Here is a 115125-nt window from a genome sequence, read left to right as displayed (position 1 = left end):
AGCCCAGTTGATCTCCATGAACTCTCAATATTTGCTGGAGATAAAGCTTTATTCCAACTTGCCCAGAAGAGCCTGAAGAAGTCTCGTTTTGTAATCGCGCTAAGGCCTTGAGAAGCATGCAGAAACGCTTCTAACTCGTCACTATAGGCCTTGGATAGAGGAGAGAAGATCCCAACATCAAGAGGCTGCAATGTGTGAGTTGAATGAGGGGGGTATGTAGCCAGGAGGATCTTATTTGCTTCACAGTAGTCGAGAAACTTCATGGTGACATGCGAGCCATGGCCATCCAGGAATAAGAGCCTCCAACGCCTCCTTGCCTTTGCTTTGGTCTCCCTGTCAAAGATATCTCGAAGCCATGCCAGTCCTATCTCATCATTGGTCCATCCAGAAGCGGAAGAGGTAAAGAAGCAGCTGTGTGTTTCATATTGGAAGTCTTGAAGCCAGGTATCTTGTAGTTGGCTTGCAGCAGATTGATAGACGAGGCCTGGGGATAGTGAGGTTCCATCTGCGCAAATACAAGCAATAGTAGTTATCCATTCACGATTTCCATCCTGGAGACGCTGCTTGGATCCCTCGGCAATATAGGACTCCTTAGAGAAGATTCTTTTGCACTTGGAGAGAATCCCAATTAGGAAACCCTTCTCATCCATGTTGTAGGTATCCTCTGGCTGGATATCATATTCCTCCATCTTCTGCTTCAGAGAATCAAAATATAGCGAATATTTAAAGGCAGAATCAGCCTTCTTGCGTGATGAATCGATGCCAGTTGTGTAGGCGCTCACAAGCTTGTCATCATGCTTCTTTAGCCAGCGTGAAACCCAGTTCTTTCCTGCCTTTTTTGCAGCAATTTCCTCGGCAAAGTTTTTGACCATCTCATTAGAAGAGAATAATCCTTTCTTCGCCTGTTTATTGATGTAGTTTATAAGCTCCTTCGTCTGTTGGGGGTTGAGAAACTGCATGTTTTCGTATTGCTGCTTTTTTGAGCCTTGGACACCTCGATGCCTTCTGGACAACGTTGAGCGGCTCACACCAAACTTTTTCGCAATCCGAGCATAGCTAAACTGTTTTCCAGGCTCCAGGGATTCTATTTCTGCCAGCGCTAGCTCCATTGAAGTTATACCGAGTTAGATACAGGCATTTGAAATCGTTATCTAAAAAGTCGGTGTATACAAAAATCGGGCGTCACGTGGGGATGGGCGTCAGATGATTAAGCACGGTAGCCCAGCGGCGCCGGGTCCACACCCGTAACGTGGCCATTCTCCACCACGAGATCGGCTAGGATCACAGTGCTGTCTCCCTGTCCGCAGCCGATTTCGAGGACTCTCGAGTCGGGCTCGATGTCCCACTGTGAGACGATATTGAGTCGTTGCTGCAACTCGACATTGACAAGGCGGCTATACTTCTCTTTGGGCATGTACATGCGGGCAAGATTTTCGATGGAGTACGTCATGGCAGACGGACAGATGTTTTGCATATCGCAAATTCCGTTATCATTGCTGAGATGTACCGTTCTGCAGCGATGTTTCCGAATGAATAAAAAGCCCTCAAATTTATTTTTTGCTGGTAAGGAGTGTGGTCGACAGGAAAGGTAACATACGGAGTAGATGCTGCCGGCTTCTTCAGTACCTCTCCAGCCGCGTTTTTCTGCACATACCAATGGATTGCTACAGAGTGAAGGAAATACTTGAGTTTACTGCGTGTCTATCTATTCACTGGAGTCTGTTCGATGCAACAGAAAGCGTTCCCAGAAATGGGACGGAGGGAGTGTTGCATAACTTACGCCGAAACCGACACAGATTTTGCATAAGCCAGTCGAACAGCAGATATTGGCGTTCTCAGAAAATATGATTGCTCACATACCTTACCAAGAGCGTTGTTGGACCTAACTGCTCTCAATACTCCTCCTGCTATCTGACCGGAACCGGCATCACCCAACTAAAAAATGGTCACGGCAAAAGAGTAAAGATTTAGAAACTGTCCTGAAACGGCGAATTTAATGCTAGTGAACATCTTGTCTTCCCATCTACTTCTTCAATGAGATTTCAAATGCTACTTAATTCATACTCAGCGCCCCGACCAGAGAAGATGATTCTGATCCAAACCATTATTGAACGCCCTTTCACATCCATTTATAGACATCTTTCCCATGTTGGAACACTCGAAAGTCGAGGAATTACAAGCTTGACGGAAAATGCTCCGGTGAGTCAATACTCCTTAAAATGTTGCAAAATTCCCAGCTGATGCGGTGGATTTTCCTTCATGGTTAAGTCAAGTCATGATCGAGATGACGATATCTTTGTTCAATTTGATCCTACGCAAGTGGATTAGATACCTGGACATTCTCCTCACTATAAACAACTGACGGTCAAGTTGTAGGGAGTTTAATATGACAGAAGAATATTTGGAAGCGGCAAAGCAGAGGATTGATGAAGCCTCGGATTCCCAAGTCAGAGAAGTATGTAGACGCGAATGGCATGTTGGCAGCCACAGCTTTTTGATATTTTTCTGCTCCAATTGCTAACCTCGTCCAGGTTGTCCAGAACGTGTTGCAATTTCACACAAACGATTCCAATTTCCCCTCTGCGATTTTGCACTGGTTTTCTGAGTTTTCCCGAACTCCAGATGTTGGCCAGTCGGACGAGCTAGAGACTGTTCTTCTGCGGGCGCAAATCCGCTTGCTGGTGGACCTGATCCTGACGAACAGCCCTTACCCAGAAGTGCGCGCCATTGTCAGCAACAAAGATGGCCCGCAAACGCCTTGCTCGACAATACGGTCATGGGCAATTGGCCTTTCCTTCGTCGTCGGCGGATCGGCAGTGAATCACCTGTTCAGCATCCGTCAGCCTCCCATTGGTATCGAGGCTATGGCAATCCAGCTGCTGCCATATCCCTTGGGAAAGGCAGCGGAGCAGCTTCTGCCTGATGTGGGCTACAGCCTCTGCGGTGTGCGCCACAGCCTCAACCCTGGACCGTTCAGCCAGAAAGAGCATTTACTGATTACTTCTTGGCAAATGGGGGAACCAGTCGACCGTACTCAAATTTCATCAGTTGAGTCAATCCTGTTCCTCTCCGTTCGCACCTCAATCGTTCAGAACTTACGTGCGGCTCCCTAGTCTGGCTCAGGTCCTCCCCCAGTAATACGGCCAGTCCTATGCTTCATCCTTTAGCTACCAGGTCCTGCTCTCTCTGTCGTCGGACTTGATGGGTAGGCTGGGCTCACTCAACCTAATTTAGCCATTAGCTGACGTTTACCAGGATATGGCCTTGCCGGTCTAGGCCGCAAGTTCCTCGTATATCCGTCCTTCTGCTTATTCCGCCAGTATCTGCCCACGCTCGCTCTCACTAACGCCCTCCATGGTGGTGAGTACAGACCGCTTAGATACGGGCGAGCCCGTCTAATATTCGTGACAATCACTAGATAAGAATTCACCAGCCTTTGGGCCATTCCGGCGGACATACAACACGTCCCGCTCTCGGTTCTTTATGTATGCCTTCGTAGGAATGTTCTGTTACGCGTGGTTTCCTGGCTACCTGTTCGAAAGATTGCGCATCTTCAACTGGCTCAGCTGGATATCTCCCAGCAACGTGGACCTGGCCGCGATTACTGGCATCTAAACCGGCCTGGGCCTCAGTCCCTTTCCAACGTTTGATTGGAATATGGTCACCACGGCACTCGATCTGCTTGTGGTGCCCTTGGTGGCCGCCCCGAACGTTTTCGCTGGCGCCGTCGTCAGCGGGGTCGTCATCGCAATTTTTTTTGGTTCACTAACATATACTGGGCTTCGCATCTGCCAATCAATACGAACAGGCTCTTCAATCGCTGGGGAACGTCATACAACGTGTCAGAAATACTAGACTCCCACGCGCTCCTCGACCAGGCCAAATACCAACAGTATTCAACCGCCTCTCTGGCACCGAGCAGCCTTGTGCGGTATACGTTCTACTTCGCAACATATTCCGCGACAATCTCGTATGCCATCTTTTCTCATGGCCAGACAATCATCGCCGGATTCCGGAACCTGGTTCGCAAAACTGGTCGGGTGACGGCTAGCACTACCGACGTCCATTCCAAACTAATGCGCACGTATAAAGAAGGTGATCATGCCGTATTCTAATGAGTTTGCGGACACCCAAGTTGCTAATCGGCTGTTGCACCCAGTTTCCGAGATATGGTATGCCGCGCTGAATGTGCTTGCCCTCACCCTTGCTGTCGTCGTCACCACTGCCTGGCCAACATCCGTAAGTTGTTGTCACAACAGCTCCTTAGATTCAGATTATTGAGATTGATCTTGTATCCTTGACATGCAGACAAATGTTGGAGTCGTCTTTGTGGCGTTCAGTGTTGCAGCAGCCTTCTTGGTTCCAGTCGGTCAGATTTACGCTCTCACAGGGATTGCTATCAACCTAAAGTACAACCATCCCTCCTCTCTTCTCCCAGTGAAGTATATGAAAGCTGACCCTTGGGCGTGCATAGTGTGCTGTCGGAATTTTTAGGGGGTCTATGGACTCCAGGCAACCCACTTTCAGTCAACTTTTTCAAGCTATCCGGGTACGTACCAAAACCCTGCTGCTTCAGAATCCAGTTCACTGATGTGACCGCACCCTTCCTGACAATCAGATACACCACTCTCGCCAATGCGCTGCCATTCATCAGCGATCTCAAACTGGCTCACTATGCTAAACTTCCACCTTGGCATACCTTTTCAGCCCAGGTCGTTGCCACGGTCGTATCGGCGGTTGTGTGCACAGCCATGCTTAACTATCAGATCAATCAGATTCCTGATATTTGCCAAAGCGGTGTTATTCCACTAACTCTCGAGCGTCCATGCCAACAGCACTCAGAAGGATCGTTTTACCTGCCCTGGAGTCAATACATATTTTAGTGCCTCGGTAATCTTTGGTAGCATTGGTCCTCGCAGGATGTTTGGTCCTGGAGGTCCCTACTCGGCTTTACTCGCTGCCTTCCCGATCGGTCTCACCTCGCCAGTGACACTCTACTTCGCACAACGACGAGTATACTGGTTGCGCCACATAAATCCGGTGATGCTGCTGTACGGGGGAACCACTTGGTCGCCGGTAAGTACATTTGAGAGGCCCACATTACCTTAGTACCCTTGCTTTTGACCACGGTGACTTCACAGCTCAACCTTGCCTACGTCTGGCCTGCGGTTCCAGTGTCATTGTTCTCGATGGCCTATCTTAAGAGGCGGTATTTAGAATTCTGGGCCAAGTACAACTATATTGGATCCGCAGCATTCTCATCGGCAATTGCCATTGCCAGCTTGTTGATATACTTTTCATTGCAATCAAATAGCATTGAGCTGCCCTGGTGGGGGAATTATGCGGATTTGGGATGCGAGAAACACGCGTGTACCGGCCTGAGCTTGACAGGCGAAGAGTACTTTGGGCCACGGGAAGGAGAATGGCATGAGTGGAATGGGCTAACTGCTCGAAAAAAGCAGGAGAGCATCCTTTAAAAACATACCCTAAATAAGAAATATACTTTGGATTCTATTGCTGTCTCGACCTCGGCTTTGAGGGAACATCATACACCATAAAGTAGGCACCATATTCGCCCTGTCCGCCTATTTGGTATCATCCTGTATAACACGATCCACCTCCCTGAACCCCAACCGCTCATAGATGCTTCGGCCTGCCTTGAACGCCAGAATGAAGATAGGAAGCCAGAGTTTCTCTGCATGCTGGATTCCACTCTCCACGAGTGCCGCGCCGATCCCTTTGCCTTGATTCTCGGGGTGGACCGCTAAATAATCCAAGGCTAAGCGAGCGACACTTAGTACTCGGTCTGGGCGAGGATCCCAGTTCCTAGAGAAGATACGTACTGATATATGGCCTCTTGGACAGGATGGCTTCCATCACCACTTCATTCTTCGCATCAATCTCGTCCATGCCCTCTTGCGGATTCCACCACGCAGAAGCCGCCAGGTCCTCATAGTGTTTTCGCTCCTTCTCGCTGACGTCAGGAACTTGCGCCTCGGCCCACACTGGCTTTCCATCCGCGGCAGTCGCATGGCCCCGTGGCAGAATCCAGCGCGCATACCCGACTACCGCACCGGTGATAGGGCCGACGACGGCCTTCTCGTGACGAGTCACCTCTCGCGAGCGAAGAAGGTTACGCGCGCTGCCTCTTTGCGGACTGTTCGATAAGGAAATCCAGTGTGATGTCTTTGGGCCACAGGGCGATCCATGTCGGGTCCTCCCAGAAGGCGGCCATATTATTGCGCGCCAGGGCGGCGTCGTCGGCCACGGTACAACGTTCGATTCGCCAGCCGGCCATAGCTGCGCCAGCACGTTGAAGTGTATGGGCAATGGCGGAATGGATTATGCTTGATGTTAGTGTCGGAATGTTCACAGTCTACTGGGGTTCTGAAGGTAAGTCGATGTGGTAGGTGGCGAAGTGCACTACTCTCGGTACTCAGACATAAAAACTATCAATATTTGGATAAATGTGAGCAGGTAAGGCTGAGAAAATCAGACTAGTAGCATAACCCTATCACCGTTTCTTAACATACTTACACGCGGTTCTAGCCATTTGCACCCTGAGCTATTTGTTGGTCTGAACTTGACTTCCCTCTTAACATATTGAATGACTGCGACTTGACCTGGATGTTGTGGTTAATTGCTGACCGACTATCAGTTCGCTTACTTCTAATTGAGTGCACGGCTGCGGGCTTCTGTCCTCCCAAACCGAGTCATGGAACTTGATCATCAACAAGACGAGCCTCTCTGGGACGAAGACGACGGCCAACCATGTATCTTCAACTGGAAGATCTCCAGCATCAAAAACGCTCCTGTAACATCTCCCACCCAACCTGAGCAGTTCAATGTCCAAAGCGAGCGTCTCACTAGAGTATACCGGGAAACGGAGATAAGCAATTGCTGCCCTCTAAGGATAGCAGACAAGACCATGCTTTGCTATTTCGTAGGTCTCATATGGTACGCTCCGTATATCTCCGGCTCTTGCAGGGTAATAGCCCTGATAGCCAATCGCTAAATCCTGCTGGGAATGAGCTGATCTGACCTAAGATAAGCCCAAGCAGGTATTCCAATCTGGCCTGTGGCCGTGTTCCATGCACAAGGCGTAATTATTCGTAGATATCTGTGTACGGCTTGTCAGAAGTCGGCGTTGGGACGCATTCTTTGGAGCAATCAGCGATTCGCTGCTGATTAAATCTTTCCAGAGTCCAGCAGGCGCAGCCCGGGGCCTTGTATTGCTTGCATGTCTTTTCCTTACATTGCGGGGATATTTTGCAGCAGTGATTGGCTACGACTGGGATACTGGGCATCTGTGGCACTCGGATAATCATCGTGCAGTTATTGTCAGACATTGTCCTCTGAGATGTCCCCTGGTTAGCTGCACATGGATCCGTCGGAATCCGGTTGGGATTGGTACGGTACACGTATGGATGCATCCATAGGGGCATTCTACTCAAGAGCGCATCATCCTACTGAGCCAGGCGTTGGCATATACAAGAGCAGGAATGCGATGCAAGCTATATCACAGATCCATTTTCATCTCAATCTCCTCGGTTGAAGGCTACTCGGCCACATAGGTGCTTTCAGTCTCTCCAGCTGAGCCAGTCGAGATCAGCTTAGAGAGCCAACATGCTCGCAAACCATGAACGAAGCGAGCGTTTTGGACGGTTGACAGCACCCGATGCAGCCCTAGACCTCTCCGTTCCATTCGTTCCCTGGCTGGAAAATTCTACCTGGCTTGTCTTGGAATTCTCACCCTCAGAGACGGTGACGTCCTGCTTTACCAGAAATCCCGCAAAATAAGCCTCAAGTTTCTCTACCTCGTCCGGCCAAATGCTGACGCCGAGAGCGAGGTCCGGACGTACGACGGCGACAGCTCCGCGGGCGTGATTTACGCCGTACCAGTAGTGGGCATCGTCATCAGGGGCTCGGTCATCATATACGACTGTTGCATGTTCTCGGAGTTGCTTGAGCTCATCGCCCTGGCCATTCCGTGGACCCAGCAATTCGGCGATTTGGTACGGCAGGGCCTTTGCGACGAGAACGACATTGAATCTATTTTTCCCCCCGAACTGATGGAAAAAGCTATCAGGGCTGAAAGCCCTACGTGAGAAGACGGCAAGTCCCTCGCGTACTGGTCCTTGCAGATCTGAGCAGAAGATCAAGATATGGAACCGTGATACTCCGGTCATCCTGTCATACAAGTATCCCGTACGGTCTGTGTCTAGACACACCCGCGGACTCGGAGCGCGAGCGCCGTTGCGAATAGCTAACGGCCGCTTCTCAGGGTCGGGATGGGTTATTGCAGACTCGATTATCGGGAACTCGAGCCCCATGAGGAACCCTGAGTTCTGTCTATAGAAGGTGCCCATGAACTGCGCGTCTGCCTCGACACTACCGTCAATCTTTGGAAGGCGCTCGTCATGAGACTCGAGTTCATCGTGGAGACCGCGCAGCGATGCTAGAGGAAGATGTGAGTTGCATAGGAAGCGCAGATATGCCCCCGAGCAGCGGATCACTCGGTTGGCTGCAAGCCGGCGTTCGCTGTCGTACGTCGGTAAGATGACGGATGGTAGAGCCTGCTTCCGGATGCAGAGCCCAAGCTTCCAGCCCAGATTTGCGGCGTCGTATATTGATGAGTTGAGGCCGAATGCTCCCAGGACACTGTGGACGTGTGCTGCGTCGCCTCCGAGGTGCACACGGAGATCGGGCGACGAGAAGTGACGGGCGACGCGCTCGTTGACTTTCCATACCGAGAACCAGCTGATTGGCGAAGCAAATTCGACTGTCCAGGGCGCCAGGATCTTCCGCAGCTGTTCGAGGGCTTCGTCAGGCGTGATGCCGTGGTCGTCGACGCGCATTGTGCCTACAGAAGAGGCATTCCGTCTGGCCTGCCGCGCCTGATGCAGCCGGCGCGCTGTCTCCTCGTTGACCTGGATGTAGAAGCTGTAGACATTAGCTTTCGAGTCCACTAGGACATCTACGTGGAGTTGACACCAACCGGGTGAATCCGTCTTCGCGTGGGATGACAATGCACCCCCCATGCTCACTGGTGATCATGCTCATACCGAACAGATGCGGATAGTCTGTCTTGAATTGGCAGTCGATGATTGCCCAATAAATGTCCGTTCCTAATCCGTCAAACGGTACCTTCATCTGCTCGCGAATACTGCTGGCCGCACCATCAGCCCCGATCAGATACTGAGCCCGGACAGTCTCCTCCTTTCCCGTTGCAACATTCCTCAGCGTCGCGCGCACTGGGTGTGTGGCCTCCGCTCCAACTTCCTGTACCTGAAACTGCTTCACGAGTGTCTCCCTCTCGACGATGACGCGGTGCCGCAGAAGGTCACGAATGTAGATCCTCTCGAGCTGTCCCTGTGTGATGACGCTGGAGCCCCTGTACCTGGAGTCGCTGATGGGGTAATTGTTGTGACTCAGCTTGACGCCCCTGCTATAGATGGCCGTTGAGTTTATCAGCGGCCCTTCTTCGGTTGCTTCGTGGGAGATGCCCCAGGAGTGGAGGTGCTCGTTGGCTCGTGGGTGAACGGCGTCAGCTCGGCCGGAGAGGCACGGTGTTCTTGCTTTATCTTTTAAAAGAGTCAGTCTGATATGTATATTGAGAGAAGACCCGTCCCTGGATTCACACCTAGGATGCGAAAGCTCACCCCCTGTCGCGCTAGTACCATTCCTAGTTCCAAGCCAAATGGACCAGCTAAATCGATCAGCAACAGCGACATGAGGCGGAGTACCGTGACAATAGGTAGCTACTGACCACCGCAAATCAAGACATCCACCTCTTCTGCCGGCTTAAACCATTCTGGCCTCTGGTGCGCTGTTCCATCGTACAGGCTCGGCCATGTCCGAAGATGCGTAAGTCCCAGAGCGTTCCCTATGGTCGAAGTAGGAGCATCAATGTGGACGGGGAGTCTATAGTGCGCTTGTTCGCCGGTCTCCGTGATGTAGTTTCTTTTGTCCCCCCATGAATATGTCTCAGCAGGACAAGCGAAGCCGCTTTCCCATGTCTTCGGTGGGACGGTGCACGCCATTTAGGTGACGGAGCCGCGGTATTTACTTAAGAGGGGAAGGGAAAGATAACCCTGGGATACCTGCATGGATAGGTAGCAGGACGACGCTTTTAACCCACTCGTTGAGGCGAGCGCGGTGCGACAACCCGGGTTAGACCTGGGTTGAGGCCCGGGGTGGCCCAGCAATTATAATGTTCCCTCCTACGCTCCGGGCAGCGGTAAGCGGCTCGGACTGGCCTGTTTCTCGTGGTCGGATTCCTGCCTTTGCCTCGGCCATGCAGAATTGTTCTGCTGTGCGACGTGACTCTCAAATCAGCGGGCATCTTCCCGGCCCAGACCGCATCTTATGTGCATCTGTCGCACACCGGTCAATGCCAGCTGACTATTATATGATGCTGCACATGGCGAGAAGGCCGTGTTGTTGGCCGTTGAGAGCCGTTCCCGCTGTAAGCACTCGGGTCATTTCCTAACCCTAAGCAGCTGATGGTCGGCAAACTACAAACAAATACAGCGCGGTAGGACCACTCGCTTCAGTCAGGGATGACGGTATATAAAGTCAAGAGGGTGTTGCCGCCGAGTCGGGCCAAGTAATTGCTCGGCCTTATGATGGGGGCCGTTTCTCAGACCCCGACTCCCAGACTACCTGAGTTCCCCGGCGTTGGAGCACGACTTAGCAGGGACCTGAAGAGGACCGGCTCCTGGGAAGTCAGCAGAAGTCCATGTGACTCGATAGAGGCGTCAGGAACGTCCAGGATATCATATAATGTGCGACAAAGTGAGGATGTGAAGAGCACCAATTTACACAGTCACCGAGCGACCCCAGCAATGTCCTCGACATCAAGCCAACCGTAAAATTCCCGCCGGCACGAACTCGGCTCAAAAGGTCTGATGTCATGAACTCAACGAGCTCGTGCTTTTGAGCATATGGCCGGCTGGGCTGGCCGTGATCGACCCTGGGCAGCCCCATAGTCGATCTACTGTCTCTGACTCCCAGAGATAACAGGTTGCCGTTCAGTGCCTCGGTGCATGTGCCCATTCGATCCGGGACATAACAAAGGTTACCATTTTGTGTGCAGGGAACGAGAGATTCGCGGCTGACAGGGCCATTCTTGGTAACAGTAACATGCTGACAGAGACAAGCCGACTGCAAATACGTATTCAGAGATGGCTGCTGAGCTGGATGGCCCGGTGGCTTCTAGGTGCCTTGAATACAACAAATATATTGAAATTCTACTTTATCGAAGAGTAGTGTTATGGATGGATGGCCTTAAGGATAAAATGGCGAGCCTAACGGGTTCTCCAGAAGGGCAGTTTAACAGATTCACCTGAACGCTACTGGTTTCACAAACGAGAATTTCTCATCCCGGGAATTCTATCTACCTTTAAAAACATGTACTGTGACTGCTTGGATATGTATTCTCGAAGAACGGGGGAAAGAGCTAGGGATGAATATGAAGCGTCAACAAGCCAGACTAGATGACACGGGAGGCGAAGCAAAATATATTCATATCCATTAACATATAAACATTACTCTACATCTATATTCATAACATGACATATACAATAGCTTTACATCATCCATACCACATCTAAACGGGCGTCCTCGTGCCGCTCGAACTGGCATGCCTCGAATCTCTCCACGCACGCCAGGGACTCGCCGGAACCGGCTGGTAGATCGAGTCAGGGGTACTGGGCACATTTCCTATATACAGACGGACCGCACTGTTGTTCGCCTTCTCCTTCCCCTTCCCCACCTGGAAAATAGCGCTGGTACTCAAGTTTGCTGCGCTAGACAACGCAGTTCGCGTCACAAAGCTTCGACTCTGCCACTTGCCTATCCAGAGCAACTGCTCGTGTTCGCGGAGGTAACGATCAGACGAGAACGAGTTGAGCACGTTGGCACGACCGAGCATTCCGAATTTTCGTCGTTGCTCGACTTTGGCGTACATCCTTTCCGATACAGCCCTGATTTGATCGGGTGTTGGATGGAAGTCTAGGGTTGGGACGATTGTGCCCGGCTCATCTTCCGCAAAGGGTGCCCACTTATCCAGCAGCGCTAGGACGCGAAGCTGGGCGCGTGCTAGAGAATCGCAGTCATTGGGTGCAACAACCTCGCTGAACCGTTCACCTGTACTGCGGTCCGTGACTACGCAGAAGGAGGCCCCGACATCCGTACACACTACGGGCACCCCGGTAAGGGCTGCTTCGCCCATGGCAAGAGGGAGACCTTCGGAGATAGAAGAGTTCATAAACAGCCAGGCGTCCTGCAGCACGACGGAGGGGTTTCCCAGACCCTTGAGCACGACGTGCTCGCGGAGGCCTTTTGACGCAATGATTTCCTGGCACTCGGAGGCGTAGGCTGGGGCGCGCTCCATATCGCCGTAGATGTGTAGACGGTAGTCCCTGAAACCCCATTTGTTGACGATAAGATCGGTGGCCATGACAGCTGTTTTGATGTCCTTCACATACCTGCTCCTGTCGTTAGCTGTATCCAACCGGCAGTAAGGGAAAAAGAGAGGGAAAAAAGAGATGCTTACCGAATATGCGACAACATCACAACTGTCGGCGCCTCGGTGCGGATCTTCTCGATAGGCTTATACCTCTCCATGTTCGTAATGCCATTGACAACCGGGTCGATCTTCCGGGCAAATGCCTTTCGATGCTGCAGCGCCCCCTCTGCGGTGCCCAATTCAATCTCCCAGCCGGGGTTGAAGTACTCAGCGCACGGTAAGACAACGTCAGCGTGGTGCTCGATCAGCACACATGCCAGATGGCCGAGCGACATGAGTGTTGTGTTCACGAACGAGCTATCAAAGGAGACAGCGGCCGAGAGGAAGGTGGTCATCTCCCTGAAGCTGATGCAGTGGTCCCAGACATGGAGGGCACACTTGCGCTTGGCTTTGCAGAGCACCCCGTAGGTTGCTCCCGTGAAATGGTGAGATACCTGGAAGACGTCGGGGATGCGTTCAGGGACTGGGATGGAGAAGATGAATAAATCTAAATTGGTCAGCATACCACTCAAAAGACAGAACACCATGTGTAAGGGAGGGCTTACATCGATGCCACATATCCAGCGCAGTATCAAGCTGTTGGAGAGAAGGGTGCTCAGCATCCCACCATTTTTCCACCGGCAAAGCGTCATCCACATCATCAGACAGCCAGAGTTCGCGCCACGCAGTCTTCACCGTCTTGCTCATCCACACATCGTTCCAGGACCGTCCAGACTCAAAGTACGTATTGAGATCGACCAGTGCGTTAGTCGCCTCCTCAATATGATGTCTCTTCAGGTTCGCTGTCCGCGCACAGCGCACCAACCTGGCCAGGATGGGAACAAAGTGTCTTTTTATATCGTCTTTCCTTGTGTCCTGACTGCGCTCAACCACAGCACTGTCAAGCGTATTTTGGAATACCCCGTGCGTGGGGTTCAGGAAGTCGAGCCCCCACTGCGGCAGCACTGTAAGAGACTGCACATTCCGCTCGATCTGGAACTTGGGGACGCCGTAGTCATTTGCATTCTCGGAGATAATGTGCCATCGTATCCCTTTTAGGTCGTTGACCATGTCCCGTCGGCACGCCGAGACACCCCCGGGCTCGTTGGGCCAGGTGGCTGTGTCCATAGCCAGAACATGCAGTTGCGTGCTAGTATCCTGGAGCTGCGTTGAGAGGGTCCGCGTGTTGATGCGTGCATCTCCGCCGTTGCCGAAACTATACAGATCGCTAATTTTGAAGGCCATCTGCGTCCAGCTGCTGATGTCGGGGTCGATGTCGACGCGGGCGAGGATCGTGTCCACCTGTGAGTCCAGATACTCGCCGGCCGCGTCAAGACGGCCAAAGTCGCGGTTTCGCCAGTATGGACGGAGGATGCTATCCGAACGAAGCAGTATCTCATCAAGCCAGGTGGTGGTCACGGCATCGAAATTTCTGCTCCCCTTCCATGCCTTCCACAGATGCGTTCGTGCTCGACTGGTGGGAATCGGCCTTGTCTTGACATTTAGCCCTAACAAGCGACTCACTATGTTGGTCCGGATGCTCCTAAAGAAGAATAACGGGTTGTCATGCAGAAAGCTGCTCCGCTGGGGCTTGTCAAGGACACGGAACCAGTCCTCTGAAATCATCGCGGGCGTCTCGACACTTTCCCCGTTGAGTGTGGTGGTAATGACAGGATGGAACTTGTGGTCGTAGGTCCATTTTGCTTGGTAGACATTACCTGGCTCGATAAAGGCCGCCTGGCTGACTCTTGGGTATGGGATCCATTTGCCCTCCTTCTCTGGATGACGAGATGGCGGCATGCACCAGGATACCCTGATAGTGATATGCGGGAATACGTACTCGGCGCGGAGCAGCTCATCGTCGAACTTGGCGTTCTTTCGAAAGGCATATTTGAAGTTCACTGGGTTCATGCCTTGCATGAAGGAGCCTGAGGAGATGTAGCCGCTCTCGTCGTAGATGACAACTTGCCCCTCCAGCTCCCCGGCGGTACACACTCGCTGGATTGGGAGCGGCCGTCTTCGTCGGCCTTTAGGGGTGTCCTGTGCGTACTCGTATGAGAAGGCTTTGATCAGCTGGCCGGCTCTATACTCTTCGCGCTTCAGGAGGACGAGCCGGTCAGTGTAGGTATTGATTGCCTTAAGATCTTTGCTATCCTCCGGCTCGCGCATATGACTGCCTGAGTATTGATAGAGAAGCGTAGTACCCTCTCCTTGGGATTTTGCAAAACAAGTCGTTGGGCCCTCGAGGCTTTCGATTACTACTCGGTTTTTATGAAGCACCGTCTTCCAGCCACGACTGCTCTTGTAAACGTCACTGATGCTTTTACGATCGTAAAAGAGGACTAACGGGATTAGGATTCTCTGTAACAACTTGGCGAAACTCCACACGCTGTTCAGAAGCATCGACATCGGTACGGCGAAGACCAGTGGCTGTCCGCGGAGCATGTACTCCAACTCACGTTGGTACTGCGGGTCTGCAACCAGAGCGATGATCGAGAATTTGAGGCATGTCCTCACCGAGTGACTCACCTGCAAAAAGGAGAGTTTGAGCGCGTCCGTGAAGCGGACGTGCAAGCCGATGGGCGGAGGGAGGAATGTCTGTATAGGCTTCTCGTATGTCGTGTCCGGGAAGACAGGATAGGAAGGGTACGCATCATGCTCCATCCAACGCTGGGCGTAATGCCAGACACTGAGGGACATGGAGACACCGAGGTTATAGCGTGCGACGTGCGCAGCGAGGTTCTGGATATCTTCTGAGCCCACCCGGCTTTGCAACCATGAAAGTTCCTCTGATGAGAGTCGGCCGGGTTTGCCAGCAACACGACGAAGGAGGAAAGACCGTGCTGATTTCGGCAGCTCATCCCACTCCAAATCGCAGTCGATACCGAGGAGAAGATGACGAAGAAAGGTACGCTGGCCGTGCTTCGCAACACGGGCACACTCCGCAGGAGACCGTTCAAGCTGGTACTTGACACCCTCGGGTAAAGAGAGATCATCATTATCCTGATGAGTCCCAATAAGCAACTCCGCCATCATAGACTCATCATGCGTCCAGCCGAGTCTCGCTTCGGCTGTGGCCTGGACAACCGCCTCCGCAATAGCGCGACAGTTCCGCCTGATATTCGTTGTCCAGTCTTGACCGACGAGGCCGGGGCCGATGACGATAAAGATATGCAGTCTGTCGCCGGTCAGTCGACTTATGGCGCGGATGCGCTGCTCGGTCTGTAAGAGATGCTCAGCTGAGACGAATTCGATGGCCGTCTGACCAGATACCCAGAGTCGCGCGACCTCTCTGAGAAACTGCGCCGCGTCGGGAAAAGCAGCTTGCACGAGGGCAGAGGTCCTGTATCCTGAGTTGGAGAGGATGAGCTCCTTCACTTCGATCCCAGGATGTGTCTCCGGGTCGAGCCTATGCCGCAGGTCATCAGGAAGGGCATTGATATTGTCAAACGTCTCCGCCACCGTCGTCGGGGAGAGATCCAGGTACGGCTCCAGGCTGCTGCTCGTGTAAGTGGCTGATTCCTTCTGACCGTTACCCTCCAAGACAGAGAGATTCTTGGGCCTGAACGTCGGCATCCCAATATCACTTAGCCAGAGCGAGTAGATCGCAGCCGTCCATGTCCCGCTGCCCAAGCAAATGACACTGCTCCACGTAAAGCTCGCAATGACGGTGTGCATGGTCATCCCAATCACGAATCCGACAACCGATCCAGCGGCGAGACACCTCGCCGCTTCGGGGCCTGTAAAAATTCGATTAAATTGGTAGAACAGCAACCCGCTATACGAGCCAATATACGCCAGGAACATGATTGTGGCTTTTTGCGAGGCCTCAAACGCCCACATCAACGCCAAGGTAACTGCCGTCCCCCATATATGCAGGAAGAAGAACTTTGCTAGATTGCTCCAATACAATCTCTTTCGATCGCCAGAGTTCGTGCTGAGTACTTCGCGGAGAGTAGACAGGTTCTTCACGGGGATGGGAGTGCGCTGCGTTACGGCTGTCCAGAGGGGCTGAGAGACTGCATCGAGGATCACTGCGCCGGCAAGGTAGTAGGCAAGCCCAAAGCCGACAGATAACCGATACTCTGAGGAGCTGGCCGTGGATAGACCGACAAGGGATTCACCAGTGAACAAGGCAGTCCATTTATCCATCAATGCAATGACAAAGTACAGGATGCCGCACCAGACGTCCGCACCCGTGTGTCTCCAGTGCAGGAAGGCCGAGTGCATCCTCAGGCCCTTTTGCATGTCGCCTAGGGTATCAACGGCCGCCTTGAGCTGCAGGTTCCAGGTGGGAGAGTAGGGCAGGGGCATTTTTGTGCGCGAGTACCGGCAGTACCAGACCAGGAGAAATATGGTGGCATCGTACCCGTCTGCCATCTTGAGCACGAACTCATCAGTAGTACGATTGCTCCAGAATCTACGTCTTCGTTCTTTTTGCACAGCTCTGAAGAGGGCCTTGCGGGGGATGGAGGACGTAGACACCTCTTTGACGTTGATGTCGGGGTGAGAGCTGATGTACCAATTCACGACATCACCGTCCGTCACGCGCGGAATGTTCAGATACCAGGTATTCCATCTGGCGATGACGCGTCGAGCTCCCAGAAGCAGCGAGGCCACGAATACTCCGAGTAGACAGAGATAGATGACGGTGTCATGTCCGACCCAGAGCGTCACAATCGGCCCAATGAAGAGGATCGGGATACAGCTCATGATGACCGTTCGGCCCTGTACCGGATTATCAGCCAATTCCAACCAGAGAAAAAAAAAGGAAAGAAGGGTAGCCTACCGACTGGAACTGAAACCCCGGCAACTGATAGATGGCCAGCACACTCAACAACATGAGGTACGTGCTCAGGAAGAAAAAGTACAAAAAGAACACAATACCCGCCGCGAACCCCTTGACGCAGCAGATGCAGATAAACGCAATGAGACCTCCGACAAGGGTGACAGCCAGTCCTGCGATAAACCTAGTCATGACGAACATGCTCATTGCGGGGAAGCCCATGGCGTAGAGGTAGTAACTCCCTCCTGACGAGATCCAGGACCCAAAGCCACCGCAGACGAGCAGAGCCACCATGAGCGCCGTCGTAGCCAGCGTTTTCTCCGTGCTGCTCATGAAGGTGGTAAGATACAGCCCCCGACCGACAGTGGTGAGCATCATGATATCGATCAGCGCCGGGAGGGCAAAGATCCCTAGGAAGGTGATGCGGTAGTAGAAGGGCACGTCGTGCTGTTCGCCATCTGGATCCAGGTCGATGTCCATGGATGCGTAGGCTGTTGGAAGCTCCGTGAAATTCTCTTCGCGGCGGGTGGGCTGGTGCCTGTTATAGTAATCTCGGTATTTTGCCGAGATGATTTTCCCAAGCAGATTGGGCGTCATGTCTAAGAACAGATCGCATCGGGCACCGAGAGCATACAACTCCGCAAAGACGGCCGCTTGCATGGGGTGACCGTTTGGAAGAGGATTCCGGTCCAAAACTTCGAGGTAGATCTCGTTGAACGAGAGGCGGCGGATGGCACAGAAGACGGCCAGGGCAAATATATCGGCTGCTGCATCGATTCGGTCCTCTCGCATGGTTTCCTGAACGACTGTGGCGAGTTGAGCTAATGTACGGGCATCACCGGTCATAAGGACCTGAGGGAGTCGGTTGTCAACTTCGCGGAATATGGCTATAGCGGACTCTGGATCAGGAGTCCAACATCCTTGCTCGGCATACCAGGCCAGACGAGCAGACACCAGCTCTTTAGACGAGACTCTACCACTCAGGTACTCGCTTGAGCCGAGCGCGCGCAGCTGAGTCAAGGAGGGGACATCCAAGAGGCAGTGCTCGCAGCAAGCGCGGACTCTGGCCGTGAGTTCTGCACAGTCCTGGTCGAGTGTTGAAGAAAGCCGACGCAGAAAGAGCATTGCTTCCGTCGGTGTGAGCTGTTCAATGTCGCTGACGATGCGGGTTGGGAGCTGCCATCTGTCTGAGAGGGTGCCGTTTGCAGTGGACAGGGCGACTTCAGCCATGAAGCACTGATAGCGCGTATAACCCTTACTGGACATGTACGTGTGTAGGAACGTGCCCGCACGTTCCTTCTCTGTCTTGCCGGAAAGGTAGATATTCAGAGGGCCAGTTGGGTCCTGCTCATACATGCCCCAGACTTGGGTTTCAAGCCGAGTGCGAAACCCAGAGTGCAGGCCAGAGTAGCCGCAGAGACGGTCATCCTCGTTCCCTGTACAAGAGACGAGAAGGTCGTGGAGTTCTCTGGCAGGCCTCGCCCATTCGACATCGGCTTTGATCAACTCGCGCAGCTCGCCGGCAACGCGCTGGAGTTCGTTCGGCTTGAATCGGTCGAGTAGGTTGATATCACGCGTGTGCCGCTGCGCCTGCAAGAGCTCCTCGATATCCTTCATTGTACAGTCAAGGCCTAGCTGGAAACAGCCAAGTCCTGAATAACTGTGCCCGTCCGGTGAGAAAGAGAAAGGATTGCTTATGAGCGGCTCATTCAAGCCGGCCCACTGCAGCTCATCGATCGCAAACACCTGACCCTCCAGCTGCTTCTCTCTGGGCGGATGCAGTGCCAATCTGTCCTTCAGGCCAGGAATGAGGTGTTCCAAGCCGTCGTACAGCCTCGTGTTCTCGTGGCCAAGCGGCAGCTTCTGGACAGAGCCATTCTGCCTCCAAAAATCATGCGCCGCTAGCGTCCTCTCATCCTTCATCCACATCAGCGCTCCGATAGGTTCATGGATCACCGTTTTTTGCGCCGCAACGGCTGCGTCCGTTAGCGCAGACTGCGGGCCAATCCAGCTCATCGCGCTGTTGTAGTTGCACCACTTGTAGCTGCGATGAAGCACATCGTGCGTCAATGTAACTCCATCGTCAACCGTCTCCCACATTGCCAACGTAGACTCGCCGATCGGTTTCTGTGCCGCGACCACGCGCATCACGGTACGCATCTCGGTCATCTGGAAGTAGTTCCGCCGGTCTCCGTTGGGCAGGATCGTGCCGTTGCGGTACACGATCCCGCGGATCCGCGCCATGTCAATTGCCCGGCATGTCTTCTCGGAGGGATAGGATGACGGGCCGACTTCGAGCCAGACAGTTAAGCCGAGGGCGCTTAGTAGCGATACGACGGCGTTGAGAATGACGGGCTGAAAGTACTCAGAGAAGTCGGCGAGAAGAATGCCGGTGAAGAACGACTGGGCATCGCCTGGGCGTTTCAAGTGCGTTTGGAGCACTCTGGCGATGGCAGAAATGGCGCGCATGTTTTTGTCGTCGCCATTGTCGCCGCCGTCGGTAGAATTAGGGCTCCCGTCCGATTCGACCAGTTTGCGGATTTGCAGTCGAGCAAGAATGTGCTTTGCTGTCGCGCTTGGCAAAATGTCGCTCACGCCAGCCTGCAAGGGGTCGAGCACGACTGCGTCCCATTGGGAAAAAAGCCGAATCTGGTCTGCGGTGGGAGGGTTCGCGAAGGAACCGAGATACACACCGAAGGATCTGGGCTCGGGGACCGCGGCGGCGCGGGTATACAGACGAGGTGTTTCTCGTTTTAAGCGCTCGATACGCCGCGCTACAGTTGAAGGGAGACCCGTGAGTTCATGTCGTGTCTGCGTTTGTCAGTGTCCTCTACTGCACTGCGCCCATGCGTTTCCAGAATATATGCGCTTACCCGCCAGTAGTGGTACAACTGTTGGCCAACCAGGTACAGGATATATACACCACCCAAGACGATTGTCGCAAGCAAGCAGGCGGCCAGTGTCTATAAATATCAGTTTATCTGCCAGATCCAAACATTGTGAACCAGACTGACCTGCTGCCACCACGTCTGCGTCATGCGCTCCCATCCCGTCGCATGGAGGCCCAGGTACTCGATACCCATGGCTTCTAGTAGGGAGGTCTCGGGGTCGAGACGAAACGAGGGACTGACAACAAAAGAAGGAAGTAATGTGAGAACTCTCACATCAGAGCGGGGAAGAGTGGGTTATGTAGTGACGAGCTCGCACAGCAGGGTAGCAGCCCGATAACCCAGCTAGCACTGGCCAGGATCCTCACTGGAGCCTCAGAGCAGATAAGAACCCAGGTCCAGGGCATGGGAGGCTTATACGGACTCGTTCCGTTAGCACAGATACAGGTATTGGCCCAGGTCAGAGACGCTGCCCGCCCAATGGTGTGTTCAAATGTCGTTGAACTGATGGATCCAGGCTGGGCCCGGAGTGGGTGGACACCACGCCGTCGTGTCTCGATCGGTGGCCAACATCTCTCAACTCCGTGCAGGACGGCACCGACCGAAATAGATCAGCGGCAGGGCTAACTCGATGAATGGATACAAATTTCACCTAGGCCTTGGCCTGACCGGGGTTATAAGCAGACTTTTGACGGCCTTTTAGGGCATACACACATGGCACGGCTGGGCCGGCCGCTCTTTGTGCGTGTTTCAGTCTGGGCGTTCGTCCATCTGCTCCATTGTCTGTCTCAGAGGGTCCTGATCCTGATCAATGATGTATTGGAAGTAGAGGGCTAAAGATATCAATTACAGCAGAACATCTTGTCCTTGGAGTCCGTCTGTCTGTCTCTCTGTGATACCGCGTTTCTATTTTGAGTGCCTGTTCACGAGCTTTCGCCATCCTCATCCATTATTTGTAAACCCCCCGGGCCAGCTTCAGTCGCGCATTTCGACCGTCTTCTCCATTATTCTTTATCTCCTACATCGCCTCTGAATCTGCGAGATGGAGTCCCTCAAACACACCCAGGAGGGCAGCAATCCGGCCTCTCGATTGCGCAGATGCGACCTCCGTCGCCGGTGGTGGATTACCATCGGAATCGTGGTCGCTATCGCAGTCATCCTTGCCGTGGTTATCCCACTGGCACTCATTCTACCCAACCGTGGAAATAAAGGCGAACCTTCGAGCGTGATCTTCCCACTGTATATCTACCCCGAGGCGAGCAGCACATGGGCTCCTTTATATGACGCGTACGTCTCTCTCTTTCTACACTGGAGTACACTTCTACCGCATTCGGCTACTTGAAACATACCATTGCTAAAAAGAACAGCATCGCAGCCCACCCCGATCTGCAGTTCCTGGTGGTCATCAACCCATCGAGCGGACCCGGCAATTCGTCTACCCCGGACGAGGCGTACCAGACCGCGATCCGGCAGCTGAAATCCTATTCCAACGTGCAGAAGATCGGATACGTGCGAACAAACTATGCCCAGCGCAACGTCTCTGAGGTGCTGGCCGACATCTCAACCTATTCTGGGTGGCCGTCGCAATCCGCAGATCTAGCCGTGACCGGAATATTCTTCGACGAATCGCCGCACCAGTATGCCGCTGAGACGGTCGAATATCTGGAACGCATCAACGCGGCGGTTATAAATGCCTCGGGGATCGAGGGTGACAAGACGGTGAGTCGGATTGCAAGTTCCAGCTCTGGTCCAGTTTAGCCAGTTTAGCCAGTTTAGCCATTTTCGACAGCTTCGACAGTTTCAACTGGTTTCTATTTGAAGAACCCAGGCGCGGAAAATGGGGCATGCCTGTGGTCATGGCATCGCCAATTTGACCCGCGGCATGGCGTTATGGGTCTCTTAGGTCTCGGCCTGGTCGACGATGCCGATCCATCTGTCTCCAGTCTCCATCTCGGCGCGCTCAGTGGAGTCCAGCGATGCGATCTTTCCTTCGCTCGCCGCCGCCGTTTGCCTGACTGGACATTGGCCCATGCATGCCGATGGCCCAGTTCGCCAGTCTCAACCTGGAACAGTTCCAAGAATTTTTTCCTTGCAACAATTCGCTTGGCCCAGTCGCTAACGCTGCCTCATTGCGACAGATCATCCACAATCCGGGCACCCTCCCCGACAGCCAGCTAGTCCTCAACACGACCTCGATTACCGTCGTCTTCGAGCAGTCCTACGACCACTACAAGGCCAGCCAAGAGTCCCGGCTGAGCGCGCTCGCCGACACTGCGGACCGCGATTCCTGGGCGTATATCTTCCACTCGGTCCCGCAGATGAGCAGTAGCAGTATGGACAGCTTTGTGCGCGAGATCAGTCATCAGGCGGCGCACTTGTATGCGACTACACGGTCGACCGAGTACTACGAGCACTTTGATACGAGACTCGGAGAGTTCTGCGACGCTGTGCCGACCTGATAGGTCATCAACCCACCCCGGTGAGGATTGCGCTGGCAATGGTACTGGCGCCGCGTGGCGTGCACTAAGGCTCAGACCGTGTTAGAGGGGGATCATTAGGTGAATTATTGGTGGATCGTGGTTGATTTATTGGCCAGGTTTCCCCTGTAGTACCTGATCTCACTACGCGTTTGAGATGGACTCATTTTCGGTTTTCTTGGTGTCAGCGCTACAAAGAGACGGTAGTAGTGATGTAGTCCTGTATCCTGCTGCGGCTGTCGTGATACACGTCGGCTTATAAATGGTGTCCGGCGTCATGGCACAGTGCCCCGTCCATCCATCAGACTCAGATCTGCTACGGAGAGTTTACCTGTTCGTCATTGGCCTTTCAACCTCTTGTAAAAGATGCAAGCACAGAGATCGGCGGTCGTGGTACCCCTCTACATTTATCCCCTGTCCGCCGAGTCCTGGGCTCCTCTTTATGCAGCGTACGCACCACCCTAGCCAAAACCGTCCTCCACCAAAAAAAAAAAACAAAGAAAAAGTCCTAACCGCATTTCGTCCACTGATTTGCTCCAGAATTGAAACAAATCCCACTCTCACCTTCCTGGTCATCGTGAACCCCAACAGCGGCCCCGGGCTCCCTGAACACGCCTCCCCCGATGCCAGCTACAGCCAACAAGTGCCACGGCTGAATGCCTACCGCAACGTCCTCACAATCGGCTACATCCGGATCGACTACTGCCGGAAACCCCTGCAAGAAGCACTAGCCGAGATTGCGCGGTATGCGTCCTGGTCGGAGCACTATGAGACAACGGGGCTCGGCGTGCGCGGGATCTTTGTGGACGAGACGCCGAACCATTATTCGCGAGAGAAAGAAGGGTATCTCAGATCGATTACGAATTTTGTAAAAGAGTGTCCGGGGATTCTGAACGAGAAGCTTGTACGTTGCCCACCTTTCATTCTGTTCTGTATTCTATTTTATTTTTATTTATTTTCTGGAACCTTCATTGCCGCCGCCACGGCTGAAGCCAAGCCCAACTTTGACTCGGTTCATGTAGATCGCTCACAACCCAGGCACACCCCCCGACGTCCGTCTCGCCCAGCCGGCCGAGGTGACTTTTGTCTGCGAAGAGTCATACGCTCGCTTCCGTTCAGACGAGGTCCAGAACTGGCTGGCATCACACGCCGTCGACCGGGATCGCGCCGGGTACATGATTAGCGGGGTGCCGGTGGATGAGCTGCCCCAGCTAGTGCGGGACTTGCAGACTCGGGCGGCATGGCTATTTGTTACAGATGTGAAGGAGAATTTCTACGAGCGTTTTGGCAATGCTTGGAGAGACGGGACGTTTATGAGGGCGCTTCATGGAAAGAACCAGTGCTGATTCTGAGACGGTGGGACGGCTCGATCGCGAGGGATAAAATACTCCGGGGTAATCTCAGACGCAAACATAGTGTGACGGAGGTTCTTGGACTGCTCCATACTTCGGCTGATGCACGTGGTGATTGGATTAACTTGATTTGCTTGAATGGACATGGGTTAGGGTTGGACGCTGGGTCCTTTTTGTTTTTGGCAGTAGTAGAGCTTGGAGAGGCAGTGCAGTCTGACGTGATCTTAAGTTATCTGCTACTGAATACCTTGCAACTGAAATGATTTTAATATATCGTGCGTCTCCGGAGTATGGCTGCTGGGATCTTCTCGTGTTGTTACTGCTAATTGTCTCAGATTGAAGAGTTTGGAGTAGCCATCCCCGCCTGCTCAGCTAGCCTCTCAAAGCTGCTTGAAGGGCCAGATCCTGATCTCGGCGAGCTAGCGAGCTAGCGGCCTACCTAGCATGTTTGCTGAATTCTCTGCGAGGGTCATGGAGTCCTTGGCCCCTGAGCCCTTACGAGACCGACTAACCAACACTAAAGCTGCCAATATATGGCCAGGGTCCTAATACCTCACTGCGCGCATATTCCAAGACTTCTCTCGTATTTTGGCTCAAGGACATTGGAGACATGCAGTCCACTCCACAATAGCAGCTAATGGCGCCAAGGCAGAAAGCCACAATAACCGCAATGATCCAGGCGTCGCCTTCACGCCAGACTAACAACATGAATCCAGATCGGTTTGTCCTCTTCTCTCAACTTTGACACCAAGTGGAAACATCTGTCTTACAGAGGCCCATTATGCGTTATTATGATATCTGGTTGTCATTTTGTCAACCAAGTTAAGAACAACACATATGATGATCGTTTACTGCGTCCATATTGCCATCTCCTCAGCATCGGTCCAGTTGCACCCCCTAAGATACCATCCATCTTCACCACACCCGCTGTAGAGTGTCTTTTGCAAGCTCGATTCAAGCCTTGTCTCCGTTCAGACACGGTCGGGGCAGGTCACATATAGACAACATGGTACGACTGCCAAGTTGATATCGTTTATTCTTGTTCTCAACCTCGACTAACGTTCTCCGCTCGTATTATGTTTGGCATTTAGAATTAGAGATATTAGACTGAAACGCAAATCTGGGACTAGCGAGCTCCTTTCGCTTTTCTGGTTATTTCTCAGAATCATGGCACGATAATACCGGCAATAAAGGCGAGAATTCTAGAGGCTTACATGAAGACGAAAGACGTACATCCAATGCCTCATGCCATGCAACAGTTACGTACAACGCAGTGCTCTACCGGCGCAGTGCTTGCTCGACAATATCCGTACCGTGGCCATGACGACATCCACGGTGCAGAAGCGAAAGCGTTGAGTATACTTGTACGACACTGCTGCGCAGACCTCGTTAGATATGACTGCGATCGAGCTTTTTAATGATGCAATGAAACTTGGAGCATGCAGCTGTCCTTGTTCTCGTCATATTGGACGCTACGGGTACACTAAATTGTTTGCAATGACGGTTCCCTAGTACTATTATACATTCCTGCTGGATACGGTAGAACTAGGGCTATTAGAGCATCTTACCCACATCACCCTCTATCGCGCAATAAACTGAAGACCCAGGCTAAGAGAGTTCTTTAGTGATCAGACCGTACCTGTGAGTTTTACGATTTGTCTTATTCTGTTAGAGTTCGCCGGAGCGACTGGCCAATAAATGTTTAATATCTCCCTGTGAGGACGTATCGTGCATACCTAATACTCCATTACTACTAAGTTAACCTAGGATACTTACCCCGAACGTTTCTATACGGCCAGAAGAGTTAGTTTGATTCAGCACCCATTAGCACAGTCTGTCAATCTCTCAACGGTTTGCTTTGGGATTGACACTATTTGTAACCCAGCACCGACGCCGGCAAATCCTGCTGGGGAAACCAACTATATCTCCAGGGATAGCCCGGCCAGAGAGGTACAATCTACAAACCAGAGGCACATTTCTCGGTCCTCTACTCTTCACGCTACAGTCGTTACTAAAAAGCTGTACTAGGGCCTCTGCAAAAGCCCCTCTGAACGTCGCTTCATGACGTGGTTTCCAATAGAATGCACGAATACGCCATGGATCGGGGCAGGCCGATCCGCCAGATCTCGATCTGCCACGGCTTACAGTTACACAACCTAATCCGTCGGCCACCGAGGCCTGTTTGTTCCTGCAGTGAAACGCCGCAAGATATACGTCAACTGCAGAGGAAGTAGCGAGCCAATCGCGGACTTGCCGGGGCACCCGAGGTGCTGGGTCGTTGGCTGAAGGATTGGTTCACGGCTTGCTGGGACGGAGTACAGATGGAACTCCATAGTTGGCAGGTAACTGAGCACTGTGGTTGTATTACGCGATTGACGAGGTAGTAGGTGGCGTCGCTGTATATCTAAAACAACTGAGGAATCGGCAGACTGAAAGGATTATCTGTCTTCGGGAAGATTACGTGCCGTTCTTATCTCCATAATCATGAAGAGGACGATGCATGCACTGTAAAGATCCAACGAGAGATGCCTACCTCGTCCCAGTTTTCGTGTCATTTATCAAGTCTCGTTTTATACCATTAAACGTTGCTGTTCGCGTGGTCCTTCTTATTGACAATACAAGATTTATCTACGTTTTTGACCGTACCTTTTGCTATATTGCTCCTATTTATGCAGAATTGACTATACCCTCAAGAGTGCTTTTTAGTTGCATTTAAATACGGGGTGAGCAGGGAAGATGGTTTCGGAGTTGCAAACCAGTTCAAAGATTAGTGATACACGAAGCCAAGTTATCTGGAAACACAAGATCCATAGTATCATATTTACATCTACATTGGACGCTCTAAAGATGGTAGAAAAGAGATATTGTTATATGGCACTGGATATCTCGCGGGACATTGCGTATAGGCACAGCTTCCTCAGTTGACGGTCAATGCTAGGAAGGAGCAGAGTCTTGCATGTTCTGCGAAATAGGAGAATTAACTATATAGCTTTATGAATTAGCACGGGCAGAGTATTCGCTATTCATCCAGCAGACTCCTTTTAGATAACGGTTCAGAGACGAGAGACTCTCTCGTCCAGCATGGCTCGATATATCCATCTGTTATTGGCGCGGGCTGCCCTGCTAGCGCCAATGAAGCAAAACGCCAGATTTGGTGGCTCATGGTCAAGCACGAACGGCTTCAGTCATCCCAGTGCTCACTGCCCTTTTATGCCGGGGAGTTGTTTAATGGTTCAGTTCAGAAACAGGGCTCCGTCTTCTCATTGATCGAAGCCCACCCAGCCATGTCTCTACCCAAATCGAAGGACTAGTATAGCCTCTATGCAGCATCAAAATAACCTTCTCAAGTTGTTAGGAGACACAGGACAAAGAACTCTAATTACTCTGGCGTCCAAAATACTGCACATAGTACACGGAATACTCAATGAGGCTGTACACATCCTCGCACCTTACCAAGCGTCGAGGGTGAGAGATACGCCCTCTAAAAGCGTTCTCATAGTTGTTCTTCAGAGAGGCTGCTAGGCGAAATTAACAATAAAGCGCAGCGTTAGCCGTATCTTACACTGAAGACGCTCATATGCTGCGTAATCATGAGGCCCTTGAATCCCCCGGGCCTGTTAACCTCCTTGTTCGAGAACTGCAGCGGTGTCTGAGGAGCAAGGCAAGTGCGAACGTCACCCTCACTCTGTAAGGGGGGTTCAATCACTCCCGGAGAACCAACGACCTTTTGCAAGCCTCTCGCAAGGTACCATTACATCGTCTTCTTCTCGACGGGTTACCTCGCTCATGTTTCAACCATTGTATCGGTGCCGGGGCAGAGCTTTACAGAGGTTTCCTTTATTGAAGTCACCGCTCTCTTGATCCCGTCGAGCGGCATAATGTGAGCTACGGAGATTCCATTTGCCGTGCAGCACTTCGAAAAGGCAGTGGCCTAAGGCGAGCGGCCGCAAAGCGTTTTGCATGGTAGTCACCTTATTCCAGAAGAAAAACAGGAAGAAGAAGACAAGGAAGAAAGAACAGCCAAAGGCATTGAGTTGGTTCCCAATCTATACTGTACATGCTATCGATCTTCTTGCTCTGATTGTCATCCATATAGCCGAATCGAGTCAAGGGAGTTTCCGTGGATGGAAATAACAACAATCCGCCGTCGTGCCGATATTCACAGCAAGGCTGTTCTCCCCAGCTTATGCAATGTCATATTTTCCTGATGTTCAGGGTATGCCGCATTTGGGCTCACTGTCGCTCCGTACGCCTACATACCCATCGGACCCTTGCTGCGACTTGCTTCACTCTTGAGTATTTTTGATATACGTGGTGGGGACATCGATAATGGACGAGGCAGAAGCAGGGGCGGCAAGCTCATGGAGAGGTTGCTGCTGAGCTCGATCTCGGATGGGTTATGATGGTTTGGTTAGGAACTGGGAATGTAGGCAGTCCATGGTGCAGTCTCTTCTTGAACCCCTTTGTGTACAATCATGACAGGGCCGGTGGTTAGTCTAACACGATCACATAGTGTGGGTGGACGCGCTGCTGGTTGCAACGTCCCCGTAGCCGTTCAGCCCGGGGTGGTCTTAGCAAGAGTTTGGAATTGTGCTGAACTGTGATAAAAATCAACGTCGCAGGCATGCTGCTCCTTGCCCCAAGACAGGTATGTGAGTGTACCATGGCATGGTAATAAACAGCTGCTTTTGCTGTAGTATATCTTTATTGTACTACTTCTATCGAGTTGCCAACTGCTATAGCACCTTTCAACGAAAGTACACTATCAATAAACCGTTGCCCTGCACCTTTACCCACTCTGCCGGCCGCTGCGTCTTGCAAAAATCTATTCATGAAATAGATAGATGTCGTGAAGAGCTCCAGCACCTACTGCCCTAATGCTTCCAACAGGTGCTAGTGCTCGTCTCATATAAAGTGCACTTGATCGTCAGGTCGCCAGCGCGGCGAGAGTAGCATTCTCACAAAGGCGAATGATACATAGATATGTGCATCGTACATGCACGCAGAGAGCTGTCGAAACAACAGATATCGAAGTAGATAGTTCTCGTATTGCATCTCTACAGCAGGTCACTGATCCTGGCTAATACTTACGTCTTGCATGATTTTTTATAATACTCACTAATAGTTTTACTATTATCGGAGCCCTGTGTAGCCACAGCGAATTTTTAAAAAATCAACACACCCACTACACCGGGGCTGGTATCAGTTTGTCTTCAGACCTGTCTTGATGTCAGGCTCCCGGCGGGAATGCATCGAAATTTATTTTGACGAGCTGAAGCTCTGGGATCTAGAGTTTACAAAACTCAACTGCAAAGACTTGGGCAGGCCATACGAGACATTGAAGAAACAGTCTACGGGACCTCCGGGAGGTGGACGAGTCTGTTATCTTATGAGACCGACCCGCGATTTCATGAGATGTCTAAAGAGGTCAACAAGATGCGGTATTGCAGGTGAAGTATACTATGACTGTCTTTGAACTCATCTGTCTCCACTCAGTTGTAGAAAGTTTCAATCAGAGCTGCCATTCCCAAGAGACAGCCATAACTTAGCTTACTGAAACACACACAACAGCAGCAGGCACACAAAGTCCTTCCAACACGCCGCAAGACGAGTTAACTGGCAGAGCAACATTTCAACAGCAGGAGCAGGCTATTCCTATGCTTCACAAACATCCCCATTCGGAGGTGTCGTGCACCCCTCAAAGCAAAATTCCACCAGCTCCAACCCTCCGACATCATCTGTGCACCGGAACAATGCGTCTTCTGGCTCGGCAAACGCGGCAAAGGCATGTAGGCCAATGTTCGGGTCAGATATGATTGTCTGGAGCTCAGACGCGGTGTACCCTGTACGAGAAGCTATTAGTGACGGGGGTATAATCAAGCTGCATGGATTCCGTGAGAGAACTGTATACCATTGTACTGTATCAAGGTAGAACCACAGTAGACCCAGGTTTTCCTACATGCGTCGCTGAATGCGAGGACTCGCGGTGCCAGAGCAGCCAATAAAAGTTGGGTCGTAGTTAGTCTCATGGCTAATCGGCTAGAGTACGAAAGGTTGATTTGGTGAGGAAGGAGGAGATACTGAGGCTGTTGTGGAAAGGATATGAAATCTGTAGAGATATATACCATGACTGCAGAAATGCTTAACTTGATGGGAAGCAAGGGACATACCAAGAAGGACGGTGATGGTATGGCTGTCCTACTCAAAACCAAGCAATTAAGCCTGTGCGGTAGCCCTTTTTTTGTTTACCTTCATTAAGACGAAACGGGATGCCGGCGACTATTCTGAACTAGATGGACATTCCAGTTGCCAAATATCTCTAAGTCCAGATCAAGAGGGGATTATTCTTAGCGAAGAACAAGCAATGTGATCAAGACAAGGGGTCATTCCGCTCCTGTCGAGCTTCTGTTTCTGTTTCTCTGACTATAGGCTCTTGTAACAGTATCCCTGACTGCTCCCTGACTACGGCGTATTGCCCGTTCCAGGGTCAATACTAGCCCTACTGCCTTGTGGTCCTCGGTGAGTTTAGGATGACGCTGTGCAAAGTACCGGCCATACTTGAATAAGGCCCAGTAGCAGCTCAAGACGTTGATAAAACTTATGAATATCTTGTAAGGCATCTTCATTCCTCAGTCAGTACTAGCTTGGATAGTGAGAGACAACAAGGGAGGATTCCCTGGGGGAGGAGGAACTTGCATAGAATCCAACAACGGTGCCCATGCTTACACGTTCTTTCTTTCTTCGAAGGTGGATCTCATTAAAAATAATGACGTGGAGCAGATAGAGGCCCAATATAGCTACTGACATGCTGACGCAGAACCATGGCTGCACAATCAGCGACACAGGCAAGACAAACGGGGTCAACAGGTATAGCACTGTCTCGTAGACCTGGTGTACGATGAGCTGGGATACAAGAATGATACGAGCTTTCGAATCCAATGAATCGAGCAGGGAGCAATACCATGACATACCTCTTGCAGGACAAAGATCTTGGTCCCAATTTCCCATGCGCCCAACTTCCACGACCCAAAGATATAAGCTATATTGTGCCACACGCCCGTTGTATTGAAGAAATTCCACCGCGTAAACCGTTGCCGACACACTGTCATCTCGCCAAAGCCTCCTCGCTCCTGGTCGCGTTCCCCAATCAACAAACTTGAGGGGGTCCCTGTTTCCACAAAAACTGCACTGCACATCTGGATCCGCCCGCCCATTTGCCGACAAGAGTCTCCAAGGAACCAGTCCTCGCTGATTGAGAACCCGGGATGATGCTCCAGCGTCTTTTGAAGAAAGTCACGATCCCAGAGCGAGATCGCCCCATGCGGAAATGTGGCACTGCCCACCCTAGCCGCAAAACAGCGCTGCAGCCCAGCGAGCTTGTACTCCAGATCCTGTGCTTTTTGGCACCACGTTCCCTCGTCCTTGCTGATTCCAGCCGATTTGATCGTATATCCAATGCAGCGAGTCGTATCGGACAAGCGTGAGGCGACGACTATGAAGTTCGACGGAAGGATACAGTCGTCGTCCATGACGAGGACCGATCGAAACGGTTTGACCGCGTAGCATCCGACGAAGAGGGCCACTATCTTCGAACCAACCGGGCTCCAGATATGATTCACTCCGTACCGCCGGCAGATCTCCTCTGTGTTGTCCAGCGGCGTCGAGGAGTTCCCGTTCGCAACGATGTAGATGTTCTGCGCAGGGAACACCCTCAGGGCTGCAGTGAGCGTCCGGTCGAGGATGGGGGCCGATTTGTAGGTTGGGATCAGGAGGGCAGTGTTGAGCGCTCGAGGCTCGATGTTGCGTTGCTCGTAATACTCTGGCCCTGGGGCATTGTCCTCAAAGATGGCCAGCAGCGGGATATAGGTATAACTGCAGGCGGACAGCCGGTCAGCAAACGCAGTTCAGGCACCCTGCTCAGGGCTGAATAGACCATGTCAGGGGAGCCCTACAATATCAGCACCGCGATCACGATCACCCACCCCCCCTGGATTACGAACTTATGTTTCACCAGCCAGTATAGCCAGTAAACCGCCCCCTTCCACAAGGGCATGCCGATGAGAACCAGGTATACAAAAGCCGCGCAGATGGTGTAGACACCGTACTCTATCAAGACCTTGCCCCAGAACCCGCGTTGATGCTTGATATTCACCAGCCTTGCCATATTGTAGAAGCTCGTGTGGCTGGTACTGCGAGGAACCTGGCCTGTCAGTTCTTCGCGCGTATCTTGTTGCTGTATCGCGTCCCGCCAATGTAATTTCAATGATCTCTCAGGGACCTGTGGAGTGTCCATCCTCAATGAAGGCTTACAATTACCCGTCGGCATGGGTGGCGACTGCGGTTTGAAGATGGGATGCGCATCCGGCCATTGCGCTCGCTCGTACAGACGTTCTGTTGCCTCTGGGATTATCGGAAGGCGTCTCGGGACAAGTAGAGGTTCCATGTTCTGGCTCACCATGAGTAATGAGGCATAAAGTGCCGTAGCACTTTGTGAGCCCTAGAAGCACGCTGGTTGATATGGCTTACTTTGTGTATTGAGTGCTTGATGGCGCGAAAATGGCTATCAAGCTACTACTCGCATGATAGGATAAGGTTGTGCTGTTGACCACGGCCAGGGAAATGAAAACAAGTCAAAGGCACTGACTCCTATAGCGTCCAAGCAGATACGAGGCCTAGACTTCCAGAAACAAACACTAATGAAACCCCAAAAATATGCCTGTGTACTAAGCAACCCTTGACAGGCGGGTGTTCCTGGCATTTGTGGCGGGATGTGCTTCCGAGGCCTACATTCTTTACCAGCGCCTTGCGTAGCTTATCAAAATTTAGCCCTCGCGTATATTCTCCGAGTCCAGTAGTATTGGTTGCTCAAGTTATGTGCGCTCAGTCCTCCAGGAATTCTACCAAAAGTCCTCTCAATGCTCGCGGCTCCGCGGTCTCAACATCCGCATCCAACGCTACATTCTTGTTCGATATCTTTCGACGAGGCTAGACTACAGGCTCACAAATACGATGGCTCCACCCTTATCCCAGGTTATTTCTTAATGCGTGCAGTTTCGAGTTGCCTTATCAGCCATCTCAGCTGTGGTCCAGGTCTTCTTAGCGGTTGCCATATTCTGAGATTCCTAGTCGGACACAGGCAGTTATGCAGCTGCTTGAAGAAGTGCCATCTTTTTTTGAGTGCCTCATTAGGTGCTCATTGGGTGTACGCTCTTTGATACATAAATTCGTTGATTCCAACGGCACAAAATCGGCTATTCAAGCCAATTATAGTTGCTTGATTCGAATGAGACGGTGATCTAGAACATATGTTGAGAACAAGTTGTATAGACAGTTTTTCGATAATATATTACAATTGCTCCAGCCATAGACGCAATTTGGAGCATAACTTTAAATAAAGAGTGGAAAATAATAGTAGTAAAAGCCAAGAACGGCACACTGCTCTTTCGTACTAGATCATACCCCAGCGCCGCTCAACGGCAATAAGTATAGTCAGAACTGCAACCCTACAGATGGAAGAGGTGGAGGTTATATGCCGCATTTATCGAGCTTTCCTTGCTGATGAGCGCTCAAGTACCTTGCGACTGACATGAACTGGCAGATCTACTGGTAGCTTACCATTAAATCTGCACAACAGATCCTCAATAGAAAATCCTACGACTGTAAGTTTATGCAGATAGCTCTCAGTATATCAAGCTTATTGTTGGGTTTTCAGTGGACAATATTGGTTCTATTCAAAGCGTTTTTTCACTGAGCCTTGTTCGAGCTACTTTCTCAGTTTGACTTTTGTGACTAAAAATTATAGTCTGGCTTGAATAAATATTTCACATGGAGATAATCTGGTTTACTAGGTATAGGTCCTAGCTAAGCGATGGGGTTTGTGTAAATGGTTGGCCTTGCTCTTTTGGGGGTCAATTATATATTTATATGTATATCAAGGGTTAATCGCTAACTTACCCTCCCAATCATGCCGGATAAGGACGATATAGGCGAGACGGCGACTGCGTTGATAACCAATAAGTTCAATGTAAAGACGAGCTCTGTGACCTTGTTCGGAATAGTGACATTATCATTATCTAGGTATTCTCTATAATGCAGCATCTCTAAACCATGCGCTATCATACATGCGAAACATGAGAACCTGGCAAAAACAACTAGGCTTTCACCCGCAGCTTGAATCCATACTGAGAAACCCTCAACCCCGCAAAGATCGCTGCCGCAGCAAGACAACTCGCGCCACCGAATATCCAGACCCCATTCCAATCCAGATCATGAGCATCGCCCAGAATATCACCCGCCCCGGGGCCCCCCGCCAGCACCCCAAACGCCATCATACCAAAGCCCATCCCAAGCCTTGTCCCAATCTTGCTCTTATCCTTTGTGAGTGCGACAAAGCACAGCGGCGGGAGACCGATCAAGGCGCCGCTGAAGAATCCAGAGAAGACGGCAATCACAATAATCCCGGCTTCGTTGACGACAGCCATCATGCAGAGAATCAAAACGCCGACCACCATGCAAAAGGGACCGATCAGGTTGAAGGGCCCGAGCTTGTCGGCCATAGCGGTGGGGATTGTGCGTCCGAAACAGGAGGCGGCGTTGAGGATAGGGACGAGGTAGAAGGCCATGTCGTTGGAGGTGAGATGGCGCGCAGAGGCGACGTAGGAGATGTAGAATAGCAGCGTAAAAAGACCCATGAAAGCAATGAGGCCGGCGATGACGAGCGTCATGAACGGGATGTCGGTGAACGCGGTCCAGTCTATCAGGGCGCGGGCCTTGGGTGGTTTGACGCGCTGCTTCATAATGACGATGGGAAGGAGGAGGGTGCCGAGGGCGATGAAACCGATTACACGGACGGCCCAGCCGAAGCCGAGAGGGCCGAGGAGGCGATTGAGGACGATGGGATAGATGATCCCGCCGAGAGAGGAGCCCGAGACGGCGAGACCGAGCGCGGCGCCTAGTTTGGAAGAGAAGTATGTTGGCAGGATCGAGACGCACGGGACAAATAGGCACCCAGCACCGATCCCAACGCAGAAGCCCTGCGCCAGCAGGACCTGCCAGTACTCCTTGCAGAGACTGAGCATCATGGTGCCGAAGACGATGCCGAAGCTGCCCACGGTCAGCAGCGTGCGAAGGTACCCCCGGTCGTAGATGGGCCCTGTGATGAAGCCCACGAGCAGGAGCATGAAAGCCTGGACAGATCCAATCCACGAGATATCTGAGGAGCTGCGACGGAAGAGAGCGCCGGATTCGTAGTATGTCTGGAAGACGCCGAAAGTGTTGAGCAAACCCCAGGTGTTGAAGAACAGCATGAAGCCGGCGACGACGTGCAGCCAGGCCACGAGTCCGCCATTGGGAGGAGGACTGGGACCGATCGGGCCCTTGGGGAGCTGATCCGTTGACGTCTTTGGTGTAGGCTCTTGGTCATTATTGTTAAGGTTCTTTTCGGTCACGACCTGCTGGTCGACTGGTTGGAGTCGGTCGCCCATTTCGTGAGACACTGAAGAGTGAAGAGAGTGAAGATAGGGAGACAGACGTCAAGACTCAAGACTCTATCGGCTTGTCAAGAGCAGGGATGTCCTCGGTACTTCCTTCTGTGCGCAGCCAATATATAGGCAGTCCTTCCTTTCTTTGTTTTTCGATATCGCTCGGACTTGTCGGGCATTGACTTTTTTGGGACATCTCCAGGGTTTATGTCCGAGACATCACACTCCATACAGTAACTCCGAAGCCGCCCCGACCTGGATATCCCGGCCGCGCCCGACCAAGTTCCGAGTGAACCAGCTTCAACTGCAGGTGATCACCTGTCAGGCTTTCTACTTATTTGAAAGACATAACGTGTTTCTGCTCTTTTGTAACTCGACCAGTCCCCAACGTCATGCTCAGACATACACCTTTGGACAGATGTTCCACCAATAATTCCTCTGCTGCATTTGACTCATATCAAAGCTGGTAGCCTTTTTTCAGGCTTACCTGTCTCCTGTGCGATAGGGATGAGGCCTAAAGCGGTACAGTGGCATCAGCCTTCTGCTTTCCAAACAAAGAGATGCAGGATTGTGCAGCTCGCACTAAGCCTAATCCGGGTTAGACGTTGGAGCCGTATATAGCAAACTTATCAGTGACTTGTGAGACAAAGGATCTCGAACTTTCAAAATCTTAGCCTGAAGTCGGTGCAACCATGGCGAACATCGACAGCCTGCCAACCGGGCACTTGTCTCATATTTTGAAGCAGATACCAGCCACCTCTGGTTTCTGCACGAGGTTGGGATAATGGAGAAGTACGAGCAGCAGCAATATACGTTCTCTACATAGTCGATGGATACAAAGAATGAATAACAAGCGGGCAGGCGGTGCTGCTCGATACGAAGCGCCGAGGGCAAGGTTCATTGATAAGACGAAGTGTCTCAACGGCTCGAACGCAGCTTGCTAAATGTGAATTCGTTGCTGCTAAAGAGGAGAGGCTGGAAAGCCACCTATCTGGGACCATGTTTGAACGGGTGTGACGTGGAGACAGCTATGCCTCTGGAGCCTGACTGGTGTTGGTAAACCTTGTGACAGGATGGACTTACAAGCTAATAGGCCGGTCTCTAAATAGAGTAGGTAACCATGTGAGGACGGTGGCGAAATGGCAATCATGATAATGTTCCTGAACATACCCAGTAGGAGCTTGTTATTGAGCCAACGTGAACAGCCTCTAAGGGAGGGGTTGGTCGCACTTTAATACCTCATCAATATTGTGTATGCCACCACAACTAGGAGGGTCAAGTCCGCCCATCGGCACCACCGCTACGCTTCAGTCCATGGTAAAGGATGTGGTAACCTCTAAACCTGAAGCTGCCACAGGCTATTGCTGGTTGTTGGATAGCAGGCCATACGAAAGGCGTACAAAACTTATTTCTCTGGATAGTTTACCAAATGATGACCCAGCCAGACTATCAAGCCGTTGGGCGGGCAGCTTGTGGGAGGAGTAATAGCTGACCATTTCAGAGCTGTTGACTTTCTTCAACCAGGCCTCTATAAACGCTTTTTGTCTTTAAGAAAACATTGCTAAAGTCTAAGTTGAATTCTATAGACTCTGCTATACTGTAAAAAGTCAATGACTTAAGGAAGCTATTTGAAAAAGGTCTACGGTCCCTGGCGGTGTTAGGCCTTGTGATTTGGAAACCACCCTATTCTAAAGAACAAAAAGGAAGGAAGAGAAGATCAGCTGGCTTTCTCTCTTTTTGCTTTGTAAACAGGAAATTCTCTTTTCTAAAATACACTCTGCTGGGGCCTGTTGTGGTATAGAGTTCATCCACCAGGAACAGGGTATCATTTTGAGTTTAGTTTTGTACAACATTCACGACCGCAAGACTTTACTACTCCAACTATTTAATGGCTGTTTAGTCCATGCTCCATCACAAGTTTCTCTGGCGGAACCACAAGGTTCTGTTGAGCAATTCTCGACCGAGTACTCCACTAGCTTGCTTAGCAAGTATTTCCATTTGCCCGGCGTCCTCGAAATCTTCAACGACGCGGGAAACTTTGACAAGAGGATAAAGTATATTTCTGCTGAGATTAAATGACGATGGCAGTTCAGGTGGGTTCTACCTTTGGGGCGAAGCAGAATCCCAGTTTCTAGGGTTCAACAAGTCTGGTATGCCGCCGTTTACCTATATAGAAACATGTGATTATACGAACTCTACATTGGACAGTTTATCGAGATGGCGCTGGCAGTCTCTCTGGATATACAGCAGCGTTCTAGAGTCCGATGCACTCAAGTCACCATGGCTTCTTATTATCTCGCGAAGAATCCCTCAGATCTACCCATTGACGCCACATCTCCCACCCCAGCACAAGTCCCACACTGGGGGCCTTAATCTCAATCATAGTTATCATCTGCCAGCAGCCTTGAATCTGAACGTCTCTGAGTTTCAGTCAGCCAGCCAGCTACCGAGCTTCGGTCGGTTTGCCTTCAGCCGGCCACCACTCCTACGAGCTTGTCCTCGTTTGAATGTCAAACGTTGGCAGGAACGTGCTCGGTATGCAGACGGTGAAGCTGCGTGGTCGCTTGACATGATCAAAATGCTGTCTGCGGGGGCTTTACGAATCGCAATCTAACTCCTTGGCGGCTCTGGAGTTATATACACTCTGCCAATCGTCATTTTCTCCCAGTAGACTAACATTCAACGCCACCTGCCCTGACGAACGATCAGTATGACAGCCACCCCACTTCCGCCAACATCCTCTCAACGCTCGAAGGCCTGTCCGTCCTGATCACGGCGGCGCATCCGGCCTTGGCCTCAGCACAGCCAAATATCACGCCACATCCGGTCAGTGGTCATGATCGACGATTGCCGGTGTCCAGGACGACACTGAAATTGCAGCCGAGCTCTCCTCCCAGGGCCAGAGGGTCCAGTTTGTGCACTGCAATATCACCGAGCGGGAGTCGCAAGCCAAAGCGTTCCAGGCGCGCTGGCGTTCTCTCCCACCAGGATCCTTGACGCATTCGCTGCATTCGCCGGCGTAGATGTAACTGGGGATCTCGCGAACAGGCGTCGATGCAGAAATCAGTCTGAACGGCCCACCATTTACGGCGCCGAGTTTGGCCCCACCGAAATCAATCTCAGGGGAATGTTCTATACAGCGACGCTGGCGCTGCCTCTTGCGGCTCCCATCGTCGACCGGCGTATCGAGATTGCCTACTATCGTTTCGTCGATGGCCGGGTATGTCGATGACAAGCATAGCACGACCTGTACGGCGTCGAGTTCGGCAGCCGCGGTTTCTTCTGCACGATCACGCAGCAAGCCCAGTCGCAGCTCCATGTGCGTGTTAACGCGATCTGTCCGTGAGCGATGCGAGCTCTATGGTTGAGAGTGGGTTGCAGCCGATGGTGGATCAGGGATCTGCCCAGGAAGGGGATTGCCATGGTCCCTCATGAAGTTCTTACGCAGGCATGAGGAAGGATCATTGGTGACCAAGGAATTGCCGGTACGACCGTCCACACTTCCTTGACGCTCGAGGATAATGCTAGAGGTATCCTAGAGGAGACGATAGAGGATATACCATGGATAATGCAAGACGTGGATTGAGCATCAGTGGATGCTAATAATGGTAGGGCTATCGCCATTGTCACCGCGCTTCGCCCTTGTCCCGGAAAGCGCGGTGGATAGACGACGATATTGAAGGCGCATACGGTGGGCCAGCACTAATCGAGCTGATGGCGCTGCGCAAGGCTGCTGGCGACTTTTGCACCGCTAGGATTCCGGATTCTCACCCAGTCCGTTGGCGAGCTTCAAACTTATATTGGATTGAGCTCGCCAACTTATATTAGATTGTTAATGACAAACCTTGCTCCTCACCTGCTCTTCTGTTCAAGCCTTGAATTGTCAAGGAATTTTTGGCGGCTGGTAATTGCTTTTTCATCCCCTCCCCCGGTCCCCCCTTCCACCGACGTGGCTGCCATCGACATCGCTCAAGGGCCCGGTTACCGGCAGAAACACAACAGAAACATGAGCTCACTCGGCAACAGTATTCCTGTGGCGCAAACTATCGATCGTCTCCCAAGAAATCGTTCTAGACCAGATGGCATGGATCAGGCCCACCACAGGTCAATTAGAATTGGAGTAAACAGCCGACCAGTGTCACAGCTTCAATATGACGTTGTGATGGAACTGGTGATCAGAAAGTACCAAAACATTACGCTCGAATGCATGTTGCCATCTAATATAGACACTCCGAGTAGACACTAGACACTGGTCACTAGTTACTGTCATGATCACGAATCACAAGATTTATGCTCCATATGCTTCGTTATGCTGTCGATTACATAATCTGGCGGAATTGATCGGAGAGTTACGCCCACGTGCCGCATTACGTATTTCAGCCAAGACCACAGGGGGGAGATAGGAAAGTATGAATACGGATGGCGAGTCAACTAGCAAACCAGCGTGAACCATCCTGCTAATTGGAAAAAATAAAGTTAGAATGGAAGGAAAAAAGTGAACAAAAATATGCGCGTCTGGCTCGGCACCATGACTTAAAATCGTGATTCGGTAATAAATATATGATACGTAGGACGAGCCTGCCAGAAGTCCTGTCGCGTGGGATGCTAATGCTTCCCCTGCATCCAAGCCGGCCATCTGACGCACGCACTGCTTGGCCGCAGGCTTCTCGTAGTCAAGCCTGCATCGGGTTTTTTGCTGGGTGCTTGGCCCATGCTTGCCATGCTTGGGTCCTTAGCAGCCAGGCGGGCCCACCAAGATGCTCCACTGCAGAATTTTCATCTTATCTGATCCCTCGAGCCTATGTTTCATCCCTGCCGTTCCACGTTCGCTCACGAAAGTCAATTAGATCAAGTACAGTCGGGATCCTGTTCATGCTGATCAAGGGCGATGATCTGCCTCTTGGTCCTTATACTGTGATCTCCGCCTATCTCCATCATCCATCCATCATCCATCCTTCTTCAAACGCAGGCAACGCAGGGTTCAAGACGCAAGGAGCAGGGTGGGCTGTCTATTGCACTGTTGTCCTCGGGTAGACGCACCTTGTCCACGTCCAGTGTGGATAATCTAAGCGAGGCCAGCTGTCGACTTCCTAACTGCCCCGATACTCTGCCTGTGTGGGGATTGCTGGCGCCAACGGGCCTATGGTATGATGCAGCCGGCGCTCCTCACCCAACGGACTCGCAGCCGGGGCTTCCCAACCTTCACGATCCCACGCGCCGTGGAAAAGCGCATCTGATTAGATTATCTGCAGTAAATCCATGTGTCCGAGGTGGGGATTCTCGGCGGACTTGACGCTGTAGACAGTTAGCCACGATTAATATCTAGACAAATAAAAACTCGCGATGGCTTCAGGACCCCCATGTCAGCCCACTCTGCCCGGATCTCATTACGCAGTCCTTGCTTTAGCCTGCCCCAGCCGACTTCGGAGCGTCCTGCGCTGGTGGATCTCCGGTCGAATCGTCGTGCTGTAGCTGGTGAGCTGAGAACCGGCGCCCGTTGCTCGGCCGCTATAAGGGCCCCTCCACCCGGCCTTGCCTCTTGCTCACGTCTGAAATCTGATTCTGAATCTTATCAGATCCCGGATCGTCGCCAGAGAAAATGCCAGTCAGGGCCAGGCTTCGCGCGGCGTTCCAGCGCCGCGCCACAGACGACTCGACCGCTGAGATCCCCGTCGCCGCGACCACCGCGGGCAAGCCCGAAATCTCTCCTGAAGCCGGTCGGGGTGCTGAAGATGCTGTCGCGAACCCCCAGGAGGAGATCCCGGCCGAGGACGCGCAGCGTGGTGTGCACGAGGTCGAGGCCGTCACCTTGACCTGGAGCAAGGCGTCGCTGATTGCCGTTTTCATCAAGTATACTCACCACCCTTTTTTCTCTTTTCCTTTCGGAAAAAGAGAAGAGTTAAATGTCATTGATATTAATGCTTTGCGTGTAGTATCTGGTGCCTCTACTTCGTCAACGCCTTCCAGTCCTCCATCATCAGTAACCTGCTTCCCTACGTGACTTCCGACTTTGAATCGCACTCACTCCTAACGACCATCTACGTCGTCGCCGACTGCTTTTCGGCAGCAGTCTTTATCCCGCTGTCAAAGATCCTCGATGTCTGGGGTCGTGCCGAGGGGTTCCTGTTCATGACCATCCTCGCGACCCTGGGTATGGTCATTATGGCCGCTTGCAAGAACCTGGCGACTTTCTGCGCTGCTTATGTATGTCTCCTTTACTGTTAGTACACGCGTCATTCTAATGAGATATGAAAAGGTCTTCTATACAATTGGTTTCAGCGGCATGACCTACTGTATTGATGTCATCACCGCCGACTCCTCCAAGCTCAAGAACCGAGCCCTCGCCTACGCGTTCACGTCGTCCCCCTACATCATCACTGCTTTCGCAGGCCCCAAGGCCTCCGAGGACTTCTATGCGCTGTACGGATGGCGCTGGGGTTTCGGCGTCTTCAGTATCGTGTTCCCCATCACCGCGGCGCCGCTGTACGTCCTCTTCAAGCTGAATCTGAAGAAAGCCAAGAACCGCGGCGTTCTTGCTAGGGAGCCCAGCGGGCGCACCTTTCTGCAGAGTGTCTGGCATTATATCATTGAGTTTGACGGTATGCTTTCCTCCCAGCTTTTTTCAGCTCTTTTCTTCCACGTTCGATGTAGGGGACGAATGTTTACTGATGAGTTCTGTAGCCTTCGGCATGTTTGTCTTCTCTGCCGGTCTGGTCATCTTCTTCCTCCCCTTCGATATCGCCGACAGCGCCCCCAACGGCTGGGGAACCGGGTACATCATCGCGATGATCGTCGTGGGCGTTGTGATGCTGGGCATCTTCGTCCTGCACGAAGTCTATATTGCTCCCGTGCCCATGCTCAAATTCAGCTTCCTGTGGAACCGCACCGTCATCGGCGCCTGCTTGCTCGACGCCACTTACCAGATCTCCTACTATTGCTGGGCCAACTACTTCACCTCCTTCCTTCAGATCGTGAATAACCTGACCCTCGCCGAATCTGGATACGTCAGCAACACGTTCGACGTCGTCTCGGGCGTCCTTCTCTTCGGCGTCGGGTTTCTGATCCGCAAGACAGGCCGCTTCAAGTGGCTTCTTTACATTGCCGTCCCGCTGTACATCTTCGCCCAGGGGCTGATGATCTACTTCCGCCGTCCGAACCAGACTGTCGGTTACCTGGTGATGTGCCAGATCTTTATCTCTATCGGCGGGTCGATCTTCATCATCATCGAGCAGCTGGCTATCCTGGCCGCCGTGGACCACCAGCACATTGCGACGGTCCTGGCGATCTTGAACGTGGTCGGCACTATCGGCGGCGCCATGGGCAACACCATCTCCGGCAGCATCTGGACAAATACCTTCCGCAAGGCGCTTATTCGGTACTTGCCAGAGTCAGCGATGCCTAATCTCGATATGATCTATGAAGACTTGGCAACCCAGAAAAGCTATGCGGTTGGGACACCCACTAGGCTTGCTATTCAGAAGGCGTATGGGTATGCCCAGACGAGGATGCTCGCCGCTGGTGTGGGTATCATGGCTCTGTGCTTCGTCTGGACCATCATGATTCGGAACATCAATGTCGGCAAGATTGCGCAGGTCAAGGGTATGGTCTTTTAGGCTCGCACCGTCTGCGTATACTGCTCATTGCAGCGGGGTTGCTCAAACTTCCGTTGCTCATTGTATCTAAACAATAGGTGCAATGTCTATAAACAATATTGAGTTAGAGTAATGAATTGCCGTGAGCCTTGTGTGTATGTTCCTGGTGTAGTGGGCGTCCGTCCATTTTCGTACGGGGAGGACGTATTAACCAAGCCTTTTCCTTACGGTAATCAGCATTGCCTCTACTGTTGTTGTCCAGGATAAGTAATCTTCATAAATTGTTGTGTCAAAATCAGGCCCATTTGGGGTAGAAACCTGAATCACATCTCATGTTTCAGTAGCAGTTACCTATAATTTCGACGCTTCAAAATATGCTGCAGCGTTAGCCACATATTGATAGCCAAATATCGAAGTCGCAACCGCACGATCTACTATGTCTGTTATCTAATGCATGTAATAAGGCTCAATCAATGTTATGTCTTTGCTATCGCACTTTGCATCCGCGCCGGCTTCGAATAATTGCCGGGCGAATTTGACGTGACTCCCATGTAGGACCAGAAGCACAGGAGTATGAGAAAACATAGTTTCGTAATTCGATTTGGACCTCAATGCAAGAGATAAGTGTACCATTTTCTCATTCCTCTCTGTGCCGCATGCCCCAATGGGAATCAAGTATGACCTTCAGAATAGATGCCATACGGTTAAAGTCGGCCTCCTCATCAGGAAATAACTGCATTACGTCGTATTGAGGTTCTTACGGTACATCCTTGAATAAGGGAGTATGTCCGTCGAGGCTTTTACGTTCCATATCGGCACCGAATTTTTGGCAGTAAATGGACAACGGAACTGTCCTTTGCCCGACGGCCAGGAAAGTGGCTTTTGATTTAGCGAATATTGTGGCGTCGGTAGGCCGATAGCAGACAGTGCCATTATCCGCGAATTACGCCTGCAACTGCAGTCCAAGATACGGTGCTCAACACTGTCGTTGATACTTGCACTTTTCTCAACAATGAGCCTGATAGTAGGCATGGTTCCCGCGATTCATAAACTCGATTGTGGACTCCCAGGTCTTTGGACGGCAAAACACCCGTAACTCTGGCGAGGCTTTTCATTTATTGCCCATAGCAGAAAATCCAAGGACCATTTCCTTCCCCTCCGATCATGTGGCCTCATGAAGTAGGAACAGCATCAGGAGTAGATTGCCATTATCCATAAACATTATGTCGCTCAGGCTAGTTGCTCACCGCTAGTATCAAGGTTCATGAGTAGATACCTAAAGAAGTTGAAATATCTTTACTCAGTACTTCAAGCATCGAGTAGGAACTTCTCTGCTTCCCTTCTTTACTATGCGTCACTCAATTTAGCTGCTTTCCTATTGTCATATACCTCTCTAATAACTTAACTACAGGACGGTCACTCATTTCCTCATAATCATGCCGCTTGTTGCCGAAATATTTACACGTAAGCTGGGTGTCTGCGCTACCGTTACGTTCCCTATAGAGATGGTCCACCGCAGTAGAGGTAATAAGCGCCTTTCCAGCGGCGGGTATGGCTGATCTGACCCTTGACTTGTCTCAAACCCTCGAATCCAAGCACGCTAACAGCCATTGACCGGTTCGTGTCTACAGGATTGATGTCACTCTGCTGCGAGCTGTAGTTCACGGAGGTGAGCTATTCCAGCATTGTCCTCGCGGCCGTCCTACTTGGAGAGTATCCTGAAATTGGTCCTGGTCCTGGATGTCTTCGCCGTTCGCCGGGAATACCGCAAGTCAAGTAAAGAATTATTGAAAGACATAATAAATTTCACCTATCATGAAGAACTATATTCTGACAATACATACAGTCTAACATTGACTATATACGGCACTACTAATGCGCTAACAAGTAGCTCTGCCTGGAAAAGACCATCGCTCTATCAGCAAGAAGAATTCACACGTGCAGCCTTTGCGGCTGTTGAGAACAAAGTACCTCGGCAGAGAACATCAATAATCCTTCTCTCTTTCGCGACTGTTGTTGGCGAGATATTGCGGAGCAGGTCCTTTGCGTAGGCAGCTGCCGTCATTGCAGCATATCCCTGCCACACTTTATTTTTGTGGCTGTCAGAATAGTCGCATACGCCACGGATAACCAGACAGGGGAAATGGTGCAACAAGCCAGCTGCCTCCATCTCGAAACATATGACCCTTTTCCTCTTCGCTAGGTCATCTCGAATGCTAGCGTCCTTCATCAATATATCCGAGGAGGCGATAACACCGTGATGAATGAAGGGATCATCAGTCTTGGGACACCGATGTGCTCGACACACTAATTTGGAGCGGTTGACGTGACAAGTTTTCTCGTCTGCACACTGCGAACTGTGCACAACATCCGACCTGAATAGGTAATCACTTCCCTCTCTTGGTTTGCCAAACTCTTGTACAATTCTCGGGTACCGCTCAAACGCCGCGCGAATGTCAGATTGGATGCGATGCCCATTCATCCTGTGCTGGTTGTAAAGCGCACCAACCGCAGTGCGCAGCATTGGCGGCGGCGGTTCATACGTGTTTGTGAACTCAAAGCTTCGTCCCTGAATAACATTGCCAATGTCGAACTGAAAGACACTAGAGCCAACCACCACATCCCCCAGGCGGACGTCGTTCTGCAAACTGGGTGCCCCTCCACCGATGCCAACCATGAGACCAACGCGCACGTTCGGGAAGCTATGTGTCATATCTCTCGCGACAAGAGCTGCACTGACTGTACCATATTTCCCAAGTGGTAGAATGGCGATTACAATATTGTGCGATCCGATCCTGCCTAGGGCGTAACTGTTGTCGTCGCTTGTTGACACATAATCTGGAATGCCGTGGGATTCGTCGAGCATGGCTTGGGCTGCAACGAACTCGATGGCAAGGGCGCAGATCCAGCCAACCGTATAATGATCAGGATTGAACATGGCGTTTAAATGGCTCCGGCTTCACTGCGTCGGAGGGGAACTGGGGATTCTCTAAGCATAGACAGAGGTTCAGCGCCTGGTCTAGAGGGAACCATCCGCTGCTTTTATGTGCATGTTGCTGGCGCCGACCAGTCGTCAAAGGAGTAACAGATTGGACTAGAGTTATGCAAGCGCCCTCTGGAGGTGTGGCCAACGCACCACAGCAAACCATTTTGCGCTGAGCGGCTACTCACAAAACTTCCCTCGTAAGATTAGAAACAGGCGCCTAATACTAAAACCCATAGTGGGCGAGAATCAATATGGGTTGTGCATTTATCCTGACGCCGCGCGATAATGCTCTGGATGATCATAATAGGAACTTGTGAGAATTTGCGCCGCCGAGGTGGAAGACACTACAACTGCACATGATACCTGTATCAAGTAAAAGGGGGATGTGCTGCAGCGGACCACGTGAAGTGCTTGCGTGGCCATTGTCATGGTCTACGAAGAGTGATTTTGGGTTAAGCCATCGAGGCCTGCATGCACGGGCATCATTTACCCAATACACCCCTAAACGACTATATTGACGTGCTAATTGTTCAAAAACATGTCCAAAAGCTCACCAAGACGTCACCAAACCTCAAATGAACTTCAAGAAGGCTTACCCCTAGTGCAATACGTAATACTTCTTCAATTATTACTGCAATTCGGACCACTGCTAGGCATAGATGCTTTACTGGTCAGTCATGTCGCTACCATAACACTCTCTGCAATTGTTGAAGCGGCACCTAGAATTTAACTTGAACCCGGAACACCATCGCCAACCTGCTCGCCAGTAGGGTACTCGCCAAAGCAAGCTTTCTGGTACTGCGCGCGCTCCTTCAGAGTCGGGACCCCGCTCAGGAACCCTCCCAGAGGACAAAACCCATTCACTGCATGCTCACAGCCAACCAGGCCCTTCAAAGGAAGGGGTGCGCTGTTCAAGAGAAAGCGGATGTACTTGGAAGTACCGCCACCAGCAGTCTCTAGGCGGGGATTCGCATAGAGTACTGGGTCCAGAGAAGTGAAGGACTTATTTGTCGGGCACGTCCAGATCTCAGACATCATACGGGCGCCAAAGGGGGTCATCTCGCTGAGGCTGAAGGTGCGGTTGGGAGCATAGTCCACGTTCCCTGGAAGGCCGTGAGGGCCGAACTTGAAATATTGGAGGCCCAACGCAGAAATCACGGAGAGAATGATGTCGTCGTGGGACATGTCCATGTAGAACGGCTGGTCGAGGGGGAACGTGGCGGTATTGTCATCGAGGGTGGCGTTGACACTCGTGTCGCTGGTGGTAATAAGCTGGTTCTGCAGTCTCGCGGCCAGCTCGAGGACGTAGCCGATGCCCTGAGCACGGCCAGTAGGGGAGCCGTAGGCGTAATCGCCGTAGTACTGGATATCTACATTGTAGGCAAAGTCCTTCCATTCCTGTTCGGTGAAGAGACTGCAGAATGCCGAGGCGCCGAAGCTGGTATACTCGTAAGCGCACAGGTTCTGCATGGCCAGGATATCAAAGGCAGTCAGGTTGAAGTCGCTGGGAAGGTAGGCTGATAAACGGGCAACAGCGTCTTTTGTATACCGCGGGATGAATACATATGCATCATCATCATCACTAAGACGCGTCCAGTCAGCGTCTAATCGCATTTTTCTCATTCCTTGGAACAACGCTCTCTCACCCTTCCGTCATGTCACCGGGGCACGAGTCATACGAAGCGAGAGTATTGTTAGAGCCAGATTCCTCGGGTATGACTACAAGATCGTACTGCTCATAGGAGCTGTTGGCGCCGCTGTTGCCGAAGAAGCCACCTGAAAGCATCAGCCATTAGCAATATAGCAATTAGCCAAATTAGAAAATAAAATAAAATAATTAGTGAGCTTCAAAGAATGAGGCTTGACTTACTGAGCCACCAACGCGCACTTTCCAGAATCCGGGCCTGGGAAGTAGTGCGGAAGACAGGCTTGGGACGAGCAGTGCCATTTGGATACACATTCAACGACTCATCCCAAGCAGCCACATGGTCACGGTCGGGCCGGTAAAGCAGTCTGCCGTACTTGGTCCAAAAGTCTGCACCCGAGGTGGCTTCCGTCGCAGCGCCAGTCACCATCAGCGTGTCTTCACCTAGGAGATACTCCCAGTCATTCAAGAAGCTCAAGGGGCCCGTGGCCACGGGCCTTTTGGCCGAATGGCTCTTGGTGTAGTTGGCCAGCTTCGTCGCGAAATCTTCCATACCTTCACCATCCAGAGGATAGCCCGTAGGGTATCGCTCGGCATGGCGGTGCAGTACGTGAACTTGGGACAGCTCGCAGCCTTTGGGGACGCCATTAGGGACCCCAAAGCTGTCTGCATCCTTGTAAGGGCTGAGATTGGCCCAACTCCTGGTCATGTCGAATCCCGATGCATAGCTGGCTCCCGTCGGGGCGGATACAGGGACAGACGGAGACGCATGAGGAATTGCAGTAGTCAGCCCGGCTGCAGCAAGCGACGCGGCGAGATTTGTCCTCATGATGGCAAATCAAGCCCAAGTTTAATCAAGCCAAAGTTCAGCGATGGACGTAAATGATAGACGCAACGAGAAGCTCAGAAAAGCGCTGTTTTCTCTAGAACAGCTGAATTCAAAGGTACATCTGCTAACAAGCCTTACCCTATAGTTCGGCTTGGATTCATAACAGCTCCAAGAATCTTGGCCGCACCTGCCGCAGCGTTTATTTTACTATTTTTTTTGATTTTGTTTTAATGACTCCAAGCAGTGGGCCCCTTCCGGGATCGGACATGTAATCCGTACTGACTCCCGATACTGTGTACAGGCAGAATGTTGATAGGAAAAACAATCTTCCAGCCAATCAAGGCTGGCTAAAGCCAGACAGGGATGATCATAATTACCATGAGGTACTTCGTAGGAACCTAGACCGTTTCACGCACATCCGCCGGTGCTGGTGGATATGCTTCCTCAACGTACTCTCGAGTTTTTTTCTTTTTTCTTTTTTTTCCCCTTGCTTCAAGAATGCTCGCGGACAGGATCAGCTCCTCTGGACTGCCTGACCAGCGGTGCCGATACTTTATATTTGCTTAGCCCACTACCGCCAGCAATTCGGGCCGAGAATCGAGAACCGAGGACTGAGCTACCCCAATCCATCGGTCTCTGGGCAGATCCTCACATTTATGAATCGAATCTAGCAGTCCACTGCTATGATCCCTGAAAGACGAGGCAAGAGTCTAGTAATATATAATTGAAGTCGAAGAAGCCATGCAACAGCCGGGCGGATTTTCACGTGCTTCGCCGGGATGCGGGGGAAGCTGTCACGCCATTTAAAGGAGCTCAACCTCTTTATCAACTCTATCGTCACGTTGAAATCGACTTCTAGTGTCACCGATATCCTCATCTGAGGATGGCACCCTTCATCCCACCGCCGCCGAGTCCCGACAAACCAGGCTCCCTCCCGCCCGATACCGGGTCTGCAATCCCCATACCTATCTCCCCGCCGCCCTGGACCCTGCGCGCCAGATCCTGGACGTTCCTGTACACCTCCAGCTCCCCAAACGCGCCTTTAGAAGCCAGCTCGCAGAACCCAAACAACGCCCCCGAAGTGCTCCAGTCCGTCCTCCCACCAGGGGCATACCACCCCTTCGAGACGATCCACGCCTCCGCTCTGCAACGGCTCAGCGACGGCACCTCGCAGTTCCAGGAAACATGGCTGAAAGCCGTCATGATTGTCAGATACGAAGAAACCGACGTCGGGCCGTACGACGAGTTGATTTTCATCCCGGGTAGAGCGGCGAATCCAAAAACGGGGAAGAAGGAGATGAGAATCAGCAATATTTATGTTTCGACGGATGCGAGTGTCTGGAATGGGAGAAGGAATTGGAGTACGAAAACCGCCCTTTCTTCACTAAGAGGGTATACTTTGTAGAAGGTGCTAATATATTCGCTTGTGCTAGATATCCCGAAACACCGCGCACGCTTCGAGTTCATGCCCATCGGAGCAGACACCGCGTTGCGGGTGTATTACCCCGAGAACTCACCCGCACCCTTGGATCCGAAGACGCCCTTCTTCACGGTTCTGCTGAGAAGCTCGTCGCTGCCGAAACTTCCCCTACCGCGACTTACGCCGTTAACGATCGCGCAGCCGCCCCTGGCGAAATCACGATGGCCGCCGGGTATTCAGGACGCCGTGATCGCGACTGACGATCCCGAGGATGGACGGGAGAATCCGTGGTTGAAGATCACGCCATCGTTCAAGGGAAGATGGGGACTTGCATATGCGCATACTCTGGAGGAGAAGGACGGGGAGGAGACATTGCAGTCGCACGGCGATGGAGTTGGGTTCCCGAAGGTCAAGCTCCGGTCTCTTGGGGGCTATTTCGAGGGGGAAATTGGGTTTGGGATTGCAGACATTGTTGCTTGATTATCCTATGTTTCACCGTGAGATACCATGCTTATGCATTGTACATTAACCTTGCTATTCGCTCGCTAATTGCAGATTTTCGTCATTGCATATTAATAGAAACCCGAAAGCCAGCTCTTCCTCATCGCGAGTTTCCGGTACTCTCTCATTGCCGGACTATCCCCGGGCTTGGTTTCATCCATATCGATCTCCGTCATTGCAACAGTCTTGCCGATCATGGGCGTGCCCTCCTCCGCCTTGGTCCTGATATAATAGTGTTCGTCTTCTTCCTCCATAGCCACATACCATCGTTCTCCGAGCTGCTTCCCGGCCGGGCCGGATCCACAAGCCCCCTGCAGCTTCGTAGTCGACGGACTGTTCATCGCAAGGGCAAATAGATTCTGTGGCTCTGTGAAATCCGTGATCTGCTTGCCTCGGATTTCGAGAAGCATAAATGCAAGACATAGAGCGCTGGTGAAGAATGCAAAGAGCAGGATTGGGTAAAAGACGCCCTGCCATTTCTGGGTGCCGCCGGAGGCGTACTCGATTGCGCGCAGTGTCGCATTGATGTATTGTCTTTCAGCGGTCCTGAGGATGTTGGTGTCTGGGTAGGTGTCTGTGTAGTTCCAAAATGGGACGAAGGGGGCATTGGCGGAGGCCATTAGCAGCGTGTTCCCTGCTAATACTGCCAAGGCCTCACTCAAGGTTGGCAGCTTGGGATTCAACGTGCGCGCCGTAGGGGCGAACTGCATAAGCAATCGGGCGTTTGCGGCCGCGCCATCTGTGATGCCCGCGTTCAAGGAGAGCGTGAATGACCATTCGGATGCTATATACATCCAGTCGTTTGCCCAGGACTCGACGGCATCAGGGACGCGGAGGTTGTATTGCAGCGGCTGATTCTGATCACAGACGGTGTAGAGGTGTGACCCGGTCGCTGTGGCTTTGTAGTGGGTTGAGCAGTGGGTGGACTGCTTTGCTTTGAGCCTGCAAAGGAAGTACTCTGGTTTCGTGCCGTTAGGGCTGCCACCCAGCAGGAAAATGGCCCCGTTACTGTACGGGGAGGTGACATTGACAACGGTATTATACTCTTCCGGCAGCTTGCCAAAGACAGGCGCGTACTGGTCTGGATAGTCTGGTCCAAACTCGAAGATATCGTCGACGACGGTGCGGTTGCGCCAGTGCTCAATGTTGGGAACGTCGTCAGGCACTTTTGTCGTCCAGGTGACTGCATTGAAGTTGCCGTGGTTGGGCCACTCAGTATACACGATTGGTGCGAGCTCGGTCGCGTTCATGCCCGCGCAAAGGACATTGACCGCCGGCGAGGGGACGGACGCTTCCAGCTCGTACATGCCCTCTCCTGATTGATCCTTTGGCTGGATAATCTTGTTGTCGGGATGGTTTGCCGCGCCAATAACGCCGCCGTGGGGCATCGCTGCGGTAACGTTGTGCACGATGCGGCCGTATTTCTCTGCTAGATCCGCTATGCTCACCCTATCGACCCAGCTGCCCTCGACCGTAGTATTATCGTAGACAGACCCGGTAGGACGGGGTCGGGATGCGGCGTCGGTAGGGCTGGGTTGAATGCCCTCGGCAATGGACGCCCATTTTTTGATGAAGGATTGGTAGTTATTGTAGGCTTGGCCGGCGTGCTGCATATTCAGACAGGTCGTGTTCCTGAACTCGAGATCGTCATCGATCGCAACGGGGGTCTCGCAGTTCTCGGCGAGGTACCTGGCGTTACCGAAGGAAGTCCAGACGTCGCCGACGATGACGCGCTCCTCGACTGTGCCCCATTTCAGCTTCGGGGTCACTGTTCTGTCAATGTAAGCCCTTCAAATGTAAGGTTGGAGCGTAGCACTTTACCCAGAGCCTCAGCAGCGGTAGTGTACAGCATCGCCACCACTGTCGCTGTCAGCGTGATTGCACCCAGGATCGTCCATCCCGAGTAGCGCAGAGACTCCCAATGAACGATTAGACTCCCCGGCTGCATGATCCAAGTGCGCATGCTCATATCAGAGATCGAGATTCCTCGCGACCCCTTGGTGATGGCCCGTCGCGTGAGTACCTGCCCGAGGAACGCGACACATACCGTCACGTAGGCCAGCTCGATGGTCTTCGCGAACAGCGTGCTTAGCAGACTGGCCGTCGACGCGGCCAGTTTCCCATCAACGCCGATGAAACGGCCATAGCGGGGCTTGATAAATGCAACGACGAGATAGATTCCCGAGAAGATGGTCGAGTAGAAGGCGAGCACGAGGATCGTAGCGGGAACCCAAGACAAACGACGGTGGACGATCGTCTTCTTAGTCGGACACTTGACCAGATGCAATTGCGATTGCGATTGCGCTCGCGAATGCGAGCGTTCGCGCTCGCCCAAGAGGCTTGTCTCGGAGTTTACGAACCGTGAGGAAGCAGGATCAGGTGTTGTTGCTGTTGTCTGTGTTGTATCGTAGCTCGTCGACCGCGAATGGCCGGCGGGCTGGCTGATCCCCAGCCCAACAGGCCGGACGGGTTGGTCATCCGCCTCATCAGCATTCGGGGCATGTTCGTATCGAATATTCGACCGGTCGCCGAGATCGATTGGATTCCAGGACGAGACGAACTCGGGCAGTGGAGGGAGGCGGTAATCTTTTGCGGCCGGAGCCATGGGGAGCTCGTGGCCAACGGATGGCAGCAAAACGGATGCAGATGAAACGAACGGAACGGGCGCTAAGTCGCGAAGATGGGGAGAGCGTCTAGTTAAATGTTGGGAGTCTGGGCTCGCCTGGTTGGTCGTCTATGCGGTGGCACAGCCCCTTTGCGTTCGGGTGGTCATCCTTCAGCCTTGCAGGATCCGCTTGAAAGAGCGCGATCGGGGACTTTCCGTCAGACGAACACGGGGTTAGCTTCCGGAGTCAGACATCTGGAGGAAGATCTTTGGGGATCTCAATTTCGTGTTGCATTAAAGGCGATCGAGATTGAAGAATTGAAGATTGCACACAGAATACACAAAAGTAGGGTTCATACCCCAGACAGCGGAGGCGGGCGCCCTTCTCAGCCTCACAGTTTATCAGTGCTATAAATAACTCCAATCCAACACGGCGAGTCAGATGAAGCATTTCTTATTCCAGATATCCCCAGCCTAGAAAAGCTGAAGGATTATTCCAGACCAGCGGGTACAGCAGAATAAGCCGGAACGGGTCCGTTCACTGCTTGGGGCAGGCTCGCGAACCGAGACTGCGATCCTAATCCCAGCACATACCCTTTGTCCTCAATTGGCATGGCCTTCATTTTCTTTGTCTATGGGAGGATAAATATAGCGCTTACGGTGCAGCAAGATCAAGGCCAATGAGCAAGGCGGGTCGTGCATTATTGTCTGTAGAGTACAAACCTAGCCCCATTACCAAGCTGACAAAATATGAACTGTAAATTCATCATTGACTGAATAAATCAGTAGCGAGACAAACCAATACCCCAGATAGACATTAAACATGTTAAGCAGCGATCAAAGCCCAGTCAAAGCCCGGTCTCACCAGCTACTCTGTCTCTGACCGGAAAGGCTGCATAGAGATACCCCACGGGTAGCCACACATGTTAAAAGTGCCTCAGTCTCACTGGCTAGTCATGCTAAGGTGGGTCTGTGCCTACAAGGCGAAAATACTCCAAGTGCTCTTTGTGCTTTGCGTGCTCTGCGAAACCGTGTCCCATAACGCTGATATTGTACATGAATCTACCCTCTGTAACTGTCGAAGGAGACCGGAGAGCAAGCAGCTTACGCAAGATTCAGTGTAAGGTAGACTTGATCAATTTGCTGCGAATATCTTTTCCAGAGGAGCATGCCAGTACCGGGCAATTTCCGATCCGCAGGGTAAGTCTGGTGTGGGGACACTGCTCAGCTTTCAAGGCAACTCATGCAAAAAGAAAGGCGCGGAAGCCCGCAGGCCTTGACGTCAAAATTTTTACAATCAGAATATACGCTTAAGCTAATCATATTATCTTCGAACACGTGTGTTCTCCGCTTAATGTCTGAGCTGTGACTGTAGAGGCGCGACCCTCTTGAGTCCAACTGGCCCATCTATGTAACCATGTAGTCAATCCAGGAAGTTGGAATAGGGGCCTGGGAAAGAACGACTGCTATTAGCGGCTCGCATGATCCATTCTAAATAGGTACAGGTTTGCAGCAACATCTCACTCATTGGCGATACGGTATAGAGTCAGCTGCTTATCTCCGGCTTCCTCTTCCTCAATAGGTTACGTGACAGCAAAAAGAGGTTTCTACTAAGTGCCCATAAACAAGGTCCGCTTCGAGATATATAGAAGCGTCTCCGCCGGGCTTTGCTGTATGCGTTTCTTTGGCTTTAGGGTCAAGGCGAGTCCCGCCGACTGCACTACAGCACCAGCAAAGAGGATTGGGATTTCTTATTTTGACTTACTGGGCAGCACACTGGGATTAGAGTGTCCTACTGGACTCAATAAGCAAGAGACTCCGCCTGTTACAGAGAGGTGTTTAGTGATGGAAAAACCGACGAGATAGGATGCATAAACCAAGTCTAAACCAAGCCTAGTATACATAGTGAGTGGGAAGCTTCAATAATCTACACGAAGAACGAGAGACAGCAAATACCGAACAAAATTATACAGACCTACTTCAGGCCAAACCCCTGCCGCTCCAACAATCCCCTTATACGATCCCTCCCGTCCATTCTCCCATTAGCATTCCACTCAGCAGCAAATCTACTCCATGGTTTCCGACCAAGCATCGAATGGAGTGCGTAGTGCTTGCTCAGCACGCCATCAAACACAGCCACATTCTCGTTCTGCTGCTGTTGGTTGCTATCCCAGGTTTCATAATGGAGTACCTCCCTCATCGGCAGCCGCGGCTTGATATCCTCATGCGCTGCCGGGTCCGCATACCCGACTGCCAACCCGACGATTCCAAACGTCTTCTCGGGGAGATGGAGTAGTTCAACCAGGCTATCAGCGTTATTTCTCACTCCGCCCACCATACAGATTCCTAGGCCGAGCGATTCAGCTGCGATGGCGACATTCTCGGCCGCGATGGAGGCATCAACGACGCCTGCTATGAGCATATCGATCTTCTCGAGCGGCTTCCCGGCCGCTCTGTACTTGTCTATCACGTTTGCAAGACGGTATAAATCTGCGCAGAAGATCAAGAATAGCGGTGCTTGCCGTATGAAGTCTTGGTTTCCGGAGATTCGAGCGACGGCGTCTTTGTGCTGCGGGTCCTGGATTGCGACGACGGACCAGGTTTGCAGCATTGAGAAGGTGGAAGCGCTTTGGCCGGCAGCAATAAGGGTCTCAAGTGTCCCGAGTGGAAGTGGCGTAGGCAGGAATGCACGGATTGACCGGTGCTCGAGGATTGTTGAGAGCGCTTGTGGAACGGATTGATTGGAGATATGTGAGGATTGACCGTCCTGATACCGGCTCTCGATTAGACCGGCGAGGCCTTTTGGTGTTGCTGGTGGGGTAGGAGTGTCCATTCCTGCTGGATACACGCTTCACTCTTATTTTCGCTCCCTGAGGGTTGATTGATGATGGCGTCGGGATAAACCATGGTCTTTATAGCCTTACTGCGCTTTAATATCATCTCATGTAATCGAATCGACAATGAATACTTGCGTTTACAAATAATACATTATTCATCATTCCAATTCAGATTATGTACGTCACACTGCATGGGCATCTGATGCCGTAAATTAATTGTGTATAGGCTGTCTGCAGGCAGTCAAAGCCGAGTGCCCGGATTAGCCGGACTAAGAGAGCCAATAGAACAGTACAGTAGCCTATTGGGCTGCTATAAAGGGCAGTGTATATGCATGGATCAATAAAGCCTTGCATATCGGCAGCCTGTAGGGCACAGCCTTCTCGGCCGACATGAACCCTGTGCTAGCGCAGTTGTTGGTCTGCCTAACAAATGCAATGCAGGACAAGAACAGTGTCAACGAACGTGGAACATCTCTATCCTCGATTATTGACCAACTTAGTGGAAAGGTTAAACGACAGCTTGAGTGCGTCTCGAATATGCCGTGTTCCATAGGCCAGACAACCAGCCAACTATCTGCGGGCCGGGGGGTTACGCGTAGATGCAGCCGCAACCAGGTCGGCTTGGTCCGACTATCAAGTAATACAGCAAGCCCACAGAACGTCGATAAAAGCAAGTCTCGCGCTAGAAAGAGCACAAGAGTAGAGGAAGACACCTCCTATCAGAACTTACGGTGTATCGCTGGCATCTGCATGTCCGCTTAGAAAGACCACTCCATTGCACAATCAATAAGGGTTCTAAGACGTCAAGATACTGAAGCTAATAGACCTCTCCGTTTGTACCTAGCTTGAGGTGGACGTTGTATGCTTTGCCCAAAAAAGATTAATTTGGATCGTGATCTCATTGAGCGTATATATTTTAGAGATATCAGGCCAGACCTGGGTGCGATGGGTCTATTTTTGGATATACTTGATTTCTTTTACGGTTATAAATTCCGTGTGACATATACCATCTGTGCATTCTTGCAAATGGTGAATTGACAGCGACATACTCTGCTAGGCTAGTACGGCGATTGAATATGCGAAAATGAGTCCTGAATCATCCACTGTTGCCTCTATAATTTAGCCAACGCCTGCGTCCGACACTTGACAGCAAGCCCATAACTATCGGACGAGAAGGTAATGGTTGTCCCCCTAGGAAAGAAGAATAGGTCGCCTGCATTTACTGTTGCCGTGTTGCCAGTTTCGTCGCGAAAATTGAACTCGCCTAGAGAACCATCAGCCTATGATTAGATATCTAGGGCATGAGTAACAACTAGTATAGATACCTTCAACCACAACACCAATCTCGTCATACTCGTACGCTGTGTGTGGATACAGGGCCCTTCTCCATACGGAACCAAGCGCCGACGATGGGGCTTGGTATGTTGGTGTCTTAAGTACCTAGCTGATCGGCTAGTGAAATGATGGTATTTAGCACTAGGTCAGGAGTTTGAGGGCCATAGGCGTACCAAAATAAACATCCGGGACACCAGGAAATATAGGGAGCTTGAAGCGCTCAGTTTTATCCCTGATCTGGAACGGCATCCTTACTGGGATGAACTTGAAAGAACGGGATAGTTGACAAGCTACCCTGCAGCTTTTATCAAGTGGCATTCCTAGAGACATGAGTTTGTTTGTTCAGCTGTGGAGTACAAGAGGAGGTACCTAGGTACCCATCTGCCAATCGCATATCACGTATACAAGATGGCTGCACTTTTTAGCCGAATTGGGATGCAGCTATGCTCGAGCAGTTCTAGCAATATCTCAAGGCAAGATCTGCATCCTGCGCGAGCAAAAAGAGAAGGAACTCATCCTGATATTCCGCAAAGTCAATGACGCATGTTTCCTAAATCCCTAGATACTAGCCAACTATTTCCGGGTCTAACGTGTGCGCAGTATAGATATGCGAGTGTTTTAGCACTGGGCTAGAGTAACCCTGCCTAAATCTATAGTGTCGATCCAATTCACCTACACCAGCAATGGTCAATCTGACTACCTGAAATACCTGATACAGTACCTCCTTCTTCTGGTTGGCATCACCTATCCCCTCTCTACAGCCGGCTGACTATACGCCGGCACCAGGAAATCTAACGTCATTGAAGAACCCCTCCAGGATAATCAACAGACGATGGAACAAAGAATGAGCGGTCATGTTATCATCGCGATGACAAGGTCAACAGAATTTCCAGCCGGCCGACTCGCACTCCTCCCACACAATTAGCTTAAGGGAGCAACGTTAGAAGAAGGAAGAGTCAATTCTTGGGATACGCACTGGGATTTCAACTTAAAGGCAACTCCCTTCAGTCAATTCGATCGTTGATAGCGTGAACAGACGCCTCTGTTGGCTTAGCCAAGAAATAGTATTCATGGTTCCTTCCACTATCACATCAATCCACTTCTCGGACTCCTCGTTTTCTGAGGTCCTTACAGCCGCCTGAATCTTACTTATAATCACTGGCTTTGAGTCGCAGCTAAAGATGAATGTAGAAAATAAAAACCGCACGTTCAGTTTGGAACCTCAATCCCCGGCCCGGTAAACTGCCTTCTCCCCACGCATACCCAAAACACCGCACTAAAAATCAACACTGCCCCAAAGATCAAAGAAGAGTAGTTCATGTTCTCTGCAGTTACCGGCTGGTAGGGCGGGAACACCATGAAAATGGTGGTGTAACTCAGGTACAGCATCGAGATAATGTTGGTCGGTATTCCAAGGGCGCCGAGTTGCCATGGGCCGTAGATGAGTGTACCTTTTGCAAGTAACAGACGACGCCACAGCATCAGTACTACTGGAACCAGATAGGAGACCTGTAAACCTAGGACAGCGAGTGATATTATTGCATTCAGCGCCGTTATCGAGCCAATGTTGACTGCACCCAGAAGAGCAAGGACACCGCTTGTGGCTACGATCGCTCTGACCGGCATCTGGGTGTCAGGTTGAACTTTGGCAAGATGATCATGAAAAGGAAGTGCTGCAGGAAATCCTGTCAGCTAAAAGGCATCCATCTGTTTGATGTGAGGGAACCTCACCCTTATCTCGCGCCAGCGACCATACCATCCTAGCAGCCGACGCAATTAACGCAATCGTAGCCAGCAGCGCAGTCACTATCACGACCATAGTCATCACGCTACTGGCCACTCGAGAGCCGGTGATGCTCCAAAAGATCTCGATGAACGGGTACCCTGTAGGACTGCTCAGGGCTGCGTCTATATCTCCCATGCAGAATAGAAGGGCAATCAAGAAGGCGAACCCCATGGCCCCATTCAGTAAAACCGAGCCTAGCATGCAGAATGGGACTTCAATAGCCGGGTACGCCATCTCTTCGCCGAGATGTATCGCGCCGTCGTACCCTGCTCAGTCCAGAGTCAGCCCCGTGCTACACGCCAGAGTTGCAGGATGACAATACCCGTTAGAACATAGCAACTGGAGAGCATTCCAATCGACCATGCTATCCCATCACTCGACCAACCGGAGCTATTCAGGAAGGTAGTGAAGACAAACTCGGCAGAATGCTTGTCAGGAGAACAAACCCACAAGACCGTAAAGATGGCGACAAAAGCACAGACATGAATCAGCAGAGACATGCGCTCCACCAGGGACAAAAGACGGTTACCCCAGATATTGATCGCTGTTGCAAGCGCAACGAGAGCCCAATATATAAGGGTCCCATGCCATCGTTCCATGCCGTAGCTCTCGTGGTTAAGAACTATGACCCCCTGGAGCATTGTCGCCGCAAAGAATGGGGCACTCGCTGCGTACGAAATCCAGCCGAACGTGCCTGTGAAGATAGCATTTGTTCTCAGCGAAGGATCTTGACTGCGCAGGATGGGGCTTAGCATACCTACCCAGCCAACAATCCAGCTTAGAGCGTCTCGGAATCTCTGCGGCACCAGAATGGCAGTGAAATGGTATTGACCCCCGGCAGTCGGATACCTGCTTCATCAGATCTTGTCAATCACAATGATTTGGCCCGACACCTTACATTGAGGCCAGCTCAGCTAGCGATGCAGCAGTTGCTAAAGCCCCTACTACCGCCACTTTACCAGTCAGCGGGCTGTCTGAGACGATCGTAGAAAGAACCTACGTAGATATCCGTAGACTAATGATACCGGTCCTCCACTAACCAATGCCGACACCATTGTACTGTCACAGGGTCAGAAAGGTGGATATCATCAGCTAAGGACGCTCTGTGTACCTGGAGAGCGCTTCCCATGTCGCCATGAGAACGACGGTCATGGAAAGAATCGTGAGACGAGAAAACCCTTTCTGCACCAGAAACGGACTCAGCCGGCCGTCAAAGACGACGATAATGTCCAACACTGGTGATTTACCTTTAACTCGAACATCTCACCCTCACAGGGGCTCTTGCTCCGCTCCATCTCGACGGGCAGTATTCCGAGACCTTTTACGGTGTCGAGATCCATTATGAGAGAGCTCGAGTCTGTGCAATGGTGGTGAGGAACTGTGCTTGTCCAGACTATAAAGGAAAGTTTGCGTGGCTTTATGCTGCTGCGTAGCTACATCCACCGGGCTTTCCGATAGCAGGAGATTTTGTTCCTTATCTCTGCCCAACTTTGACGGGCTGAGGAGGGACGAATCAAGAATCTAGGTGAACAACTAGCTGCGATAAGGCTAGGGTGCGGTTCGAAAGTAGACGTGCTTTGGTACTAGCACGAGTAAACATATATTCATGCATCAGGAGTAGTAGCCATTTGACCGGGTTGGTCCGCAATAAATAGCTGTGCATGATGCCGGACTTGTACTTTAATCCTGAAGGTTAGAAGCCATTGGTAGATATGATGTTAATACTAAACATTGGATGCCATTTATTTGAGATATAGTGAGCCCAACTACCTAGGAAGGCGAGGAAACCGCTATCGCACCACAAGTGCACGAAATGCGGAGACTGCGCGCAATCAATATTCCGCCGATAGGGACTTTTTTATGCCTTAAGGGGCTTCAGAACGCATGCTGCGTCTGGTGTCGTATACTGAGGCCCGTCCTGATATGGCAAAAAAGTGCGTTGAGGGCAGTGATGCGATTGGTCTAATCAGATGCCCCAATCTCCATTGCCCAATCGAAGAAGCGCAGCGATCTTTATCAGTACTTGGCCTCGCCTTTCGGAATACTACACGATTTCCGAGGTCGCTCATGCCAGATTGGTTTGCAGGTATAAAAACCATGAGCGAGATTCCGAGGCCCTGATAGAACGCTACTAGCTTGTAGTCTTAGCAATTCCGTACCTAATAACAGCACAATGCCGCGCACAAAGGAAGGCTACCTGTGGACTCCGACCGGCACGACTGAGGGCCTGATCACCGACGCCGTGCAGAAGAGCACTCCGGAGTTAAGGCTCAAGGATCAATACGACGTTATCGTCATCGGTGCCGGGTTTGCGGGTCTCATAGCCGCCCGTGACCTCTCCCAAAAGCACAACTTGAACGTGCTTCTCATCGAAGCCCGAGATCGGATTGGCGGCCGTACCTGGACAGCCAAGGTCCTTGACGAGGAGATCGAGATGGGAGGGACCTGGGTGCATTGGGAGCAGCCTCATCTTTACGCGGAGCTTCATCGGTACGGTCTGCACCGCAATCTCAAGACATCCGCAGGGACGATTTCGCCGGAAAGGCAGGCTTTCACATCCAGATCTGGGAGAATCGAAGAGCTGCCAATGCCAGGATCTGGTGATGTGTTAGAAATGGTTGCACAAAAGGTCTTTTCCATCGATGGGCTGGATAGCAGGGCTCTCATGCCGTTCCCGCACGACCCCCTACGTGAGCCTGCCCACTGGAAGCGATATGATCATCTCACCGTGAGAGACCGTCTGGACGATTTGACAGAGCTACCACAGTGGAACAAAGAGCTATTCGAGTCTAATGTCAATACGTTCGGCAGTGCGCCGGGGCAGCACACCGGGTTTGTGGAGGCCCTGCGCTGGTATGCGCTTGGCGGCCATAGCATGAGTGCAATGTTTGAGAAGGCTGGCGTCTATAAACTTGGAAATGGAGGTATGACATCATTTGCAACAGCGATCTTGGACGAATACAGAGGGGAAAGGCTCTTCAACACCGCTGTGTCTGAAATCGATAACCTACGGAACGGTGCCCAGATCACAACCAGGAGTGGACAGATTTTCACTGCGAAAGCTATTGTATCAACCGTTCCATTGTACGCCTTGACTTTTTGTCTTGATATGTAACTACGCTGACTCCGTCAGGAACTGCCTTGCCGATATTAGATTCAACTCCCCGGTCTCTACCCTCCGACAAGCTGCAATAGCACAAGGCCATATCAACAAAGGCGCAAAGATCCACTTCAAACTCCGCGAGACCCTGCCAGGCTGGTTCTGGACGAGCAGTGACTCCTCCCACTCCAGCTTCGTCTTCGCTTTCTCGGACCATAATGGAACTCAGCCGTCGGGCCCCTCAGGCACATGGTGCATCGGATTCGGGTTCAACGGCAAGCTGAATAACAAGAAGGATGCAAAGCACATTATCAGCGAGTTCAAGAAGAACATTAATCCGGGTGTTTCCGTTGAGGCATATGCGACGCACGACTGGATGAACGACCCCTATGCCAAAGGTGTCTGGGCTTGCTGGGGGCCAAACAGTGCGAGCAGGTACCTGGCCGAGTTGCAGCAGAGTCATGGAAGAGTAGTCTTTGCAAGTGCAGACTGGGCAGATGGGTGGAGGGGGTTCGTGGACGGAGCCATAGAGCAGGGCCAAGCTGCCGTTGGTAAGGCGTTGAAGATACTGAGGGGAGATGGGCATGTGGCTAGGTTATAGTAATTGATGGTATATTGCATAACTATCCATGGAAAAGTACCACTTCAAATCTTGATATCAACAGGGGCGACTACCCACTGCTTCGTCTCCGGATCCAGTTCCTTCTCAGCCTGCCTCCACTCGTTCCTCACTATCTCTGCCCTCTTTTCGTCCCGAGGTGTGATAGTTGCAGGGAACTCCTCTGGCATACAGACAAATCCCTGTGTCAAGCGTTCCTGGTCTGGAATAATATCCTTGCCACTTGCATCCTTCTTCAGCGAAATGTCAAACGCCCACAAAATCCTACTCATCCCCAAGAACAGACTGCGCTCCGCAACGTGGATGCCTGGACAGATCCTGCGTCCGGCGCCAAAGGTGAAAGCGTCGCGCTTGGAGGCATCTGGGTTAGCTGCTGCGTCACCGAGGCTCTGTGTGTCGTCTTTATACCGCTCGGGGTTGAACTGACGCGGGTTGGAATGTCGCTTCTCGTCGTGGTGGATGGCCCAGACATTGTTCATGACACCGGCACCCTTGGGGATGAAGTAGCCCATGTAACTGTCATCCTGAGTGACGGCATGAGGAACGGCTCCGAGGATAGTGGTTGGCATCCAGCGAAGGGTCTCCTTCATGCAGCTGCGAATGTACTGGAGGTCGGCGAGGTCATCCATGACAGGCAATCGGTCCGGACCGATAACACGGTCAATCTCAGCCTGGGCTTTGCGCTGGATCTCAGGATACAGTAGCATCGCCTGGACGAATGCGTAAAGCGTGCTGGAAGTTGTATCCGAGCCCGCCTCCAGCAGCGTACCAGATATGTAGGCCGCCTGGTCATCTGAAAACCCTTCCTTCTTTTGTACCTCGTACATGCCCTGACAGAAACAGGGTTTGATGTTCTTTGCTTCTATCTCTTCCTTTGCCTTCATCCAGTGCCCCTTGTACAGGCCCATCTCGTGCTTATGCAACTCCTTTGCCTTGCGCTTCGTCGGCACCAGAAAATCGGGTAGCTTTTGCAGCAAGGGAAAAAAGTCCAAGAAGGCGGCCGCACCGGCCTGGTTGATCTCCGCAAACTCGGAGAAGCCGTCGAAGAGCTGCTTCATCTTGGGGTCTTCATAGGTTGGAGTCCGCCACCCGAAGACCATGGTCGTCGTCAGCGCATTGGAGTACCGTCGGATATGCTTGAGGAAGTCATCCGGCTCAACGAGGAATTGGTAGAGCATCTGCTTATTCTCGAGCATTTGATAAGGGAGGTAGTTGCGGCTTGTCGAGACATTAAGGAGCCCGTGGACCATTTTGCGCATGATTCGCCAGGTTGGCCCATAGCCCTGAAATCACCTTGTTAGCAGGATCTAAATGCAAAGTGATGAATTGAGACAATACCATCATAAGCATCCGCAGGCCGCCACTACACAGCTGCTGCCCAGTATACATCTCCTGTCTGTGCGAGTAGATTCCGCTCCGTCGGTCGAGGAGCTCTTTTACTGCCTCATCGCTGGAGAGGACGATCAGGCATTGTGTGCCAAGCATAAGACTATATATCGGTCCGTATTCCTTGGCCCATTTTGCGAATTGTAAATGGGCGTCGCGGGAGGGCATCTGTTCGCAGTGCTTGTTAGCGAGCAAGCCCATATGATCTGACCGGGCATGCTATATATGCCACGTAGCTAAATGAGGTTATCAAACCTGATGGATGTTACCCAGCAGAGGGAGCGTTGGAGGGCCCGGGGGGTAGTTTTTGGGTCGGCGGCCGATGAGAGAGAGCCGGAAGATGAGAGCCAGGAGACCGGCGATAGCCAGAATGGGAGTCAATGGGAGCATCGTGAGAGCCGCATGTATCGAGCAAAGGAGTATAGAAAAGAGAGATGAATATATGAACTCCTGAGGTGGGAATGGTTGGAGGGCGATTGATTGCAGGCACAAGACCAGACGCCAGACCGGGATATTGTTTCAATATTTATGTCCATGGGTCTCCCCCATTGTTACCAGGGCCCTGGTAGCTTGGACCTACCAGGCACATCGGATCGACGAACGAAAGCGTTTAGGCTGTAGTCGGAGATGGGGGTGGGAGCGGATGGGAGTGGTGCGGCAGCGGAGCGGAGGTGGGAGGGTGAGAGGATCAACACTGATCATGGCCAATCCGTGACACAATATTGCATATGAGATGAAGACAGAAGTATAAGTTGCAAGGATTGTGAGCTCACTGGCCGGGCCCGGCGTGTGATTATTGCAATGTGAGTCGATTGATATAGCCGACTTGTATACAAGAATGGCTCATCCCGCAAGCCTGAAATCGGACAAACTGAGGATCAAATCGTTAACCTGCCGCATACTCGTCTGGTCGTACTTGTTCAAGAACGAGTCCAAGGGCCCGTCTTCAGACCGCTCCAACCCCTGTGCCGCAGCTTCCCCTGCCGCGTTTCGTGGAGTGAGTTTGTCTGTCATGAGATTCGCCAGCAGCCAGTATTCCGGACAGTAGCTGAAGAAACCAACGCGCTTCCACATCTGGTCTGGCCGGATATGATTGTGGTCTACCGTGACGTGAGGAGACATCCCCGGCACAAGGGCGGCTGTGAATTGCTGCCAGACGGCTTTCCAGTTGCTCAAAGCATTGTGAATAGGCGAGGAGAGTTGCAAGGAACCCCATGAATTCCGGTACTGAAAGATCAGAGAATGAATAGCTGCGGCAGATCAGTTTAGGTCAACGGGATTCGTGATAAGTGTAGCAGAACGGTGGGCTCATACCCGATGTCAGAGCGAACAAGTTCAATGGTCCTAACGCCGCAAGGCCGTCACGGACAGTCACCTCTAGATTTTCTCTGCAGAGGGTCTGAAAGGCACTACAAAGAGACACTTTCCAGTAGAGGCTCTCCGACGGCAGGAAAAGATGGATCTTCTCGTAGCACTCGTCTGCATTCATTGCTTGGAAGCACGCCTCTGGAACGGCAGTGTGGATCTTCATTTCTTTAATCACCATCCGCGGTGGGAGATTGTTGAAGATGGTGAAGGCCGTGTCGAGCAGAAATGTCCATGTCAGAACCCTAACAAGGTAGGTTAGTTGGCGTAAGGGATAGGGATGTATAGATCGATAAAGTGGGAAACGACTGGGCTTGCGCACCTCATGAACTCCTCTCGAACAGCAAACTCTCGCCAGTCGAATTCAGATCTGGTCTGTTGGCTATAGTTCAAGTGCCTTGCCATCGGAATCCCAATATCTCTAGCCGTCTGCTCTAATGTCAGTCATGCTATCCCTTCCCCCCCCCTTATACAGTCCTTATACAGTTCTCGGGGGGCTTACTGAGACGAGCGTCGCGAACCGGTTGCGACGCACTCTACGCTTACTCGCGTCGTTGCCCTCCCATGTCTGGTACAGGCAGACCATGTACGCAGCCTGGAGCGCCTGTATCTTGTTTCGATGCGCAGATATCTTCGCTGACGAGAAAAATGACAAGTCGCTGTTGAAGTCTTCGTCGATAAAGACCAGCTCCTCGACGCAGTTGAACCACATTCGGGCATTTTCGTTGTCTGACGGGTCAGGGGAAACGCATGCTCCTATACACCTTCAGCAACGCCCTTAATAATTGGGGAAAAGGTCGGGGAGGGGAAGGCTGGCTCACCGATGAGTGCCATCGTGGCCAGTACGGCCGGTTTCGCGTCCACAGGGTCAAAACTCGGCCGATGGACGATATTCACATGTGGATGCCATATCGCCCAGTATGACTGCAGATATTTCCGCAAGTTCGATGGCGAGAAGAACTGCAGGCACATCTGCTCTAAGACCGGCGACCAGTCGAGCGTCACTGCGCTGTTGCGCGGCTTGATCATGACCACCTCTTTCACCAGCAGCAGGATCTGGTGGGTCTTGAGCGAGAGGGAGTCGTCCAGCCAGGTCCACGAATCTTCCTGTGACCAAGAGAGCATCTGCTCTCGCTGGTATCTGGTCCCGCAGTCGAAACTGTCCACAAAACCAGTATTGCTGGTGAATCGATCAAGGAAACGCAGCGAGGGAGCATAGCTGGCTTCCATGGGCGGCGTTCGCAGAGTCTCGCTCTCGGTCGTCATGGTGAGAAAGTCCTGCCAGCTGAGGCTGGAGTAATCGAGTCCCTCTGGGAAGAAGGGAGTGTCTGAGGGATTGGGCATAAAGGCACCGAGCTGCATGTCAGGGTCGGGCAAGGGCATCTGGAGGGTCGTTGTGGACAAGACATCGACCTCGAAACTGCCCATCTCCGAGCCCATATCGAGCGCATCACTATGAATCAGTGATTGCGAATCGTCCGGTTCCTTTCGGTGGACAACAGCACCGTCCGAATAGGAGCAGTGCACCCCCTGGCTGAAGCACCGCTGGCACGGGTGCGCTGAATTGCAAGCTTTCTTCAGCCGAACGCACCTGGTACAGGACCTTTTCCGTCCGGTCGTCTGGCTCACATCTGAGACTCTGCCAGGACACGTCCGCAGGTGTCGCTTGAGCACGTCGGTTCGCTGGAAGCTGCTGTCGCAGCTGGCGCAGCGGTGTGGCCGGTCTGCGGTATGCGTGCCGTTGTGGCGCTGGAGATGCTCTCTGCGTCTATACCGCTTTAAACAGATCCGGCATTGATACTGTCCAGGGGCCATTTTGTCCATTTGGTCCATTGCGCTAGATCTCGTGTGTTCAGGTCATGAGATGGTCCGTTTGTGGTGGTTGAGATCTGGGGAAAGTGAGTGATGGCATCACCAACGCGCCGCGCCGGGCAAGTCTGGAGAAGCAGCACAGCACGGGGGTGCGGGGTACTGAGCTCAGGGCTGGGGTCTGGTCTGGCGAATGAGATTGAGCGCAGAGCAAGAGATTTTCAAGTCTCGTTCCAATAAAAAGAGTTGGTACTGGCCTACCATTTGGCCACTCGCGGCGTCCGTTATACTCCACTTCACTTCCTCTCTGGGACTCGCGGGTTCTTCTACGCAGCCATTCTATGAACTGAATCACTGTAGAAATTGGTACTCGGGCAATCACGAAAAATACCTGGCAATCAGGTACATATAGAGACAGAAAATAGGCTCTGGGGAGAAGTTGTAGAGCAATTTGACCCTATCGATCACGTCGCCTTCAAAAGGGCTACCCTAGGATAATCATTTGTATTTCTCTCCAATTATCATTCCTTTGATAATTGAGAGAACTGGCATCTATAATATTTTTTGGACCTTTTCCTCTGCTTTCCCAGCGCAAGTTCGATCTTCTGATTAGGGTTGGGCACACACAAGGCAGGCGAGAACCACAACATGGAAGGTTCTGAGCTAGGGAAACCAGGAATGCGATATCGACTCACAATTAAGCATTCAATGACTTTACCGAGGATACTTTCCGATTTTCTGTAAACCTATTGGGAGGCGAAGCGATTATCCCACTCCATCTCCGCCGGTCTCCCACCCCCACTATACTCCACCGTTCCTCGGCGCTCCAGCCTCTGCCCACACATCCCGACTCTCTATCTCTATACCCTTGACCAAGCCCAGGGCTGGAACGCTGCTCATCTTGGTTATAGAACACTACCGCATCATGGCTGCCGAAACGTCACCGCGAGCGCTGGTCTCGTATGGCCCACACAAATCGGGCGGGTGGAAGCTGAAGAATGTCGCGCTCCGTCCGCTGCGCGAAAAGGAACTCCTCGTCGAGATGGTCGCATCAGGAATCTGCCAGACGGATCTCCATTTCGCGGGGATGGAGGCCGGGTTTGGAGTGCATTACCCCAGGGTAATGGGTCATGAAGGTACTGGATTGCCCCGCTGGTCTTCCGCCGTTCTGCTCACCTATCTACAGGCGCCGGATACGTGCGGGCTGTTGGACCGGATACAACGGTCGCCAGAGTTGGCGATCCAGTCATCCTGTCCTTCTCGGCCTGCAAGGCCTGCGAGCCTTGCAACGGCGGCCATCCGGCCCATTGCTTTAACTTCAACGCTATCAACTTTGAAGCCGTCACGGAAGACTACGTCTTTCGCGACGCCTCTTCGCCAGAGCCTGCTTCCGGCGCTGATATCTACGGCAGATTCTTCGGGCAATCCAGCTTTGCCAGCCTGTCGATCGTCCAGCAAGATTCGATTGTCAATGTCGCCGGGGTGGTTAAGAGCCGACAGGATCTGGCATTGCTATCCCCGTTGGGCTGTGGGATCCAAACGGGCAGCGGCGCTATTATCAATGCGGCTGGTGCAGGTCCTGCGGACCGCGTTGCTATCATGGGCCTGGGGGGTGTTGGGTTGAGCGCGGTCATGGGCGCGAAGATTGCCGGATGTACGCAGATTATCGGCATTGACCGGCACGGATCGAGGCTCGAGCTGGCAAAGGAACTGGGTGCTACCCACGTCGTTCAGGTCGCCGAGGGAATGTCCCTAGACGAGGTAGCCACCGCTGTGAAAGCGATCACCGGTGGCCTGGGCTCGAATATCACCCTCGACACAACCGGCGTGCCTGCCTTGATCGCAGAGGGGGTCAAGATGACGGCATTCAAGGGCAAGATCCTGCAGGTTGGGACAGCCCCCGAGACAGCCACGCTGTCAATTCCTATTCACGAGTTCATGGTGTCTGGGAAACAGTTCATTGGAGTCGTAGAGGGCGATGTCGTACCGCAGGAGTATCTTCCAAAGTTGCTCAAATGGGTCAACGAGGGTAAACTGCCCCTGGATCGGATCGTCAAATTCTACCAGGCCGAGGCCTTTGAGACGGCTATCCGTGATATGCAGTCCGGGGAGACGGTTAAGCCGGTTATTCTATGGTAAGGGGCAGCGCTGGCTTTGGTGGACTCGGTGATTAGGTATAGAATCAAATGTCCCGACTAGTCCTTATCGAAGCAGCCATTACAGATCCATTTTCTGCATCTTTAAGCGATCGCAGAGGTATAGAGGGCGGGCGTCTAGCCAATGTTGAGATAATCAATCTGGTCTCAAGTAGTGTATGGCCCTAACCATCTTTCAAGCACCTCAGACCACAGGTCTTGAATTGCCTTCCAACGCCCGTCTCGCTGGAAACTCTGTTCTTTTTTCCAGTGTGAGTAGACTCTGTTAGCTAATTCCCAATGCTCCTCCTCCTCTCGAGGAGGGTCTGCCCAAAAATGCTGAAGTAGGTGGGCGAGACCGTCCCATTCAATGTACGTCTGAAATAGCCACAGCCACTGCTTGCCCTCTGCGTAACCCCGTAGTGCCTCGGCATCCTGCAGAATCTGAGCCCAGCTTCTGGCTGAACATGCACTAGCTCGTCCTTTCGAGACGGTGTTCTCAGCCTCCGAGCCTGCCGCTGCCACAAGCCGGAGCTTAGCGAGGATAAGCCTGATAGACTGCACGATCACCCTATCCAGCGGAACACTCTCATCACAATACTCCAAATACTGCTTCTCAATCCTCTCCTGAAAGAGTTCTATTGCGTGGCGCGCCTCATTCGACGATAATCCGGCGTACGAATTGTCTGCGCGGAACCTCTCCGAAAACACCATCTGCCGCGCAAAGTAACTTCCTTCGAAGCGCACCAGACTAAACAGCATTTCCGTTCGACCCTGCCCACGCGGCGGCCTAGTCATGGCGGGATGCAGGGTTGTATCTGCCACGTTAGACGGTAGACGGGTGTTGAATGAAGATTCCAGTATGCACGGCTCTGAACCCCTATCCTCTGCGACTCGGATATCTAGAGTAAAGAGCTGCCACCACAACCGACGGCGTATTTCAACCTCAAATTGTGGGTATCCCTGCGCTTCACCGTCCTGGTTGAGACCCATTTTGAGGGCCATTCCAATGGCGAGGCCGACGAGAGCGTAGACGTCGGGCCCGTCTGGGTCGTTCCGGCCGGTTATCTGTCTGTTAGTGATAGTCAGGATCGGGCTCTTGTGGTTCTTACAAGATGTATAGTGAACGCCTGTAATACAGTCATATCTGTCGAGTTCAACAGGTTTAGTCGCGAGAGCATGTTTTCAATTGCGGTTCGGTATCTGAACAGCATAGACTACGTTAGCAATAACCCGGGGGTTATCCTAGCGGCGGCTTGATAGGGCCCAAGTATACCGTCTTAGCAAGATTTCTCGATCTTCCTGGATCTCAGATTTACAGACCGACGGGGCCATGGCTGCCACAGTCGCATAGTAAATCGCAAACAACAGGCACTCCGATGCTAGGTCCAGCTTGTCGCGACCCTGAATTGCCTGAAAGACCAACGTCTGCACAGTCGGTGTGTGGAATATTTTTAGTACGGGGTCTACGATCTCCAGGTATCTCTGCCAAAGGGCCGCGATTGTGCTTGGTGTTGGGCGAGATAGGCCGAGATCGACAGCAGCCTGGGGCCGCAGGAGCATTGATGACCGAGTGCCAGCAGTAGCAGCTGGAGGGGAGCTTGGCGGATCGTGCATCGCTCCCTCTCCCTGTATCCTGGGTACCCTGGCTTCACTGTATTCGGTGTCCTGAGATCGATTGTTGCCTCCATATCGTGCTGACGGCTTCGAGCCAGGCTCCGATCGCGACAGCGACGGCTCCTCGACCTCAGCCAGGCGCTTTTCAAGAGCCACAATCTTAGACTCGAGTGATGCGACACGGCTAAGTGCATCGTGATCTTCACCAGCACGGCGCAACGCAGGATATTTGCAATTGATCCTGACCTTGACGCAATAGGAGCATGGGTGTGATCGATCGCACTTGATCTTGCGGCGGCGGCATTCGAAGCACGAGCGACCGGGGGCGATTTCTCGACGCGGCATCTCAGCACAAGGATGATTTATTCTTAATAACGGTATTGCTCATGATGAGTTGAAGGACGGAGAAAGCGGAGCAGGACTGAGCCGTCGGCGTAGTGAGAATGAGCCAAAGGATTCTGTCTTGATTGGCTGGAGCGGAGAATGCGGAGGAGGATCGATGATGAAGCAAAGGATATTGATCAGCAAGATTTCTATAGCGAGAGATATATAAGAGCCCTTTCTTCATGGTAGAGACATCATATCATCCCAATCTTCCAGTTCAATCAGAACAGCATGTCTTCCCCTTTGAAGAATATCACTCTTGTCGGGGCAAGTACTATCCCCCTCCAACCCCTACTCTTCATGTCCATAACAATGCAACCACAGGCCAGCGGATCTGTCGGCCAGATCCTTCTGACAGCCCTCTTGAAGGCATCCGACTTTAATATCACGGTCCTCGCCCGTTCCTCCAGCACCGCAAGTTTCCCCGCCAGTGTCACAGTCCGCAAATCCGACTTCTCGCTCGCTGACCTGCGCGGAGCACTAACCGGTCAAGATGCGGTGATTTCTGCCGTCGGCGCGACAGCGTTTGCTGAGCAGAAGAAGCTCATTGATGCTGCTGTTGCTGCTGGGGTGTCTAGGTTCATTCCCTCTGAGTTCTCTGCTGAGAGTCAAAACGATACGGTGCTTGCGCTGCTTCCGCTGTTCGGGCAGAAGAAGGAGGTGATTGATTACTTGAAGACAAAGGAGAGACATCTCAGTTGGACGGGCATCGCATGTTCCGGGTTGTTTGACTGGGTTGATTCCCCCATTATACAGAGTGGAGATATGTTTCTGACATTAGGGTGTAGGGAATCGCAAATGACTTCCTAGGCTACGACATTGGCTCTCGCACCGCGACAATCTGGGATGATGGCAACAAGAAGTTCACCTTCACGAATCAGGCGCAGCTCGGACGCGCTCTGGTCTCTGCCCTCAGAAGTCCCGGGGCTACGGCCAATCGGTATCTATACATCGCTTCGGTTGAAACCTCGCAGAATGAGATTCTCGCTGCCCTGGAGAGAGCGACAGAGTCTTCCTGGATGGTTCAGCGTACGACCACCAATGCGGAAGTTAATGATGCCACTGCGAAGCTCCAAGAGGGTGATTTTAGTGGTGCCTTGACCCTTGTGAGAGCCACGGTGTACGGTAATATCCCGGGATTGAAAAGCAACTACGCAAAGGACAGGGATTTGGCAAATGGGCTGTTGGGATTGGAGGAGGAGAGTGTTGAAGGGACGATTCAGAGGGTCGTTGGCGATGCTAATAAGCAGTGAAGTTGTGGTTGTTATGTGTCTAGTATGGAGAAGTCTCCGCTTAAGAAGAATTATACCATCCAGCGGGCCTCGTCTCCTGATAACCATTAGATCTTTGACCCCTTGGGAAGATTATATCCCCCGCTACTCGAAATAATCCTAAACGCATTCTGGAAGAAAACATGGATCTCATTGCCCAACCATTGCGGCATAACCGTACTCCGGCTTGCCTCCATCTCTCTGCGGTGCGGACCAGCAACCTTGACGCGGCCAACATTAGCTTTCACCATCACAAGAGGATGGAGAACGTAGGGTATAGGCCCAGCATACCAAAGTGCAGCTCCCGCTCTCCCCCTCCACCGAGCTCAATGCAATCGCCATCCCCACGTCCTCCGTTGTGTTTGGCTTCAGCCCACCTGCCTGCCATCGCGCTCCTGCCTTGGCTGTGATATTCGTGTATGTAAAGAAGGGTGCAACGGCAGTGACGGTGACACCGTTTTTGCTGGCTGCGATATGCGAGCTTCGTAGCAGTCCGATGATTGCATGTTTCGAGGAGACGTATGCTGACACGCCTGTCCCGCCAAAATAGCCAGATGTAGAGGCGACCAGGACAATCGACTTGCATCCGGCCGGCCTGTCGGGGGAGCATTTCATATAGTGGATTGCTAGACGTAGCGCTGTAGTGCCGTAAGTATGTAGACCCTGGGTCCTCATGGACGCTTACTATTTAGGGTCCCCTTAATATTCACGTCAATGACGTGAAAGGCGCCGGTAGACTCGAGCAGGTTACCGTTTTCATCAGTACTTTCGATATCGAGGGTGTCAGTCTTTTCCATGATACCTGCATTCGCGACAACGGTGTCGATGGACCCAAATCTTCGTTTCGTCTCACAGAAGAGACCCAACACCTGTTCCCAGTTCAGGATATCGACAGGATAGAAGAGCGCCTTCTCCGGATATGGCAAGCTGGCAATTAACTTCTGAGCAACTTCGTTGGAACTGGAGACGTCGGCAATGACGACATTTGCGCCGTGCAGGTTGAAGACCTTTACAGTGGCGGCTCCGATCCCTCTCGCGCCTCCAGTGACTATGACGGTTTTTCCATTCAATTCTGCCAGATTTTTGGTAGGTTGGGGATTGAATGAACTCATTGTTCAGTCCTTCTGATTGTTGATTAATACGTCGGGAGAGAACAGGGGAGTTGGACGGCGGCGTTGTCGTAGTCTAAGGGTGATATACCTGAGTCCGAGAGTGCCGTTGTTCATTTACTGGTTAATATGGCTAGGACTTGCTGCTCACCAGAGGCTTCGGTTAGAAAGGAATCTCTACTCGCGCGGTGGGCTGTTGGATTCCAGCCGGAGACTGGGCTTCTCTCCGAATCGACCCCGCACAGTCTCATGCATAATAGACATGGCTGGTCACTGTGAATGGCCGGCTCACACTTGGAGCAGGGTGTGGAGTCCGTGCATACCGATTATGTGGTCTCAATATGCACTATCAATGAGAAGTGCCGGTTAGGACAAGCAAGTCGATTTCGAACTCATACGTTTGAACTGTTACAGCAGCTAGTGAAACGAAAATACTGAGCTTCGGCTGCAAATTATTGAAAATGATCATGGATATTCTGTTGCTCTAGTCTAGAAGCCCAGTAGAACAGCCACAGAAAGACAATAATCTGCCCGTTCAGGAAGATCATAGACGAGGCCCCGGTAGACAGTCTTCTGAGCACCCTCAAGCCACCCACAACGGATCTCCTGTCGCCTTGATCTTTTTATTCATCCGTCGATAGTGCACCGTCAACGCAAGGGCCAACCCTGCAGCGATGGCACTCATTACCGCATTAATCGCATGGCCCAAGCGGTAAGCCGGTGCATCCTGGACTCTGTAGATCCAGACACCGATAATCTGGCCCGGCCCGGAAAAGGCGATATTAAGAGCAATCGTCAGCGAACTTGCGGTCGTGTTGTGGACGTTATCGCCAACCCACGCGTTAAGAGAGGGCAGACCGCCGAAAACACAGGTTGTGGCGAGGACGAGAAACGCGTAGCGTGCCTTGAATGCATCTGCAGGAAGGGCAGCTAGAAAATAGAAATAAATATATGTTAGCCATGGTGGTGAAAGGGTGTAGGATAGAAGGACCTTGAACTATGAACGCAATGGAGGCCATGGCGCAGGAGCAACTTGCAACGATACCGCGAGACTTGAAACGGTCCGAGAACCAGGCTAGCAAAATGGTAATAGGATACGCGATGCCATAAGGTGGGACGGTGAAGAGCTGTGCTTGGAGGTCATTATAGCTGAGTCCTTCGATGATGGTGGGAGCAAAATACGCCATCGAGGCGACACCAGTGCCGACGGTCAGGTACGTCAGATAGTGCATATAAAGCCGTACGGAGCAGAGCGTATCTTTGGCGTCGTTCCAGTTGAGCATGTCCTCACTAGGATTTGTTAGCAAGTGCTCTCCTTTCTTATGGTTTGCGAGCTGGTTGTTATACCCAGAGCAATGGTATGCTCCTAGTCGACGGGATTGGAGCTCCTTTTCTTCAGGGGAGAGCCAGCCAGCTTTTCAGGGTAGCTTGGAAGGAAGAAGAACACAAGGAGTCCAAGGGCAACTGCAAGCATTCAGCCATCTGGTCGTCCGCGTGCGGCAAATACCCACTCACTGCTAGGGACTCCTTCGAGTATAAAGAGCCATCCCCAGCCTTCCAGGCCTTGATGGCCGTTCAGATGTCCGACTCCGTATGCGATGGCCCTGACACATTAAAATCTGAGTTCCTCTTGCGCATTGATAATGGTTCAACGTACCCGCCGAACGCGCCCGAGAGTGTCGCACTGCACATAGTAATAGCGATCCGGATAGCGCGCTCGCTCGGCTTATACCAGAAAGTAAAGTAGAAGATCATACCAGGGAACACGCCCGCTTCAGCCGCCCCGAGGAAGAAGCGCAGCACTGCCAGTTCTGTAAAGGAGTGCGTGAAGCCGATACCAGTGCACAAGGCACCGAACGCAATGACGAGGAATCCAAGCCATCTGTGCGGGTGGAAGGACTTGAGCGCAAGATTGCTCGGCGCCTCAAAGACAGAGTATGCCACCAAAAAGAGCCATCATCGCAATGGTGTACTGGTGGTTAGAGATATCATTGACCTCCATCAGGGTGTCGCCGGTGGTCGAATTCATGATTTTTGCATTCCCTACCAACGGATAAGCCTATGCCTATCCTTGAGCGAAACGACCTCATACCCACGTTCGACCTGTCGAGGTAGCAGAACAGGTAGATGGTCGCTGTTGGAAGAAGTAGGCGTCTGTCGATCCGGCGGACAAGCCTAGACGCAGACGGAATCAGAGCAGTTGGGGTATAGATGATCGACTTCTAGAATCGTTAGCTTGCCTCTTCTCTGCCTGTAACTCCTCCATGCTCAATTCCTGGATATCCTCTCCATGAGTTGCCTGGTGTTTTCCCTCGGCGTCCACTGCGAGTTTTTCGTCCATTGCATCGCTTGCAGTCATAGCGGTGTCACAACAAACAAAATTCAGCACGAGAAGCTCTGAGCAGCAACAGCAGGGCTCGATCAGTCCGACAGTGGTTGTTGAGAGGAGTTGAGAGGATTGCTTAACTAGTAGATCGCAGGCCCTGCACCACAGCAAAGACTCTAGCCAGAGGACATGGCAGCTCCAAGGCTCACTATCTCCCGCATACCCCGGACTGCCCGCTTCAGTCTAGTTCTACTTAGTGGAGGATCACGCCCAATCACGCAGCGACGAGACGTTTGCTCGAGTCATGAACTCGCAACCCCGCTGATCGGCATAGATGCCTTCTTTGCCGGTCGATCAACCGGAGCGTCCGACGGCTCTAGGCAGCAGGTCACACATCACATCATATCGGACATTCGCCGAGCGAGGCCTGCGGGGGTGCGGAGGTTTGAGGAGGTTTGAGGGGCTGATTGAGCGAAAGTGATGCTATCGCGGGAGTTCATTCCGCTCCCCCCGACATAAGAAGTCTGGCTCATCCTCTTGATGGTCTTTTCTTATAATCATCAGCAAAAGGTACGAACATGACAGTCTCTACGAAAACAAATAACCCAGTCAACGTCCCGCTGGGCAGATTCCCGGCGACACAGCCTGCAGATCTCTCTGCGGCCGACGCGGACGCGGTGGCCCAGACAGTGATTGACCGATTCAACAGTGCTCTAACAAAGCACGACGACAAGTCCGTCACAGCTCTTTTCTTCAAGGACGGCTACTGGCGAGATCACCTGTGCCTTGCATGGGATCTCTACACCGCAAAGGGCCACGACGGGATCGCCTCCTTCCTCGACCGTACTCGACCGCGCGCTGTTCACATCGAGATCGACAGATCGTCCGACTTTCGCAGACCAATAGCCTGTGCCCTGGATGGGCTTGGGAACTCTTATGGTATTCAGTTCTTTACAACCATCGACCTTGAATTTGGCAGAGGGCGTGGGATCGTACGGCTCGCGAAGGACGATGGAGAGTGGAAGATCCTGACATTCTTTACCTCCTTGCTGGAGCTGAAGGGGCATGAGGAGCCTCTTAATGGCCGCCGGAGCAAGGGGGTTGAGCACGGAGGGCGTCCTGACCGGAAGAACTGGCAGGAGAGGCGCGAGGCGGATGCAGAGTTCATGGATAGGGAGCCGTCCGTGCTGGTTATCGGTATGGTTCTCCCTCTCTGGTTATTTTCTCCTTTTTACTTTTCCGGCGGAGGCTCTTAGAGACTGATGTGGGATAGGTGCTGGCCAAGGAGGACTGACAGCAGCTGCTCGACTAAAGATGCTGAATGTCGATACCCTGGTGATCGACAAGAACGACCGGATCGGCGACAATTGGCGCCAACGATACAAGCAACTCGTCTTGCATGATCCTGTCTGGTACGACCATATGCCCTATCTGAGCTTCCCACCGCACTGGCCGGTCTTTACGCCCAAGGACAAGCTGGCGGAGTGGTTCGAGTCGTACGCCAATATCCTCGAGCTCAACGTCTGGACCCGGACGACTCTCAAGACGCTGACCTGGGATGAGAAGCAGTGGACTGTTGTCCTCGAGCGACGGGGCCCTGACGGCACGCTCACGTCACGGACAGTACGTCCCCGACATATCATCCAGGCGACGGGCCACTCTGGCGAGAAATATATTCCCCCCATACCCGGCGTCGACAGCTTCAAAGGTGATCGGATCTGCCACAGTTCCGACTTTACAGGAGCCCTGCATGAGCACAGGGGCAAGAAGGCCGTCGTCATTGGCTCCTGTAATTCCGGCCATGATATCGCCCAGGACTTTTACGAAAAGGGGTACGATGTGACGATGGTTCAGCGGAGCACGACGTGCGTGATTTCCTCTAAGGCAATCACAGATATCGGGCTCAAGGGCCTGTATGATGAGCAGGCGCCGCCCACTGAAGATGCGGACCTGTGGTTCTGGGGGATGCCGGCCGAGCTGCTGAAGACACAGCAGATTGGCGTTACGGCAATCCAGAATAAGCACGACGAGGCCACGATTAAAGGTCTTGAAGAGGCAGGGTTCAAGGTGGATAATGGACCCAACAGCGCAGGGCTGCTGATCAAGTATTTCCAGCGCGGAGGTGGCTACTATATTGACGTCGGTGCCAGTCAACTCATCATCGACGGCCATATCAAGATTAAGCAGGGAGTTGAGATCAGTGAGATCCAGTCCCATGGCCTCAAGTTTGCAGATGGGACGGAACTGGAGGCGGACGAGATCGTCCTGGCTACAGGCTACCAGAATATGCGAACGCAGACAAGGCGCCTGTTCGGTGGCGAAACGGCCGACGCTGTCGGGGATGTATGGGGTTTTGATGCGCACGGTGAGATGCGAGGCATCTGGAGGCCGTCGGGACATAAAGGACTGTGGTTTATGGGTGGCAATCTTGCCATTTCGAGATATTACTCCAGGATTCTGGCACTGCAGATAAAGGCTGCTGAGCTCGGGCTCTCGTAGATCGTCTATAGAATTAGCCACTGGAATTTTGCTTTCATATATTCTTAATAGAAACGGTTTGCTGATAAGGCTCTCATGGATTCTCAATAAAAATAGCCTGAATATCTGAATAGCATCCCTGGAGCTGTTACCAGGTACATACCCTGCCTTCTCCATAGCCAGCTTCACCAATGTAGAGCCCAGATACTGCAGACTCGGACCACGTCCTAGTACTATGCACGTATCAGGTGTGCCCATTTGCTGATAGGCCTGTGAAGAGTGAACGAGTGGCACATAAGCCGGTATCCAAGCATCCAGAAACCATCCAGAGCTGGGAAGAGTGGAGACCCCCTCATGTCGGCGCATGTGCTTCTATCGCTTCGTTCTTTTCCCTTAGGTATGCCCGGAGTTCGTCGTAAAGCCCCCGCCTGTAATTTACTGGCAAGATGTTGCCTTATGTGAGCCGTTGCCCTCAATCAAGCCACTCATGGCTCGCCGTCCCAGCAAGGAGCCGGTCCAGTTCTCCACCCCTGGAGGCCATCCTCACGAGTCATGTCCATCTACCCCGGAGTGACGCCCGATACTTAGTCGTGCTCGACGGCCCTTCGGACAGTACCCCGGCTTTGCATCTGGCTTGTAAAGACTGCATGGTGCCGAACCCATCCAGCCCGGCAAACCTCGCACACTTACGTCGCACAGTCACACTCGACACCTTCCCAACCATGACCAACGCCTTCCCAAAATATGCCGACCTTCATGGCAAGATTGCCCTCGTCATGGGCATCGGCCAGTCGCGCATTCCCGGCTCAGACATATGGGGCAACGGCGCAGCGATCGCGCGTCTCCTCGCTCACAGCGGCGCGAAGGTCTTTGGTTGTGATCTTTCCCTCGACGCAGCAGAGTACACGGCGGGCAGAATTCGATCGGAAGGGGGAACCTGCGACGTCATGCAGGCGGATGCCACCTCGTTGAGCGAGGTGCGGCGAGTCGCAGCCGCCGCTCTGGCAAGACACGGCCGAATCGATATCCTGGTGAACAATGTCGGTGCGACGGCGACGGGCGATCCGGCGAGCATACCGGAGGAGCTGTGGGATCAGCAGCAGCAGCTCAACATGAAGACCGTGTACCTTGCCTGTCATGTGATCCTGCCTATCATGGAGAAACAGGGGTCTGGCGTTGTAGTTAACAACGCCTCTATTGCGGGTCTACGTTACATTGGCAAGCCGCAGGTAGCCTACTCTGCGGCCAAGGCAGCAGTGATTCACTTTACCAGAGTGACCGCTGTCATGTATGCTCCCAGGGGGGTCAGGATGAATTCGGTTTCTCCGGGCCTTGTGTATACGCCGCTTGTCGAGGGCCTGAGAACTAATGGCCAGGAAGATGCCTATTGGAAGATTATGGAACAGCCGATTCCAATCGGCCGGATGGGGGATGCATTTGACGTGGCGAATGCGACGGTCTTTCTGGCCAGCGACGCGGCCAAGTATATTACGGGGCAGAACTTAGTGGTGGATGGAGGGTTTACAAGCAGCGCAGTGTCAAAGCTGTAAATTGATCATAATTAATGATAATGTTGATTGCTAAGTGTATTTTGTTTCTACTGTTCTTCGATTATGTCGACCTTGTTCTTATCTGGTGACGTTAGACGTGCCTTAAAAAACAAAAAAAAAAGAGAGAGGACTCACAGAAGGCTACATGATCCTTAATATTACTGGCTGCATCATACGGCTCGCTGTAGTACCACACTGCGTTCTCAATCTTTTTGCCTGGGAGTCAGAAGTCAGCACGGGGCTCTCGCTGGCCTGGGGACTATCAGCAGACCATCAACCACGATACTCCAGTACGAAGCATGCCCTTTCCACGGACAGAAGGTAGACAGATCAGACGGCTGGAGGATGCTCTTGTCCTTGATCGACGAGACGGGGAACTGCTCTGAGATCAGGATGGTCCAACAGCAAAGCCAGCATACTTACGTAGATATTCCCCTCGACCGTTTCCCACGTTTCGGTTTCAGCGATGGTGCGGTCTCCTACTTTTGCGATGGCGCGAGGCATCTTGTCCTTTAGTCTTGTTCTTTTTCTGTTCAAATATCTCTCAGACTCGAAGATGTGCTCCAGACGCTGGTTGTCTACTCTGGAGATCAATCAGAGTGCGGGGTGATGACTAATTCTATGAGGGGGGTAGAGAAAGATGAACAGGGCGGCATAGTCCTGATATCCAGGCTTACAATGACTTAATGTGCGTGGAGTAAGCAGGCAAGAGTCCCCTTGGTCCTGGTGCCGCATTTTTATAGGGCTCAACGGGAAATGGCCTTCATCAGCCACCGTTGTCTGAGACGCCGGCTATATCAGGGCCGTATGCTTAATATGGCCCTATCCGCTCATCACAGCATATTCTTTCTCACATTTTTTGCCCATCGATGCATATTTGTCTAAAGGACTCACACCTGGCAATATTTAGAGGATCTATGCTTTCAGTCAGTGAAAAATGGTGATCGGCTGGCTGGTCCCCAGTCCGATTCCAGGACAAGGGATGACGTGAAGCAAGGAGCACCTGGTTTCCCTGCGTGAGCTGGCTCTGCTGCCGTGTAACAGTTCTCAGCTAAGCCCACCGTTCTGATCAAGCACAGAGATTGTTCATCATCTTCGAGGGCAAGTTCATGCTTAACCGCGGCTTGCTGGGTCATACTGGGTCCGCCATCTCTTGACCGAATTCTGAAAGACATCCCGCACATTTCACTAACCAACCTCCCAGTCGCTGGACTCGCCGGCCTGATCCATGAAGGTTATAATCGTGGGAGCTGGAATTGGCGGTCTTGCGACCGGGATCGCGCTACGTCGAAAGGGACACGATGTTCAGGTTCGTGGACTGCCAACGGCTCTGAGACTGATCCCAATCCAGCTGACTGTCCGGCGACAAGATATTCGAACGGTCCAGTCTTCTCCGCGAGGTGGGCGCGGCCATCAATGTCTGCCCCAACGCGTCCCAAGTCCTGGCGCAGTGGGGGTTCGACTTCAAACGATCGCGCATGGTCACCGCACGTAGCCATCTTCGAGCGTCCGGAATCACCCTCCAGACTAACTTCACCGCAACCTACCCCGACTTTGCTTCGCTTTACGGCGGTCCTTGGCTGATGGCTCACCGGGTGGATCTCCATTCGGAGCTGCGGCGAGTCGCCGTCGCCCCAGAGGGGATAGGGAAGCCGGTAGAGCTCGTTCTGCGGGCGGACGTCGTTGATTACAATGCGGAAGACGGATCTATTACGCTCAGAGATGGATCAATCTATTATGCTGACCTGCTGGTGGCAGCCGACGGCGTACACAGTTCGGCCATCCGCCATGTTGTCGGTCATCCCACCCCTGTAGTCGCGACTGGCTGGGCTGTCTTTCGCTGGTTGATTCGAACCGAAGAACTTGAGGGAGACCCCGAGATTGCTCCCTTGCTGAAAGGCCCCTTGAGTATCCAGGACGGTCTATCGAGGTTCCTTTCCACGGACGAAAATATGAGACGAATTGTCTGGTACTCGTGTGCTGAGTAGGGCTCCCTGATAATCCCAATGATCTGTGCTAATCAAAATCTTCCAACATCCAGCAACACGATCCAGAACTTTGTCGCTATACATGAAGATCGGCGGACCAATGATGAGAGAGAAGGTAGATCTTCATAAAACCTCAGGATTATTCCGCTAACAAGACGGATAGACTGGGATCGTTCTGCACATGCAGAGGATGTTGTAGCGCAATTTCATGACTTCCATCCTAATGTAGTGAGAATCATCAGGTATCTAAATTGGTCCCGACACCGTTCATTGCTAACAAAAGCAGAAAAGCAACGAATATCAAACGCTGGCCGCTCTTGTACCGTGACCCTATCTCAGCCCTTAGTAAAGGTCGCTTGGTACTCATCGGTGACGCAGCACATCCCATGCTCCCTCGTTAGTACCATAGGCAAATCCATTTAACGGTTAGGTTTCTAACCAGCCCACAGATCAAGGCCAAGGAGGAGCACAGGCAATTGAAGACGGCGCCGCCCTGGGCGAGATATTCGCCGGTACACAGGACGCGCTCACGAAAGACGAGATCCAAGATCGCCTCAAGTTGTTTGAGAAGGTCCGGTTGAGGCGCGTATCTGCAATGCAGATCTTGTCGGACGCGGGTCAAGATCGTGTCTTTGAGGTCCGTGAACGTGCCCAGCAGTATATGCCCGAGGGTGTCAAGGTGCCATCGAACCAGCAGGAATTCTGGGACCATAACTTTGGCTACGATATCCTCGCGGATACTCGGCGCCACTTACAGGCTTATCTAAAGGGGCTGGATCAGTAAGTCCCTGATGAGGGGGGCCTGAAAGGTAGAGGTCGATATAGTGAGGTCAATACAAATTATGCTACTCTGCCCTAGCACTAAAAGATATCTACGAACATAGCATCGGGAGTTTCAGCATTCATTTCCCCACGCCTATCAAGTCCGTACAAATATACGAATCCCAGTAATCTATCCCAACCAATATTGCGCCATACTCACTCCTGATCTGTTCTTACAGCTCTCAAGAGCCACGATCCTCCCTTGACATGACAGTGCTGTGTTATTACAGAGCCTCACATACGTAAACAAGCTGTTTGCCTCACCCTAGCCGGCCTTGAGTCCATCCACCGTCTCATCAACCTCCAGTAATTTAGAGCATCAGTGACGGAATCTAATTGCTCTTGCAGCGCTAAAGTCGCGAGAACTTGTAATGCCCGATATCGGCGCGGTCATGTTCTGCGCGTAATGCTCCCCGTTCAGAGCGCTATGCGATCTCTGCCCTTGTAGTAGCGATGAGACCTCGTTAGGGCTATGGTAAGATAGAAGGAAGCTGAAAGGGTGCTAGATAGGGGTACCTACATCGAGTGAGTTCTGAAGTGTCGCAGCGGATACAATGGCTGCTACAGGGCCACCGTACACAGCTGTCGGGAATGGAGACCAGCCTCGTTTGAGCATCATTGCAAAATAGCCCCAAAGGACCCGGAACGAAACCTAGTAATCGGAAACTGGGCGTTTCCCGCATATGTGTGCTTGCAACAGAGGCAAGAACAGAGGCAACAAAGGCTTACGTTGCGTCACGGGGTATATGGACTATAAACCGAACTGTACTTGCAAAAATTATGAACTTTGTGGCTGAAACTATGAAAGTCTCCTCTTCATCATCTTTTCTGCTGCTCTCTGTCCAATCTCCCTTTGCGCAAGGAAGCCGTCCTGGCTGTTCTTGACGAGAACGAGCTAGCCCACGCCTGTTCGCCTTTAGAGGTTAAAACAGGTTGGCATGAGAAAGGTTGGATGAGGTCTGTGGTCTGCAGAATAGGCCAAATTAAGCGGTAGAGTCATTGCAGGGTTATTGGTTACCTCCAACTATAAAACGGACGAATCTAGACCTATGCTTGCATCGCAGGATTCGGCATGAGGTAACCATAGAGTACAACAACGGCACGCGTAACGTAATATATCTTTTACTTTTTTCTACATAACCTCTATTGCATTATGAATCGCCAGAGGTATTATAAATGTAGCTCTTGTCCTAGACTGGTAGCTATTTATTTACTTGGTGCCTGTTTGAGTCTTGCTGGTATGGCAGGATGCGCCACCAGTTTAGCCGTCCAATGCTGACTCCTTTTCTGCTCTTTTCTGGTCTGTAATAGAGTGCTCTCTAGTCTTGTCGCCAGTCACGGTTCACTTGAAGATCGTGCAGGACAGAGCATTGGGCCACATGTTAGAAGACGTTAGGATTGTGCTGCGGCGTATGTCCTGGCGACTCCAGGGTACCGACAGGGACCATGACATGAGCAATATATTTCATGTCTTTCGCCTTCCCAGCGGCCAGGATTGCTTGTAAATAACGACAGAGCCCCACGACCAGTGCACGCGACCGAGTCCCCTGCATCTCGAGCACCGCCACGGTTGCTGCCCAGGACCAATAGAGCCCCGACCATGCCCTGGCGTCTATACCGGCATTTTGGACCAGTCCAACTCCACCCGCAGCTGCCGCTCGAATTATCTTGGGCTCGTGCTGAGGTGATGCCGATCTCTCGGCTACGTCTTCCCGTCAGCCTGTGGATTGGCGTCAGATGCTGTATCGTAACATCCGTTCGTAAATGAGATTTTCTCGAGCTCACCACTTGTCTTCGGCTGGGCCCTTTCCCCGCCGAGATCAGCTCACGAGCTGATCTAAGTCCGAGCTTGTCAGGTCGGGGTATGGGCCGGATGGGGCCGGGAGAGCTAGGCGCAGCAACAAAAACACCAGACCCAACAAACGCCGCGATCTCGATTCGATATGTAGCTTCGATGTGGCCATTCTCTAGTCAAGAGAGACACTAGGAGCCCAGCAGGGCCCGGTTTTCCGCCGTTGCGTAAGATAAACCGCCGCAGACCGAGAATGTGACTGAACGAGGTGGAAAAAGCAATTAAGGCCTGGCGGTGGATCTCTATGAGGCTATCGCAGTGGTGGCAGATGGCGTAATAGTGCTTCAGATCGCACAATGCTTCAATCCCCCACCCTTTTTGCTTTTCTTCCATCTCTCGCGTCATCTCAGCCATCATCTGCGTTGCAACGCCTTCACCCCTATCCACCATCCGGGTCCCGTCGTGAAGATGTGATATCCCACCGACCGTCCTACCCAGAAAGAGGCCAAAGTCCCCGTCTAGGGACATAGGTGCACATTCAGGATGAAACTCTCGTCCTCCCAGCTTCAGCATCTGTCCATTGCCGGACGGACGGCATCAGCGCTGTCGCTTGTAGGCGTGGCGACTATCATCGCGACGTTCTGCTACTCACCGAACTTCCGCAGTCCAACGCACCGTATCATGTTGATCAATGCGTTCTTCAATCTCTTCGATTTCATCGCGACAATGATCTCCGTAAGTGGGCCGGCAGCAGGCAATGAGTCGGGACTGTGTCGCTTCCAGGCGTTTTCGCTGCAGATGTACATCTCCATCCATATACGCCCCATCTCCTCAATGTAAAGAGATAATCGTTGCTGACGAGCTTCCAGGTTCCCTGTGGCAGACGTGCTCTGGACACTCGCAATGACCTGGGACGTGGTGCTCGTTGTCTTCTGGCATTATGAGCCTGAGGCACTGCGCAGGCTTGAGAAGATGTACCTCGCTGTTATTACGTTGCTCACATTCATTCCGGCGCTTGTTTTCCTCTTCATCCGGAGTGAAGAGAAAGGGCCGTTATATGGGAGTGTGACGGTGAGTACAGTCCACCTGCGATTTCGAGGGACATGCCGAGTAACGGCGGTTTGCCCTAGTTCTGGTGCTCGATATCTCCGAATTGGGTATTGTTTCGCATTATCTCCTACTATGCTCCAATATGGTATGCTTCGTTCTCACTCTCGAACGGATATCGACTCACCCACGCAGGTTCCTCATCCTGGTGGTCTTCGGGCTCTATATCGCCATCGCCCACGAGTTATTCAAGCTCAGACACGAACTGATGCTCACTCGGGACGACTGCCTCGTCCTATCCTCCTCGGTATCTCCAAGCCACGAATCCGTTGTCCGGATATGTCATCATGATGGGAAGGCTGTTGACGGTAGACTTTGCCTATCCCACTTTTACTTATCCCACTAACATTGCCAGAACCTGTCCCCGTTGTCCGCCAACATTCCGCCGTCTCTCTGCGAAAGTTCCTCCTCATGCCGATCCTGTTCTTCCTCGCTCTTCTAACGACATGGGTCACGCCGACGATCAACCGCATCTATGCATTTCGGCATCCCGGGCAGGAACCGTACGGGCTTATGGTGGGTGTTGCGGCGCTGGGATCATTGAGGGGATTCTGGAATGGAATTATCTTTGTTACGATGCGCTCCAAGGGTAGGAGTTGAGATTGGCAGTGTTCGATATTTACATGAATAGATTATCTGCGGTTTGGGAGATGTTCGGCCTGGCGTTGGTGGGCTTCTGCCTGAAAGTTATTATTGTGCCATTACATGTCATTTGAATAGATAGATAATCAGTAGACCGTTTCTTGCATGGGCCCTACGCTATTACTCAGAATTCAAAGTCCTTCCTCAAATGCTAGCCATGACACTCTTGACCATGGAGATGGGCCCCTACACCTGTCGAGCATGGACCCTAACGAGCTTCCGCACTCACAGCCGGTCCCTTCTCACCTAGAGTCTCCTCGGCACTCCTCGACTGCACGGTGACCAGCTCGTGAATCTTCTCGGTGGCCGCTGCACCACCAAGAACCGCCTGGTCGCCGTCAAAGAACTTGACAATCTCCTCGAGCGGCGTGTTCCTCGTCTCAACATAGTACTTCCATACCACAAACAGCTCAAAGACCAGCCACACACAGTATACAATGTAGTACTTCCAACCGATATCCAGCAGCGCAATTGGGTTGACGTACTGGTTGAACAAGAGACTGAGAGCCACGCAGAAGAACATGAGTGTCAGACCCTTTGCACGGAGCCGGTACGGCAGAATCTCGGACGAGTATGAGACCAGAAGACCGCTGAAACCGATGTTGTATGAGATGTAATACAGGAAGATGAATACAATCACCGCGTTACCGGCGTGGTCATCTGCGCCGCCGGGTCCGTGAGGGAAGCGGGCGAGGGCGATGGTGGTTGAGATGAAGCAGAGGAGCATGCTAGTGACAGATGTGAGGAAGAGCTTGCGGCGTCCGAGCTTGTCGACGAAGAAACAGATACCCGTTGCGGAGACGACGTTCACGGCGTTGAGAACGCTGTTGATCGTGAGGACTTTGTGGCTGTCGGTGATGCCGATGAGCTCGAGGACCTGTTGGCGTTAGTTCCCTGCTGGTCTTGGTCTCTGGGCTGAGAGAGGATGACAGACCTTAGGCAAGAAGTAGGATACAATGCCGTTTCCGGACCACTGGGAGAAGAAGCCGATTGAGATAAGAATGATGGACCGGTGTCGGTTGCCAGGCGTCGACCACAGCTCGGACCAACCGCTGCCTTCGAGTTGCTTCTCGAGCGCGATGGTTTGCTGGATCTCGTCGAATTCTACGTTGACCAGTTCGTCGTCCTCGTCGCCCTGTGCATGGACGTAGGCCAATATCTTCTTTGCCTTCTCTGGCTTGCCCTTGGAGATAAGCCAGCGAGGTGATTCAGGCACAAACCTGGGCCAGGTGAGTTTGATATTCAAGCAACGAACGAGGTCACATACCAGATGAAAACCAATTGGCACACTGATGGCACACCCTGAAGAAGGCAGGGCACACGCCACGACCAGTCGCTTCCTTTGATGTTGTTTGTTCCTAGCACTGTTAAACGGCATCCGGGCTACAGACGTCGCGGCAACATACCAAGGGCAACGCAGGCACCAATCAAGCTGCCCACGTACCACAGCGAGTTGTAGATGGTACTGTAGATGGCCCGATGCTGCGGGTGGACAAGTTCAGTGACAAGTAGAGGCGAGCATTCCTAAATGCTCAGTCAGTCAACGCGCTCGCCATCAACCTCCGGTGCACTGACCTGGGCAATTCCCAGCCCAAATCCCAGGATCATGCGCCCAACGACAAAGAGCGCGATCTTGTATCCAATCGAAACCATAGCCACGCCACCAATCATAATCATACAGCCGAGCACGACTCCAAACCGACGGCCGAAGATGTCAGCGACGTACGGAACCACAGGGATGGCAAGTATCGAGCCAATGGACATGGACGCTGCCAGTAAACCAAGCGTCGCTCCTTCGGGATGGTTATATGCTGTTGACAGTCTGTAAGCTTTCAAGCGTAACTGAGCAATCACGCGTGGTCCACTTACACCTTTTCCAGTCGTCCAGGGCCTCGAGGCCGTTCATCAGAGAACCGTCATAACCTGCAGAGCGGTCAACGCCAAACTTTTGTCCAGAACGTCCGCAGGTACAAACCATTCGTTGCAGAGGTAACCATCGCGGCTCCCAAGGTGAGATAGACGGAACGCATGCCCTTCATCTTCCACCAGCTCACTTTGGGCCACTCGCGGCCGGCGAGTGTGAATGTATCTTTGCCCATGGCGCTGTAGACGGATACGCTTGCCTTGGTTCAACAAGACAGGTCCAGAAGCCTCACGGGGAGATGGTTGCGGTGGGTTTGCTCGAGCTTGGCTTCGCGAGGCGCAGAGAGGAAGATTTAAAGCCAGACCTGCCCTCACACGATCATGACAAGCCGGCTAAATCCAAGACCAAGACTTTGACGGTGCAGGGCCTAAGCTTCACGTCCATGCTCGCGACCTCCGCAGCTACTCTAGCCGAGCATTAAGTAGTGTGTTGATGGGATTGATTGGAGGGAGTCCTAATAATGGTCACAGGGGGTAAGGCCACAAGTCCCGGATCCTCTAGATCCTGGGGAACGTCTCTCTACTATGCCGTTCATTCATCCATTTATCCGGAGAGCGGGATGTTACCCCAGAGTCCGTGATGTTTTGAGACGACTCCCCATATCCCAAACCTTGCCCGTGCCCAGACGGGCCCATGGGGTGGTCATTTAATATCGCGCCCGGGGGCGATTGGTGGAAACAAGACGCCACGAGCAAGACCAAGCCAGACGCGGTCTAGAAGCCCAACCAGGCGCCCTGGCACAAAGCGGCAAGGATCATCTGCAACCTTAAGCATCGCATTAAGCATCGTGGTATGGCTTGGACACGATTTCGGGGTGGAACAGGAATGGAGGGTGTTCAGCCCGCGGCAGAAGAGGCCAGCCATGTCCCACGCCCAAGTGGTCAGCCAGCGCTCTGGGATCGAGCCGAACAGGCTGATATCTGCTGGGATGGCAATAGACATAGGTTGAGCCCCCAAAATTGAGCATTGACGGGCTAGACTAGGGCTTGCCTAGAAACACTTCGGCTAAAGATGTGTCTTAGGTGCCCTTGGCGCCCGTTCCCACTTGGACGGTTGGAGAGTGAGTGGGAGGATCGAAAGTCACGTACGACTCTGAATCATTTGGTGCGAAAAAGACACATAGTAGTGATTGGCTGGGCAGGTATGCATCTACTACCGGCAACAAGGGTCCTTACCACTGCTCGTACTCCTGACGATCAACGTCCTCGCCTGGGTCGTTGTTCCACCTGGGCAGCGCGGCCCGAGCCCCATGGCGATTGTCGGCGACGATGCCCACCTACCCCAAGCGGTAAAAGACCATTGCTGTTCTATTTGCCTATGCTATTCAATAATATACATGCTCTCGTCTATCATTACAGCCATCCCTTAGGTCCACCCCACTTCCCACTGACCATAGATTCGTAGTAGACCCATGGGAAGAAGTGCTTCTTGAGGAAGTAAAACTCCTTCCTGGGAGTTCCCTGGTCGATACCGAACCACTTGCCGAAGGTCTCCTTCGGGACCCCGCCGTACTTGAATTCAGCAAGGAGAACTTTGCCGTATTCGGTCGTTAGCGGGCAAGAGGTGTAGCCGTCGTACGTGGCGTCGAGTTCCTTACCGTCCATTGAACGGAGCAGGTTCTGGACAAGGACGGGCGCCTCGGCAGTGATGGCCGCGGCGGTCTTGGACGTCGGCAGACTGGACGCGTCACCGGCAGACCAGACGTTGGCGAATTTCTTGTGGCGGGTAGTGCCGTCGTCGACATCCACGTAGCCGGCTTCGTTGGCGAGAGCGCTGTTCTTGACAAACGCGTGGGGACCCATTTTTGGGACGACGTGCAGCAGATCAAACTCCCGAGTGACGCTCGATTCCCCGTTGGGGCGGGCGAAAGTGGCCTTCTTGCCGTCGATGGCAACCAGATCGTGCTGGAAGAGCCCCTCAACGCCGCGCTCCTTGCGCAGCTCTTCGAGCTTCGCGTTGTACTTGGGGACACCAAACATGGAGGGCGTTCCGGTGGCGAAGGCGATCTTGATAGCCGAACCGGCAGGGTTGCTGGGGTCGTAGAGGCCAGCTTTCTTCCAGTAGTCGAGAGCGAGCCACATGATCTTCTGCGGCGCACCAGCGCACTTGATCACGCCGGCAGGCTGGGTGAAGATGGCCTGACCCTTCTTGAGCTTCTCGATCGTGGGGAAGACCTTGGAGCAGGTGTCGTAAGAGTAGATGGTGGAGACATTCGAGTCCGGGGCGGCCAGCGCCTCAGACAGGCCCTGGACGCTGCCAAAGTTGAGCGTGATACCGGGGGCAACAACAAGATGATCGTAGTTAAGCTTGTCGCTGTTGCCAAGGGTGATATAGTTTTCCTCTGGAGCAAAGCTGCCAACGCTCTCGTTGTAGAACTTCAGCTTGGGGTCCATCAGCCCAGCGAGCGGCTGGCGCAGCTGCTCGCGCGTCTTCAGACCGCCACCGACCAGCGTCCAGCCCGGTTGGTAGTTGTGCCAAATAGCGGGGTCGACAATGGCAATGTCATCTTTCACAAAGCGCCCTGAGCGCAGCAGCTGGTGGCTGATGGCCAGCCCAGCAGTGCCTCCACCGATAACGACGACTTTGTGGTTGCGCGCAGTGGCAGCGACCGGGGAGGCCGTCGCAAAGCCACGGTGTGTCGCAACAGCGCGGGCTGCAGACGCTACTTGACTGCGGAACATTTTGTATAGTTCGTTTAATCGAGTCTACAATCTAGAAGCATCAGGGTCTTGCGGGGTCTGGGAAAATTTGTTGCTTGCGGTGGCGGAGGGAAAATACTGATTAGTCATCGGTTTCCGCTCGTATGATGCTTAATCAGGCTCCGATCCCGGCGGCCGTGCCTTCCCGAATCAGGAAACACCCTTCGTCCGCCAGTTCCAGCATAAACAGGCCAGTCTTCAGCTGCTACTGGTAGACACTACCAGACCTTCATCCTGCGCTCTTCTCGTCCACTCCATCCAGCTCCCATCGTACAGTCGTCGCTCCATCCCGTATCCACTCAGCTGCAAGGCGAGGTCGAGCGCAGCCGCAGTTACTCCAGAGTTGCACGTCAACACCACAGGCAATTGCCCATCTACCCCGGCCGCCTGGAAACGTGCCTTGAGCTCTTCAGCCGGCAATATGACCTTATCCTTATCCAGGATGGATGCAAGCGGCACATTCAATGCTGACGGCATGTGTCCTGACCGCAGGGCCGGGTTCATCTCTGGTTCGGCGCCTGAGAATCGACCGGGGATTCTGGCGTCGATGACCTGAACATCTGATTTCCTATCAGATAGGAGAAGACCGCGTAGCTCGTCGTATGATATCAGTTCTCTGGAGTTTGGGTTGTTTATTGGATATTCCAGTGCGGCAGGAGGCAGGGTCGGTAAGGGCCCGGTAGAAAGAGGTAACCCTTCTGCCATATAACGAGGGAAGTTATTCAAAACATGCACGTCTCGTTGGCCAAAGTGGCGACATGTCCAGGCCACGCGAGGTGATGAGTAGAGTCCGACCTCGAACGCATCGTAGACTACCAGAATATCGTCCGGATGAATACCCATCTTGGTCATACTTTCGGCAAATTGTCTTGCAGAAGGCAGCATCTGCGGATACGGGGATGACCGATCCCTGATCTCGTCCATGTTGAAGAATCTGTTTTCATGATTAACGTCTTGTCGTGGTTAACGGTTGGAAATATATAATTACACCGAGCCCGGAATGTGCCGCGTTTCAAACGAGGCAAGATGCGACGATTGGCCAACTGCTATAGGGATGATGCGCCGTGGAGATGGAGGCCCCGCGAGAGCAGAGTGAAGCTCCGCGGGGGATACGAGAAGAGAAGCAAAGGGAGTCAAGCCTGTATCCATGGTGCGCGTAGTCTTGACGTTGATATTGGACGCTGAGCAGCAAAAATCGGAGTTTCATTCGTCGCCAATCTACTTTTGGATAATTACCGGATCCAGTGTAAATTATTACATAATAGATACACATTACCGCTTCGGGCTTAGAATATTTTGCTTTGGCCGGAATCTGGAGCTCCTGTTACAGTATGTGCACGACTTATCGTGCATCCTCAGCAAGACGAAAAGTACGAAGATCATCCAAGTTGTTTACCTGCTTGAATAGCCTGCGAGGCATCTGGTATATTCCACCAGCTTTCGTGCCAGTCTCGCCAAGTGAGCTCGCCCTCGATCGCGCGCACTATATCTACCGGTTGCGACACCGTCCGAGCCGTGCTCGGTCGAGCACTCGAAGCGGGGTCCCAGTCGAACGCAATCTGACTTTCGAGCTGAAACGGGACACCAAAGGTGTCATTGAGCTCGTCTGCTGTCTGTAGAGGCAGCTCCACCGAGAGGTTCTGAAGTGAGTCGAATGGAGCAGCGGCGGTGGTACTACTACCGGGCAGCTGTGTTGCACTTTGGCTTGGAGGCGCATCCGATTCCATGAGAGGTCGGGGAGGTACCGTGCAGCCAACAAACGTCAAACCGCCGAGAGGGTCTCGACCTGAGTGTACAGCTCTTGAAACGTCGTTCAGTGCGCTCATGGCACTCGCGATGGGGACAAAGTCTGGCCGCACACTCGCGGCTTGGGCCATAAGCGTCACAACCTTTTCCAAACTGCAGATGTCCTCTTCGCGCTCGCTAGGATCGGTCGACGAGAGGATATGATAGTAGAGTGTAAAGAAGGCGCAGAACGGGTAGAAGGTGATGAGACTTTACCCAAAACGTATTAGTTTGGAGATAACAGACGAGCGCCTCGCAGGACGAAGAGACGACTTACTGTATATACGAGCAGTGATGACCAGCGGCTGGCCCCATGTTTCTCCCTGACCACTCGTGGATAATGCTGATAATGGCTCTCGCAGCACGGACGGCCTGCGGGTGCGTGCTCATGAAAGTAGCAGATGTCTTTCGCCGCATGTATACGATGAAGCTATGGAAGGCGATAGCAGACTCTGCGAGTAGCCAGGATTGGACGGCACCAATCTTGGGCGCTCTTGCATTGGGAAGCAGGTCCCAGTCGTCAAGCAGTTCCGTTAACTGGTTGCAATAAACGTCTACCTTGCTGCTAAGCGCGGCTTCCGACAAGTTCTCTTGGTCATTAAAGAAATCCCTGAGAATATGCATCGCCCGTGACCAGACGATGAAGAGAATGCATTCATAAGGCTTAGGCTGCTTGGTGGCCGGCGAGATGACGGCTGGAAGTCTGACCTGAGTTGGGGAGCATTGAAGAGCCTTCGGTTTGTCGTACCAGAGTCGGAATAAAAAGTCCATTTCGACCAGATACCAATGCAACCGGCGCTTCACATCCTTTTCGGCTTCCTCCTGAGCTGTACCAGGCGGAGTGGATTCCACGTCATGAATGCCCAGAAGACTTGCACGCCGACAGGCCTCGCGGTGGAATTGCCATGCCAGGTGATAGTCAAAATTGTTTATTGCCAGCCACGTCTTGATCAACATTAGTGCTTATCTGTGCATGTTTACATGGAGCGATCTTACAGTAAATGCGCCGGCAAGTATATCCAGCAGTGTCCCCTCCGCTGATTCAAGCCATTTCGGAACTGACTGAAGACAAGCGTAGTACGTCTTTGTCGCCAACCTTTGCTGCTCGTCGCTTCCAATGCTTTGACCAAGACAGATGGCGCAGTAGTAAACCACCCGCATTACTGGTGAGACATGTGCATACGGTGAGTCGATGATATGAGGCAAGGCTCTCAGAAACTCCCGATCGACAAGAGTGGTGAACGAGTCAAAAATAGTGGCGTGCGGCAAAATGTAATCGAGAAAAGCTACAGCCACGGTCAGCGCGGAGAATACATAAACAGTTCAAATTCATACTGTCTATATGTTGCTTCAAGTCGCCTTTTGGGAGGCTGATCTTTGAATCGTTATATGGGCGACTGTCCGGCCGAGGGAACGGAGCAGCCAACTGAACCAAGGCCGTGTCGAGACGCGTGATTGCACTGTCGACCGTGGACTGAGTCCATGGAGATGAAGGCTCTGAAGATTGCGTGGTAAGTGTCTCGATGCTGTGCTTCGCTCCACTAACCATCCGATATAGAAAGGCTAAAAGGTGTCCGCGTCAATGCCTGCATAGAAAGGATGGATGCACTAAACCCACCATCATCTTTGGGGGGATTTTCGAGATTGACTTGAGGCGTTCCCACCCGAGTGGTTTCCGCTGGAGTATGAGTCCGGATCGGTGATTCCTGGCTCACGTTCCTGGTCGCAGCTGCCCTGAGTTGTTCCTCTAAGGCTTCCAGACGATGGTCAAGACGGTGAATGTCGGACTTTTGCCTGAGGCAACAATTAGATTGGCTAGAATCGGGAGGGCAAACGAGCCGACCCACCTTGCACCTCGTGTCTTCCTCTTTTCGGGGTATAAGCATTGGACGCTGCTGTTTTGACAGCGTTTGCATTGTGGCTCCTCACGGTCACATCTCAGCTGAGAGGGTCAGCATCCGCGGACAGTGCTGGTCGAGCGGCACACCTTGCGATCTTTGCACCTGAGACACTACCGCCATGTCAGCAACGAGCAAGTGACGAGGAGGGTGCATTAGCCATTACCGAGAGCTTCATACGATAAGATTGCATTGTAACGGTTGAACAAGCTAGGAATCATGACGAGATGAAGAGAGAGTCGGATCCTCATAAACCCGAGACCGATTCGATGTCTTGACATAGAGCATCCGCTTGGACTATCGGACTATCGGACTCTTTGGGCTTGGCGCGCTCTTATTGGACCCCTGACTCATTTTGACTCATTGGCTTCTCGATTTGGATTCCGCTGTCTTGGGTCATATTGCGGATCGCGCCGTCCGCGGGCTCCGTCTGACCTGGGCAACATTCAGTACGTGTCAATTGTCTCCGGGCTCCAAATTTGGGTGTTTGAGATGCGGGACCATTCTTCAACAACTCCCCGAGCTCTGGGCGGAGCTCGTATAAAATTCTGGGCTTCTTCCCTTATCCCCATGCTGCAATTCAGGCTCCTGCCAAACCCTCCATGGATTCCATCACAGACAGTCGGCCGAAGGCCGTCGACAGGGACAGCTCAGCTACCAGCTGCAACTCGAGCCTGGCTGAAAATCAGATGGAAAACGACCGCGAGGTGACCAACTTGGCGCGGGTACTGAGTGAGCGGTCGAAGCATTCACATCATCAGCTCCCGTTCAACTCCGGAAAAGACCCGTCCCTCGACCCCCAGAAGGCCCAGTTCAATGCGAGAGCCTGGGCCAAGGCCTTCTACGATGTCCGGTACAGTTCGACGGACGCGCCCCCACCACGTGTTGCTGGTGTCGCGTTCAAGAATCTCAATGTTGCTGGCTACGGAAGTCCAGTCGACTACCAGATGAGTGTAGGGAATGCGCTTCTCAAGTTGCCGACGTTTGCCTGGCAATGGCTGGGGGGCAAAAAGCAACGGATTGAGATCCTCCAGGACGTGGACGGGCTGCTGCTTCCCGGCGAACAGCTCTGTGTGCTTGGCCCTCCGGGGTCAGGCTGTTCGACTCTGTTGAAGACCATCGCACAGGAAACCCACGGCTTTGAAGTGGATCCCTCTTCGTACGTCAACTATCAGGGCATTACCCCGAAACAGATGTCCAAACAGTTCCGTGGCGAAGCGATTTACACCGCCGAGGTGGACGCACATTTCCCCCAGCTTGTTGTCGGGGACACCCTGTACTTTGCAGCGCTCGCTCGGACGCCTCGCCAGATCCCTGGAGGCATGAGCCGAGAGGAGTACGCCGTTCACTTACGCGATGTTATCATGTCAACCTTTGGCATCAGCCACACGATCAACACCAAGGTTGGTAACGACTTCGTTCGGGGGGTTAGCGGAGGGGAGAGGAAGCGAGTTACTATTGCAGAGGCGGCATTGAGCTACGCTCCTCTGCAGTGTTGGGACAATAGCACTCGGGGGTTGGATAGTGCCAATGCTGTCGAGTTTTGCAAGACCCTACGAACACAAGGAGACGTTTTCGGGATTACCTCCTGTGTTGCAATCTATCAGGCTCCTCAAGCCGCTTATGAGGTATGCTGGAAGTCTTTTTCTTGCCAACTGTACTGACCCTTTCCTAGCTCTTCGACAAGGTCACCGTTCTCTACGAGGGGAGGCAGATTTACTTTGGTCCTGCAAAGGAAGCTAAAGACTACTTTATCCGTCTCGGCTTCGCTTGCCCTGAAGCTCAAACTACGCCTGACTTTTTGACCTCCATGTCGAGCCCAGTCGAGCGCGTCATCCGGCCTGGATTCGAGAACCTAGTGCCCAGGACAGCCGATGACTTTGCTCAGCGGTGGAAAGAGAGTCCTGAACGCCAGGCACTTCTACGTGACATTGACCGGTATAAAACCGAGCACCCCTTCAACGCCACAGACTTCGATCTGTTTTCGTCTTCACGGGATGCAGAGAAGTCTAAGAACCAGCGACCGAAATCTCCATATACCTTGTCATACTGGGGCCAGATTCGAATCTGCTTGTGGAGGGATTTTCAACGGCTGAAAAACGACCCCAGTGTGACACTGGCCATGCTGATATTAAACTTTTTTGAGGCCCTGATCATTTCCAGTGTGTTTTATAATCTTCCCGGAAACACTTCCTCTTTTTTCTCCCGCGGCGCATTGCTGTTCATGATGGTCCTCTTGAGTGCCTTTTCCAGCGTTCTTGAAATCATCACGTTGTACGAGAAACGAACAATTGTCGAGAAACACAGCAGATACGCCCTTTACCACCCTAGCGCTGAGGCTATCTCTTCGATGGTCATGGATATGCCATACAAAATTGTCAACTCCCTGCTCACCAGCCTTGTCTTGTACTTCATGGGAAACCTCCGACGTGAAGCGGGAGCGTTCTTTTTCCTCTACCTGATCTCCTTCGCCATGATGATGGGCATGTCTATGTTCTTCCGTTTCTTCGCCTCTCTGACGAAGTCGATTGAACAAGCCCTCGCCCCCTCTTCAATCGTTTTGCTTGCTCTGGTTCTATACACAGGCTTTGCCATCCCGGTTAGCTATATGCGAGGTTGGGCTTCCTGGATCCGGTGGCTCAATCCAGTTTCGTATGGCTTTGAAGCCGTCATGGTCAACGAGTTTAACGGGCGAGAGTTCCCTTGCGTATCTTTTGTCCCTTCGGGGCCTGGCTATGAGAATGTCTCGCCGCAGGAAAGGGTCTGCTCGACAGTTGGGGCGGTGCCTGGGTCGGATGTTGTTCAGGGTGCTGATTTTGTTCGGTCATCATATGGCTACGAATATAGCCATCGTTGGCGCAATTTCGGGATTATCGTTGCTCTCACCGTTTTCTTGACGATGTGCCATTTGGTCACATCCGAACTGGTCTCTTCTCAGCGCTCCAAGGGAGAGGTGCTCGTTTTCCGTAGAGGCAAGGCGCAAAAGACGCGGGAAAAGCGACACCACACCGATGAGGAGCAGATCGCAACACCCGCAGCGCAGAACGAAAAGGTTATCCAAGAGGAGTCTGGCCTGGTTTCAGGTGTGGAGCAGCAGTCTTCAATTTTTCACTGGGAAGATGTGACCTATGACATCAAGATCAAGGGCGAGACGAGGCGGATCCTCGATCGTGTAGACGGTTGGATTCGGCCGGGGACCTTGACAGCGCTGATGGTAAGCAGCCTTGCTCTTCACAAGGATTGAGACTGATCTTCGTAGGGCGTTTCCGGTGCCGGCAAGACGACTCTTCTAGATGTATTGGCGAGTCGCACCACGATCGGCATTGTCGGAGGGAATATGCTGGTTGACGGCCGATCTCGAGATGAATCCTTTCAACGTAAAACTGGCTATGTTCAGCAGCAAGACCTGCATTTGCATACGTCGACCGTACGAGAAGCATTGGAGTTCAGCGCTCTTCTCCGGCAGCCGCCTCAGTACAGCAGGGCTGAGAAGTTAGCCTATGTTGAGACCGTCATTGATCTGCTCAACATGAGAGAGTACGCTGACGCAATTGTCGGAGTTCCGGGTGAGGGCCTGAATGTCGAGCAACGAAAACGCCTCACAATTGGCGTTGAGCTGGCTGCCCGTCCGAAGTTGCTACTTTTCTTGGACGAACCTACCTCCGGACTGGATAGTCAAACCTCATGGTCGATCTGCAACCTCATGGAGACCTTGACAAAGAATGGCCAGGCAATTCTCTGTACTATCCATCAGCCTTCGGCCATGTTATTTCAGAGGTTTGACCGACTCCTACTGCTAGCGAAAGGGGGCAAGACCGTGTATTTTGGCGAAGTTGGCCAAGGAGCAAGAACCCTAATGGACTACTTTGTTCGCAATGGTGGTTCGGCTTGTCCTCCAGGGGCCAATCCAGCTGAGCATATGCTTGAAGTGATTGGGGCTGCGCCAGGAGCACAGACAGATATCGACTGGCCTGAGGTATGGAGGGGCAGTCCTGAGTACCAGCAAGTACGAAGTGAACTTGCAAGACTAAGAGAGTTGGCCAATCATCCATCGCCAGTCTCAGACCCAAATGACAAGTCTAGCTATGCTGAGTTTGCTGCACCGTTCTCTGAGCAGCTCCTTCAAGTCGGCCGCCGAGTATTTCAGCAGTACTGGCGCAGCCCGTCCTACATTTATTCGAAAGCTTTGCTGACTGTTGGCTGTGTAAGTCGTCTCCCAGTCTCTAGAGCTTTTTTTTCTAACTAGATCAGTCCCTCTTTATTGGATTTTCGTTCTTCAAGGCGGACAACACCAGGCAAGGCCTCCAGAATCAGATGTTCGGTGTCTTTGTATTTCTTTTTGTGGTCGTTCAGCTCGTCATGCAAGTCATCCCCTCCTTCGTCACACAGCGAACTCTCTATGAGTCGCGGGAACGACAGTCGAAAACTTATGCATGGCAAGCATTTGTTCTTTCCAACATCATTGTCGAGTTTGTGTGGAATACAGTACGCTCTCCATTATGTCTCCTATGACTTCCACCTTCTATGGCTCTTCTAACGTCATGCTAGATCATGGCCATCTTCTGCTACCTTGTCTGGTTCTACCCTGTCGGCTTGTACCAGAACGCACAGTATACGGACACCGTTCACTCCCGAAGCACTCTCACATTGCTTATCATCTGGGCGGTCTTCCTTTTCGCCAGTTCATTCGCGCACATGCTGATTGCCGGCGTGGATAGTGCGGAGATGGCATCCGCCCTGTCCAATATCTTCTTCATCATGATGTACGCATTCTGCGGTATCCTTGCCGGTCCAAATGCGCTTCCTGGCTTCTGGATTTTCATGTACCGCGTCAATCCGCTTACATACCTTGTGTCCTCCTTGCTATCCGCCACTCTTGGAGATGCGCCCATGCATTGCGCCAATAATGAGGTCTTGACATTCTTCGCGCCACCGGGGCAAACCTGTCGCGAGTATATGGAGGATTACCGGACGGTCAATGGGGGATACCTGCTCAACCCGGATGCGCAAGGCAGTGATCAATGCCAGTTCTGCAGCTTGGAGTACACCAACCACTACCTGAGCAGTCTTAGTATCAACTTCGATAACCGGTGGCGGGATTTCGGCCTCCTCTGGGTCTACGTTGTTGTCAACACCATCGGAGCAATCGTCTTCTATAAGCTGTTCCGGGTGCCTAGGGCAAAAAAGAGTTAGATGGTTCTGGATCTGTATAAATATTTTTGTCCCATAGGATTTCTGCTTATCTTTTTGTACATTCGGTCTTCGACACGAATATCTTTGCACATATGGGCGCTCTTAGATAGACTCTTATCCTCGTCTGAATAGCTTAATTATCTAATCTAATTCATAAACTGATTATTGTCTACTCCGAGTAAAGGCAGGTGTGAATATTGGAGCAAATAACCGCACAAAAATACCATCGTAGGCCGGACATAAAACCGGTCTAGCATATATTAATCATCTATGCATTGCACAATTCCCGCCACGTTACATGCCCGACTAGCTCCACGCTTCTCCACGCCTCCGCAACAGATATCACTACAAACACCGCACCAAGTCAGTCATCAACCAGTTCCGCACCAATCCCCAATATGCGCGTCCCAATCCTCGCCAATCTCCTCACTCTCGCCCTCACCGGCCTCTCGCAAGCCGCCTCTCTCGGCGTTGAAACCACCCACGCCGTCGAGTGCAACCGCAAGACGACAAAGGGCGACACAGTTAAGATGCATTACCGTGGCACCCTCGCCGAAGATGGATCCCAGTTCGATGCGAGCTATGATCGGGGCACACCCTTTAAATTCAAGCTAGGGGCTGGACGGGTCATTAAGGGGTGAGTTTACACATTGGACTTCTAGGACGGCTGGCGTTAATGCTGATGGTGATGGCAGATGGGACGAAGGACTGCTCGATATGTGTGTTGGCGAGAAGAGGACCCTGACGATTCCGCCAGAGTACGGGTACGGCGATCGCGGCATCGGACCCATCCCTGGTGGTGCGACGTTGATCTTCCAAACGGAGTTGCTGGAGATTGAGGGCGTGCCCAAGGATGAGCTTTGAGCCGTTGCGATTCTGCCATACATAGGACTCTGAAGGAGGAATGGTTATACTCAGTGTATTACGCTCGGTCAAGGTGGATCTGTCTTGGACACGATCAAGGCCATTACCGCTCGGCATCTACAATGGAAAACACAAAAGAGGATTTTACCCAAGACGGTGTTAAATGTATCTACTCGAAACCACGATATTCAATCTATTTTATCGCGTTATCAACGATGCAGCACTCAAACACCTTGCGCTTCCTTTGCTTTCCGTCTCTGATGCATGAAATAATTTTGCAGGTTCAACGCAAGCGCCAACACCCACGATGCCGCAGCCAACGCACAAATGGCGGTCAGGCCATGGAGGTAGAGCGGCTTGTCCTCTGTGCGGAAAATTTGTGAGCCGGATATACCAGCGCAGTTGGCGGCCATGACGACCAGCCTGTGAAAAGTTCATGTTAGTTTCAGTCGCTTAGGAAACTTTCAAGGGTTGGTGAGACGTACGCCATGGCCACACTACGCTCCTGCGGCGATTTGCAATACACTGACAACCAGCCGATGTTTAAGACGTGCATGCTGGCATACGAAACGTTGGCGACCGCAATGACTCCGTACCGATGCCACCGGCCAGAAGTAGCTGGAGTGACGCGCAGGCAGGAGTACGAAATAACGTTCCAAGTGATGGAAATAAGGACAAAGGGACCGCGGTGCCCGAATTTGTCACTGTTCCCTGCATCAGCTCAACCCCTGCTTAGCGACACTGATGTCGACATACCTAAGATACGAAAGAACCAATACCCAGAGCATTCCACAGTATACCGGCACAGAAGCCAACGCATTGGCGCGCACAGCGCTGAACCCAAACGACTTGATCATGCTGGGCGTGTACTGCGTCAGTCCTTGGAATCCGGACATGGCAACGAGCGTGATGAAGAAGTGCTGAATGATGTGTGGCCGGCTGATGGTATTCCAGATATCGCGTCCGGTGATCTTGAGATGCCCAGAACTTTTCTTGGGGTCGTCGAGGAGAACGCGCGAAGTCGCAATGTACGATTCCCGGGGCGTCAGATAGCTCCAGCGGCCGGTGAAGGAGCTGAGAAGGGGTCGGCCGTCGCCGGCTCTGGGAGGAACAAGGAGGACGAAGAAGATCCCAATGAAAAGTGTCATAGCGCCCTCGACTGATGCAAGTTAGGACAATCGGAAAATGCGTTAGTTAACCACATACCCAAGAAAATCCACCGCCATCCAGCTAGCCCCCGTTTACCAGACAGTGTCAGAAGCCCGGCAGAAATTAGGCTGGAAGTTGCGCCTGAGAACATCTGGCCAAAGAAGAAGAGAGTCACCCGGAGACTGGTCTCTTCCCGCTTATACCATGTCGAAAGGTAGTAGAGTGCTCCGGGGATGAAGCCGCCTTCCAGCAAGCCGAGCAACAGTCTCGTTACCAGATACGCCGGGTACGACTTGATGAAGGCCTGAAAAGTTGCTACAAGGCCCCAAGCAAAGAGCTGCGCCGACAGCCATCGTTGTGGTCCGACTCGCTGCAGGATGACATTTGACGGAATCTCGCTGATCACAATGCCGGCGGATAACAGCTGCGTTCCGATATTGATCTGGTTTGTGGTGATATTCAGGTCTTCGGTTATGGTCGATGTAAGCGCGGCACTGATGTTCCCTCGGTCGATTTGGAGGGCGAAAAATGCGAGGCCGAGAATGGGGATGAGGATTGTGTCGAGTCTGCTCGGGTCAGCACGCACAAGGCATTCGAGAAGGCGCATCTCACTTGAACTTGAGCCTTTTCTCCTCCTGATCGTCCCAATCTTTTACCATGGGCGAGACATCTGAGTCAGAAACAGCAAGGCCGTTCTTCTCAGTGTCAACGACGCCCACGTCAAACGGTTCTTTGAGTGCGGCCATTGTAGAGTATAGAAAATTTGAAGCTCAAATCTGACACGATACTCAGTTCATCCCGGCTGTTCGCGGGGTCTTATATATTCCAAAATATTTCCATATTTTCTTTAGAGGAGTTTACGTCGGCTATCAGCATTACGTTGCGAGCGGGTATACCATATGCTTTGGCGTTGTCGACAGCAGATGGCGCTATGGCGCAATCATAATTCTCCATCGGCCACTCGCTGAACTTCAACTTCCAAGCAATTCTGGGCCAGATCTTGACTCATGAAGCGCCTTATCGATCTGGACCAGCTGTGGGGATTGTTTACAACCGGCAGTTTTCACGTTTCCTGGCAGCGGAACCCACATGTTCTTGATTTAGCGATAACGAGATTTCTGAGAATGGACCATGAAATGTACTACGGAGAACACAATGAGCTCTTGCATTCTTTCACTCGGTTATCCATTATCGTATACTTAAAACGCTACAGTTAGTCACGTCCAGATATCCCAATTCAACCCATATCTCGTGAAAGGAAGCGCGTCTTGTGGCCCTTCCACGTCAGGGATATACCCATGCTCACAGTGATCAAAGGAAACCCTGGCCTGGTCTGCGTAGAATGCATTGTATAACGGATTCAATGCGTCCTTTAGGTTCTTCACATGGCCGCGCGGGTGGAGGACGTCCCACGGCTTGATACAATTAGCGCCTTTGCAAGATTTGAGCACGAGCAGAATCGAGTCTAGCCTGCTGAGTACCTGCGAGAGGCTGTGGCCGAAGATCATGACTGACTTGTCGTTGTTGTAGAGATTGTTCAACTGGTATGGATCGGTCTGGAATGACAGGTTAGTGTTGTATTAGACTGGGCCATACCGTGGGTTAGGACTTACATTTAAGTCGTACAGCTCGTGTTCGTTGTTACACCATACGGAATAGTACAGGTTATAGCCCTCGCCAATGATTCGCACTGACTTGTAAGTGTTGTTGGTGAAGAATGGGAGGTTCTCTGGGTTGCCTACAACAGCGAGTCAGCTCTTACCCAGGAGCTGAAACTGGTACACTTACTCAGAGCGCCCTTCTCCCCCTCAAGGTACGACTTTCCCCAGTACTCGACAGTGACGTGCTCATGGCGTATAGAGGCATTATCCTCCCCGCTCGGAAGAGGAATTGGCGTGCCGTCAAAGTCTTCGCGCAGTGGTATCTCCGCTAGGTCAAAGATCGTGGGCGCGAGGTCAATATGCGTGGTAACGGCTACTTCAACTTTGTTCTCGGGCACACCAGGTCCACGGATGAACAAGGGCACGCGAATATCCTCCTCGAACCCGCATGCTTTACCAGGCGGCAGCCGGTGCTGTCCGATGTGGTACCCATTGTCGGAAGTATAGATGATGTACGTGTTATCGAGCTGGCCGCTGGCTTCAAGTCTAGTGACAATCAAGTCGACAAGCTCGTCGACACCCTGCAGAGCGCGCAGCCGTTGTCGGTAAAAGTGGTCGTTATATTCGATGGTCGATTCATCCTGCTGAGGCAGGTTTTTGATCCAGCTGACGCCGCTCGGTTCGTCTGGATTGAAATGCTTGGTGCGAGGAACCTTCACGTCTTGGAACAGAGACTTGTGTCTATCGAGCGGGATAGGCTCCGTCATGATTGTAGGGGCTCTGCGATCTCCCCCGAGAGCGCTGACATCCACGTTCGAATGAGGAGCAACCGGAGCAACGGTCAGAAAGAACGGACGGTCGCCATTCAGGCCGTCGTCCAAAAACCCCAGGGCCTTCTCAGTGATGACGTTGACGGTATGTCGCCCTTCATAACTCACCGGCTCGTCGCGGTTCCGTTGGTAAGTCGAATTCAGGTACGAGTAGGTGAAGGGGTCCAAGAGGAAATCGGAGCCGGTGAACCCGTTGACGTAGGGGCTGTTGTAGTTATCGACAGTGTGGGCATTGAACAGTTTGCCCGTATAATAAGTATCGTATCCGGCGCTTTGGAGCCATACTGGCAGGAAGTTGTTATTGAAACCGCGGTCAACGAACTTGGGGTACCCGCCTACGATGCTATTAGAATCCATTGCGCCTGACAAAATAGGGTTAGGGTTACCATATGGAGGAGACACGTCAGTGACATTCGTGTTGTGAGCCTGACGCCCTGTCCACAGGCTCACGCGCGACGGGCAGCAAAGAGCGGTGGTGACGAAGTGGTTGCTGAAGAAGGTACCTTTTTGCTTAAGGTGCTTTGACACCAGGGGCATAAAATTGATGGAGTCAAGCTGAAGGTCCTGATCATCAGTGATGATGAAGACGAAGTTCGGTTTATTCGGTAATGTTTGCGGTGCTGGACCGAGGATCTGCTGCAGAGGTTCGAAAAGGGAAGGGAAGGCATTGACTGCCAGGGCCGCCGTGAGCCATAATACTGTCCATGCAACCTTCATCGCGAGCTGTTTAAGGTGTTGATGATTATGTGCCTGCCAGTAGGAGAGATTCACAGTCTCAATATGAATGGTCTTAGCGCCGAATTGCCGACGTGCGGCAGTGGAGAACTGGCGGGCGCCCGCGCAGATGGCGCCATTTTAGGGCCGATGAGCTTCCTGTCAAAGCTATAGAGGTATACCCTCATCGTATCTGGAAATGGCGTGCTTAATCCTGCGGTTCCTGACTCATGCCTATCGCCGAATTCCGATGTTTATCTTATAATATTTTGTTGACGTCGGAGTGATAATTGTTTCCTCACCGCAATCATGGCTCGCGCTCAGCCAGACGAGACGACCCCATTGAACCCTGAAAATCCCAAGTACCAGGCCGTTGATACTATCAGGACCAATGTCAGCGACGAGGAGAGCGATGCGGTCCCGGAGAGCCCGTCCAAACCGCCGGTCGAGGTGTTGACTAGCGTTGGGAGCATCATCGCCGTGCTTCTTCTTGGTAAGCCTCCCGGCGAGATAGAGAAGCAGAGACGAGGCTGACCCTCCAGGCGAGTGTATTTCGAATGCTGATAGCACGCTCGTCATGGCCGCGACTGCGCGCATCTCGTCTGAGTTCAACCGCCTGCAAGGGGCTGCCTGGCTGTCGACCGGGTATACTCTTGGAGTATGCGCCGCGCAGCCGATGGTGAGTAGACTGACGGACAGTCGGGGGCTTCACTGACCGGTATAGTATGGGAAATTAAGTGATATCTACGGCCGGAAACCGCTTTTGCTGTGGTCCTATTTTTTCCTTGCCCTGGGCTGCGTAGTTTGGTAATCATGACCTGATGCAGATTTGGAGACGGCGCTGACGGCTCTCCAGTGGACTCGCAACAGACATGTGGATTGTCATTCTAGGCCGTGCCCTGAGCGGTATTGGCGGTGCTGGCGTCATGACCATGAGCGCGATCATTATCACCGGTGAGTGCGAGGCCAGGTGCCAGGAGGACTGCAGTCAGCTAATCTGGCAGACATTGTGGCCAAGCGTGAGATCGCAACATGGCGAGCTGTTGTCAATTTGTCCATGACGCTGGGTCGCAGTATTGGAGGCCCAGTTGGCGGAGTGCTGACGGACACAATCGGATGGCGATGGTACGTCCATCGAATGCTCCTATTGTCCGCATGCTGACCCTAGCAGGGCATTCCTTCTGCAAGCTCCATTACTAGGAATTGCCGCCCTTCTCGTCGCTAATCAACTCAAGCTGGTCCATCGTAATGGCTTTGATGCACAGTCTAATGAGTCCAGGTTCCGCCGTATCGACTTCCGCGGATCCATCCTGGTGGCCACGAGTATCGCAGCCATCATTCTTCTCCTCGATCAGGGCGGAAAGGCATTCCCTTGGGCATCCTTGCCCACATTAGTCCTGGTCAGTTCGGGCGTTCTGACACTTGCCCTGTTTGTTTACACTGAGCTCTACGTTGCACCTGAGCCGATCTTCAAACTCGAGATCCTTAGACGTCCAAACGTGGCCGCCAGCTACCTTGTCAGCTCCTTCCAAGTCACCGCTCAGGTCGGCATGATGTTCACTGTGCCGCTTTACTTCCAGGTTTCTGATCGGGCGTCCAGTACCGTTGCTGGTGCTCACATGATCCCCGCAGTGGCTGGCAATGCCATCGGGGGCTTAACAGCAGGCTCCTACATTCGACGGACGGGAAACTACAATCCAATTCTCGTGGCGGCGGGTTTAATCGCGTGCATCTCGTACTTACTGCAGTTTTTATGCTGGAATGGAGACACTGGGTTCTGGGAATCGCTGTATATCGTGTTCGGCGGCCTGGGCAGCGGGTCTGCATCAGCGGCGGCCTTTGTGAGCATGACGGCCTTCTTAGAACCAAGTGAAATGGCTATGGCTACCGGGGGCTATTCACTGCTCCTTAACTTTGCCCTCACGGCAGGGATCACATCCAACTATACGCTACTGTCATCGGAATTTCGAAGGCAGCTGCAAAAGAGGCTGCAGGGGGAGGGGGCCCATAAGGTATGACTTTATGTGCTTGTAAGGTCCAGGATAGCACTGACGGAGAGCAGATCATTCGCCAGGCCTTGTCGAGCATTGAGTATATTGCAAGTCTCACGGGTGCTCTTCGTGAGACGGTGGTTGGAAGTTATGTTGCTGGCCTGAAACACGCCTACAGTAAGTGAATGCTCGCAGGAACTTGGAGTAGTGAAATCCTAACCCTCAACAGTGTTCTCGTTGATATGCTCGCTGCTGTCTTCTGTGACAGCCTTGACTGCTAGAAATCGTCGCCTTTAGATTATAGATTGTGCTTTACGAACTGCCACCCTTTGTCTGCATCTATCCTTTACGTAGTGGACTACCCTTGCGTAATGAAGAGATATATATTGTGGAGTAACTGTAATTCAGACTGCGAATTCTCCCTCGTCGCTGTACTGTGTCCCCTCAATTTCCAATCAAAAAAGTAAAACTACGGCCATCTGTATCTTTATCACCAAAGCAGTCATCCTCTTTAGTTATGTGAGACCTCAGTTGTTTTCTCTCTAGACTACGAGGTGTGGCTGGGCCATCACTGTGGCCGTGCTGGTGTAGGTGGCGGTGCACCTTTTGTTCACTGCTTGTGTTGTGCTCTGTTATCCACAGCAGAAACATGTCGAGCCTCTCTCAGTCTCGCTGGGCACCGGCTTCTGCCGCAAACTCCAAGCCATTCGATCGCGGCTCGCTCTTGTCTCCGTCTGAAGAGCTCGCTCGGTTCCTGAAGATTGTCGCCCGCCTGAAATGGAAGCTGCCGTTCCTGGATGAAGGATACCGCCGTGCGACCGCGACCGCGGCCGCGACCATGCAGGATCCGGCCATTGACGCACAGGAGATCGCTCAGGCAGAGATTATGTTCAAACTTGACTTCCATGAATACTACGCTCTACTTGAACGTGCCTTGGTACATTTACTCGGTGTTTTCGGTGTCACGGTCTCGGCGAAGAACAATTACACCGGCTGGGCGGCTTCGCATCGGTACCACGCGAATGTCTTGGACGCCCTTCAAGCCAGAGATAGTCCGTTACGATCAGTGCTTGGGACGGGGGAGACGTTTAAACAATTGAAGCGGGCAAAGGAACTGCGCAATCGGTGGAAGACAGCGGACCTCTCGGCTGAAGAGAAAGTCCGCGATGACTTCTATTCCGCGATGAGAGGCGACGAAGCTAAGCCGTTGGACAGCTACGACCTTCGAACTATCCTGACGGCGGTTTTTGAAGGCCTTGATCAAGGATATCGGTTGGCAGAGACATATGCCGCGCAGCATAACACTCAGAACGGACAAGGTCTTAGCGGGCAGGGCCAGGCGTCGAACGACTGGGACTTTATTGTCGATGCGATGGATTGGGAGTCTGTATAGGCCCGCTTCGTCTAGAGAGGACTCATGCGAGGAGGTCCATTAGACGAAGGGGGTTGCAGTCCAAGTGACCACCCACACAGTACGTGGCTGATCAGCTCTGACCATATTCAGCCGACCTTTTCAGTCAAGAAGCCATCAAAGCCACCCACGAAGCCCAGCCTGGCCGTCGACAACTGGGGTATAGATCAATAGGCCAGCCTTACTGCCTTGCAATTGCCCTCACGACCCATCGCGGCGCCTACCTGCCATTGATCCCGCTCGTGAGATCTTTGCACGTCGCGGAGATAGTTGCGTTACCGGCGCAAGCTGCGGATTGGGTCAATTGATAGACGTCAGTCCCAGCATCATCGCCGCGAATACGGGCATGTGTATACCGATGTTGAGTTCGTTCTGCTGGGCACCCTTGCCGTGGCGAGGGCCACAGCTGTTTTGATCTGCTACAGAAGGCGGAGCTTTCGTCTGGGACAAATGATTGCAGCAGACCCTGATGCAGAACAGTAGCTGGCAGCGAATGAGAAGAGGTCATCGATGAAAACCGGCTGGCGATTTGCTACCCGGGAGGTCGGAGAGGGGCCCGGCCGCGACAGCCCCTGACTGACGTTATCTCGTTATTTGCATCCCAAATTTATTCAAGTCTAATACAAGAATGGAACTAGGAAAAGAGATCCCCGTTGTGTAATTTAAGACGTCAGCGCGTCCAGAGTCGGTGGGTGGGAAGAGGGAAGAGGAACAGGGAGCGGGCCCGGGGATCCACGACGTCATCGTGATACAGTCAAATGTCAAACTGCCTACAAAACCACCACCACCCCCTTCACAGCGACAAATTAATCAATTAACACTCTCTATCCACTCTATCTCTTCCGTTACTTCTTATCCTTCAATTACCCCATCTTGATTCCCGCCTTAAATCACAACTACAATTACGATCACAATCACAATGTTCAGTCGAACCTCGAGACCCGCCGCCCGCTGCGCCCGCCGCCAGCTCCACGCCTCCAAAGCCACCCGTAACGTCCGCTTTCAGTCCACCTCAGAATCTCCAGCCTCTAGCGGCACATCCTCGGCCCTTGTCGGTGGTGTCGCCGGTGGTGCCGTCGCCTTCGGTGCCGGATACGCGTGGTACCACTTTTCCGGAGCGAAGACTGCTGTCCGCACGGTCAAGGAAACACAAGACTACGCCAACTCGGTAAAACAGGGCCTCGTCAAGAATGCGCCCGAGCCCGATAAGGTATTGCAATGGCTCCGTGAGACTACGACGAGTTATGCGGCCTGGATCCCTGGCGCACGGGGCTATATCGATACCCTGTTTGACGATCTCGAGACAATCAAGGGGAAGCATGGCTCCGAGTTCGATTCGATCGTGAAGGATGCCTACGCTGAGATGAAGGACCTCTCGAAGAAGGGCGGCGCCAATGCAGACACAGCTTTCAAGGCTATGAGTATTCTCCAGAAGCACCTTAACCGGCTACTCGATCTCTCTGGTGACGCCGCAGAGGATATTCTCAACAACCATCCCCAGCTGAAGGAGAAGGTTGGCGGCGGCTTAGACCAGCTCAAGGAGATGGGCGACGCATACGGCCCTCAAGCAAAAGAGGAAGTCAACAAGACGTGGGAGCAGATCAGCGGCATCGTTAAGAAGGGAGCTAGCCTTGATGCGGCCAATGAGATTCGAAAACTTATTCAAGAGAAACGGGAGAAGTTGCAGAAACTCGGCGATGAGGCTTGGTCCAAGGGGTTGGAGGAGTCCAAGCAGTACCTCGACAAGAACCCTAAGGTCAAGGAGCTGGTGGAAAACAATGCCGATGCGTTGAAGAAGGGGAACTTCACCGAGTTATGGGGACTGGTCAAGGATAGTGCTTCAAGTGGCAAGACAGAGGACGTCGAGAAGTATGTGAAGGAGAAGGTTGGACAGACAAAGAATACCGCTCAGAGCAGCGGGTTCAACATCGATCTGGACAAGTGGTCTAGTCTGATCCCGGGCGGTTCGGGCGTACTCAGCCAGCTCCAAGACTTGCAGACGGTTGGGGAGAAGAAGGGCAAGGAAGCGGAGAGCGTGCTGAAGGACACAGCGAACGAGCTGCAGGAGGTGCTGAAGAAGCGCAAGGAGCAGCTGGAGAAGCTGGCGGATGAAGCCAAAAAGGAGGCCAAATAAGATGTTTCCTATTTATGTATGATAATTCCCATAGCAGCTACATAATACCATGAGAATCTACTGCCCCAAAATTTCCCTGATTGCTCGTATCCCACCATTCACGCACTCCGGGGTTTAAAGTCCAACATCAAGGATCCAACATTGAAAGTAAATGTATCCTTCGCGTCGCTGTCAAATGTCTCGCCCGTTTCACCGGGAGCGAAGGCGAGATCGAACTCCATGGCAATGCGTGCTATCACCAGCCGCATCTCCATCAAGGCCAGCTGCTTCCCAACACAGCCATAGCGACCTACACAATCAGCGCCCGCTCCGTTATCCGCAAAGGATACGTACCTAGCTGGAAAGGGAAGAATGCCTCCTCGTGCTTGATCAATCTGTCCTTCTCATCTAACCAACGCTCTGGAACGAATTCGTCTCCTGAAGGAAAGTACCGGTCGTCGCGCTGGATCACGTACTGGGGAACGATGATGATGGTATTGCCGGGTACCCATACCTCGTCAACCTGGAGACCTTGCGGTGGCGTCTGCCTGGATTGGCCGCTGGGAACGGCCGGCTTCAAGCGCAGAGTTTCATTGATATTGGCCTCGAGGTATGGCAGTTTGCGTAAGGTTTCGTTGTTGATCTTAGTGGACTGCTTCCCTCTTGAAAAGGCATTGTCGAGTTCTGCCTGTAGCTTTTTATAGACTGCTGGATGCCTGGTCAGGTAGTAGAATGCGTTTGCCAAAGCTCCGCTGGTGGTGTCGCTATCAGGCAGAGTCAATATGACTTCGCAGAGGGGTAAGAATGAACGTACCTGCCGGCGATGATGAGAAGTTGGCCATCCTCGTTCAGGGCCTGCTCTCCTGGCGGAGCCGACTGACCCTTCTTGTCAATTGCCTTGAACAGCCATGAAATGACATCCTGGGGGACCTTGTCCTCCGAGGCCTCCCATTCCTGCGATAGTTAGGAGATTATCGAATTCGTGGCTAGCAAACGTACAGCTTTCCTCTCCGCGGTGCGAGCCACACAATATGTCATGAACTGCCCGTATTTGCCGGCGAGACTTAGAATCGCACCGAGGATTGTCAAGACCCAGGGAACGGGCCTCAGAATCCCATACATCAGCATCTGCCCGTGCAGCTCTTCGATGGCTGCATGCTCGACGGCGTCCTCGAGCTGGCGGAAGTCCTTGGAGAAGCCGACAAGACCCATTACGTCAATAGCCCAAGTACTCGTCCACAGGGTGATATTCAGCGGTCGATCGATTCGCGACCGAATCTGGGAAACGAGAACGTCGACTTTGTGCTGGAGACGGGGTTCGTATGTGGGCAATGCTGCGGCCGGCTCAGTCCAGGGCTCAAATCAACAGTGATTACTCACCTTTCATGCTGAACCCTCTATCCCAGGCTCTTCGGCGACGACGGTGTACATCGGGATCTCGAGTCGAGTGGAGCGAGACCTTTGTAATGCCATCCGACACATGGCTATACCAGGTTGGTTTTGTGCAGGCTGAATGAGGCCCGCTGGTGAGATGGACTGCGGACGGTCGATTAACAGAAATCTCTAGAGGACCAGTGCGCACGAAATCGCCGTACGTGCGATGCATCTCTCTTAGATCGAGGTGGTACTGGGTTCGTTCTACCGCTTTCAACACAGAGGATATCCGGGTCACCTTGGCCATCCATGGACCGGGAAAGCGCCGAAGTCGATGGAAGAAGGCTCGATGTGTGATGAAGCTGGTAAGAAGTCCAATGTTGAATTACGAAGCTGCTAAAATCGTTCCTCCAAGGGCGCGAGGCCAGCTTAGCGAAAAAATGCGGACGTAACAAAGACACAGCCCCAGGAAGGCCGACAGGTAGAGTGCCGACAACGGCCTAAGTCGGTTGTCGATTTCTCCATGACGGATGCATTGATGTGAAGGCTGCGCCAAGCACACAAAAGGCGAATGCTGTATGAGTTAGATCAGGACTAAGAAGGGTCGCGAGCGCAGTGACGATGCCCATCTTGCACAATGCTGGGCATCCTCGATCACAGTGTTTGGCAAAAGGTGTTGCAGCAAAAGGCAGATGAGGAGACACGACCTTCTAATAAATTTTACTATCGGATGGGGCTGGAGACAAGGAGACACTCGCTTATCACATAGCAGTGATCATTGGCTGCTTTGTAACTTAGCAGCGAGCGAGGATTTAGTTTGCGTGGCTAGTGCTGAGCTACGGAAGATCCACGGGCCAATGCCAATCTGGGGGTTTCGAATGTGCATGTGAGTATTATTAAGTATTATTGCGTATCTATTATTGAAAGACTCAATGTAAGCAAGGATATGAACGCAGCAGGGGAGAAGAGGTGAATAGAGTAGGGTCCCTTGCAGAGGTCAAAGGCTGATGGGACGCGCAGGTTGAGCAAGAGTCAAGTCTTGCCATCTGTTAGAGAAAGAGAGGAACGGATTACGCCCACTTTCCGATGAGGGCCATGATTCCAGCACCCCAGAGCAAGGAGATGACCATGAACGCGAGACGCTTGCTATCCTGAGTGCGGTGCGGGTCGAACAAGAAGTCACGAGCAAGAAGCTCGACGAGACCGGTATAGATGAGGATTCCCGCCGAAATGGCATCAAAGATTCCCGACACAACGTTCGCCGTATAGGACCCGGCGTTGTAGGTCGTGCGGACGCCGAGACCGATGGCGATGGCGATCGGGGTCGCCAGACCGTAGAGCAGACACAAGGCCCAAGGGAGCCAGCTGCCCTTGCGGAAGGGGATGGCCGACATTCTGGCTCCAATACCGAGACCCTCAAACGACTGGTGGAAGACCAGGACCGGGTAGAGGGTCGGGAATTCCTCGCCGGTGGTGCCCAGGTTCAGGCCGATGATGACGGAGTGGAAGATGATGCCGAATTCGAGGATCAAGAAAGCGGCGATCTGCTGTCGAAAGGAGCGTTCGATAAAGCCAGAGTCGATCGACTGGGCTTCGAGCGTGTCGTCTGCTTTCTTGCCTGTGCTGGCGGCCTGTCTGGACACGGCTTCCTCGTTGTTGGCGGTGCTGGTCATGAACTGCTCGGGGTCCTCTCTGCAGACTCCGTACTTGATCTCGACGTACCGCTCCGCGCCAAAGTCCAAGAGAAAGATGCCCATGACCGAGGCGAGCACGATGGCAGGGCACCAAGAGTAGTCTGCCCAGTGGCCGGTCATGCCGACACAGCTGGCGGGGCCGATCTCGTCGTAGGCAGGGTCGAGTAGGTGGATGAATGCGGTGGCGACGATGACGCCGGCACCGAAGTAGCGGGCAAACAAGTAGACGTAGTGAGGGATGTGTAGGCGGGGATTCCGTTTCGCGAGCATGGGGAAGAAAGTGACGGCCGTGGATACGACAAAGATGACGAAGATGGCCGAGATGCGCGCCCCGAGTCGGCCATCGTAGTCATTCTCGCCGGCATTCATATAGCAGATGACCTCCCTCGGGTCTGCAGTGTCCAGATCCACCGAGTTGGGGTTGAAAGACATGGTGGCAGAATGTTGGTAGCAGAAGACGAGATTAGGGGGCGTTGACTGGACGAGAAGTGTTCTGTTCAAGTTCTCTTCAGAGGAAGACTCGAGGTCATGGCGCTACTTATAGGAAAAGAGCTCCCCAAAGGGTTCGAGGACCATTGGGGCTGATAGAAGACACACTAACTATGACCACGAGTACCCTGGGCGTCTAGAAGCCCATCAATAATGTCAGCAATCGGAGTGATAGCCTGTTTCAGCCATCATCAAGTGCGCGAAAGAGAAAAAAGTGGACTGTGACCTGCTAAAAGACAACGTTGCTGGTGCAAGAGAAGGCGGCGCCAGTCTTATTATTGGAATGGATCCTATTTGACCACGTTAATGATAGTGTCAGTCGTCCCGAGGGCTTCTGCCGGGCGCTCCTTGATATCTGCTGCCTAGACTGTGGATACGGTGAACTACTTGCTGACATGACAGGCGCCAAATCAACCCACCGAGCTGGCCAGGACGAGGCAAAGCTTGTCCATGCTTGTCTCTTGCAGCCAAGAAACACGTTCTGACTGGTGGGATGACGAGTCAGGAGATGAGGTTCGAGGACCCTGGGGGTGAGATGGTGGGACTGCGAGCAGAGATTTCAGCCGGCCTCCTTTAACTAGCCGCGGCAGTCAGACAGAGTATATGGACCGGTTAGGGCTGTCGATATATCTGTTGTTATGGGATATCTATAGCCAACCCTGCTGGATATCTGTCCGAGGATTTAGATCAGAGGGTGATGTATGGAATGCACCAACCATAGGCGCTAGCATCACTCAGATACCGTGCCTGGTTACTCGCTAGAGTACAAGAGATGGCGTCCAGTCCATCACCAATTCCCCAATACACGTATTTCTACGTATATAGGTAGTGGATTTGATTTGATTTGATTTGATTTGATTTGATTT

The 115125-nt window shown here is 52.4% G+C and overlaps 42 protein-coding genes across 42 annotated transcripts; 19 read left to right on the top strand and 23 right to left on the bottom strand.

Moving 5' to 3' along the window:
* Positions 1–2259: 2259 nt before the first annotated feature.
* Positions 2260–5768, top strand: BDW70DRAFT_151670 (OPT family oligopeptide transporter; the record flags this gene model as incomplete). The annotated part of the gene is made up of 14 exons (XM_073739322.1): positions 2260–2315; positions 2377–2455; positions 2532–3023; positions 3148–3205; positions 3256–3360; positions 3434–3585; positions 3735–4095; positions 4136–4239; positions 4309–4409; positions 4495–4549; positions 4584–4739; positions 4905–5076; positions 5254–5431; positions 5564–5768. 14 exons carry the CDS (start codon positions 2260–2262, stop codon positions 5766–5768), a joined length of 2274 nt encoding a protein of 757 aa, XP_073594211.1.
* A 1714-nt stretch (positions 5769–7482) lies between these two features.
* On the bottom strand, positions 7483–10043 carry BDW70DRAFT_169377 (FAD binding domain-containing protein; the record flags this gene model as incomplete). The annotated part of the gene is made up of 4 exons (XM_073742667.1): positions 7483–8943; positions 8999–9584; positions 9644–9709; positions 9770–10043. 4 exons carry the CDS (start codon positions 10041–10043, stop codon positions 7614–7616), a joined length of 2256 nt encoding a protein of 751 aa, XP_073594210.1. The 3' UTR covers positions 7483–7613.
* A 1568-nt stretch (positions 10044–11611) lies between these two features.
* BDW70DRAFT_161688 (glycosyltransferase family 4 protein) lies at positions 11612–20380 on the bottom strand (the record flags this gene model as incomplete). Its single annotated transcript, XM_073741014.1, has 6 exons — positions 11612–12491; positions 12560–13019; positions 13078–17239; positions 17301–20108; positions 20171–20260; positions 20312–20380. 6 exons carry the CDS (start codon positions 20378–20380, stop codon positions 11612–11614), a joined length of 8469 nt encoding a protein of 2822 aa, XP_073594209.1.
* A 538-nt stretch (positions 20381–20918) lies between these two features.
* BDW70DRAFT_80770 (spherulation-specific family 4 protein) lies at positions 20919–22791 on the top strand. Its single transcript, XM_073744908.1, has 3 exons — positions 20919–21472; positions 21553–21904; positions 22324–22791. The coding sequence occupies exons 1-3, from the start codon at positions 21228–21230 to the stop codon at positions 22642–22644; spliced, it is 918 nt and encodes a 305-aa protein (XP_073594208.1). The 5' UTR covers positions 20919–21227; the 3' UTR covers positions 22645–22791.
* Position 22792: 1 nt separating this feature from the next.
* Positions 22793–24342, top strand: BDW70DRAFT_139912 (spherulation-specific family 4 protein). The gene is made up of 3 exons (XM_073737503.1): positions 22793–23111; positions 23203–23566; positions 23685–24342. The coding sequence occupies exons 1-3, from the start codon at positions 23029–23031 to the stop codon at positions 24006–24008; spliced, it is 771 nt and encodes a 256-aa protein (XP_073594207.1). The 5' UTR covers positions 22793–23028; the 3' UTR covers positions 24009–24342.
* Positions 24343–30653: 6311 nt separating this feature from the next.
* Positions 30654–32772, bottom strand: BDW70DRAFT_151664 (glycosyltransferase like family 2-domain-containing protein; the record flags this gene model as incomplete). Its single annotated transcript, XM_073739321.1, has 5 exons — positions 30654–30917; positions 30986–31886; positions 31967–32414; positions 32470–32511; positions 32739–32772. 5 exons carry the CDS (start codon positions 32770–32772, stop codon positions 30654–30656), a joined length of 1689 nt encoding a protein of 562 aa, XP_073594206.1.
* Positions 32773–34059: 1287 nt separating this feature from the next.
* On the bottom strand, positions 34060–35976 carry BDW70DRAFT_80742 (major facilitator superfamily domain-containing protein). Its single transcript, XM_073744906.1, has one exon. It carries the CDS (start codon positions 35495–35497, stop codon positions 34166–34168), a length of 1332 nt encoding a protein of 443 aa, XP_073594205.1. The 5' UTR covers positions 35498–35976; the 3' UTR covers positions 34060–34165.
* A 1484-nt stretch (positions 35977–37460) lies between these two features.
* On the top strand, positions 37461–38214 carry BDW70DRAFT_80727 (uncharacterized protein). Its single transcript, XM_073744905.1, has one exon. It carries the CDS (start codon positions 37647–37649, stop codon positions 38106–38108), a length of 462 nt encoding a protein of 153 aa, XP_073594204.1. The 5' UTR covers positions 37461–37646; the 3' UTR covers positions 38109–38214.
* A 107-nt stretch (positions 38215–38321) lies between these two features.
* BDW70DRAFT_161683 (uncharacterized protein) lies at positions 38322–38813 on the bottom strand (the record flags this gene model as incomplete). The annotated part of the gene is made up of 1 exon (XM_073741013.1): positions 38322–38813. One exon carries the CDS (start codon positions 38811–38813, stop codon positions 38322–38324), a length of 492 nt encoding a protein of 163 aa, XP_073594203.1.
* A 1406-nt stretch (positions 38814–40219) lies between these two features.
* Positions 40220–40788, top strand: BDW70DRAFT_139905 (uncharacterized protein). The gene has a single exon (XM_073737502.1). The coding sequence runs from the start codon at positions 40367–40369 to the stop codon at positions 40526–40528; it is 162 nt and encodes a 53-aa protein (XP_073594202.1). The 5' UTR covers positions 40220–40366; the 3' UTR covers positions 40529–40788.
* A 97-nt stretch (positions 40789–40885) lies between these two features.
* On the top strand, positions 40886–43514 carry BDW70DRAFT_80721 (major facilitator superfamily domain-containing protein). Its single transcript, XM_073744904.1, has 4 exons — positions 40886–41344; positions 41428–41698; positions 41751–42093; positions 42176–43514. Exons 1-4 carry the CDS (start codon positions 41094–41096, stop codon positions 43105–43107), a joined length of 1797 nt encoding a protein of 598 aa, XP_073594201.1. The 5' UTR covers positions 40886–41093; the 3' UTR covers positions 43108–43514.
* Positions 43515–45004: 1490 nt separating this feature from the next.
* Positions 45005–46228, bottom strand: BDW70DRAFT_169372 (purine and uridine phosphorylase; the record flags this gene model as incomplete). The annotated part of the gene is made up of 1 exon (XM_073742666.1): positions 45005–46228. The coding sequence occupies exon 1, from the start codon at positions 46022–46024 to the stop codon at positions 45005–45007; it is 1020 nt and encodes a 339-aa protein (XP_073594200.1). The 5' UTR covers positions 46025–46228.
* A 570-nt stretch (positions 46229–46798) lies between these two features.
* BDW70DRAFT_151660 (histidine phosphatase family protein) lies at positions 46799–48546 on the bottom strand (the record flags this gene model as incomplete). Its single annotated transcript, XM_073739320.1, has 3 exons — positions 46799–47676; positions 47735–47848; positions 47943–48546. The coding sequence occupies 3 exons, from the start codon at positions 48544–48546 to the stop codon at positions 46799–46801; spliced, it is 1596 nt and encodes a 531-aa protein (XP_073594199.1).
* A 789-nt stretch (positions 48547–49335) lies between these two features.
* BDW70DRAFT_80695 (uncharacterized protein) lies at positions 49336–50492 on the top strand. Its single transcript, XM_073744903.1, has 2 exons — positions 49336–49907; positions 49980–50492. Exons 1-2 carry the CDS (start codon positions 49430–49432, stop codon positions 50444–50446), a joined length of 945 nt encoding a protein of 314 aa, XP_073594198.1. The 5' UTR covers positions 49336–49429; the 3' UTR covers positions 50447–50492.
* A 168-nt stretch (positions 50493–50660) lies between these two features.
* BDW70DRAFT_151657 (uncharacterized protein) lies at positions 50661–53774 on the bottom strand (the record flags this gene model as incomplete). Its single annotated transcript, XM_073739319.1, has 5 exons — positions 50661–50682; positions 50732–52235; positions 52289–53134; positions 53406–53480; positions 53732–53774. The coding sequence occupies 5 exons, from the start codon at positions 53772–53774 to the stop codon at positions 50661–50663; spliced, it is 2490 nt and encodes an 829-aa protein (XP_073594197.1).
* Positions 53775–55047: 1273 nt separating this feature from the next.
* Positions 55048–55921, bottom strand: BDW70DRAFT_169370 (NADPH-dependent oxidoreductase; the record flags this gene model as incomplete). Its single annotated transcript, XM_073742665.1, has 1 exon — positions 55048–55921. The coding sequence occupies exon 1, from the start codon at positions 55903–55905 to the stop codon at positions 55048–55050; it is 858 nt and encodes a 285-aa protein (XP_073594196.1). The 5' UTR covers positions 55906–55921.
* A 2532-nt stretch (positions 55922–58453) lies between these two features.
* On the bottom strand, positions 58454–60370 carry BDW70DRAFT_161676 (putative GABA permease; the record flags this gene model as incomplete). Its single annotated transcript, XM_073741012.1, has 8 exons — positions 58454–58917; positions 58976–59296; positions 59353–59724; positions 59788–59879; positions 59929–59983; positions 60031–60089; positions 60142–60212; positions 60278–60370. The coding sequence occupies 8 exons, from the start codon at positions 60368–60370 to the stop codon at positions 58454–58456; spliced, it is 1527 nt and encodes a 508-aa protein (XP_073594195.1).
* Positions 60371–61203: 833 nt separating this feature from the next.
* On the top strand, positions 61204–62731 carry BDW70DRAFT_169369 (flavin monoamine oxidase family protein; the record flags this gene model as incomplete). Its single annotated transcript, XM_073742664.1, has 2 exons — positions 61204–62114; positions 62164–62731. 2 exons carry the CDS (start codon positions 61204–61206, stop codon positions 62729–62731), a joined length of 1479 nt encoding a protein of 492 aa, XP_073594194.1.
* Positions 62732–62775: 44 nt separating this feature from the next.
* BDW70DRAFT_161674 (cytochrome P450) lies at positions 62776–64525 on the bottom strand (the record flags this gene model as incomplete). The annotated part of the gene is made up of 3 exons (XM_073741011.1): positions 62776–64032; positions 64088–64303; positions 64391–64525. The coding sequence occupies 3 exons, from the start codon at positions 64523–64525 to the stop codon at positions 62776–62778; spliced, it is 1608 nt and encodes a 535-aa protein (XP_073594193.1).
* A 453-nt stretch (positions 64526–64978) lies between these two features.
* BDW70DRAFT_169368 (putative C2H2 transcription factor) lies at positions 64979–67324 on the bottom strand (the record flags this gene model as incomplete). The annotated part of the gene is made up of 5 exons (XM_073742663.1): positions 64979–65385; positions 65450–65745; positions 65823–65934; positions 66047–66229; positions 66265–67324. The coding sequence occupies 5 exons, from the start codon at positions 67322–67324 to the stop codon at positions 64979–64981; spliced, it is 2058 nt and encodes a 685-aa protein (XP_073594192.1).
* Positions 67325–68234: 910 nt separating this feature from the next.
* On the top strand, positions 68235–69448 carry BDW70DRAFT_151651 (NAD(P)-dependent alcohol dehydrogenase; the record flags this gene model as incomplete). The annotated part of the gene is made up of 2 exons (XM_073739318.1): positions 68235–68445; positions 68496–69448. The coding sequence occupies 2 exons, from the start codon at positions 68235–68237 to the stop codon at positions 69446–69448; spliced, it is 1164 nt and encodes a 387-aa protein (XP_073594191.1).
* A 164-nt stretch (positions 69449–69612) lies between these two features.
* BDW70DRAFT_169365 (Zn(II)2Cys6 transcription factor) lies at positions 69613–71406 on the bottom strand (the record flags this gene model as incomplete). Its single annotated transcript, XM_073742662.1, has 2 exons — positions 69613–70551; positions 70768–71406. The coding sequence occupies 2 exons, from the start codon at positions 71404–71406 to the stop codon at positions 69613–69615; spliced, it is 1578 nt and encodes a 525-aa protein (XP_073594190.1).
* Positions 71407–71676: 270 nt separating this feature from the next.
* BDW70DRAFT_151649 (aromatic alcohol reductase) lies at positions 71677–72698 on the top strand (the record flags this gene model as incomplete). The annotated part of the gene is made up of 3 exons (XM_073739317.1): positions 71677–71712; positions 71770–72180; positions 72234–72698. The coding sequence occupies 3 exons, from the start codon at positions 71677–71679 to the stop codon at positions 72696–72698; spliced, it is 912 nt and encodes a 303-aa protein (XP_073594189.1).
* Positions 72699–72784: 86 nt separating this feature from the next.
* Positions 72785–73828, bottom strand: BDW70DRAFT_161669 (SDR family NAD(P)-dependent oxidoreductase; the record flags this gene model as incomplete). Its single annotated transcript, XM_073741010.1, has 3 exons — positions 72785–72937; positions 73008–73354; positions 73402–73828. The coding sequence occupies 3 exons, from the start codon at positions 73826–73828 to the stop codon at positions 72785–72787; spliced, it is 927 nt and encodes a 308-aa protein (XP_073594188.1).
* A 580-nt stretch (positions 73829–74408) lies between these two features.
* On the bottom strand, positions 74409–76166 carry BDW70DRAFT_169360 (major facilitator superfamily domain-containing protein; the record flags this gene model as incomplete). Its single annotated transcript, XM_073742661.1, has 8 exons — positions 74409–74755; positions 74817–75115; positions 75173–75239; positions 75341–75429; positions 75483–75748; positions 75822–75868; positions 75918–76000; positions 76066–76166. The coding sequence occupies 8 exons, from the start codon at positions 76164–76166 to the stop codon at positions 74409–74411; spliced, it is 1299 nt and encodes a 432-aa protein (XP_073594187.1).
* A 563-nt stretch (positions 76167–76729) lies between these two features.
* On the top strand, positions 76730–78650 carry BDW70DRAFT_161667 (flavin-containing monooxygenase; the record flags this gene model as incomplete). Its single annotated transcript, XM_073741009.1, has 2 exons — positions 76730–77348; positions 77425–78650. The coding sequence occupies 2 exons, from the start codon at positions 76730–76732 to the stop codon at positions 78648–78650; spliced, it is 1845 nt and encodes a 614-aa protein (XP_073594186.1).
* A 701-nt stretch (positions 78651–79351) lies between these two features.
* Positions 79352–80179, top strand: BDW70DRAFT_151645 (SDR family NAD(P)-dependent oxidoreductase; the record flags this gene model as incomplete). Its single annotated transcript, XM_073739316.1, has 1 exon — positions 79352–80179. One exon carries the CDS (start codon positions 79352–79354, stop codon positions 80177–80179), a length of 828 nt encoding a protein of 275 aa, XP_073594185.1.
* Positions 80180–80201: 22 nt separating this feature from the next.
* On the bottom strand, positions 80202–80708 carry BDW70DRAFT_139895 (DUF427 domain-containing protein). Its single transcript, XM_073737501.1, has 4 exons — positions 80603–80708; positions 80451–80556; positions 80315–80395; positions 80202–80261 (listed from the first exon to the last, which is right to left on the bottom strand). Exons 1-4 carry the CDS (start codon positions 80681–80683, stop codon positions 80227–80229), a joined length of 303 nt encoding a protein of 100 aa, XP_073594184.1. The 5' UTR covers positions 80684–80708; the 3' UTR covers positions 80202–80226.
* Positions 80709–81407: 699 nt separating this feature from the next.
* On the top strand, positions 81408–82951 carry BDW70DRAFT_161664 (putative salicylate hydroxylase; the record flags this gene model as incomplete). Its single annotated transcript, XM_073741008.1, has 6 exons — positions 81408–81488; positions 81550–82163; positions 82221–82282; positions 82331–82409; positions 82454–82563; positions 82617–82951. 6 exons carry the CDS (start codon positions 81408–81410, stop codon positions 82949–82951), a joined length of 1281 nt encoding a protein of 426 aa, XP_073594183.1.
* Positions 82952–85324: 2373 nt separating this feature from the next.
* gprI (putative cAMP receptor (Car4)) lies at positions 85325–86488 on the top strand (the record flags this gene model as incomplete). Its single annotated transcript, XM_073742660.1, has 5 exons — positions 85325–85581; positions 85651–85852; positions 85912–85976; positions 86024–86196; positions 86244–86488. 5 exons carry the CDS (start codon positions 85325–85327, stop codon positions 86486–86488), a joined length of 942 nt encoding a protein of 313 aa, XP_073594182.1.
* A 250-nt stretch (positions 86489–86738) lies between these two features.
* BDW70DRAFT_151642 (hexose transporter protein) lies at positions 86739–88629 on the bottom strand (the record flags this gene model as incomplete). The annotated part of the gene is made up of 7 exons (XM_073739315.1): positions 86739–87407; positions 87465–87750; positions 87798–87888; positions 87937–88054; positions 88106–88341; positions 88400–88453; positions 88506–88629. 7 exons carry the CDS (start codon positions 88627–88629, stop codon positions 86739–86741), a joined length of 1578 nt encoding a protein of 525 aa, XP_073594181.1.
* A 1177-nt stretch (positions 88630–89806) lies between these two features.
* BDW70DRAFT_151641 (Rhodanese-like domain-containing protein) lies at positions 89807–92077 on the bottom strand (the record flags this gene model as incomplete). The annotated part of the gene is made up of 2 exons (XM_073739314.1): positions 89807–91124; positions 91428–92077. 2 exons carry the CDS (start codon positions 92075–92077, stop codon positions 89807–89809), a joined length of 1968 nt encoding a protein of 655 aa, XP_073594180.1.
* Positions 92078–92532: 455 nt separating this feature from the next.
* On the bottom strand, positions 92533–95029 carry BDW70DRAFT_151639 (uncharacterized protein; the record flags this gene model as incomplete). Its single annotated transcript, XM_073739313.1, has 7 exons — positions 92533–93076; positions 93216–93883; positions 93935–94224; positions 94274–94501; positions 94557–94732; positions 94786–94880; positions 95003–95029. 7 exons carry the CDS (start codon positions 95027–95029, stop codon positions 92533–92535), a joined length of 2028 nt encoding a protein of 675 aa, XP_073594179.1.
* A 337-nt stretch (positions 95030–95366) lies between these two features.
* Positions 95367–100175, top strand: BDW70DRAFT_139883 (putative ABC multidrug transporter). The gene is made up of 5 exons (XM_073737500.1): positions 95367–96464; positions 96512–98050; positions 98096–99040; positions 99088–99321; positions 99385–100175. Exons 1-5 carry the CDS (start codon positions 95439–95441, stop codon positions 100027–100029), a joined length of 4389 nt encoding a protein of 1462 aa, XP_073594178.1. The 5' UTR covers positions 95367–95438; the 3' UTR covers positions 100030–100175.
* A 202-nt stretch (positions 100176–100377) lies between these two features.
* Positions 100378–101258, top strand: fkbp3 (peptidylprolyl isomerase family protein FPR2). Its single transcript, XM_073737499.1, has 2 exons — positions 100378–100666; positions 100725–101258. The coding sequence occupies exons 1-2, from the start codon at positions 100428–100430 to the stop codon at positions 100891–100893; spliced, it is 408 nt and encodes a 135-aa protein (XP_073594177.1). The 5' UTR covers positions 100378–100427; the 3' UTR covers positions 100894–101258.
* On the bottom strand, positions 101118–103128 carry BDW70DRAFT_169345 (major facilitator superfamily domain-containing protein; the record flags this gene model as incomplete). Its single annotated transcript, XM_073742659.1, has 4 exons — positions 102100–103128; positions 101650–102052; positions 101379–101597; positions 101118–101316 (listed from the first exon to the last, which is right to left on the bottom strand). The coding sequence occupies exons 1-4, from the start codon at positions 102647–102649 to the stop codon at positions 101118–101120; spliced, it is 1371 nt and encodes a 456-aa protein (XP_073594176.1). The 5' UTR covers positions 102650–103128.
* Positions 103129–103258: 130 nt separating this feature from the next.
* BDW70DRAFT_169343 (sulfatase family protein) lies at positions 103259–105190 on the bottom strand (the record flags this gene model as incomplete). The annotated part of the gene is made up of 3 exons (XM_073742658.1): positions 103259–103598; positions 103656–103780; positions 103831–105190. The coding sequence occupies 3 exons, from the start codon at positions 105188–105190 to the stop codon at positions 103260–103262; spliced, it is 1824 nt and encodes a 607-aa protein (XP_073594175.1).
* Positions 105191–105338: 148 nt separating this feature from the next.
* On the top strand, positions 105339–107475 carry BDW70DRAFT_169340 (major facilitator superfamily domain-containing protein; the record flags this gene model as incomplete). The annotated part of the gene is made up of 8 exons (XM_073742657.1): positions 105339–105680; positions 105730–105866; positions 105912–105994; positions 106044–106141; positions 106192–106312; positions 106359–107199; positions 107250–107355; positions 107408–107475. Exons 1-8 carry the CDS (start codon positions 105497–105499, stop codon positions 107473–107475), a joined length of 1638 nt encoding a protein of 545 aa, XP_073594174.1. The 5' UTR covers positions 105339–105496.
* Positions 107476–107858: 383 nt separating this feature from the next.
* On the top strand, positions 107859–109220 carry BDW70DRAFT_139874 (uncharacterized protein). Its single transcript, XM_073737498.1, has one exon. The coding sequence runs from the start codon at positions 108017–108019 to the stop codon at positions 108569–108571; it is 555 nt and encodes a 184-aa protein (XP_073594173.1). The 5' UTR covers positions 107859–108016; the 3' UTR covers positions 108572–109220.
* Positions 109221–109420: 200 nt separating this feature from the next.
* BDW70DRAFT_139873 (uncharacterized protein) lies at positions 109421–110784 on the top strand. The gene has a single exon (XM_073737497.1). The coding sequence runs from the start codon at positions 109509–109511 to the stop codon at positions 110721–110723; it is 1215 nt and encodes a 404-aa protein (XP_073594172.1). The 5' UTR covers positions 109421–109508; the 3' UTR covers positions 110724–110784.
* Positions 110785–110805: 21 nt separating this feature from the next.
* Positions 110806–112722, bottom strand: BDW70DRAFT_139871 (cytochrome P450). The gene is made up of 5 exons (XM_073737496.1): positions 112083–112722; positions 111702–112036; positions 111517–111656; positions 111057–111466; positions 110806–111012 (listed from the first exon to the last, which is right to left on the bottom strand). Exons 1-5 carry the CDS (start codon positions 112381–112383, stop codon positions 110822–110824), a joined length of 1377 nt encoding a protein of 458 aa, XP_073594171.1. The 5' UTR covers positions 112384–112722; the 3' UTR covers positions 110806–110821.
* Positions 112723–113007: 285 nt separating this feature from the next.
* zrfA (high-affinity Zn(2+) transporter ZRT1) lies at positions 113008–114521 on the bottom strand. Its single transcript, XM_073737495.1, has one exon. It carries the CDS (start codon positions 114200–114202, stop codon positions 113147–113149), a length of 1056 nt encoding a protein of 351 aa, XP_073594170.1. The 5' UTR covers positions 114203–114521; the 3' UTR covers positions 113008–113146.
* Positions 114522–115125: the final 604 nt, after the last annotated feature.

The sequence above is a fragment of the Aspergillus foveolatus genome (genome assembly GCF_047715535.1).
Source record: "Aspergillus foveolatus strain CBS 279.81 unplaced genomic scaffold BDW70scaffold_39, whole genome shotgun sequence".
Taxonomy (NCBI): domain Eukaryota; kingdom Fungi; phylum Ascomycota; class Eurotiomycetes; order Eurotiales; family Aspergillaceae; genus Aspergillus; species Aspergillus foveolatus.
Note: the sequence above shows the minus strand (reverse complement) of the source record. Positions and strands in the feature narration are given on the sequence as shown.

Bases quoted from the DNA above. Each gene is read 5' to 3' on its own strand.
- BDW70DRAFT_80770 (XM_073744908.1), top strand. From the start codon at position 21,228: ATGGAGTCCCTCAAACACACCCAGGAGGGCAGCAATCCGGCCTCTCGA. The intron at 21,473-21,552 runs GTACGTCTCTCT...TAAAAAGAACAG, and splicing joins TGGGCTCCTTTATATGACGC to CATCGCAGCCCACCCCGATC. The intron at 21,905-22,323 runs GTGAGTCGGATT...TCATTGCGACAG, and splicing joins GGATCGAGGGTGACAAGACG to ATCATCCACAATCCGGGCAC.
- BDW70DRAFT_139912 (XM_073737503.1), top strand. From the start codon at position 23,029: ATGCAAGCACAGAGATCGGCGGTCGTGGTACCCCTCTACATTTATCCC. The intron at 23,112-23,202 runs GTACGCACCACC...GATTTGCTCCAG, and splicing joins TGGGCTCCTCTTTATGCAGC to AATTGAAACAAATCCCACTC. The intron at 23,567-23,684 runs GTACGTTGCCCA...CGGTTCATGTAG, and splicing joins GGATTCTGAACGAGAAGCTT to ATCGCTCACAACCCAGGCAC.
- BDW70DRAFT_80742 (XM_073744906.1), bottom strand. From the start codon at position 35,497: ATGGGCGACCGACTCCAACCAGTCGACCAGCAGGTCGTGACCGAAAAG.
- BDW70DRAFT_80727 (XM_073744905.1), top strand. From the start codon at position 37,647: ATGCCGCCGTTTACCTATATAGAAACATGTGATTATACGAACTCTACA.
- BDW70DRAFT_139905 (XM_073737502.1), top strand. From the start codon at position 40,367: ATGCTGATCAAGGGCGATGATCTGCCTCTTGGTCCTTATACTGTGATC.
- BDW70DRAFT_80721 (XM_073744904.1), top strand. From the start codon at position 41,094: ATGCCAGTCAGGGCCAGGCTTCGCGCGGCGTTCCAGCGCCGCGCCACA. The intron at 41,699-41,750 runs GTATGTCTCCTT...AGATATGAAAAG, and splicing joins CGACTTTCTGCGCTGCTTAT to GTCTTCTATACAATTGGTTT. The intron at 42,094-42,175 runs GTATGCTTTCCT...TGAGTTCTGTAG, and splicing joins TTATATCATTGAGTTTGACG to CCTTCGGCATGTTTGTCTTC.
- BDW70DRAFT_80695 (XM_073744903.1), top strand. From the start codon at position 49,430: ATGGCACCCTTCATCCCACCGCCGCCGAGTCCCGACAAACCAGGCTCC. The intron at 49,908-49,979 runs GTACGAAAACCG...CGCTTGTGCTAG, and splicing joins GAATGGGAGAAGGAATTGGA to ATATCCCGAAACACCGCGCA.
- BDW70DRAFT_139895 (XM_073737501.1), bottom strand. From the start codon at position 80,683: ATGCCTCGCGCCATCGCAAAAGTAGGAGACCGCACCATCGCTGAAACC. The intron at 80,396-80,450 runs GTCTGCTGATAG...TCTGACTCCCAG, and splicing joins CTGGAGTATCGTGGTTGATG to GCAAAAAGATTGAGAACGCA. The intron at 80,262-80,314 runs GTGAGTCCTCTC...TAACGTCACCAG, and splicing joins TAAGGATCATGTAGCCTTCT to ATAAGAACAAGGTCGACATA.
- BDW70DRAFT_139883 (XM_073737500.1), top strand. From the start codon at position 95,439: ATGGATTCCATCACAGACAGTCGGCCGAAGGCCGTCGACAGGGACAGC. The intron at 98,051-98,095 runs GTAAGCAGCCTT...TGATCTTCGTAG, and splicing joins GGACCTTGACAGCGCTGATG to GGCGTTTCCGGTGCCGGCAA. The intron at 99,322-99,384 runs GTACGCTCTCCA...ACGTCATGCTAG, and splicing joins TCGAGTTTGTGTGGAATACA to ATCATGGCCATCTTCTGCTA.
- fkbp3 (XM_073737499.1), top strand. From the start codon at position 100,428: ATGCGCGTCCCAATCCTCGCCAATCTCCTCACTCTCGCCCTCACCGGC. The intron at 100,667-100,724 runs GTGAGTTTACAC...TGGTGATGGCAG, and splicing joins GCTGGACGGGTCATTAAGGG to ATGGGACGAAGGACTGCTCG.
- BDW70DRAFT_139874 (XM_073737498.1), top strand. From the start codon at position 108,017: ATGCAGGATCCGGCCATTGACGCACAGGAGATCGCTCAGGCAGAGATT.
- BDW70DRAFT_139873 (XM_073737497.1), top strand. From the start codon at position 109,509: ATGTTCAGTCGAACCTCGAGACCCGCCGCCCGCTGCGCCCGCCGCCAG.
- BDW70DRAFT_139871 (XM_073737496.1), bottom strand. From the start codon at position 112,383: ATGGCCAAGGTGACCCGGATATCCTCTGTGTTGAAAGCGGTAGAACGA. The intron at 111,657-111,701 runs GTACGTTTGCTA...TAACTATCGCAG, and splicing joins GCACCGCGGAGAGGAAAGCT to GAATGGGAGGCCTCGGAGGA. The intron at 111,467-111,516 runs GTACGTTCATTC...TCTGCCTGATAG, and splicing joins CTTCTCATCATCGCCGGCAG to CGACACCACCAGCGGAGCTT.
- zrfA (XM_073737495.1), bottom strand. From the start codon at position 114,202: ATGTCTTTCAACCCCAACTCGGTGGATCTGGACACTGCAGACCCGAGG.